Source organism: Mirounga leonina, unplaced genomic scaffold, assembly GCF_011800145.1.
Source record: "Mirounga leonina isolate KUSES-001 unplaced genomic scaffold, KU_Mleo_1.0 Mir_151, whole genome shotgun sequence".
Taxonomy (NCBI): domain Eukaryota; kingdom Metazoa; phylum Chordata; class Mammalia; order Carnivora; family Phocidae; genus Mirounga; species Mirounga leonina.
The window spans coordinates 71,993,123-72,132,649 of record NW_023270377.1 but is presented as its reverse complement, the minus strand read 5'-3'; the positions used below and the strand labels follow the sequence as shown (position 1 = coordinate 72,132,649).

At 37.5% G+C, this 139,527-nt stretch overlaps 1 protein-coding gene and 1 long non-coding RNA gene across 3 annotated transcripts; both read right to left on the bottom strand.

Moving 5' to 3' along the window:
* Positions 1–24,010: 24,010 nt before the first annotated feature.
* Positions 24,011–97,353, bottom strand: ACVR1C (activin A receptor type 1C). Of its 2 annotated transcripts, XM_035007991.1 has the most exons (9): positions 97,070–97,351; positions 63,883–64,113; positions 43,314–43,553; positions 37,576–37,806; positions 34,827–34,994; positions 33,329–33,485; positions 31,699–31,823; positions 27,919–28,049; positions 24,011–24,393 (listed from the first exon to the last, which is right to left on the bottom strand). In XM_035007991.1, the coding sequence occupies exons 1-9, from the start codon at positions 97,140–97,142 to the stop codon at positions 24,268–24,270; spliced, it is 1,482 nt and encodes a 493-aa protein (XP_034863882.1). In that variant the 5' UTR covers positions 97,143–97,351; the 3' UTR covers positions 24,011–24,267. The 2 variants fall into 2 exon arrangements, with proteins under 2 accessions (XP_034863882.1, XP_034863883.1); XM_035007992.1 differs by lacking the exon at positions 43,314–43,553 and having other exon boundaries at positions 97,070–97,353.
* On the bottom strand, positions 75,363–86,578 carry LOC118012427. Its single transcript, XR_004679703.1, has 4 exons — positions 86,175–86,578; positions 77,516–77,633; positions 76,776–76,949; positions 75,363–75,723 (listed from the first exon to the last, which is right to left on the bottom strand). It is a non-coding gene; the product is annotated as an uncharacterized LOC118012427 (long non-coding RNA).
* Positions 97,354–139,527: the final 42,174 nt, after the last annotated feature.

Below are 139,527 nucleotides of genomic sequence, written 5' to 3'. Positions count from 1 at the left end.
AGCCAGAGATTTGGATGGGACTGTTGAATATTGTTTAGGCCAAAATATTGCCGTATCTTGATTAAATCATTATGCCTTTTTAGCTTTTGGGGGGGTTTTGTTTTTTGTATTTTGGGGACACTATCAGTGAATAAAAATATGTGTGATATGATACAAGCTCTATCTACTCCTATTCCCTTTCTTCATTTCCCTCATTATCTTGAGCTGTAAAAACCTCTCTTGCATATTTCCTAAGGAGTAAACAAAATGCCTGTTCAAAAGATCTTCCAGTTACACACTTCAGTTTCTGTAATTTCTACCTCATGAGCCTCTACAGCTCAGCATAGAAAATGCTTTTGTCAAACAAAATGGAATAAAGTCACCCTGCCATAGTCAAAGGAAAAACATAATTACCCTTTCTTTCTCTTTTTTTCCTTCTTTCTTTCTTTCTTTTTCTTTCTTTCTTTTTCTTTCTTTCTTTCTTTCTTTCTTTCTTTTCTTTGAGTGTCTCATAGGATTCAAATAATTTCTAATAGTGAATATATTTCTAAGAATATAAAGTTTGGCTAATCCAGTAAGTAAATACACAAGCAGACAATGGCATTAAATGAGAGCTACATAATAAAGCACTTGCTATGTCAAGGCGATCAATAAATAGTAGCCTCCTCCCTTACCCAACTCCATCCACTATTTGTGGAGGATAAGAAGTAGAAAAAAAATTGTCACAATTTAAAAATAAAGTCATTTGTGCTTTGCTGCCAATCTCAGTTCTCTCCCCAGGCAACAATTCATTTCTTTTGGGCCTGTTGGGATATGGAGTGTTTTCCAAAAGGGGTGCAGAGAGGTTACAAAGCAGCTTTCAGGAGTATTCTTTGCTTATTGTGGGTGGAAAGAGAGAGTAGGCAAAGAACTCTGGGAACAAAATTGTCTCTCCCACTACTTCTAACAATTAAAGATTCATAGTTAATGAGCTGTTCTTTTAAAGTGCAAAGTTCTCATGGGTTAAGCCTCATTTGCACCTGAATGTCATTAAACAAATAATCGATTTTAGCTAAAATTCAAGGCAGAAATTTTGTGATAAGGGAAGGAGATATGAAGAACATTTTTGAGGAGTAGGGGAAGTGGCAGACTCCTGATAACTAGAGGCTCTGAGGGCAGTGAGTATCTGAAATTAGGGGAAGAGATGGCAGGTGGCAGCAGGATTCCAAAAGAAAAAGAGGTAATAGCCAAGTTCAATGTTGGCATTTTGATTGGAAGTCAGAGAGCAATGGATGTGTGCCACCCATATTCCAGCATGATTTTCAGATGACTACATTCAGACATCTAGACTTGTAATAATAGCTTCTCTTATTTCCTTACAAAAATTGTAATCCCTACAACAATTTTGCAAGACAGATATTATATCATCATTTCTCAACTCAGGAAACTTGCACACAGAGAAGTTATATAGCTTTCTTGAGTCACACCAAGGCTTGTAAATACAAGGGCAGAATTTGACAATAAATTTTCCTGACTGCAAAGTGTGCCTTGTTTTCAAGGAAGGCCTGTACACTTGGCAAATCTCATCTTCTTTCTACTGGGCTCAATCTTCTCAGGCTAGAGTTTAATGGACTTTTTAGTTCAGCTCAATGTCTTTCTGGTCACTCTCTGCCTTCTCACAGGAGTGGGTCAAAGAGTAGAAAAAACTCAAACTGTGGATTCAGGCACCCTAGAATCCACAGCTCAGCTCTCCCACTTACATGCTATGTGGCTGTTAGTGTATCTCTTCATCTGTAGAATAGTTGATCATATCCAGCTTACAGTACTCTTAGTGTTCATTTGAGTTATCTATTGCTGTATAACAATCACCTCATAATCTAGTGGCTTAAAATTTTGATATTTACTTGGCCCATAATTCAGTAAGCTGATCGAAGTCTGATAGGGATAACTCATCTCTGCTTCACTCAGTGTCAGCTAAGACAGCTTGAAGGCTAGGAGCAGAATCATGTAAAGGCTCAGTTACTCACATGTCTGGCAATTGATTCTGGATGCTGTCTGATACCTTAGCTGGTACTATCAGCCAGAACATCTACACACAGCCTCTCCCTGTGACTTGGCCTTCCTCATAGCATGGGATTCCAAAGGTCAGCATTCCAAGAGAAAGACGTTAGATGGAAGCTCTATTTCTTCTCATGCTCTGGCCTCAGGAGCCACACAGCATCACTTTTGCAGCATTTTACTCTCTGATGTAGTCACCGAGGTCTACTCAAGTTTCAGGGGATAGGACATGCATTCCATTAATGGGTGAACAGCAACATCCTGGAAGAGCATTTGGGACCAGAAATATTGTGGAGGCAGTTTTTGGAAACTAAAATCTGCCACAATCCACTTTTGGCCACACCGATAAGCTCACTTTCTTTGCCATAATCCCTCTCAAGTTCATCAGGCTTGGGCTTGAGATCCAGGATCTTGTATCTAAATGAGATGAAGTTCTTTGGGTGTGGTTCCTTGGGTTTAGCCTTGAGTGCCATTCCTCTTAATCTACAGATGTGTGAACTAAAAAGATAGTTCCTCTATTCCACACACACTTGACATCCAATAATGATGTGATAGATGGAAGAAAACCATTAAATGTATGCACATCTAAAATAGGGAAAATAGCTGGAACACGGCTGTCACTGGTTCATTCCAAAATATAACCAGAAATGGTTACCAGTTCCTTGACCAGAGCTCAGTCTTACCACCTAAGAGGTCTCCACGGCTCTTTGCTCTGTCTTTGGGCTCTTTCAACCCACTACCTTATCTTTTCTATTCCATAAAATGTAAATCATCTTTGCAGTTGAGTGATTTTCTTAATCTGCCTCCTGCCCACATATTTTTGGGGATACAAACGCCTCTTAATTTTGTACTATCATTTTTAGTACAAGAAGACAAAATTCCTTTAAACAATTTGTGGGTTTCTTATGAATCACTTTATAACTCACCCCATTATACAAAAGTAATATGTCCAAATCTAATTGAAATAAGCCTGTTTTTCTAACTTGGGCTCTCTTTAAAGATATCTACCTGAAGATTCTTAGAAGCCCGATTGTTTTATGGAAGGAGTCTATAAGGCACCCCTTAAGATCCTTAGAGGTACTTTTGTCTATTTGAAGTGGTCTATAAGGCACTATCTTAAAATTTTATGAGGCTTTAACAAATGGTTTTATATTTAGACCATGTTTTCCTGACAGCACCCTGGATTTGATCTCTGCTCAGAAGCCACATCTTAATTTTAGTATCATTTGCCATCTGGAGAGGCTGGGAATGAGAAACAGTTTTCTTTTCCAACCCAGCAAGTCCTGGAGACTTTATATATAACAGTTCTTTCTTTAGCTCATCTCTCTTCCTTACATTTTACTACAGGCAGTTAGAAACAGACAGGTGGCAAAGCATTCTCAACCCTCTTTCTGCAAATCTTCTTAGCTAGAAAATAGGTATGTTTCTTATTTTCCACCTTACTGCAGGGGACATTGTTGCTAAACTTTCTATCACTATATAAAAAGAGTCCCCTTTTCTCCAGCTTCCAATGCCACTTTCCTCTCTTTCTTTTAAGTCCTTACCAACAGCCTTTCCAGGTCCATGAGGCTTCCTCTACTGGTCTCTTTGACCCCTTTAGGATTTTACTAACACTTTTAAAGATGCTTCCCATTTCTGCCTGCCTCCTAGTCCTAAAGCTGCTACTACATATATTAAGTTTAATTTTCATCCCACTTTACTGCCCCAAATTAAGATGTGTTCCAACTATCTACTGCTGCCTATAAAAGCACCGTAAAACTTAACGGACTAAAAGACTGATATTTATTTTGCTCAAAAATCTGCAATTTGAGGAAGACTCTGTGGGTTGTTCATCTCTGCTCAACTCAGCCTTAGTAGGGGCATCTCAAAGACTGAGGACTGAATTAACATTTCACCTCTGCTCCATGATGAGTAGCTTACGGATGACTCTCAGACTGGATTCTAGAATCATCTGTGGGCTTCTTACTTCACATGTCTGGTGGTTGATACTGGCTGTTAGCTGCTTTCCTGGGGCTGTTGGCCAGAACACCTACGCATGATCTTTCCATGTGTCCTAAGCTTCCACCATGTGGCTGAATTCCAAGAGTGAACATTTTGAGAAAAATAGTGAGCCAGAAAGAATATGTGTTGCCTTTCATAACTTAGCCTCAAATGTCAGGTATGTCACTTCTGCTGCTGTCTTTTCATTGAGATAGTTACATAGACCCTAAGTTCAAGTGGCAGAAAAATAGATTCCATAGATGGGACAATGACAAGTTTCTGGAAGGGCATGTGAGACCAAAAAATATCCCACTAGTTTTGGAAAATACAGTCTGCCTCAAAAGAGTCAAAATAATTTACATTAAAAAATAGATGTTCAACTCATGTCAGTTCCCTGTCTCAAGCAAAATACACTTTTCTATCTTCACTCAAAATATGGCCTTAATGGGATATAGTCATGATTTTTAAAGATAACTTGGATTGAATGTAAAATCTGTTTAGTATGCATCTGTGTACATATATCTTTTAATATGGAGAGAACCCATTAGTCTTAAAATATCAATGACCAGGAAAAATGTGAATAAAAACATTGCTATGGTCTGCATCATAGAGTACACTATTTTAATAAAATATTTTTGGAAAAGGAACCTATCTCCTGTAGTGCTGAAGGCCAATTCTACAGATGTTTCCTATGGAGAAATTAGCAGAAGGAGAAAGGAGCATTGATAAAACAAAAATTAAATTTTATATCATTTTATAATCCAATCAATTTGCATTGTATATTCTTAAGAAAACACATACTGTCTCTTTGTACCATCTTGCCCCTAAATAAGCTCTCACAACTGAAAACAAAATCAATTTGCAGTAATTCAGCATTCCTATTTCATTAGAGCGGCCATGAAAGAAGGTATATTATGATAGTTCCAAAAGTCACTGGAAACTGGGTCAACCTGCTCCTAGAGTTATTTTTTTTCTCAGATTTCAATAAACAACCTGTGGTTTCAGGAATCTAGCCTCAAAAGACTCTAAATTTATGTGGATCATGATTCACAGGTGACCAAGCCATGCAAAAGAAAAACTAATGAATCAAAACTCTTTTCCTCCTCTATACCAATTCTCACCACTGTAATTCCCAATATCTACTCCTTCTTGAGTAACAAAGAGTAGGAAATGAAAGAATACACACAACCAGAAATAAGAAGAGAAAAAGTGGAAGTAATAAAGGGGAGCCTAAGCGTCACATTAAGAACCATGTCAGGCACGTGCCACTCTAACCCCCACCATTACAGTTACAAATGATAGCTGTCAGAAATAAGGTAGAAGTCTCAAAAGTATATATAATTACCTATATTCATTTAGGATAATAATTAATGGGTTTGTTCTAGAGTTTTGTAAAAATTGCAAATTTGTAGAGAACTAACACTACAGATCCAAGTAATATAGGTACCACACAAAATATTATGTTCAAGCTATGTCTGTGATGAAATTGAACATTGCAGGTACAATTCTGGACATGTTTGCACTGCATACAAGTATCCCATCCCTCTAAAGTTAATATCATTCACTATCTCCCATCATCTGTTTACACCAACACCTCCGTATGAACAATCATGAAGCTCTTGTGATCTTTCTCTCATTCCTTGTCCCCCAGTCACTCTTCATATCACAAACACATTTGAATGAATTGAACATATCCAAAATCTTACATTACATTACATTGAACTTGACCTAATTTAGTTTTAAATAAACCGAGTCTGTAGAATAGATAAGCTTTTGGATAAATAATTGGAAAAACAAATATAATACATTAAAATCTTTAAAAATAGGGGCTCCTGGGTGGCTCGGTCATTAAGCATCTGCCTTCGGCTCAGGTCATGATCCCAGGGTCCTGGGATCGAGCCCCGCATCGGGCTCCATGCTCGGCGGGAAGCCTGGTTCTCCCTCTCCCACTCCTGCTGCTTGTGTTCCCTCTCTCGCTATGCCTCTTTCTGTCAAATAAATAAATAAAAATCCTAAAAAAAAATCTTTAAAAATAAAGAGATGTCTGCTTCCATCCATAACAGACTATCTTGTACTGTAATTGTCCTCCTGCCATAAACAGTTAAAAATCTCAAATAGAGGGAGGAGTTAAGATGGCAGAGTAGTAGAGGGACTCTGGGCTGGCCTCATCCCTCAAACACAGCTATATCAACACCAAATCATTTTGAACAGTGAGGAAGTCGATCAGAGGATTAAGAAAACAATCTGCACAACTGGAGGGAGAATGTGACAGATGCGAGGTTCAGAGCTGTGAATTGGGGGAGAGAAGAGCCACAGAGCCATAGAGGGGAGTGAGTCCTTTTTACAGACAGAAGCCAGAGAGAAAGGGAGAGAGCAGGAGTGAGAGTGGAGTGGTGAGGGGATCCCCTGGGTCCCACCAGAAGAGATCTCTCCCCCTCCTGGAGTACATTTGGAAGAGGGTATTTTGCCTCTCCAAGGACAAAGGACTCACTGGGAGCCATTGAGCCCCCATTCAGAAGCAGGGGACAGAGGTGCCCACAGAGGGCAGGTGACCTGGTTGCAGCTTCTGGCTGTGAGTCACAATAGACTCCAGCCACCACACACCCAACCATGTGACTGCTTTTCTGGGACGGAACAGTGCCACACTATGAGGCTCTCCTCTGGGGGAGGGGAGTGGGTCCGTGCCTTACCGGCCCTTGAAGATTTGGAGTTTTGAATCCTCGCCACCCGCCAGAGATAAAACACAGGAGAACTATAGCACTGGCATGCCAACAATCTACACACAGATATGTTGAGGGCAGGAATCTGACAAAAGCCTGGGACACAGGAGGGGAGATTTTTCACTTTTCTGCGAGGGCCTCCTGAGCAGCAGCAGCTGTGCGTTCTCCTCCCTGGGGATGCGAGGGCAGCGTGAGGCCATATTCCACCCTCCCCGCCCAGCAACATGGTTAGAATTCAGAGAGCCTCCAGTGGAGGCTGGAGTCGCTTATACCAACCCCAACGCCCCTCTGCTCTGCAAGAGAATCTTTACTAGGCCAGTCCAGCCAGCTTCTCCCTCAGAAGACCTACACAGCCCCCCAACAACATGTACCAGGTCTGCTAATGATACAGTGCTCCATAGCGTCAGCTTCAGTTCTGGTGGAAATAGGACCAGGCTTGCTTGCTTACTTGCTTGCTTGCTTGCTTGCTTGCTTGCTTGCTTTTTTAAATTTTTCTTTTCTTTTCATTTCTTCTTTTTTTTCTTTCTTTTTTTCCCTTGGTATCAGATTTATAGTTTCATAAGGTTTCTTTGTTCATTTGTTGGCTTGTTTCCTTTTCTCCTCTTTTGGATCAGATTTTTTTTTCCTTCTTTTTCTTTTCTTTTTTTCTTCTTTCTTTCTTAGTCTTTGGAAACAGGCTTAGATTTTTGTTTGTCTGCTTATTTGCTTTTTGTTCCTTTTCCTTTTCTCTTTTCTTGGATCAGGCCATGTTTTGTTTTGTTTTGTTTTGTTTTGTTTTGTTTTGTTTTTAATCAGGCTTACCAAACAAATCAAAGCACACCTAGTTAAGGTCTAAACACTCTGCAGGGACTGACCTATAGGAAAAAGCAGCCAAAGCACAACAGCAGAGGGCGCACAGCATACAGCAGAAACACTTCCTGAAGCACAAGGCCCTGGACAGTGTAGGACCCCTTGTTAATATAACATTACTCTCAGAAGCAGGAAACATAACATGTTTCCTTGATATGCAAAAGACAAAAACCTAGAGAAAATGACAAGATAGAGGAATTCTTCCCAAAAGAAAAATCAAGAAGAAATCACAGCCAGGGATTTGTTCAAAACAGATATAAGCAACATATCTGAACAAGAATTTAAAACAGCAGACATAAGTATACTAGCTGGGCTTGAAAGAACCATAGAAGACACCAGAGAAACCCCGGCTGCAGAGATAAAAGACCTAAAAACTAATCAGACAAAATAAAAAATGTTATGACTGAGATGCAAAACTGACTGGATGTAATCACTACGAGGATGGAGGAAGCAGAGGATTGAATAGGTGATATGGAAGATAAAAGTATGGAAAATAATGAAACTGAAAAGAAGAGGGGGGAAAAGCTATTAAATCAGGAATAGAGACTTAGGGAACTCAGTGATTCCACAAAGTGCAATAATATCTGTATCATAGGAGTCCCAGAAGAAGAAGAGTGGGAAAAGGGGGCAGAAGGTTTATTTGAACAAATTATAGCTGAGAAGTTACCTAATCTGGGGAAGGAAGCAGGCATTTAAGTCCAAGAGGCACAGAGAACTCCCCTCAAAATCAACAAAACAGGTCAACACCAAGACATATCATAGTGACACTTGCAGAATACAAAGATAAAGAGAGAATTCTGACAGCGGCTAAGGACAAAAGGTCCTTAACCTACAGGGCAGACACATAAGGTTAGAAGCAGACCTGTCCACAAAAACTTGGCAGACCAGAAAGCAGTGACATGATATACTCAACATGCTAAATGAGAAAAATATGCAGCCAAGAATACTTTATCCAACAAGGCTGTCATTCAGAATAGAAGGAAAGATAAAGAGTTTCCAAGACAAGGAAAAACTAAAGGAGTTCATGAACACTAAACCCCAGCCCTGCAAGAAATACTAAAGGAGACCCTTTGAGTGGGAAAGAGAGACCAAAAGCAACAAAGACTAGAAAGGAACAGAAACAATCTACAAGACTAGTGACTTTCCAGGTAACACACTGGCACTAAGCTCATATCTATCAATAATTACTCTGAATGTAAATGGACTCAATACTCCAATCAAAAGACATAGATCAGAATGGATGGAAAAAAAAAAAAAAAAACAAGACTCAATATGCTGCTTACAAGAGACTCATTTTAGACCCAAAGACATCGCTAGATTGGAAGTGAGGAGGTGGAAAACCATCTATTATGCTAATGGACAACAAAAGAAAGATAGAGTAGCCATATTTATATCAGACAAACGAGATTTTAAACCAAAGACTATAATAAGACATGGAGGAGAGCACTATATCATAATAAAGGGGTTTGTCCAACAAGAAGATGTAACAATTGTAAATACTTATGCCCCTAACTTGGGAGGACCCAAATATATAAATCATTTGATAACAAACTTAAAGAAACTCATTGATAATAATGCAATAATAGTAAGGGACCTTAACACCCCACTCACAGCAATGGATAGATCATCTAAGCGGAAGATCAACAAGGAAACAATGGCTTTGAATGACAAACAGGTCCAGATGGACTTAACAGATATATTCAGAGCATTTCATTCTAAAACAGCAGAATACACATTCTTTTCAGGTGCACATGGAATGTTCTCCAGAATAGATCACATATTGGGTAACAAATCAGACCTCAACCAGTACAGAAAGATGGAGATCATACCATGCATATTTTCACACAACAGTGTTATGAAACTTGAAGTCAAGCACAGGAAAAAATTTGAAAAGACCACAAATACATGGAGGCTAAAGAACATCTTACTAAAAAATGAATGGGTTAACTAGGAAATTAAAAAAGAAATTAAGGGCACCTGGATGGCTCAGTTGGTTAAACGACTTCCTTCGGCTCAGGTCATGATCCTGGAGTCCTGGGATGGAGTCCCACATCAGGCTTCCAGCTCAGCAGGGAGCCTGCTTCTCCCTCTGACCTTCTCCCTTCTCTCTCTCTCTCTCAAATAAATAAAAATAAATAAATAAATAAATAAATAAATAAATAAGAAAGAAATCAAAAAACACATAGAAACAAATGAAAATGAAAACACGATGGTCCATAAATTTTGGGATGCAGCAAAGGTGGTCCTAATAGGAAAGTACATAACAATACAGGGCCTTCCTCAAGAAGCAAGAAAAGTGTCAAATATACAACCTAACCTTACACTTAAAGGAGCTGGAAAAAGAACAGCAAATAAAGCTTAAAACCAGCAGAAGAAGAGAAATAATAAAGATTAGAGCAGAAATCAATGATATAGAAATAATAATAATAATAAAAAAAAACAGTAGAACAGAGCAATGAAACTAGGATCTGGTTCTTTGAAAGAATTAACAAAATTGATAAACCCCTAGCCAGACTTATCAAAAAGAAAAGAGAAAGATCCCAAATAAGTAAAATCACGAATGAAAGAGGAGAGAGCACAACCAACACCACAGAAATACAATTATAAGAGACTATAATGAACAATTATATGCCAACAAACTTGGGAATCTGGAAGAAAGAGATAAGTTCCTAGAAACATATAAACTACCAAAACTGAAACAGGAAGAAATAGAAAATCTGAAAAGACCCATCACCAGCAAAGAAATTGAATCAGTATTCAAAAATCTCCCAACAAACAAAAGTCCAGGGCTGGATGGCTTCCCAGAGGAATTCTACCAAACATTTAAAGAAGAATTAATACCTATTTTTCTGAAACTGCTCCAAAAAATAGAAATGGAAGAAAAACTTCCAAACTCATTCTATGATGGCTGCATTACCTTGATCCCCAAACCAGACAAAAATCCCACTAAAAAGGAAGATTACAGGCCAATATCCCTGATGAACATGGATGCAAAAATTCTGAACAAGATACTAGCTAATCAAATTTAACAGTACATTGAAAGGATTATTCACTATGATCAAGTGGGATTTATTCCTGGGCTTCAGGGGTAGTTTGATATCCACAAATCAATCAACGTGATACACCACATAAATAAAAGAAAGGATAAGAACCATATGATCCTCTCAATAGATGCAGAAAAAGCATTTGACAAAATACAGCATCTTTTCTTGATAAAAGCCCTCAAGAAAGTAGGGATAGAAGGAACATACCTCAACATCATAAAAGCCATATACGAAAGACCCACAGCTAATATCATCCTCAATGGGGAAAAACTGAGAGCTTTTCCCCTAAGGTCAAGAACACAACAGGGATGTCCACTCTCACCACTGTTGTTCAACATATTACTGGAAATGCTAGTCTCAACAATCAGACAACAAAAAGAAATAAAAGGCATCCAAATCCGCAAGGAAGAAGTCAAACTTTCATTATTTGTAGATGACATGATACTCTATGTAGAAAACTTGAAAGACCACCAAAAATTGCTAGAGCTGATACATGAATTCAGCAAAGTCACAGGATATGAAATCAATATACAGAATTCTGTTCCATTTCTATACACCAATAATTAAGCAGCAGAAAGAAAAATCAAGGAATTGATCCCATGTACAATTGCTCCAAAAACCATAAGATACCTAGGAATAAACCTAATGAAAGAGATAAAAGATCTATATGCTTAAAACTATAGAACACTTATAAATGAAATTGAAAAAGACACAAAGAAATGCAAAATCATGCCATGCTCATGGATTGGAAGCAGAAACATTGTTAAAAAGTCTATACTACCCAGAGCAACCTACACATCCAGTGTAATCCTGATCAAAATAACACAGCATTTGTTGTAGAACTAGAACAAACAATCCTCACTAGCCCTAGGATTAGGCTACTCTAGACCTAACCCTAACAAATGTTAAAACAACAAGACTAGAAAGAATAAAACTATTCTAAATCAAACTTCAAATCTCCAGGGAAAAAATGACAATAAAATCCAGACATTCAATAATGCAACTATACGATGTCCAGCATCTAATAAAAAAATACTAGACATGCAAGTAAGGAAAATATGATCCAAAACAAGAGAAAAGGCAATTCATAAAAACAGGCCTAGAGGAAGATAAAGACTTTATAACAGTATTATAGGACTTAAGGACTAAAAGTACACACGAAAATAATGAGAAGAGATATGATATAAAAAAGATCTAAATGATACTTCTAGAGGTGAAAAATATAATATTTGAAATGAAAATTTCACCAGGAGGGTGTACCTGGAGATTGAAAAATGCAAAGGAAAGGAGTAATGAACTTGAAGTCACAAACAATCCAAATAAATCAAGTTGAAGCACAGAAAGAAAGAAAGCAGCAGGAAAAAAAACAAATAGAAACTCAGTTACCAACAGAGCAATGCCAAGATATCTAGTATACATGTATTTGAAGCTCTCTGTAAAAGAAAAGACAGTTCATGGGGTAGAAAACTTCTGAAGAAATTGTGGGAATCAGAAATTTTCCAGATTCAATGAAAATTGTACACATGTAGATCCAAGAAATTCACTGAAACAAAAGTGGAATAAAAATAAAGAACTACATCAAGGCCCATCATAATCTGATTGCCAAAGACATGTGAAAAGAGAAAATCTTAGGACAGCAGAAAAAGGCCACAACACAGAGAGGAAGACAAGAATTAGTGGTGACCTTCTTATCAGAAACAATGCAAACAGGGAGATAACAAAACAATGACTTTAAAGCATTGACAAAAAAGACTCACAAACAAACAAAAAAACTTAATTTAGAATTCTACATCCAGTGAAAATATTCTTCAACAAAAAAATGTATTTGTAGATTAACAAAAGCTGAGGAAATTTGGTGCTGTATAAGAAATGTTAAAGGAAAATCTTCTGACTGAAGAACATAATATCAGGTTAAAACTCAAATCTGGGAGCACCTGGGTGGCTCAGTCGGTTAAGCAGCTGACTCTTGGTTTCTGCTCAGGTCATGACCTCAGGATGGTGAGATCAAGCCCCGTGTCCAGTTTTGTGCTCAGTGGGGAGTCTGCTTGTCCCTCTCCCTCCCTCTGGGCCCCTCCACCCCCTCAAAATAAATACGTAAAATCTTAAAAAACAAAAATTAGATTTTTAAATTTAATTTATTTAAAATATAACTCAGTTTATAGAAAAAATTCAATATATAGTGAAATTACAACATATAAAAGTAAATTGTACAACAAAAACACAAAGGACAAGAGGGAGAAGATGAAAAAGTGTTTTGTAAAATTCTTACATTATACATAACATGATATGACAATATTAAAGGTAGATTATGCTAAATTAATGATGCCCTAAGCTACATAATGTCATTTGTGAGCATAGAGAAGGCAGATAGAAGAGTAATGAGAGCAAAAGTTTCACTGCGGTGGATGGAGGAAGTGAATGGGCAGAAATGAGATGGGGACAGAAAATGGTTCCCTATGTCTACAAAAGTTTGTTTCAGGAGAGAAAGAAGAAATAAAGAAATAGCAAAGTCTGTGTCTCTGGATGTCATCTTCCTACCTGACTGTAAATTGGGGGTATTTACTAAGTACTTTGTAGCAAATGGATTCTCAGTAAGAAGTTCATGATATCACCCATGTATTTCTGAGAAAGGAAAAGCTGACTTAGAGAAAAGTGCATTTCATGAACTAGTTTCCGTATTATATAAAAGCAAAGATCTTGATTGCGGTATAGAATTGAAATGTGTTTTGCAGTCTTGCTTTCGCTCTGTGCAGAAAACTCGGCTCGATTTCCCTGTTCTGGTTCACTTATATCTCTGTGTCACCTTGTGTTTTACTATTTAAAAAAAATTTAAAAAGGCAAACTCAGCAGTTCCTTTTTCTTAAACTGCTTCAGTAACCAGCAGTTGCCACATTAAAAGCTATAGCTGGAAGATTATAATGCTTCCTAGCAGGTAACTACTTTTGAACCAATTCTCCTTTCAGGGATGTAGTGAGTTCAAATCAAACCGCCAAGGAAGGGCAGGCTATGAGAGAGAAGAAAGCTGGTTGACATTCAAAGGGCAGAAGTGCATTATGTTTGGAATGTTTTGTGTAAATGTTAAACAGTGCCCACATTTAACCACCTGCCTCTTGTTTAGAAGAGTTCAAACAAACAATTTCAAGCACAACTGAGTAACACTCAAAAGAAAATCAAGCATAATTTCCTAAGTTGCTGAAGCAAGGTTTCTTCTATGAAATCACCATTAGTATTTCTAAAGCCAACTTGATTATATTTGAAATGGACTGCACACAGTTCAGTGGCACCTGGAAATTTTTCATGCAGAGATGGAATTACGAGGAAGATCTTTTCAAATGACCTGTTTCTGTGTGTGTTTGTGTGTGTGTTCTAAAATTCATATTTGCAATAAAATTAAATTCGTAAGGATGAAATCTTTCATAATCTTTCATTTCTTTTTTATCTTCCTTGTGAATATAGTCTACTTTTAAGACACACGAAAGAGTAGAAAAAAGCTCCATATAAAGACACCTACATCACCCCAACTGTACAGCTCATCTTAAGATTCTTCACCTGTCTGCTATCTCTAAATATCCTCCAATTAGGGAGGAAGGGTAATGGAGGAATCTTCAGGTCTCTTTGCTATATCTCCTAAGAAGGTAACATTTTAAATCCCTTTATTAAATACAGGCACACCTTTGTTTTATTGTGCTTCACTTTATTGCACTTCACAGATATTGTGCTTTTTACAAATTGAAGGTTTGATGGCAACTCTGTGTTAAGTGAGTCTATCGGTGCCAGTTTCCTGACAGCATTTGCTCATTTTGTGCTTCTGTGATGCATTTTGATAATTCTTGCAATATTTGAGAGTTTTTCATTATTATTATATGTGTTATGGTGATCTGCGGTCATAAACTAGGACTTGCTGAAAGCTCAGATGATGGTTAGCATTTTTTAACAACAAAGTATTTTTAAATTAAGGTATTTACATTGGTTTTTTTTAGACATAATACTATTGCACACTCCAGAGACTCCAGTATAGTGTAAACATAACTTTTATATGTACTAGGAAACCAAAAAATTCCTTTGACTCACTTTATTATGGGATCGGCTCTATTGCAGTGGTCTGAAATCGAACCCACAGTATCTTCAAGGTATGCCTGTCCCAACGTCCCATTATCATTGCTGCTTTAAAATCTTCAGTCTCCCTCAAAGGCAGAATCAAGTTTAAATGCTGTATTCTAAACCTTATAAAAACCCTCCATTCTACTCCTGTAGGTTATTCAGTGTCTTGAGCATTCCTGCCTTTGTTTCAGACATTTTTTCCTACCAGGGACTTCTCTGTCTGTTCCACTTAACAAAAATCTTTCCCATCCTACAGCATCAACTCCTTAATTTTCTTGAATATTCCAACTTAACTCATACCTCATTTCTATGTCTTTGCTATCATTTAATGTCTGTACCCACACTCAGCCTTAATAACTTTCTTCCTTATGACATCTCTTCTGTTACTAGCTTCTAAGGTAAGATAGGCTATTTGTGTGCATGCCTTGTGTTCCTTAAATTATCTTCTGAAATGCAGGAGTGTGTTGTTTTCTTAGTAGCACCTACAATAACTGCAATGATACCATGCACTTTGCAGCAACGTTTGATAAAGATTTGTCCACTAACACTTGAGAGGGAAAGAATTTGAACCTACTTTAACTATAGGAGTGATTGATGCTAATTACAATTTTGTTACACATAGCATTAACAAAAACAAAAAAAAACTTCTCTATAGAAAAGTTTTTCTCATTAAATAGATTTTAAAGAAACTATTCAAAGTTCAAATACTCTCTTTAACCACAACATATGATCAAAGTTATAGAGCATTTCCTTAAAATCGCACCTGCAGAACACCCCATAAAACAGCCTGGATTTAGTTATCCGCCAATCTCAAGGAATCTATCCTAAGGGAATAAAAGTTGACTATCCACTTTTAAGTTCACTCATTAAGTAAATTATTTCATCATTGTGGATGTTCATCAACTTTTGCACACATTAGTGTTAAAAAATAAAAATACTGAGAGGTTATTACAAAGTTACAACTGAAAAAAACCACTACTACCAGGCCTGCTGAATCAAAAGTATTTGTCTTATTTCAGGCATGGGTTTCACAATCCAGATTGACAGAAGATAAGTATTTTGCTTTTCTCTACAACTCCAAGAAGAAGGTAATCATGAAGCCAAATGAGAACCTGACTTAATGATTGTTGGGGAAGAATATTTGAGTGTGAATCTGGTTAGTATCTACTTAATGCAATGAGGACACATGAATACAATTGCCCTCAACATGAAAAAAAATGAAGTAAAGAGAATGAAGAATCCATACCAAAAATAAAACCAATGCAGTATTTTGCCTCTCTACACTAAGGCCCAGAAAACACCCAGCTTTGTAGGGTTGAAAGTATAATCCACACAACCTAGTTTTCTCATCATGTCATTCTACAACAGCCACTATGAATTTGGATAAACTATTTTTGTTTGGGTTTATTACAGACATGGGGGAAGGAATGGGTGGGTAATGAGTACCACAGAGTACTTCTCACAGTGCACAATATATAATTCTTTGTGTTTTAAAATTACATCTTCAAACTTCAGTGCAAAGATCCCTAATATTAGTGCTCAAGTTATATGATATAATATAATGCCAGTTAATGTAAAGTACTATAAAGAAAAATAAAAACAGGCTAAGCGGACAGTGAATGACAGAAAATGCTACTCTAGAAAGCATGGCAAAAAAGGCTCATTTTGTGTGATGGTATTCTGACAGAGACCTACACCATACCACTACCTGCAGGAAGGATAGTCCTGGCAGAGGGAATAGAACAAATCCCCTGGGACAAGCAGCTGTATTGCAAGTTCAAGGAATAGCAAGGAGCAGAAGACTAGAGAGCAGTTGGGGCTGGAGGTGGGGGGGATACCAGAAATCAAGACAAAGAAGTTGTCAGTCCCATATCCTCAAGGTGCTTAGAGACCACATGCATGTTCAGGATTTTATCTAAATGTGAAGGAAGGTATGTTTGGCTTGAGAGCAAGCCTACCCAAAAGTCTTTTATTAATGTTTAAATAAGTACAAGGCATGGTTACTCCACAGGAAAAATAGGGCAAAGATTATTGTGCTAAGTTTCACATAGAGAAATGGCTATTGAAGAAGCAAGTGCTTCTTCCAGAAAGGAAGGAAGAAAAAGTCCAGTACCCATTGGAGGCAATATTTGAATTTCCATAACCCCTCCATTTACTACATTCAAATATAAAGACAATTTTAAAGTAATAGAACAAAGAAACCAAAATACGACACATTTTCTTTTTATTTAAAATAGAGCTCTATATGCTTCACAAAAACAAGTGCAAGGAGTGACTGATTTATTAACTTTGCCACTTTACAAAACAATACATTTTCAGAAATGCATACATAAAAATATAACATTTAGGCAGATAAGTATTTACATTGGAGGCAGCTGAAAGTTATGCAATAATATTTAAAAAGCTTTAAAATAAATACTTTTATGACTTGCTGTTGGTAGTTAAACATTTTGGTATGAAGGCTATCACTGAGTTCTCACTAAATTCTAAAATACTATTATTTCTAAAGAAAATAAGTATATGTATTACTACAAAATGCGTATTTCTATAGACTAGAAGTTAATGAAACATCTGAATATCATTCTTTTCTCTTTGGAATTTGGAATTTTCTTCAGCTTCAACAATTAAAATTGTAACTACTAAAATTGACATCTGCATTTTTTATACAATTTATTGCCCAATTCTCATTTTAAAACCTAATTTATTTCTTCATATTCCTTATATACATTCATTTGGGCCTGTTTGTTGAAGGGTAATATCTTTTTACATACCTATGAATATCAGCCAGCTTACAATAAGTCTGTACAACAGTGATTCTTTTTACAGTAGTTCAAGAGTTCAAGGCATGTTTTGCAATGTCAAAATGCAATGGTTTTGACATTTGTAATATGTTCTTAGGTATAAGAAAAGTCACACTACCAAAAGAAAAGTATAATTAGTATTAGTACTTTGAAAGTCAATCCAAAATTCCTTTTTTTTTTTTTAGATATGAATCTAATTTTCTGTATTTAGGACATTTTAAAACCTGAAATACAGATTAAGTTAGAATAATTTTCTCCAGTCTAGGTTCAGAAGTGTACAAGATCTTGACACTAGTCATTGTGGAAACAAACTAGAATTTAATATTTTGGGCCAAACACACCTTATATAAATAGGAAAAAAGAGTTGGATTATTGGAAAATGTTTAATTACTTGTATTAACCTATTGAAGGAAATGGAGATACTGATAAATCTCATTTTATACCTGCATTAGTTAGACAGAATTTAGGCATGTAATTAGCTCTTTATAGGCAAAGTCAATGAACAGGTTTGCACAAGGAAAGAAAATTCAACAGAGATATTAAATGAGGGCCCATGTGTCTTGCTGCAGATTATCTGGGTTGAAAAATTAAATCGACAGAATAAACACACAATCTCTTTTGCTCTCTTGGAAATGCTAGGATGAAAATCTACAGAATTTTTTCCCTAGGTTCTCTAGTCAATTTGCAGATGTCAAGAAGCATTTTGAAAATTTAATTCTCATTTTCTGAGGTTGTATAAGCAGGGTGCTTTCTCTGGAGATAAACATCATGTAAAATGCTTTTCTGAAAAATATAAAAATATTGAGTTGAGGAGCCAACTGCAGGTTAGAGTTCAGCTCCTATCTGCCCCTCAGGGGAAAGTACTATTGCAGAGTACCACATACCAAGCTGGATCTGGTGACACTCAGTAGAAGGCCAATTTCCGAATACATTCAGATTCTTAGTGGTTCTGTTAACATTCAGGTTCATGTAGCCCCTGATACAAATCTTGCAGTTAAAACTGTTAGATCTGCAGAGAAAATTTTCTTGTATAATAATGGGGACCAGTGGTAAGAAAATATAGTCCTATCTGAATATATTAAAAACTAGGACGAGACAGTGTGCATGTTCTCCCAAATGTTGCGTTAATCTACAACTGAATTAAGAAAGTACCCTGGAAGTTCTTAATCGAGGGAGTTTAAAATGGGGATGATTACTTAATTTCAATACAATCTTATGTTACAAACCATATGCCATAACAGCTTAGTTTTAAAAGACGACCAAAGCAAAATAAAGCAATTGTATGAAACAGCAGAAATAAATTTAGCAGTCACATTAGGAGACAAAAATTTTACATTCTCTGTCCAAGTCATCATCTCTGAAGTGGAATTTAGCATTAAGGCAAAAGTAGACATTTCTTATATGTTAGCTAAATGCTAGAATGTAACTAGACTAGTTGTCTTTTTAAAATGTAAAAGAAAATCTTCTCTGCCATTAACAAATCCTCTCTTCATTGTGCCAAATGAAAAATCACTGGAAAAGGCACAAGACGAAACCTCTCACACGTGGGTATGGCAAATTAAAATCTTGCCAGGAAGTTCACTGTGGAGCAATCTGAACATGGGCTAGAAGACTAGAAGAACAGGAATTACAGAGTGATTGGAACTGATGACGATATCCGGCAAAGATGTCTTTTTTTTTTTTTTTTAATGTGTGGAAAGAAAATGAATGCAGAAGACAAACTAATGAGAAACTGAAAAGAGAGAAGGCAATATGCTACTAGCCATAGTCTGAGATTCAGTGACCAATCATCTCTCGCTTCCATTCCCAGGCATAAAAAGAACAATCCTTACTGAAAGGGGACAAGAAGAGGCATGAAGTGTCCCATCATTACTTGTGACCTGCACAAAGAAATTCTACATTCTTACAATTCCTCAGTTTTATTCAGCACTTCAGTGGTTGCCTACCTAGCTTGACAACTATTTGACAACTTTTTCCTGGCCTGTTTTAGTTCTTCTCACGGACCCCACCATGAGTGAGCAAATTATTTCAGCAAAAAAAAAAATAAAAGAGAGAGAGAGAAGTGAGATTTGATCAACACCATTAAACGATGCATTCTATCAGTGTACATTCAAGGTAGGTTTAGATGCATGCTAATTATTTTTTAATTAGCAAATGTTGACTATGGTAGGGCCCTATGGTGGGTGTCACCATTGGGTTTCTCTATCAGTTCTGCTAATAACAAGCAGTCACCTAATCTTTGATCCTTGGTTTCGCCATCTATAAAATATGGGAATTAAATTACAAAACCTCTTACATTCTTTACAATTTCCAAAAGTCTGGTTTTTGTTTTTGTCTGTGACACATCTAAAATAACTTAGACCACCAAGGGATTCTCTTTCATTAGAAGGCTAAATATTAGAATGATTAAGCCAAATGATATCTAGTTGCTTTTTAAAATTAGGGACTAAATATAATTTTGGAAGACAGTAGGGAATATTTTAAAAGGAGGTGAGAAAGACAATGAAACCTAAAAGCAAAGCTAGAGAGAAAAAAAGAGTGTCAAATATTGGAAAAATTGCATTGACACACTTTGAAAAACTGCCTATTATGGAAATTCTACTTAATAGTAACATTTTTAACAAAACTTTTGTATCCCAACCAACATATTTTCTTCTATGTATAAAAGAGGCCATCAGAAGCAAAGGGATGACTGTCTTCACTAAATAGTGCATAAAGTCCCGTTAGGTATCGCCTTATGGAGGGAGCTAATACAGAACAGCGTCACACACAGTAGGAGCAGGTTTCACAAAAGAAAAAAGATATTTAGAATATCTTCGAAAACCATACTGACACCATTTTAAGATGAATTCTTAAATATTTCAAAGTAACCTAAAATGCTGTATTTGTAAATTTACTTAAAGGGATGCGTATTGAAGAAATCAACTGCCATCAACTTGATTCACTTGTTACTGTTACTTTCTCAATTTCCTGATGGGAAATAAAATCCCATATCCATAGTTTAAATAAACTTATTGAAACAAAAAACATCTCCACGGTGCCTGGGTGGTTAAGCATCTGCCTTCTGCCCAGGCCATGATCTCAAGGTCCTGGGATCCAGCCCCGCACTGAGCTCCCTGCTCAGCGGGGAGTCTGCTTCTCCCTCTCCCTCTGCCTCTCCCCTCCACTCGTGCCCTCTGTCTCTCTCTCATAAATAAAATCTTTAAAAAAAACTCCATATATATTTTAAATAAATAATCAGAAAGTATTCCCTGCTAAGCAATTTTAAGTTGAACTTCATGTAACAGCAAATGGGGGCTCCCTGCTTTCAGGTGATTTGCTCAGTAGGTTCCCTGGTATTTTGGCGTAAACTCTAAGACAGCCCTGAGTTTTCTCTGCCCCAGTAAGTCACATGGTGGCAAAATTCCAGCACAGTAGTAGTTTTGTTTAATAATTCTACTAAAGTAGAAGTATTAAGAATAATAAATTCTTATGGAACTTGTAACCTAATGAATCTATTGTAGATCTTCATTTTAAAATAAAAGCTGATTTTGAAGTCTTCAGACACTGCAACCAGGTTACTATTTTCATACAATCATGAAAATTTAAAATGCAAAGTTAATTGAAAGTATAAAGATGAAAAGCAAGTGCTATGCCTAAAATAGTGCACGACACAGTCATGTTTCACTTAACTTTCAAGTCAGAACATAAATTAAGAATTCTAGATGTGACATGCCAAATATTTTAGACAGAGAAGAAAGCACACAACAGAACTCTACCAATTACACCCTTGAACATGTAGCTTAAAGGCAACAAGTTCATGCTGTAATACTGACAACAAATAATGTTTCTCTTATTTTAAAAAGTGATGTTGCATAGAAACCCCATCACCACTTTATACAGTACTGACATTTCATAAATAGCAATTTCCCAAGCTTTATATTATACCCAAAGTCAAAATATTTGAAAGGAGCAAAGAACACTGACACATTGAGCCTAAGAATATTTTTTGCTTACAACACAATTCAAAAGAAATAAATATTACATGATGACACTCCGTCGAAAACAAATATTATGAAATTTAACAGTATAGGTATATATACAATAAATTTGTTTTTTGCTCTAAACTTTATCCTGTTCTTGTGGGCATCTTCTATTTATAATCATGTTCGGAGTTAAGAAAAAATGAGAACTTTTAACTTTTTGATCATTTTTGTTGACCTACCTCTTTCCTTAAAAAGTGTGTTTGGTAATTAAGATATAAGACTTGTCAGTTAGAAGTTACAGTAAACTAACACGAAAACAAGAAAAACATCTCAGAATGTATAGATTTCTCTAGAGTAAAAGTTGAACCAATAAAAATATGGAGTTCTATTTGGACACATCCAAATAAATTACAAAACATAGTGTCGAGGAAAATGGAGATGTTAAAACATTCTGTCAAAACTTAAGTAAGTATATTCACCCAACATTAGTGAATAAAACAGGAAATATTATTCTTATTTATTTGAACAGCCATTTAACTATAGTACAACCACAGTAAATAAATAATTTCATTCTCATATATTCAAAAACAATCTACAAGAAATCAAGGTAACAAGCATAAGCAAGATTACCCCTTCACGTAAGCTCTTTTTAAAATCCTTTCACATATGCGTTTTAAAAAACTGCTTATATAATTTAGATTGTCTGCAATAGCCCAATAAAGGTACCTTCTAAATGTTTTGCAAATTGAAAGTAACTTCCAGAACCCACTGTCATACGGAACTCAAGACTCCCTACTTTGTCAATTTATTTCCTTCCCCCTAACCAACACCTACATCCTGGTCCCCATTTCCAAATTAATCTTTAAAATCTCTGAGGGCAGAACCTATACATCTTTTCTCTATTGGCCCCAATATTGTGGCAGTGAAGATATGGGGTCCCCTATCTTATTTAACGAATGGATGACTACATTAGTAAGAGTACCACAGCTGTCAGATATTTGCCTTCGATATCTTATCCCAGTCAAATGAAGATGGGTTCAGTAACATATTTCCATAGCGAAATGAACTATAGTCACTACATTGTGATCTGCATGAAAATACATCGATATATCCTTTCAAACACTGTTACCCAAGTTATGCTTTGTAGAACACTGAAATGTGGGATAGTAAAAAGGTTTCCCCTCCTCTTAATAAAAGGGTTCCATGGTCAAATAACTTGGGAAATCTAATTAAAAAAAAAACTCAACATTTCTTTACTGCTAGATTCCTCAAAGCACATGATATGCTAATGTGCACTATCACTTTCTAAGAATCTATCAAAGAATGCTTTTGGTCTTGGAACATCTCACCAGAAGAATGTTCTAAGGAACAGAGCTTAGGAAACAGTGTTTTAGAACAACAAAAGATACCATGTTAAATCTCTTTTACCCAAACAAAATTACAGATTTGAAAGAAAGATTCAATGTTCCATGTATTATTCAGAATTCATCACCTCTGTCTCCACAGGAAGTAGAATAAAGGCAAGAGTACCATGAGACTTCTTTTGCATCTACTTGCTCATTTTGAAAGGGTAGGGAAATAGCTATTTACAGTTACTGAAGAGTTCTCTTATTTTTTCTCAAAATATCTTCTACTTCCTCCTCCCTCTGTTCTAAGTGTGTATGTACAAAAGTAGTGGGGACCTCTGAAATAAATCTTAAAGACCCCTTCTAACAATGGATCTTTATGCCTCTTTAATCTCTGGAAGTATTCAGAAAACATTAATATTTCTCTAACAAATAGGCAGACTATGAAATTTCTATGAGGAAAATGTCAAGGGATATTGTCCTCAGAATTCATGCAGGTCCATTATGATTGTGCAGAATGACCCAAATGGTCTTCTGTCTGACTAAACCACGAATACCATCATGAAAGCTGTTGTTTCTGCATAAGGAGAAAAGTACTATATGGGAATTAACAGGAAAGTAGGAAACTAGCTAAGTCTACAGTGTGGGTTATCACAAGATTTGGACCTAGAGCCAGCTCCACCACTAGGTATGTGACTTGCGGGATTTCTCAATGTTTCAAGCTGTTGGATGTCTCCTTTGTAAATGAGAGGAAGTAACAATGGAGGTGGCTTTCATACAGCTTCAGGAGTTGCTGTGGTGGTGGATTATGAAGAACAGGACAGCAGGAAGAGGGGAGGCCAAGTCAGTGGCTACTCGGACCTCACTTCCATCTTCCAACTGAGAGGTTCCCCTTTAAGTGTTTTAGACACTAAAGTTCAGGGCAATATGTATCTTTTTCAAAGATCCTTCTTAACTAAAAAAAAAAAAAAAAAAAGAAAACCGCAGATTATATCATCTAAAGTTCTGCTGAGATATAATGTTCTCTAGTTCATATTTTTTAATGAAGGTGTTTTCATCTCAGAAAAAAAATGCTTTTACATTTCTTTTTCTTCATTCATGTGCTCTTGATTCAAGTAAAATAAAACCTTAATGACTTGTATTAATTTTATATAGCTTATTTTACATTTTTGTAATATCTTTCTTATTAAATAAAAAGATGAATTGATGTGGTGCTTCTCAAAATAAAATTAAAGACAACACAGAGATGGGATGAAGTCAATTCCTGCCTGTGCTTGACTTCAGAGTTATTTTTTCCATGCTGCATTTGAGCTCTTAAATACTGTACTGCATTATCTTTGAGGTAGAACAACAACCAAAAAAAGGTAAAAACAGTCACATAAAGAGGGAAAATGAGAAAAAAAAAAAAAGCTGTGAGAGATTTCTTTTTAACACAATTATCATCATTAGGCTTTGCAGTCTTCTTTGACACAAAGTTGAGAGATAGTCTTCTTGATACGAAGGGCCGTTAGGCGGGCTGCCCCATTGGCATACCAACACTCCCGCATTATTCTCCCCATGACTCGGAGTGCCTTTAAGAGAGAAAAACATTAAACACTTTAGCTAGTCACACAAACACAGTCCAAGAGAAGCATAACCACAAACCCAGGAATTGATGCTAAGCTCTGGTGAAGAAACAGTAAACTTAAAACTGTATCGGAAGATCAGGACCAAACTTCTTTAAAAATCCAGCCAATACACACACACACACACACACATACACACACACACACACCCCTTATGGAGACTAACTTTTAATTGAAAATTCAATCCACTGATTTCTGGGAATATGGTAGAGTAGCTATCTTTTAAAATCTTCTGAGAAAGGACATGAAAGACAAAAAGGGATATGGGATGAGTTGCGAATTGCTTGATCTGGATGGTAAGTACATATGTGCACACTTTTTTTGTTATTCATCAAACTGTATATTAAGATTTGTGCATTTTAACATTTAAATTATGCCATAATAAAATAATGATCTAGGTGTAAATATCAAAATTTCTGAATTAAAAAAACAGTATAAATGAACTGCTCAAGAAATAAGATAAATACTCAGAGGGGAAAACAATGAGAATGCAGGAATCCAGAGAGATATAAGAAATCACTGAAGCAAGTGGCCACTCTGGTGACATCAGCTGATCTCATAGTCTAGAATTTCAGAAGTGATGAACCACATGCAAAAGATAGAAAATGCAGCCAAAGCACCCAAAGGTATCAAGTCAAGATGTTTCCAAAGTCCTGACTATAAGGATGAATCAGTCTTAGAAGGAATTTTGTAAAGAAAATTATCTAAATCTTGACTCTTGGCAAGGAAAAAATCAAGCCCAGGCCTTAAAATGTTACAGTAAACCTAAGCTCAAAACAAAAATTCACAAGACAGGAGAAAATAAAGTATCATAAGCAAGAATCAATTGGAACAACAAACGGTAAAATCAAACCCATCAAAACATTAGATGTTAGAATTAATGACCTAGAAGAAGTAATGACCTAGAATGACACATGAAAAGATGCTCAACATCACTACTCATCACTTCTAGGTCCTTCTAAAAAAACAATTTAAATGAAATACATTTAAGAAATGCACAACAGGAAATCAGAAAATGATCTTAGAAGGAAGCTTTGAGAAGCAAAAAGGAATGTTGAACAAAGAAAATGATAAACATGTTCTTAAGTTTAAATAAATAATAATGGTATAAAATTACACCAGTATCTAATACATGGGGTTAATACAAAACAAAATAGAACTAAAATACTGGACAAAAATGGACAAAAATTGTTTATATCAGCAATGTAAAAAAATTGATCACATAAAAAATGACTATTTAGGTCTATTCTAGGAATGTATGATTGGTTTGACAGTGGAAAATTTATAAATGCAATTTCACATTAAGAGACGAGAAAGTAGAGAGGCCATATCTTCACCTCATAGGTAGGAAGAAAGCTTTTATCAAAACAAATTCAGTTTTTATGTAACCTGATTAAAGTTTTGACAACAAAACCTACAGCAAGTATCATACTGAAAGGAGAAATATACAAAATTTTATGAAGTAAAACACGGATGTCCACTATCAACTTTCAAGCAACACTATACTGGAAGTCCTAGAAACTAAAGTAAGAAGTAAAGAAAAGGCTTGAGGATTGGTCCCAGAACTCTCATTATTTGGAGATATGATCATCTATGCGGACATCCCAAAAGATTCTACAGTTTTATACTCTAAGACATTTCCCCCCCACACATGCATGCATATATATATATATATATATATATATATATATATATATATATATATAGCAGCATTGTTTAAAAATGTTAAAATCACACAGAAGACAATCAACAATAGAAGAAAAATTGTACTCTAGCCATATAATGGACTACTGCACCAATATGAGAATGAACAGATTATAGCTACATCTATAAATGAAAGTGAAAAGAAATTAACAAGAATATCTACAGTAAGTTTCAATAATATGTTTCACAATTACAGAAAAGTAAACAATATATTTTTAGTGTGAGTATACATATACATATAATTATACATAAATATATATTTTTTTCTCCTAAAGAAAAGTTAAGCAATAATAAATAATCACCATAGTAATCTCTCATAGGAGTAAGGAATCTTTGTTCTATTTTTTAAACTTAGTAGCGAATTCACTGATTTTCACATCATTATTACACTTTAAACTTTACATATATGTTACATATTCTTTCATATACATAAAATTATTAAAATTAGGAAGAACTTAATTTCAATTTGGTTGTAAATCGCTCAAATTCTGCTTCTAAAATAAGTATGTAGGTAAGATATCTATACAAAATAGAAATATCGAGACATAATTCCTTCCTTAAATAGAAAAAGAAATGAGTGAAACATGCAAGAGGGGGGAAATTAGGGAAGAAAAAACTGCTGTATAAAATAACCCTTCTGGCAAAGCCAAACTAAAAAAATGTCACTTTAAAAATACCTCAAGTATTACAATTAAATATGGTAGACTATAATAGGAATAATGGGGTTGGTGGAGATTAAAGCAGTAAAATAGTTGTGGAATTAGATGGTTTGTAGTCTTTCCCTCCTATTCCCTTCCTTCTCCCTGTGGGAACCAGAAAAGTCTCTCGCTTCATGTAAGGCAGAACAAGCACTGTGATAACCACACTGAATGCCTTCGACATGATGCTTAACGTATGCATTGTCGGAGATGAGGAGAGAACTCTGCCATGAGGAAGCTTTTCTGATATAAGAACATAAGCTCAAACTTCGGCAAATTTACTGACTCTAAAGATGATTGAATTGTAATACTCCGTCTGGCATGGACATTGACGATCAAACATGGCTGTGCTCCTACAGTTACCAGCCCCCCTTCAGGCAGATCAGGCTGCGTGACTGACTCTGGTCTATGAATCATGAGTAGACGTGATGTGAGTCACCTGAAGCCAAAGCATTAAAGAGCCATGTGTGACCCTCCAGCTCCTCTCTATTCCTGACCTAGACACTTGGAAACTATGTGTTGAGATAGCAGCATCCCGAAATCAAAGTTACCTGGATCACAGAATCACCACAGGGAACACAGCTGCCTGACCTGTAGGGGACTTTACATAGCAAGAAACAGTCTTGTTGTGTAAAGTCACTGGGGATACCAGGGCTTGTTATTGCCCCTTATCTTGGCATTCTGTATACATATGGCTAAAGGGAAGAAAACCTTTCTGAAGACTGATACAAGGACATATACTTACATATGTGGCATGAACTGGATGCCTAGATTAAGAGAGAAGAACTATATGGTCTCTGAAAATCTTCCTGATACTTACCTCAAAATTATAATAGATAAAACATATATAAGAACATAGCCTGGGCTCCTGGGTGGCTCAGTCTGTTAAGTGTCTGACTCTTGATTTTGGCTCAGGTCGTGATCTCAGGGTCCAGAGATCAAGCCCCACATCGGGCTCCATGCTGGGCATGGAGCCTGCTTGAGATTCTCTCTATCCCTCTCCCTCTGCCCCTTTCCCCAGCCCCTGCTCCCTGCCCCCCCATCCCCGGCCAAAAAGGAACATACTTACTTCACAGCTTTGCCACTGGTTTGGGATACTTGGTCGAAACCTCTGGTCACAAACAACCTTCCTCATTTCCTCTATTGAGGGATCTGAAGGCACCATGTCATAGTAAGGCAACTGGTACTCCTCAACAATTCCTGTAAGAAATTTACATAATAAATTTCCCAGTGTGAATAACAAACAAAGATGCTTATTTCTTTTTTTTTTTTTTAAGATTTTATTTATTTATTTGAGAGAGAGACTGAGAGAGAGAGAGCATGAGAAAGGGGAGGGTCGGGAGGGTCAGAGGGAGAAGCAGACTCCCTGCCGAGCAGGGAGCCCGATGCGGGACTCAATCCAGGGACTCCAGGATCATGACCTGAGCCGAAGGCAGTCGCTTAACCAACTGAGCCACCCAGGTGCCCGATGCTTATTTCAAAAGAATACCAATTAAGTCCTCTAGGCACAAGTGGCACCCTGGGAAACTGGAAAGTCAGGTTTATGAAAATGTTGTATCACTAAAAATGAATTATATAAGTATAAAGCACTCAGCTGAATAATTATTGCATAATTTTATAAAATGCACATTATGAAACTTTACATAATTCTGATAATTACATAAATCTTATATAAAACATAAAATTATTTCTATTTTATAAAATATATAATTTTATACAATTATATATTATATAATATTATATAAATAAATTACTTTTACATAATATAAAATATAATTTTATATTATAAAAATTATATGAGTTCTGATTTATATAAAATACCATTGTACAATTCAAAAGTAATGCCTAATTGCAAAATTTATATCTTGGCCTTGTTTGGGAATGAAGTATTTTTTTCCATTAAATAACCTTCTCTTTTTTTTTTTAATTTTATTATGTTATGTTAGTCACCATACAATACCATTAGTTTTTGATGTAGTGATCCACAATTCATTGTTTTCTTATAACACCCAGTGCTCCATGCAGTACATGCCCTCCTTAATACCCATCACCGGGCTAACCCATCCCCCCACCCCCTTCCTCTCTAAAACCTTCAGATTGTTTCTCAGAGTCCATAGTCTCTCATGGTTCATCTCTCTCTCTCCGATTTCCCCCCCTTCATTTTTCCCTTCCTTCTCCTAATGTCCTCCATGCTATTCCTTATGTTCCACAAATAAGTGACATCATATGATAATTGACTTTCTCTGTTTGACTTATTTCACTTAGCATAATCTCCTCCAGTCCCATCCATGTTGATGTAAAAGTTGGGTATTCATCCTTTCTGATGGCTGAGTAATATTCCATTGTATCTATGGACCACATCTTCTTTATCCATTCATCTGTTGAAGGGCATCTCGGCTCTTTCCACAGCTTGGCTATTGCAGACATTGCTGCTATGAACATTTGGGTGCATATGGCCCTTCTTTTCACTACATCTGTGTCTTTGGAGTAAATACCCAGTAGTGCAAATGCTGGGTCATAGGGTAGCTCTATTTTTAATTTTTTGAGGCACTTCCACACTGTTTTCCAAAGTGGCTGTACCAACTCGCATTCCCACCAACAGTGTAAGAGGGTTCCCCTTTCTCCACAACCTCTCCAACATTTGTTGTTTCTTGCCTTGTCAATTTTTGCCATTCTAACTGGTGTAAGGTGGTATCTCAATGTGGTTTTGATTTGAATTTCCCTGATGGCTAATGATAAAATCTTCTGCACAGCAAAGGAAACAGTCAGCAAAACAAAGAGGCAACCCACCGAGTGGGAGAAGATATTTGCAAATGACACTACAGATAAAGGCCTGGTATCCAAGATCTATAAAGAACTTCTCAAACGCAACACCCAAAAAACAAATAATCAAGTCAAAAAATGGGCAGAAGACATGAACAGACACTTCTCCGAAGAAGACATACAAATGGCTAACAGACACATTAAATAACCTTTTCATTAAACAGAATAGCTTTCTCTTTTTGAAAATTGATAGGCAATCTTTTAAAAGTTGAATTTCTTACATTTGGATTTTAGAAGTACTGTACCTGAGAATGTGCCAAAGAAGCAGCAAAGGTACTCAAGATGGACAATTCAACATGAAGTTTCATATTTAAAGAGTCTCAAATACAAAGACCTGAACTTAATTATCAGAATGTTACCTGAACTTGAGAATTTCCTCAAAAAATTGTTTTAACAGTCTTTTCAATTTACAATACTTAAGAAATGCCCTACTATTATGTTAACTAACTTACTATTTCAAAGGTTGAAGAAAATTTAAGGACAATAACCTAAAAGCAGATCTAGAAAAATATTAATATGAAATTTTTAAAAATTATTACAAACATGTTTGAATCTTGCTATTTACCACACATTGTCCTAAACCCTTTACATATTTTAATTATTCCTCAAAACCTCTGACTAGGAGTTACCATATTATCCCTCCTTTACTGAATGAGGAAACTGAGGCACAAAGAGTCACCAGTTTGCTCAAGATCAAAGAGCTCATAAGTGGCAGATCTAGAACACAATCCCAGGCTCGAGAATTCCACTCTAATTCTACTGCTGCTATAAATAGCTTCATCTGGGGTGCCTGGGTGGCTCAGTTGGTTGGGTGTCTGCCTTTGGCTCAGATCATGGTCCCAGGGTCCTGGGATCGAGCCCCACATCGGGCTCCCTGATTGGCGGGGGGGCTTGCTTCTCCCTCTCCCTCTGCCTGCCACTTCCCCTGCTTGTGCTCTCTCTCTCCCTCTGTTAAAAAAATAAATAAAATCTTTAGAAATAAATAAATAATAAATAACTTCATCTTCCTGAATGGTTTACTATCTTATCTCTTAATAAAAAGGGGAAAAGTATGTTTTCTCATTCAAAAGAATTTTACCCTTGTAAGTTTAAAAAAAATTTTTACTCATTTTTTAAAAAATGAAATTGGTGTAAGGCACAATGATATCAATACAAAATACAAAACTGACAGTGGTCTGATAATGACAGCTCTTTTAGTGAATGTTTACTCTGTACTATGCTCTGTACTAATTAATTAACCAAATGAATCCGTTAAATCCTCAAAGCCCAAGGGGTCAGTTTTATTATTAATTTTACGGATGAGGAAAGTGAGACCAAGTAACTTGCCTAAAGTCAGACATTCAGGAATCTGCTAAACCACGGCTTAGTATGAAGTCTGTCTCACTGGAAAGTGAAAACTCTAATCCGTTTCCTACCAGTAGTTAACTTTTCTCCATGGATGCCACAACTTCAGAGGCTGCATTTGTAGGGTTTCATCCTTTCAAACTCTTCCTCCTCTCATTATTAATCTCTAAACAGCTAGGAGCAGTAGAGTCAGGAAGTTAGTCTCTGCTCACCTCTGGCCTCTGCTTTCTCACTTCTACATTCATTAACACAGAGAAAAAGCAACAACAGCCAACAAAACAAACAAACAAACAGGAAAAGCCTGAAAACTAGAAGACTTCAAGTCCTGTGGCTTTTGGTAAAGTTTTAACATCTTTGGGTTCAATTTCTGGTAGAAAATAGAGCTACAGCTAACTGCATACAAACTCAAGAAAATTTTCAAGTGCTTTGCAAAGTATCATTAAGAAAATCAGAATTATCAAGAGAACTGTCACCCCCACCTGAGCAGTAATCATAATACAAAATCATCATTATATGTAGGATGCTCCACTCTTGAAACTGGAAAGATATCACCAAAAGATATACTCTTAAATATTATAAAAAATGACTCAATACAGTGCTTAGAAAAAAATACATAGAAAAAATATCTTGTATTCAGAGCATCAAGGAAAGACAGATACAAAGAATATCTCCAACATCTTACCTCCAACTGAACACCTTCGGGCTATTTCCCAATAAACCAGACCAACAGAATAGATGTCGGCTCGTTTGAAGGACTCAAAGATATTCACATTCATTGTATCATCAAGCATTTCAGGAGCCATATACCTTCAAAAACATGCACATTTCAGATCTTCTGTATGACTTTATAGCAATCCAGTAAAATACAATCTTAATAAATCCTCACATAAAATATGAATTAATAGCTTACATCAATTTTAAAAGTAGATCTAAGCCACTATAATAAATTAAATTTAAGTAATACAGCTACTGACTGAACTATAAGTTTAAAAATGTTTGAAATAAAACTAGAAGTCATCCTACTCAATGTGTCAAAGCACAGATGCCAGGAGCCAAATACTTGCAAAGGACAAGCTAGAGGGAAATTCAGCAAGCAAAGCATTCAATAGGAGAGACGGAACTCAACCTCCACCAACAAACGTTGCCATGGAAAGTTCCTTGAGGGCAAAGAGCATCTCTTATTTATCATGGTGCCCCCAGGACTCTAACACAGTGCTCAGCAGCATTCCATAAACATCTCCTCTGAATGAACAATTTTATTATACAGTGGCTTCCAGACATATATACACATTATATATTGGCTACAAGAAAATGACACCCTTGTTTGAATAAGACTAAACCAAAGAAATCTACAGTCCATGGGACCTGACAGAGCCTAGCTGTCCGAAGGGGATTTTCACGATTTCCCAGAATATTAAGAGGAGGATGCAATACCCTCCCAAACTCTTAAGAGTTTTAGATTCTCTGAAGGAGTCCAGCATCCAAGGCTTCCCTGAGGGGTCCCTGATGTGGAGACAGTCTGATGGGCAAGCCAAGGCTTACTTTTTATAGGGAAAAGAAGTTCCGTAGGGCTGCCCAGTTTGAATAAACTGCCCTGAAGTGTTCCTGGGGCCTCATTAAATTTTTCTAGGGAACCGTGGGAAGGACTCAGATGGATAGGCTTAGAATCTCAAACATGGCTTGGAGGTCAACTGTACCAGAAATCTCCTACTCAGAAGAGCCTTTGACAACTCCAGGAAAATGTTTTGGTTGTTTTCTGACTTCAAGATCAAGAACCCAGGAATTAAAAAAAAAAAAAAAAAAAAACCCAGGAATTATGTCAAAGTAGCATGAGCCTGATATTCAAGTAAAAGGAAACGGAAGTATGCAGGCCATATGGCCACAGGCTGGCCAGAACAAGAAACCACCAGAAATCCCATTACTAATGGGTCTGTCGTAATATATATGTAGTATGTTCTGCTTCTCTCATACTTGTTTTGATGACATTTTTTTCCCTCCTATCCATAGGAAAATGTATTCTCAGAAACTGACCCACTCAAAATAATGTATCACCATCTCTTCCACTATCCCTCTCTACTGCATTCCCCACCCAAATGGCTACTATCTATATGACTAAAAGGCCAAGTGTCCTTGCTTTTTAACCATTGTGTCACTTACTTCTCAATGACCCAGAGAAGACTCCTTGCTTTCTTGGGCCTAATGATTTTTCATTTGGACCCCCACCCCCAAAAAAAACCCCACACTCATCCCAGGATTTCATGTTTACGGGGCGGCCATATGTCTGAGCGCACCGCCAAAGTTAGTGATCTTACCTTTTGGTTCCCACTTTAGGATTCTGAGGTATGTCAATCGTGTTCAGTACTGAATCATGCTTCACAGCCAGCCCCAAATCTGCTATGGCACAAGTTTCACATTTTTTCACTAAGATATTCTTTGATTTTATATCTCGATGAGCAATAGCAGGTTTACCTATGAAGCATAAGAGAAGAATACTCATTTTGTTGTTGTTGTTACTGAAGACTGACTCTCTCTAAAAGGAATCACTTTGAAGACCTGGCTCAAAAGTCACCTCTGAAGACAGGTCTTCTCTGACCACACATTCCACATCCCCTGTCAGTCTCCACAGAGTACGTCATTTTGCCTTCTTCATAACCCTTATTACTATCTAAATTATATTGTTCATTTACATGTGTGTTTAATTATCTGTCTCTCCCAACTGGACTGTAAGCTGCCTCAGGGCAATGCCTGGGTGTTACTCATCACCCATCAGCATGACTTTGATGCTTAGGACCCTAGGTAGCACTTAGTAGCCACTAATAAATTTCCTTTGCATGAACAGGGAAAGAATTAGCATTACTACCACTACATAAGAACATAGCAAATAAACTCTTACAAAACAAGTTTCAAACTTTTACTACCCTAGACCAGCAGTTCTCAAATGTGACCCCAAAATCCCTGGGAGTCTTTGAGACTCTTTTCCAAATACCTATCTGTGGGATATTACATTTTCTTCACATACTTCAACCAAAACATAAAGGAACAACTGAATGAAGAACATGCTTGAAAATCCAGACATTAAGTCAGACATTAAAGAGATTTCAAAAATGTAAAACAAAACCATATTTTCACTAGATTGGTTTTTGTATTATAAAAAAGATGCAAATTTTTGAAACTTGTTTAATAATTAGTTATTATTAAGTAAATTAATAAATACTTTTTGAATTTTTCAATGTTAGTTTCTATTAGAGTAAATATTGATAGAACCCAAATACACAAAAACCTTTGGGTCCTCAATAATTTTTAAGAGTTTAAGGGATCATAAATCCAAATTTAAGGACCACTGCCCTGATTGGACTAATGACTTCCTAGAGCAAATTCTTTATTAACTCAATAAATAGAAAAGACAGTGGGTATTATTTGATCTTTGAGTCCATTATATGTAAATATTTTTTAAGGTCACATTACATTTCCAATTATTTTAGCTATCAAAGGTAAATATTTAAAGTATTTATAGTCTCTGAATATAGAGCATTTGCCACCAGAGCAAGATCTTCCAGGGATGTGTGCTAAATGGCAAAGCTGGAGCCACCAGGTGTAAAAATATTATTATGGCTAATACACAAAATGATGAGTACATAGATGAGAGTTGGCTGTATCATGATAATATCCTCAGCTTTTTAAAGTAACTTAGTATTTCTTTACATTTGATAGTCATTTGTAATAAACTAAAATACAACTAAACACTAAAACACAGCTTGGTGTTTCTATCCTCATATTTAAGCAGAAAAAACTCAGAAAGAAAACACGTACCTTGTGTACCAACAATCTCCATATGTAGGTGGGCCAGACCACTAGCTATCGAAAGGGCCAGTTTGATCATGCCAGCCACGGTCACTATATTTCTATTCAAATAGTCATATAAGGAACCCAGTTCATGATATTCGGAGACAAGCCAAAGTTGAGTCCAAGTTCCATTATCTAAATGGGAAAAAGTCTCTTTATTGCTATAAATATATGTTGAGAACGAAACCAAAAGCTTTTAGCAAATGTCAGTATTTAAAGTAAATCTGTATTGTTCACAAAGCAAAGCTAATTCCTTTAGTGAGGATGCTGACAGTCCAAATTAGCAAAGTAAAATATCTCACTGAATCCCTGAAGATATTGATATACTAGAACCTGTTGTATGTATCCACCAGAGCTACAGGAAGCTATGAGAGTGATTCTGATTAAGTGAACAACTCCTTTCTTATTCTCTTTATATACTGATGGTACCATATTCTAGAAGAAACCACTGACAGATGAATTTAGGCTCAGTGTTGTGCTGTAAATTACTCTGAGCTTTTAAGAAAGATTGTTCCAGTACAAACAAGAAATGCAAAAAATTTACACAAAGTGTTATTACTGTAATAAAAGCTCTACAATTCTAAGAATGTTCACATTGTTCACCTTTCAAAATATGAAGTTGATGACTTTCCCCAAAAGTTTACCTTAAGAGCTAAATACAGTTACTAGACATTTTCAAGTAATTTACTTTATTCAACCAAAAGCTAATCCAGCTTATAAAATATTTTTAGCAGAACAGAAATTAGCCTAAAACTTCTCCAGGTATTAGAGTCCCTGGAGTTAGCTTTAGCTTTTGGAAGTGTCTACAACAGCCAGGGGCAGTCCTGACCAGTTCTGACGCTCAGAGAAAGGAAGCGATAATGAACATTTGTTAGGGACTTCTTCTATTAAATGCTTTATGTACAAGAGCTACTCTTAATCCAAATATTTAATTTCCAAATCCGGGTAGTGATAAAATTTCCTACGAATACAAAATCAACATTACGTGACAAAGTTCAGTAATAAACTGACCATGTACAAAACTAATCCTTATTCTACCTCTCTCCCTGCTCAGTGCCAGTGACTATCTTGCCCTCTCATATCAATGTCTCTGTCAGACCGTTGACTAACCAGTGGAACTATAAATACCACAAAAGATTTAGAAATGAGGATGAAAGCGATGTTGGAGGTCATTTAAAGTCATGCACAAAGCCACTGATAAGTAAGCCAGTGACAAAGGTAGACCGGTTAAACTGAAGAAGAGACAATCAAGGATGATCTCCCTTGGGCCTATTGTTTTATAATCAAATAAACATAATGATTAAATTAGGCCCATCAAGATGATCCATATAACTAAAGTCATCACTGCTTTGACAACAATGCTAATTAATCTAATCAGCAAGTACACTTCAGCTCAATCTTAGGAAGGTTAAGAAAAAGGTCTTAGGTTACTAAGAAATGTCTCATTTTCAATAGTCTGGATATATTTTCAAAGTATGTAGAGGTAAGAATTTGGAAAGAACATTTCTTGTTTAAAGCTCATGTTGGCTTTACTCAGTTTATACCTGGCAAATCAGAAAACACATACTGTCTACAAACATAATTAAGGCCAAAATGTACAGTAATTCTAAGCCTCTCTTTTGTCATCTGATTAGTAATAATCAAGCTTATAATAGATAAAAATAATCATAGATTTTAATTTCCATAGGTAATGGTGGGTCCCTGATATCCACAGATAATTTTTTAGATAGAGGTTACAATCTCTACCTCACCGAAGTTCTTCATCAGTATTACTGATTTGAATTAAAAAAAAAAATGGACTGGATCATGTTTTGCTCATCTTTGTGCCCTGTTGCCCTTTGTTATGGGAACTAATGCACAGTTAAATAAATAAAAGCTATGCAAAAAGAATAAGGAAAGCATAGGTGATCCATAAATTATATCCAGTCCCTGATTACTCGGGGATTTATACTGTATTTTATGAATATTGATTTCAATACCTAAGCTGATTCTCTGTCTTGCTCCACAAATCTCAAAAAGTCATATACTGTTTGAGGTTGTTGATGTTAAACCTCAATATAATTCATACTCAAAGTACATTGATAGAAAATTTCACTAAAATTGATTTGCTTGCTGCCATTCTGACAATGTTCATAGAGAATTTGAGTCCAGAGTTGAAGCCTATTTATAGAGAGGAGAAGTACAGTCCTGGCAAAGGTGAATATTCGACTAGCATTCACTGTTACGTCTGTACCGGTTATTAAAATATTGAAATATTTCTGTCCTCATTGGCTAACAGTTGCTACTCAAAATTCCAATGTCATCCCTTTGCCCTAGACACCCAAAGCAACCTCCCCCACCTCCCACCACCCTCTGACAAGATGCCTCCCAATCTCTTCATGTACCAGCAAGTAAGGGATAAAAGCTAGACTGGCAGGGCTCTCCCAGGACTCTGTTCCAATTGAAGCTTCTGTTCTGATTGGTTGACTCCTCTGCCATACCAGTCACCAAATACTTTAAATATCAACCTGGCTATGGTATCATGATTTCATATCACTCGTTTGCCCTGCCTTTACTGTACGGTTCTGTACATTTATCTGTGGAAAAGAGGAAAAGCATTTTCTATCCTCAATAAAGAAATTAGACTTTTACGTATTTTATTAAAACAAAGAAATTATTGATGGTGATCTGATGATGGACATAACATGTTTACTTGCTGAACCCAATTAGAAAATACCTTTGTTATCAGCAGCAATGAAACCAAGTATGTTTTCATGTCTCAGCATGACCGTCTGATAAATTTCTGCCTCCCGAAACCAAGATCTTTCATCTCTGGAGGAGAAGATTTTTACAGCCACATCTTCCCCACACCATCTTCCATGCCAGACCTCACCAAATCTACCTTTTCCCACTATCTCCTGAAGTACGATCGTCCTTGCAATTGTTCTTTGAACCAACAGAGGTAGACCTAACCAAAGAAAAGACGGAATTGATGATTACAAACAAGGAAGTGTCAGAAAAAAACTGTCATGATGACCATTATTTTCACATAAAAAATGCAAACACTGAAGTGCTTTCATAATTTTACCAATTTTGAAGAAATAAGCACCACTGTACCAAACTTCTGGGTCAAACCATGCTTAAAAAACACCACTCCAAATTCTTAATATGAATTTCTCTTCTCACATTCCCAAATAAAAATTTCTTGAACATAACCTGCTGCTACAGATATCTGATTTTCCAGAATTGCTGCAAATCTCCCTGATTTGCCCATGAAAGCCAGTCAGGTTACTAAATACACAAAGTTTAAAAAAAAAAAAAAAAAAAGGTGCCATCAGTCTCTAAAATAAAATGCATTGTTTCTAGTACAACTGGGGAAGCAGAAGAATTCCTTGTGAGTTTTTTCAAAAACCAAATTAAAATTGCAAAGTGAAGAATCAGATTCAATAATTAAGTGAGGTAATCATGTTACACTAAAAAAAGCAAAGCATCGTCATAGAAAATATCAAATGGAAATTCTTTGTGAAATAAAAAAAATCAAAGAAAATATATTCTGAGTGTATGTAAAAAGTTTAGATTCTTTGAACCAATAACCCCACTTCTAGAATTCTAACCTAAAGATTTAATGCAAAACACAGAAACATTTATGCCAAAATATTTAATACATTATTACTTACAGGAAATAGAAGGGAAAGTATCAGATAATAAAAAAATTGTTAAACATAGTGCAGCGATTAAGAGAACAGATAAGAAAGACCTCAGTTCAAATTTCAGCTGTGCCACCTGGTAACCACGGGCAAGTAATGGAACTTCTCTGAGCTTCAGCTTATCTAAAAAATAGGGGATATTAACAGTACCTATCTCATAGGGGTAATACAAGAATGAATAAGCATGTTAAGCACCTGGCACAGTATCTGGTATATTCCATGCTCAATAATGGTTAGCCCTTAATATTCTATCTTAAAACAGATTACTTAGAACAAATGATAATGATGCTGCTTATGAGGAGGTATTTCTTAATGACATGGGAAAATACTTTTGCTATAATGTTAAATGAAAATAGCACAGTAAATTCTACCCACCTAAATAAGTGTACCTAGCTATCCAAAATATGCACAGGAAAAAGACAGAAAAGGAAATTTGCCAAATGCTATGACGGTTCTTCCTATTTAGTGGAATCAGGGTGAATTGTGATATTCTTTCTAATATACATCTTCTTAATTTCCACAATGGGTACTTATCACTCTTATAATTAGAGGAAAATAGGTAAAGAGGTTACAGTCTAAGTTTACTCTGGAATGTCATGTTTAGTTCTTATCCTTGTACTCAGATGGCCCGGAAACTCTCACTGCTACAGCCCCGTAAGCTCTGCAGGCTTCAGCCTCTGCTCCTGAAATGAGCCATGGTTTATTCAGATGTGCTCATCTTCATGAGAACCACCCACTGTGGCTAAATAAGCACAGACTATAAGGTTGCTATTATGGATCTCAACAATTAGTCATAGAGCCCCACAGCCAGAAAGTTCTGAGATCGTCTAGTTCAACTTTATCATTTTAGAGATGAGAAAATCGGGGCCCTGCAGTAATCGAAGACTTGCCCAGAAATAGGCTGTAGTGGGAGGCCGACCTACAACTAAAATATTGGTGTTCAGTCCAAACTCATGCTCTCACCATTCAGTGGATATGTCTGTAGTCCTCTCCTGTTGGGAAGACTTCCAGCAGCAAACTCTAAGGGCTGTTTCTTGTAGGCTATGGCCAAGTTTACTACTTGACCACACAATAAAAGTTGTACTAACAATCATCAGGCCAAATTGCAATCTCAATCTCTCTCCTCCCTCGCCCCATCTTGCATACACACACCCACCAAAACATCACCATCAACAACCGCTACCAACAACAACTGATTAGAGAACTCGATTAGCCTCTATTTTCAAACTGCAAATTGATCAAGCACATGACCAATGCGACAGACCATGGACAGAGTAAGACAACATCATCAAATGTACTCAGCATAGCAATTCAAGTTGAGACACTAAAACTCTGGGAAAGGTGCTTTGGTATCTTTCAAGGCAACCACTCCAAATAATCTAGCTCTTGTTTATACACTTAGAGATTTCATTTGAAGATACATAGACTTTGCTTCTCTCTGTAGGCTCATTTTACTTTCTTTCTTTTTTTCTTTCTTTCTTTTTTTTTTTTTTTAAACCAGGGGTTGTAGAAGCTGATGTCTGATGGGAAGCTGATGTCTGATCTTTCAGTAATGTCACCACCCATAAGAAGTGTTATACTGGGACAGGAAAGTAGCAATTCACCCAGTCTCTCAGAAGCCACCTGAGACACAATCCATTCTCAGAAATAGTCCAGCAGCACATCAGTCCACTTTCCTTTCTTGCAGGTATTCTATCTCTTTGAAATGACCCGGCCAGGGATAAGCTTCACAAGTTTTGGTTTCTCAACATCTAACAAAACTGCCTTTGCCTAAAGTTTGCTGGCCCAATTAAGAGAAGCAAAAAGGAACCACCTGATTTCCTCCCAGTGAACGAGCTTTCATGATGGAAACCTTGCAGCAGCTAGACCCATTCTCTCTGATTACCAAAGACAATGCTGCCATCAGGTACTTTCAGCCAGTGCTCACTGCCAAATGGATGTAGCTGACTTTGAGAAAAAGTGCCTAAAACTCTTTCAAATTGGTCATTAAAAAAATCATCTGTGCTTGGGTACATGGACAGCTTTCTTTTTAAGAAAGATCTTAGAATAAAGGTAAGAGTCCAATAGTCAGTAAACCCCGATTTAAGTTTAAAGAGGCACAAAAACACCAAAAAATCTTAATGTTATTTTTTTTATTTCATGTCCGGGCTCATGACGACTTTCTTAAACTAAATATCCAGTCTCCAGTTATGAAATCTCTATTACTTTTATTTGAAAGGGAAATTCGGGCGCCTGGGTGGCTCAGTTGGTTAAGCGACTGCCTTCGGCTCAGGTCATGATCCTGGAGTCCCGGGATCGAGTCCCACGTCGGGCTCCCTACTCGGCAGGGAGCCTGCTTCTCCCTCTGACCCTCCCGACCCTCCCCCCTCTCATGCTCTCTCTCAGTCTCTCTCTCAAATAAATAAATAAAAAATCTTAAAAAAAAATGAAAGGGAAATTCTTAGTCACCTTAAATATATTCAAGGAGTAGCTCTAAAATACACATTTCTACTTAACATCTTCAGATGAACTGAAATGTTTGGGGGGAGTATTAAATAGATGGTTATTTAACCACTTGAACTTTATCCAGAAATTATATAAGGTTTCAAGGAACTGGGCACAAATCAGAGCTCTCTGTGCTCATATTTTGTGCCTAGAATGTCACCTGGGCTCAAGAAATTAGTACACAGTGGGCCCCATGATGTAATAGTCAAGGAAGAATGAGTACTGAATCTGAACAGCTTTACTTTTAAAGGAAGAATGTCAGTTTTCTATGCAATAATTTAATTTGGATTTTAGATCTATGAACTTTGCAGTTTGGAGACGTTTTTCCAGGTATGCCTCCTTTGGAAACATGCCACCTAATCTGTGCAGTGATGGCATAAACATTGAGACCTTGGCCCAAGACAGAGCAGGTGATCTTGCCCCCAGAAGCAACACATTTTCTGGGTTCTGTGGATGACCTAATTGGGTCTCTCTTTTCTGGACCCTTTGGTGAGTCTAAAGCTGCTTCATGTTAAATACAGACTACTCATACAAATGCTACTGCCTCTCTGTCATCTGCCCTGTTAATTGTGCCTGTCTGGATGCTCCTAAAGGCCACGGGCTGCGGAGTTTCTCAAAGTCTGTTTGGGGTAATCATCCTTAATGATCCAAAGCAAGAGGGGACCCAGGGGCTCCTGAAGTGACCCACCTAGGATTACCTTAGTTCACATTTCTGCAGTACCACATGCCGACAGAATTTCTGGACATATAAGTGAGGAGAGGCCATTTTAAAAAGTTTGTTATTATGGAGAAATCTGCTTTGTCACCAGAAACCCAAAATGCCCTCATATGACTTGTACAATGAGAAAGGCTCATTCAGGCCATAAAACAGCCTGGTCTTTTGAATTGCTTCACCAGGGGTTCTGGAGTTCCATTAAAGAGGAATAGACTTATCATACTACCTTAGCAAAAGCCAGCACAGCAGTGCTGTGCTACTCCCTATCATCTGTTTCTGTGCTTTAAGAATACAAATGTAGGGATCCGAAGGGGTACGTGCACCCCGATGTTTATAGCAGCAATGTCCACAATAGCCAAACTGTGGGAAGAACCACGATGTCCATCGACAGATGAATGGATAAAGAAGATGTGGTGTATATATACAATGGAATAGTATGCAGCCATCAAAAAAACTGAAATCGTGCCCTTTGCAACGACGTGGATGGAACTGGAGGGTATTATGCTGGGCGAAATAAGTCAATCAGAGAAAGACACGTATCATATGACCTCACTGATATGAGAAATTCTTAATCTCAGGAAACAAACTGAGGGTTGCTGGAGTGGTGGGGGTGGGAGGGATGGGGTGGCTGGGTGATAGACATTGGGGAGGGTATGTGCTATGGTGAGTGCTGTGAATTGTGCAAGACTGATGAATCACAGACCTGTACCTCTGAAACAAATAATACGTTATATGTTAAAAAAAAAAAAAAAAGAAGATAGTAGGAAGGGAAAAATGAAGGGGGGGAGTTGGAGGGAGAGACGAACCATGAGAGACTATGGACTCTGAGAAACAAACTGAGGGTTCTGGAGGGGAGGGGGGTTGGGGGGGATGGGTTAGCCTGGTGATGGGTATTAAAGAGGGCACATATTGAATGCAGCACTGGGTGTTATACGCAAACAATGAATCATGGAACACTACATCAAAAACGAACGGTGTAATGTATGGTGATTAACATAACATAATAAAATAAAATTTAAAAAAAAGAATACATTCTTGGTTTTAATTTCAGGTCAGCTCCCTGTTGACTTCACACACACACATTGCAGGGGGTGCTTCGGATTCTGAAGACTTCCATTACCACAAGCAAAGACACTCTAAGAATACCACTTTGCATAACTAACATCTCTCCCCCAGAACTCAGCTCCTTAAATACAGTAACTTTTGTGCCCATGAAGCATTACTAAGAGAGCAACAATGATTATTACTAACCATAATGGGGAGGGGGGGGAAGGGAGAGAAGAGAAACTCTTTCTCGCTTCAGAAATAAATTCTGAAGGAATGTAAACATGAGAATCTGAATACCTAAAGGCAGAAAAGGCAACTGAGAAGACTTAATTCATTCAGCCATGATAGTTGGTTCTCTTCATCAAATCCAAAAACAAGTTTCTATACCAGAACTTACCACATACCACATCAAGCATTCTAAATGATACAATTCATAATATTTGGGCCCTTTTTGTTGGATTTTATTTTTATTTATTTTTAAATAAGAGTTTTCTTACTGCGAAATGGACAACAGGCACATACCAGAGCCAGATCCAGAGGCAGTCACATCGTAAATCAGATCTTTTAGAGTTTTTCCAGCATTTACCAGATTGCACTCAGAGAGGGGCTCCTCCACATTCTGTCTCTTTTTCTTCCTGTTTGTGCACAGTCGACCTTGGCATGCCCAGATTGTCAGCACCGCTGCCATGGACAGGAGGCAAACTGGCACAGTAATGACAACGGTCAGCTCCATGGGTCCGAGTTTGGGGGCATTTGGAGATGCTTCAGTTAAAAAAGAAAGAACATGACCATAAATCAACCCATTTAAGATACTCTGGAAATTGGAAATGTGATCACCAAAATCTCACATCTTTGATGAGGAGCCACACACTATGCACTTACATGAGTTGGTAAAGATTCTTTGGGGGATAAGCAAAGATGGGGAAAGGGAGTCGAGATCAGGATGCACCTGGAATAATTATGCCAGGTAACCATGGGAGCCAGAATGAGGATCATGGAAAGCACCAGTGCATGGGATCCTTTTTAAGTCCTCCAAGGCATTTGACATTTTTCTACTATCTTCTCCCCATTTTTCAGCAGTCCATCCTTAGAGCACATTCATTCATTCACGCCACAAATAATTACTGAGCTCCTGCAATATGTTGTCACTATTCCAGGTGCTGAGATACACCAGTGGTGGTGAGAGCCAAATCCTTGCTCTCCTAGTGCTTATGTTCTCATACGCCCACTAAACAGATGGATATGTGATACCCAAGCAAGAGGCCCTAAGCGCGATGATGAAGCAGAGGAGAAAGCGCGTGATGCCGGGATGCCCCTTTAGAAAGACTGCTCCCAAAGGCTGCTCTGGGAGGAGGCAGGGAACAACACCAGGAAGATCCCAAAGAGGTGCGCTCTGGGCAACGCGAAAGCAAGTGTACAGCCCCAAGATGAGGCTCACTTGGGCTGCTCAGGAACAACCCTTGCCTAGAGCGCAGTAAGCGAGGAGAAAGGCAGAGGACAGTAGGAGGCAACCAAGGGAAAGAGCATGTGGGGTCTGTAGGCTGGGTCAAGGACTGTGTATTCTATTCCAAGTAGACTCTGTCCAGGACTTGGAGCAGACAAACTAACAATGTGATCTCACTTTCATTCCACCGGGCTGCAGAGGGGCCCAGGAGTAAAAGCGAAGAGACCCATGTGGTCTGATATCAAGGCAGGAGGGGACAGGATGGTCTTGGCTGAACCTTATCTGAAAGAGTAGCACTTTCTTCTCAGTCCTCGTTCATTCTCTACACCTCTTTACTGTTTTATTTTATTTTATTTTATTTTATTTTATTTTATTTTATTTTATTTACTGTTTTGTTTTAATTCCTGGGTTGTATCACCGCCTGGCACGCGGTATATTCGTGTTTTGATTTATCTATTATCTGATTCCCTCCAAAGAACGTAGGTTTCGTGAGAGAAAGATTTTTGCCTGCTTTGTTCTCAACTATATCCCTAGTATTTTCAACTGGAGATAATTAATAGATAGCCCTTGAATGGCAGAACCACTAAAAGTTCTACTAGTTTTGTTCTTAATAAGTAAGGGATAAGATGTTTAGTTTTAGAAAAAACATGATAATTGAAACCAAGTAACATAAGGTTATAATTTGTGACTCTAATATGAAAACGCAGATACCAATTTTTCCAAAGCTCTTCTTGCACTTAAGAAATCTTTTTAATTTAGGGAAAATAGTGAACCATGAAAAATCTATTATGACAGATATTTTCTGCATTTTTCAAAGAAATTATTTTGACACTTGAAATGAGCACATAGTTCATTTTCTCTTCGTTCACTAAAGACAGTCTTGGGATCACCTTAATTTTATCTCCACGTCCTATCATTAGGGATGGTGATTTTTGTTTTAATAAACCTTAGGAAGTATTTGATAGGAAGAGAATTCTGGAGTCTTAGCTTCTCAGACACCAAGGAGAAGTAGAATGCAGGCTTTGGAGAAAGAGAAGCCAAAGTGAGCAGACACTTTCTCCATTTGTGGCTATAATGCCTTGAGCAAACTCACCCTCCCGGAGCTGACGAGGCATACCCAGAGAGAGGGCTGCAGACACGCATGGAAAGCAATGGCACAACACCTGCCCCTTAGAATCTAAACAAATGACAGTGATAATGGACTTTGTGAATTAAGCCATTCTTCAGACTTCCGTCTTTGCAATGACAATCCTGTAGAGCTTATTATATTAAATGCATTTACATTTTACTTACAATATGTCAACCGGAATATGTAAATATAAATGCAAAACAGATATTTAATTCTCAAGGAAAAGGAATGGAATTCCTCAAAAAATGTGCTCATATGAGTATCATTATAATCTTAAAAATAGGTTTTTTTAGGATCGATAACTAAGAGTTAAAACTGTTAAGTGAACTCTGGAAACAAACATAATCCATGCTCTTCTACTTTGCCAGGGAATTCTGCCAGATCACCAACTTTCCTTCTCCAGAGTGTTTCAGGATTCCTCTGACGTCATCCGAAGTTGTATGAGAACTTGGCCTTGAATGTTCTCATGACAAGGTGCTAAAAGAGTTCTTTGACTTGACTTTGCTTTAGAAATCATTAACCGTGGTACTTGCAACTTCTACCGTTTGCTGTTATAGAAGGGTTTTATTATCCATTACACAGCGATCTTTCAAATCTACATTTCAAGTTGTATCTGTATCTTTAGGTCCTCACGATGGTATTCTAGGAATTCTATGAAAGCCACAGAAAGCACTTAATCTCTTGCAACCTACATAAACATCTGCTTAAATATGTTTTTAAAATCAAAATAAAATTTAAAAAATAAAATTCCACTATTAGATACATTTATATGGCTATATCTTATTTCAATATATGTTATCAGGAGCTATCCATATAAACAGAGTTAAAAAGCTTATTGATTGTCTTCATTTTAGTAAAGCTCTATTAAGCAGAGTTCAGCTCATCACTATGGCAACCAATGAAGAGGCGAAAGGTCAGCAACCCTGAAAATAGAATACTCTTTATAAAAGTGTACTGTTCTAGTGAAGGTTACTGCTTTCAGAGATGTTTATTACAGATGGGCAATGTTTCTACTTTTGTGAACAAATTTACTGATAGGAGTCAGTAATAAAAAAAGATTACTCAGCTAGAAAAAGGCTAGCAACAACATCCAGAAAGAGCTCCTTAAACACTGAGCAATTTTTAAAGCAAACATTTGTAAAACTATCTTCTAAACCAAATGTTGATTGTAATCTCTACAGGAGATAAATGAAGAAAAACTGTAGTCTACACCCAATGAGTCATGGCAAAAGAGACAGTAGTGCAGTTAAGAATACATTTTAATAAGTTACCTTTGATGAGCACTTTATTTTTTCTAGCAGGTTTTACATTCTCGATCATAGGAGAACTCTTATTATTCCATAATTTCCAATCTGAGATTGCCTGTGCCAAATGAAGTGCATGCTCCATATTATAAGCGGCTCCATGGGGGGAATATGTTAATCCCAAAAGTGAGGTCTGGGGAATGCTGCATTGTCCATTCATGTTATTTCATTCCCGAGCAAATTACATAGACTAGAATGTTGGGGGGGTGCGGAGAAAAGCACCAGCCCAGATGGGTGAGAGCCTAAGTCACAAATATCTCACCTGTATAAGCTCTATAATACACTGAACCAAGACAACATAGGGAAAGGAAGTATTAACAAGGCAGGGAGAAGGGCACATTGACCCAAATGGGGTGGAAGATTCTGGACAGCTGGAGAGAGTCATGTGAAAGGCAGACGGATGTAAGAAAGTAAGATAAGACAAAACAACAACAACCGAAAAGGAAGAAGGGAGGAAGGAAGGAAGAAAGGAAGGGAGGGAGAGAGGGAGGGAGGAAGGAGGAAAAATTTTTTTAAAACATTTTTTTTGCAACTTCCCCTAGAGATGTGAATGGAACTATTGATGGTGAAAGCCAATGGCCATTGCCACTACTCAAATAAATTTCAGAACTAGTTTCGATGCCTCAACTCCTCCAGGACAGTGCCTGTTTGCCACTCCCCACTTCCAGCTTTAGGGAAGCAGTCCTCAAGATGAAAAAGATAATATGGGTATGATCCCCATGTTTCCTCTCCTGCTGACCTCTTCTCTTTCCTTATTAAAAGTCACTTTTGTAATTACTGATGCTTATGAGATGTATATGACCTTTAAATTAATTAATTTATATCTCCTTAGTATATGCTATTAGGAGATGACTGAGAACTAAGTGGAGCTATGGACTAGACCATTGCTTCAAATAGCCCATACTGACCATTGGCACGGAAATCTTGAAAATGTCTACATTCCATGTAAAGACACATTTCTTCATTATATTTGAACGACCTTCAATTGACTAGAAACCAAGACATTACAAGGGAGTGAGGAATAGAAACTCTTTGAGAAGGGACATGTGGGTGGCTCAGTCAAACATCCAATTCTTGATTTCAGCTCAGCTCATGATTGTGTTGTGAGATTGTGAGAATTGTGAGATTGTGAGATTGAGCCCCATGTTGGGCTCTGTGCTGGGCATGGAGCCTACTTAAGATTCTCTCTCTCCCCTTTCCTCTGCCCCTTCTCCCCCTCTCTCTCTAAAAAAAAAGAAAAAGAAACTCTTTGAGAAGAGAGTGACTGAAGACATATGTACTGGCTGAACAGCTGTTGAAAAACAAATTCAGACAAAGAGAACAGAGGTCTCCATCCAAAATGAATTTTTGTAAAACTTTACAGTAGTGCTTCCTTCCCAGAAGCTGCTACAGCAAATAGCCTATAGAAATTGAAGAGGATCCAAAACACCCCTAAAGAAACCACAGACTAATTTAATATTAAAACCACTTTTACCCCTTTTATTAAAAGTTTTGCCCCAAGTGAAAAGATACCATCTTGCAAGATTCTACTCATGAATGTATAAATATCAAGTCTTCAACTGCCTCCCCACCCCTGTCCGCTGACAAGGGGAAGCATTTATTTTTCCAGTCTGGAGCATGTTCTCAGGTAGTAAGCCAACCAAAACAGATAATGCTGCTTGAGATGCTTTCTGATGGGTCTGCTTCTGTCCTGGCACATGGAAGAAATGCCACCAGGGTCAACTGAACGCTGTGGTCCATCCACCTACCCTATAAACCCTCTATGACACAGGCCTGTGCATCAATGAAAAGGTCTTTGTTTCGTTTAGTTCACAGGTTTCTGGGGGACATCGTGGAAGTAATATCTGCAGTTGAAACAAAGGAATACATTGCCTCTAAGTCATTCAAAGCTACCTTGTTAATTAGCTCAACAGGAATAATGTCTTTTGCCAAAACTGGAATGACATGCTAAGCACTGAGAAGTCTCCCAAATCTTCATGATGAACCTCCTTTAACCTGCCATTTCAAATCATCCTTGAATGTGGATACTATCATTTCAAACATGTGCTTGATGGTAATGAAAATACATTTTGTAATTGGTTTCTTACTGCTCTACTAAAAGACTGGATCCAAATGTATTGCTTTGTATAATGCTGCACTGAGAACAACCCTCTAGGACAGATACCAGAAAGTGGGGCACAGTTCACATCCTTATGGAATTTAAATTCTACTAAGGAATACATGATCCATCTAGGGAACAATTCCAAAGCAATTTTCAAAGTAAAAATATGAAGACAACTTTACATAAGAGCAAGGCAAGTGGGAGATAAGAGAAAGATCATGATGAAGAATTCCATTCATGATCAATCAGTACAATATAAAACCATATGGAACTGCACTTACATGTGGGAAGTGAACGGGTCTCAGTTGCTAAGTCAAAGATACCGGTTTTATTTGTCTAACGCTCCTATGTAATTCCACACTCACAAACTGCAGGCGACCCCCCTAGAGCCTGTCCTAGCTTCCTACTTCTTCACAGTGACCCTTATAAATGTCATCAGGAATAATCCAGTGAGAAGTGAATTCGGTTAGATCCCTCCAACATACTCTACTTTGGGAACAGCAAACGGTCATCCTTCTCCACGGAGCAAGAATAATCACATGATTATTTCTTATCAACATGAACCTCAAGTACTAAACAAGGGCAGAATATCGTTTAATCTAGAGATTCAACGGAGCAATGAAGGTGACAGAAATAACATGAGAAGCATTTCTGCCTTTTAACTGAATCAGATGAGCTACTGATGGGGCCATTCCACTGTTCAGTGTTCAGTCTGCGTATGGCTGTTGCCATCCACCGTCTTCTCCTGGAATGATTTCATGACTTTATAGAACGCAGGTTGCACAACACAGAAAAGTATTTCCTGGCAGTTCTCCTTGTGTTGCTGGGCTTCAGGGAGTATGTGAGGAACACTGGGTATCTTCAAATCTTCTCTCGTCTACTTTTGTCTGAATTTAAGAATAATAATGCTTTTATATGTTAAGGAATTAGGATTGTGAGATTGAAGAGTATCATCTTTGGCACAGGGTCTGTAGAATTTTGACTTCAGCCGAGATAAGATTAATAAAATGTAGGAAGGAGAATTTAAATCAGCCCCATACTTGTTCTTAACTTCAGTGCATGCACCGAGATCAGTTTATTATCTGTCATCAAAACATATTCTCAAATGATACACATTTGTAAAAAAAATTAGATAGCTAACTACTCAAGGAATATTTCAGGGCGTTTTTTTTTCTCTTAAGCCAACCTTTTACATGGAAAACATGAAAGATCCTTGGAAGTAGCACCTGTATCTCCTAGCACTGTTTCCCCAGCTCATAGCAAAGACTTGTTCGGGGGAGACATTTAAAAACATTGACCAAAAGGGAGAAGTTAGGCTTCTCTGTCCTGAAGTTCATGCTACTATAAATTCTCCCACAGCAAACACACTCACACAAAGCAGCTTGTTCACTTGGAAAAAAGACTGATGTGAAATAATCCTATTTTGACCCAGCCCAGTGTCCCATACGTGATAAATACCCAAAAAGTATTTCAGCAAACAGGTAATAGTATTTACATAACTGAGAGTAGGGACTCACATCATGTGAAATCCTCAATTTAGAATTGGTTATAAATTTTACTTCCGATTTCCCATTATATCCCTATGAACAAAATTTCATAATTGAAATCAGTGTACTTGTTTCCCAAGATAGGAAATGCTTCCTAGATAGGAAATGCTTCCTATATTAGACTTTAAAAGCCCACGTTTGACTTCTTTGTATGCTTGTATCTCATAGCACTTTCTCAAATATAAAAATCACAGCACCTTGCAGTTTACAGAGGGAAAAAAAAAAAAAAACCCTGTCTGACACACCTGTCAGGTGTGCACTGAATCCTCACAGGATGAGCTATAAATGGATTTGTTCATGTGATGGCAGAACAATTCCACAAGGGGTCCCGTGAGTATTTCTCAGCAGGTAGATATCACCTTAATACTGACTAGAGCAATGAATTGGTTTAAAATAGAAAACTATAAGGAAGTTCGAAAACAACAATGAATTTTTTAAAGGACTGTAGGTCACAAGACGTTTAAAGTCCCAAAAGAATAGTACGATCAGAGTCTGCAATTTTTATAATTATAGCATCCTTTGAAATCATTAATTTTTGATAAATCTAATTGTAATGTTTTGGCAATTTATCTTCCTTCAGATGTAATCCTTCAGTTTGGTTTAAATGAAAGTCTAATTTAGACATGTACCTAATCAATATGCATTGTTTACCTACCCTGACTGATATAAATAATCAATTTCCTTTTTTCCTCTTTACACAACTGAGAACAGAACAGGAAGGTGGAAATTTCATATTTTCATGTTGTGCATGACTTTTCTTTACTGAAACCAATTATTTGGAAAACAAAAAATATAATAGCATTATTAAAATAGGGTATGAAATCTGAAAGAAAATTATTAGTACATTTACCCTTTCAAGCACTGTATGTTTTGGTAGCAAAATGGGAACAAAGATACCTGGAACTTGGATGTTTTTGTTGAATAGCCGATTTCCATATGAAAGGTGGGAATTAGTGAGAGCATGAACTAAATAGCAATTCCTATCAAAATTAACCCAATAGGGATGCCTGGGTGGCTCAGTCAATTAAGCGTCTGCCTTAGGCTCAGGTCATGATCTCGGGGTCCTGGGATCAAGCCCCACATCGGGCTCCCTGCTCAGCGGGGAGCCTGCCTTTCCCTCTGCCTGCCTCTCTCTCTCTGACAAATAAATAAAATCTTTAAAAAAGACCAGTTTCTCTTGCCCCGATTTCCTGACCTTATTCCGTAAGACTTTTCATGGAAAGTTTTAGAGTGTTCTTGATGGTATCTGACATCAGAGCTATTTCTCTGAGCATGTCTCTGATATCACCTAGAGTCACAAGAAATCATTTGTTACAAACCGAAATGCATTCCAGCCATGAGAGAATCAAGCCACAAAATGTGATTCCTTCACAAAAGAAAAGACATTCGTTTAATAATCAGGGAGAAAAGTGAGGTATAAAATTGTATTAAACAGAATAACTCAACTATGCTGAAGTAGAAATATACTAAACTATTGATAGCAGGAACTCTAGGCCAGTGGGTATAAGCTTGCTACATACTGCAGTGCCCAGGTGGCTCAATTAAGCAGCCCACTCCTGCTTTCGGCTCAGGTCACGATCTCAGGGTCCTGGGATCCAGCCCCACATCCAGCCCCACATCCTGCCCTAGGTGGAGCCCCAAGCTGGGCTCCATGCTCAGCAGGGAGTCTGCTTGTCCCTCTCCCTTGGCTCCTCCTTCTGCCCCTCCCCCTGCTTGTACTCTCTCTCTCTCTCTCTCTCTCTCAAATAAATAAATAAAATATGTATTTTTAAAAACCTGCTACAGGGGCGCCTGGGTAGCTCAGTCAGTTGGGCGACTGCCTTCAGCTCAGGTCATGATCCTAGGGTCCTGGGATCGAGCCCCATATCCGACTCCTTGCTCAGTGGGGAGCCTGCTGCTCCCCTGCCTGGTGTTCCCCCTGCTTGTGCTTGCTTGCTCTCCCTCTCTCTCTCTGTCAAATAAATAAATAAAATCTTAAAAAAAAAAAAAGGAAAGAAAATTTGCTACATACTGATCAAATGAATCAACAGGGAATGCCCATGTTCACTAAGGAAGAGTGAGTTACTTCTCAGTTTCCACCAACAGATAAATGAGGAAGAACACAAGGATGCCATACCTGATTTTTCAAGACAAACCAGATATCCAGAAGTTTTATATTAAGACTTAATTTTTAACAATGTAAAGAAATTCACATTTCTTTCCTTTTCCAGAAATCATAGGTCAAACAAAACTTGTTTGTGGACTGGATATAACCCATAAGCAGAGAGAACTCTGGGTGATTTGTTTTGTTGTTTTTATGTTCATTAGAATTGGGTTTAGCTACAAATAACAGAGGAAACTGGACAGAAGTTTCCTTTTCTCAATCATGGAAAAGAAACTTGAAGACTGGTAGTCCAATGTTAGCAGGGTGACTCCATGAAGTTTTCAGTCAGGCTCCTGTCAGCCCCCATGTCGCCACCCCCAGGGTGCATCCTCATGGTCCAAGACAGCCACTAAACTCCAACCTTTATATCCAGGCAGCAGGATGGAGGGTGGCATAAGAATGTGCCAGTTCTGTTTTAACGGGTCTTCTCAGAAGTTCTCCAAAATACTGCCATTCATCTCATTTGCCAGAACCTAGTCATACGGCCACACTTATCTGTAAGAGTAGCTGAAAATATTGTCTGTTAGGTGGACAACTACATTATCAGCAAAAAGTCTAGGTCCTGCTACTAAGTGGGTATTGGAGGAAACAATATGTCTTTGAAACACTTATTTACAGGCATAGTAAACTTTAATCTATTAGATTTTTTTCATTAGAAAAAGAATGTATGTGCAAAGAAACAAGTCAGACAGTACTGTACAAGAATTGATAAGGAAAGAGTTACATAATGTCCTCAGCTGTTCAGCACTCCAATACCAACTCAGATGTTCATAGAATGTGTAACCTCAACTCAAACATTACTTTGAAACTTGATGTGTTGTTCTTTTGTTGTGAAATATAGTGAATATACAGAAATGTACATACATTATATAGGTTAAGTATAAAAAGAATTATAAACTCCCATGCCTCACCAGCCCCTCATCTCCCTTCCCCCTTTTTCCCCACTCTGAGATATCACCACATGATCACAACCTTATTCCTTCACCAAGGGTAATGCTTACCCTGATTTGAGGAATAATGATTTCCTTACCCTTATACTGTGGTTCCCAGAATCCATTTTTGTATATGGTTCCAGGTTCAAGTTGGCATATTTGCATACATGTTCATAAGTGAGAGTGGCTTGTAATTCCCTTTTCTCATATTGTCTTCATTGGGTTTTTGATATCAAGAGTATGCATAAAATGAGTGAAGGAGTGTTTGTTCTTTGTTTACACTTTGGAGGAGTTTGTGTGAGATTTATCTGTTCCTGGAAGCTTATCAAACTTTTCTGATAGAGCCTCATGGGCTTTGAAATTTTCTTTCTAGAAATATTTTTTACTACCTTTTTCAAACTACTGATTCAGATTCTCTATTGTCATAAGACTATTCAGATTTGATAAGTTACAATTTTCTAAAAATTAGGTTGTTTGTAAACCATCTTGTTTCAACCTTATATAGTCTCACTAATTATTTATCTACTTGTTCTATCAATTACCAAGACTGTGGCAAATTTAAATCTCCCTCAGAGATTGTGACTTCTGTATTTCTCCTTATAGATCTCAAAATATTTTATTTTTGAGTCCCATTCTTAAATACATAGAAATTTAAATTTATTAAGAATCCCTAGTAGGGAGCCTGGGTGGCTCAGTTGGTTAAGCGACTGCCTTCGGTTCGGGTCATGATCCTGGAGTCCCTGGATCGAGTCCCACATCAGGCTCCCTGCTCAGCGGGGAGCCTGCTTCTCCCTCTGACCCTCTCTCCTCTCATGCTCTCACTCTCTCTCTCAAATAAATAAATAAAGTCTTTAAAAAAAAAAAAAAGAGGGGCGCCTGGGTGGCTCAGTCGTTAAGCGTCTGCCTTCGGCTCAGGTCATGGTCCCAGGGTCCTGGGATCGAGCCCCACATCGGGCTCCCTGCTCTGAGGGAAGCCTGCTTCTCCCTCTCCCACTCCCACTGCTTGTGTTCCCTCTCTTGCTGTGTCTCTCTCTGTCAAATAAATAAATAAAATCTTTAAAAAAAAAAAAGAATCCCTGGTAAATTGAAACTTTAATCATTATAAAGTGACCCTTCTTAACTCTAGGAATTTTTTTTGCCTTAAAGTTAATTTTGTATGCTCTTAACATAAACTAACATTTTTTTTTGTTTTAAAATATGTATGGTATATCTTTTCCATCAAAATAACTTCAACATTTCCGTAAACTTTCATTTTTAAGACATTTTCAAAACAACATTTAATTGGATTTGTTTTCTCCAATCTGGTAATCTTTGTTTAGTCTATTTACATTAAATTATTTTTGTTTAATTATTACTGATATTTGGATGCTTTCTTTTTGTCACATCTATTGTGTGCTTCTTTCTCCTTCTCTCTCTCTTTTTTTTTTTTTTACTTCTTTTGGATAGTTTTTATTGCTCTATTTTTCTTATTGTGGATTAGAAGGAACATAGTCACACTCTCTTAGAAGTAATTTAGAAATGACAACAGGGACACTTCAAAGCATAAGGAGTAACATTTTTACCCTCTGCTTAGACAAAACAAGGCCCCTAGAAAATATTAATTCCATTTACCCCTCTCTTGACATGTATGGTACGCTGTTTTTATATTGAATGACCATTTTATCTTTTTTTTAAACCCCACAAGACATTGCTGCTGTTGTAGATTAATATTCTTTAGAATTAGTCACATATTTTTCACTTTTTTTGCTTTTCATTCCTCCTTGCATGCCAGAACTTTGGTATAGTTTCTTTCTGCCTGAAGTACATCTTTAGAATTTCCGTTATCAAAGATTTTGATAATGTGAAACTCACCTATTTGTGTTTTTTATTTTGAAAATGTCTTTTACTTAACCTCATTCTTTAAAAGATATTTTTGCTGGGTAGAATTCTGGGTTACCAGTTAATTCCCTTTAGAATATTGAAGATGTAGTTCCACCCTTTCTCTTTTTCCTTTTTGCTATTGAAAAGATAATGTCAGTTCTTCTGTAACTCCTTTGAATTTCATTTACCTTTTTGTCTGTCAACTTTTAGGATTTTGCTTTGTTTTTGGTGTTCTGCAGTTTTACGATGTTATATCAAGGTTTGTCTCCCTTTTTATTTCTCCTCTTGATATTGATTTAATTTCTTGAATTTATAGATTGGTGTTCATCAACTCTAGAAAATTCTGAGCTGTTACTTCTGCAGAGACTGCTTTTGCCCAAATCTTTCTCTCCTCTCCAATGGACCACTACGTAAAACACGTTAAACCTTTTATGTGTTCCTCTATTTGTCATCCTCGCTTCCATATTTTCCATTATGTATTCTGTCTTACTCCATACAAAATAACTTCTTAACTATATTTCAGATGCCTAATTCTCTCCTTATACTAATTGTTGTTAAATCTATCCACTAAGTTTTCAATTTTTGTTATTGTATTTTTAATTTTAAACAGTTTTATTCTGTTATTGTTCAAATCTGGTAGGTCACTTTTTTATAATCTTCTCTTCTCTAAAAATATTTCCAAATTTGCCTTATTTTTTAAACTTAGAATATTGGTCTGTAATTATTTTCTGATAATTGCGATATATGAAACCTTTGCGGTCTTTCTGCTGCGTGCTCTTTTCTGCTGGCTCATGCATGCTGCCTTGCATCCCTGTGTGCTTGGGGAGCTTATTCTTCATTATATACTGCTTACATCCTTGAACAAGTGTCTGTTTTATCTGCTTGAGACCTAACATTAAAGTCCCTTCCTCTAGAGAGGCAGGGGCACTAAAAGTCTGGGACTACCTTAAAGAAAGTTTGTTCTCCGGAGAGTCCCTGTACCACTCAGGCAATGGGAACACAGGCCTAAAATCCATGTGATGTCCAGGCTATGTGCATATCTTCTCAGGAATAGGTTTTTTGTTAGTCTTTCATTTTTCCTGCTCTGCTTAATGAGAAGCCCAAACCTCCTCCCTCAGGTTAGAAAGTTGGTTTTTTTAATATATATATCTTGTTTAAACTTGCAATAAGCAAAGAGACCTTTGATATCTCTGCTCAACATGGTGGCTTCTATTAGATGATCCAATTTGAGCAAATCATGTTTCTTAACCTTTGTCATCCTTCAACCTTGAGATAATAAAACCCAACATTTTCCATATTAGAAAAAGCAGACACACATGAGGAAAAGAGTGTCAGATAAAATTATCAGAAAGTTATATAATAATGTCTTAATAATAAGGGTGTTTATCGATTCACATAACAAGAAATCTGGAAATAGGCTGGTGACATTGTTGAGTCTCTTTGTTAATAAATCATAGAACCAATCTACTCCCAGATTTCTGATCATGTTGAGTTAGTGAACTCACTTATTAAAACATTATAATCTAAGTTTCTGATACTTTTAGTTGAAAATATCTTGACCTATACATCAGTCTTTTAACTTATGCAAATCTAATGGGTGGAAAAGAAAAAATCGTTGTTTTAATTTGCATTCCTCCAGCTATTAGTGATGTTGAACATCTTTTCAACACTCTGACCACATAGAATATTCTCTTCCAGGTGCCTGGGTGTCTCAGTCGGTTAAGCGTCTGCCTTCAGCTCAGGTCGTGATCTCAGGGTCCTGGGATCGAGCCCGCATCGGGTTTCCTGCTCAGCAGGGAGTCTGCTTCTCCCTCTCTCTCTGCCCCTCCCCCCCACTTGTGCTCACGCTCTCTCTTTCAAAAACGAATAAATTTTAAAAAAAAAAGAATATTCTCTTCTGTAAAATTTCTGTTTGTGTCTCTTGCCCACCTTTTCATTTAGTGCCCCCTCTCCTCTTTCCACTCTCCTGCCATGCACACATACATACATGCATGCACGCACACACAAGATGTTCTTTACCTTCTCACAGTTAACTTTTTCTCTAGTCACACATGCTGCAAATATTTCTATCCCATATTTAACTTATCTTTGGTTTTATTTATGTTATCTTTCATTACTCATTTTTATTTTAGTTTGCACGCAATTATATCTCTTTTCCTTTTATAACAGTTGGATTTCCTGTCTTATTTAAAAACAGCTTCCATACTATAAAGTCATAGAAATCTTTTTGCTATCTAAATTTTCCTCTGACATTTAAATTGTTTTATATTTCACAATTAGATATTTAATCGAGCTGTAATTTATTTTTGTATATGGTGTGGCACTGTGGAACAGCCCTGTTTTCTTCCAGATGGATAGATAATTATGCCAGCAGTATTTCAAAAATAAACTATCCCATGGGGCGCCTGGGTGGCTCAGTTGGTTAAGCGACTGCCTTCGGCTCAGGTCATGATCCTGGAGTCCCGGGATCAAGTCCCGCATCGGGCTCCCTGATCGGCAGGGAGTCTGCTTCTCCCTCTGACCCTATCCCCTCTCATGTGTTCTCTCTCATTCTCTCTCTCTCAAATAAATAAATAAAATATTTTTTAAAAAAATTAAAAGAAAATAAACTATCCTGGAATTTCCATTTCTGCCAAGTTACACTTTAGATGTCCACAGAAGCCCTTCTTGGTACAGCACACACAAAAATGCTGAATAAAATATAAGTGAAAAACTTTTTTTTTTACTATTACATGATGAAGCTGGTGGGAAAAGAAATGAATTGCTCAGAGCCACAAATAAAGTGAAAATCCAGAGAGGTGCTTGAGCACTGGGGCTGCTGTTGACCCTGGAGGCATCTACCAGCTGCTAGTGGTTACACACTTAGCTTACCAGACTGCAGCACAAGATCAGGAGATAAAATATGGTTCCTAAGACAAGGGAAGGCCAGATCAGGGGCACCTGGGTGGCTCAGTCGTTAAGCGTCTGCCTTCGGCTCAGGTCATGATCCCAGGGTCCTGGGATCGAGCCCCGCATCGGGCTCCCTGCTCCATGGGAAGCCTGCTTCTCCCTCTCCCACTCCCCCTGCTTGTGTTCCCTCTCTCGCTGTGTCTCTCTCTGTCAAATAAATAAAATCTAAAAAAAAAAAGAAAGAAAGAAAGGCCAGATCAGAGACCCTCAAATAAATCAGGCAACTATGAATGGAATTACATTGAAAATAAAACAGGAAGTGTTCTGTAGAGAGAGACAGGGTGTATAATCGTCTATTTGTCTGTCTAAACCTTGACTTTGATATAGCAAAAAAATATTTATCTTCAAGACTTTCTCACCCCCAGTGTGTACCACAGGCAGGCTTAGAGTCTGAATTCATATTATACGTTGGCCAAAATAAACCTAATCAAAACACTGAATGGGTTTCAGTTGGTAGCATCCCCAGATACCTAGCAGAAGCTAATGTAAATCTTCCCTGGAGGAACATATTTTAAATACAGGCCCCCAAATTGTCCTCCAGCTATCGTTCCCAAAAACATGAGTTCACATTCTAAAGTGGGGTTTCTTAAACTGTGAACAACCTATTAATGGGGTCTGACCAGCATTCCTACCTAAGGAAAATTCATAGGGTACCTCACATATTTTAAGGGTAAGAATATTTCGTAAAATTCTTATTTCAGTTGTGTGTGCATGCAGGTTGAGGGAAATTGTATAAAATGTACTTCTTTCTGTGTGTCTCAGTGGAAACCTGTATAAAAGCCACTAGTCTAAGGTTTAGGAATTAGAGCCAAACACCTAAAAGGATTTTTAGGAGGGAAAGAGCCAAAGAGGGAAAGGCCTACAGTTCTCCAGTTGCTGAGTTACAACTGTCCAAGCAAAGAGAGAAAGGGAGAGAAAAAGTCCCGAGCTGTATTCAAGGTAGGAATTTTGTCATAAAGAGACAAAGCAAGAGCCCAATCATTACACACAGGACTTAACGGACAAAAGAGGGTCAGCTAAAAGACCCCAAGCCTTGGTTACTCCACCTCCATCAAGTCACTACCCAGAAATGGCCCCACAGTCTGGAGTGATGGGTGAAAGAGCCAAAGAGGCAAGGGTCCACTTGGCTTTCAGAGGAACCAAAAAGGGCAGTCCAGATTTTCTCCAATCTCTTCTAGGTGACCTCCCTCCCTTTTCTTCTCTTTCTTGCCCACCAATGTAATGCAGAGCATTAACACTGTAGAAATGTCACACTGTTTACTCTGCAGAGTGCTTTTATATATTTCATATATATGTAACCACAATTGAAACTAATAAATCTCCACTAGGCAGAGCAGGGGATGGATAGCAATCACACTCGCTGATGACACAAAAACAGTGGAGTTCTTGGCACCGACTGTGTCTGGGCTCAGCCTGGAAGTTCCTTCCCAAACAGCTGCTGTTCCAAATACAGCTAATAACCATTTAGTGCTGCCTCACGGACAGAACAACCCGACACAAGAGGACTACACATACAATCCTGTTCAATTTCATGTCCGTTGACCATACAATGTCACTAAAAGACAAAAATTCTTAGTTTAAGTAAAGAAATTTTAATTCAATAAATGTTACATAGCATTTTTTTGTAGACATGATTATTGACTAGACAACACATATCTTCCCTGTTCCATCATATCAATAGACTGAAGAAGAAAAAGTATGCTATAATCTCAATACATTCATGAAAATACTTGAAAAATTTAATATTCATATAGGATAAAAAACCTTCTCCCAACTAGGAATAAAAGCAAATCTCATTAATTGATAATAGGAATCTACAAAAACCTATAGCTAAAATCATACTTAGTGGTAAAAGAGGGCGTGCATTCACTCCTAGGACCAGGAAAAAGGCAAGGATCTTCACTCTTACCACTCCTATTCATCATCATATTAGCTCTTCCAGCCAGTGCAAAAAACAAGAAAAAGAAATAAAATGCATACAGATCAGAAAAGAAGATGTAAAATTGCCTAGATTCACAGATAAGATGATTGTGTATGTAGGGAACGACAAAGAATTTTTAAAAGAGCTACTAGAACTAATATAATTCATTTTGGCAAGCTTGTGGGAAATAAGGTCAATATACAAAATTAATTTTATTTTCATATACTGACAATTAATGTTGACCTATTAAAAATACCATTCACAATAGCATCCCAAAACAGGTAATATTTAGAGATACATTCCAGGAAATACATATGAAACCCGTTCTCTGACAACTATGAAACTTTGCTAAGAGTAACTGAAGAAAAATAAATATATGGGAAAATGTGCTATATTCCTGGTTAATATTGTTAAAATGACCATTTTCTTCAAATAATTTATATATTCAACTCAATCTAATAAAAATCTCAGCATATGTTTTTGCAAAAACTGTCAAACTAATTCTAAAATTTAAATGGAAATGCAAAGGCTTCAGAATAACCAAAGCAATTTTAAAAAAGAACAAAGTTGGAGAGGTCACACGACCTGATTTCAATACTTGCTATAAAGCTACAATAATAAAGAAAGTTGGATAGTGACATAAATATAGACATACAAAACACTTGAGCAGAATAACGAGGCCAGAAATATACCCACATATATTTTTGGCCACTTTATGTTCAATCAAAGTGGCAAGGTAATTGAAAGGATAGATTTTTCAACAAATGATGTTGGAACAACTTCAGATCCATATACAAAATAAAATTTCACCTAAACCTCACATAGTAACAAAAATTAAGTTTAAATTGAATATAGGCCTAAATGTAAATGCTGAAATGTTAAAATTTCTGGAAGAAAATGTAAAAGAGAATATTTATGGCCTCTAGATAGATAAAGACTTCCTCTTTTAAGACATGAAACATATAAACAATAAAAATACATACTTCATCAAATTTTAATCTACTCTGCAAAAGACACATTCAAGAAAACAAAACGGCAATCCCCAGAATGGGAGAAAATTGTCAGAATACACATATCTGATAAGGGACTTGTATTCAGAATATATAAAGAAGTTTTAAATTCAATTTTTTTAACATGAAAAGATATGACACTTTTATAAAGGGAGATACACAACTGTTCAATATGCACCTAAAAATAACTGAACATCATTGATCATCAGGGAAATGCAAACAAAAACCACAATGAAATACCACTACACAATCACTTGAGTGGCTACAATTAAAAAAAAAAAAACTGATTATACCAGGTGACTATAAAAATAGGGACCAACTGGAACTATCATACACTTCTGTTGGGGATGTAAAACAGTACAGTTTGGAAACTACTTGGGAGATTATATTTGTAAAATAAATAGATACTTATTATATGACCCTATAATTCCACTGTTAGGTATTTTCTCACACACACACAAAAATATATATATATATATCCAAAAACTTGTACATAGACGTTCATAGCACCTTTGTTAACAGCCGCCACATGGAAATGACCTGAGTACTCATCAGTGGGTGAATGGGTAAAACAGCAACAGCTGAATATATCCATATAATGGGATATCACTCGGCAGTAAGAAAGGAACAAGCTACTAATACACCCGCAACATGAATAAACCTCAAAAACACGCTAAGTGGAAGAAGTCAAAGGCAAAATAATATCTTCCATAAGGCCCCCATTTTGTGAAACTCTGGGAAAAGTAAATCTAGTCTACAGTGATAGAAAATAGATCAGTCCATCCCTGGTCAAAGTGGGGATTGATTGTGAATATCCTGAGGCGATGGAAAAGTGGTGGTGTGTGCGTGTCAAAATTTACTAAACCATATGCTCAAATGTGTGCATTTTATTATATCTAAATTATACCTCAATAAAATTGATTTTTTTAAAAAATACTGGTTCCTACGGGGACTTGAGGGTAGAACATAAGCTTCTCAGTAGTTAGAGTGTATAGTTAGGCTGGAAAGGACACACATTCTAGCTGCACTAAGTATCTTTAATTTGCCCAACTGCATATGAACCATTTTGTCCTCTAAGACCTTTCGTTGCTGTCAAAGTACTCTCTTGTGTCCATACTGACTGGCAGCATGTGGTCTTGTGGGTAATTCATTACTGGGAAGCCCCCTCAAAGATGCCACAGCCACAGGCTAATGCAGACCTAGCTCCCCCTCCTTAATTTCTGGATCTTGGTCATGGGAAGACCAGCATCAGATATAGGGAGCCTTCATTTCAGGGTGTCTTGTGCCCACAGATAACCATGGGAGAAAATATAAGGGAAGAAAAGTATCCAGAATAAATACCAGATCACCACCAAACCAAGGAAGCCTATGGAATCTGAGACAGGGAGAATAAGTGTGGTCTAAAAATCAAGACTGCAAGTAACCTTGGGGGATGAAATATGCCAGGTATGACTTCTGAGGTTGCAATCAGTAGTGTAATGTTTTAGAACAGTGTTTCCCAAAGATTGCGACAAGTCCCAGTGGCGGCACATGAAATGACTCTAAGCGTTCTTGAGATGATTTGGAGTGGTCAGCAAACAAGATTTAAATAACATTGAATTACACGATAATTTTTTCTCTAGTTCTCTTAGTTTTTCTGATTATCAAAAAGCCTTATTTTGTGCTAGTATGTCTCGAACATCACATTCTTCTCTCTTTTAAACAAAAAGAAAATACAAAATACTTAACTGGAATGCAGTAGCTATGTTTGTTTAAGTACATAGTTGTCTTCCACTTATGGTAAGTAAACTGGTTTTTCATTTGTGGTAGTGATGCCAAGTTTCTGCATAAAATAATTGTTCTTCAGTAGAAAAGGGGGACAGTGAATTTGTGAGAAAAAATAGTAGGTTAAAAATACTATAGTAGAATATTCATATGGTGATAGAGGAACACCTGAGATTAGATAATGGTACCTTAAAATGTTACTTTGTAAGGAAGACTATGTATCCATGTGTAGATACTAACATATCAATCAGCACTGAATTATTACTGAATTAATACACATTAAAGAAAATTCGCCACAGAATACTTTCATGTCATAAATTAGCTTGTGATTTTAATTACTTGCCCCTTAACAACCCCCAAAGTTTCAGACTCCAAATTACCGATAAAAAAACGAGATTAAGATTTTCAATGTCTTGTAAATTAACATAAAATGCCATGAAATTGGTGGGGGGGGGGGGCGGGAATTTATCTGCACAATAATGAAGAGTTACATTCCATTCTACCTCCATCTTTCTGCTCATGAGGGCTTGCACCTGAGTGCAGGCAGGCAAAGAAGACATGAAGAAGGTGCCCATGAAAAAAAGATTTTGTCTCCATAAAAGTTGGCCATCTACTACTTTTAGTTTTGCTCCTTATTCTTTTTTTCTTGGTATACGTTTTAATTTCTTTCCTTCACAAGAATCCATACAAATTGACATTTAACTTTAGGTCCATTAACCACTTCAAAAAATAAAATTCACATGGACAAATGTCTTCAAAATTATTATGCTGTTGTCAATGTTTTGACAGCCTTGTGCGATTAAAACAACAACAACAACAAAAATCAACCTCATCTAGGCTCTAGAGTATGTCACCAGTCAAAAAAAGGAGAGAACTGTAAAACGGATTTTCTTATTTAAAGTAACAACCAACCCCTTGATTTCTACCATGCTTATAATTTCCCACTAGTAAAACTAAATTTGGAATGAACAAAGAGGAATGCCTTACCTGTTGGAAGGTGCAGCGTTATGTTGTTGCAAAAGTCTGTGAAGCAGCATTCCGTTTTGGTAACGTTGTTGGAACTATGACAGAAGACTTGAGCATTCAGTTCTGGGAGAGACACACAGGACTTGATCACCTGTTCTTTTCCATTGGCCAACATCACTGAAGCCCAGCATGCTCCTTCAGTTTGGCAGGTAAAGTTTGAAGAGTCACACAAAAGACACACACATTTCAATCCTGGAACGTGTAAAGTAAAAAGTTTTAAGATATAGAAAATACCGTGCAAATTTATTTCATCATACTTGAATATAAGAATTCAATCTTAATGAAAATTGAGGAAGGGTTTAAATGAACAGCACTGGATAAACATAAGCTACTGCTCTTAGTACCCCTCAGTCATGCATTTTATTAAACCAGTGGCCCAACCTTCATTTACTATTGCTTGTATTTTTGTGTATTTATTCAGTTGCTACCATATTTTAAAACAATTTTCTCAGCCATGGTCTAAGTCCCTCCTTCTTTAAACTCAATTGGCCTTTTCCTAAATCAACAGCTCCCGTGAAACACTGGGATACGGTAACACAGCGATCAAGGGGCGCTGTCCAGCATCTCTTGTAAAGTGTGGTTAGAGATCTGGGTAAAAAAACACCCAGTGTGCTCTGTTCATTTACCCTTTCTCCCTTCAACTTTTAAGTGAATGTGCTAAACACAAAACTAACCATAGAAATTTACAGCTCTAAAAAAAAACAAAAAACAAAAAACAAAACCAGTGTGACTCTTTACCTTTCTATTCGAAGATATGTTCGTATTATTGCTATTGTCTTAGAACCTTTAAGGCATTAATGAGCCATCACACTTGCCCCTCTTCACTAAGAAATACATCGTAGAATAAGAGTCATTTGGGGGGCGCCTGGGTGGCTCAGTTGGTTAAGCGACTGCCTTCAGCTCAGGTCATGATCCTGGAGTCCCGGAATCGAGTCCCGCATCAGGCTCCCTGCTCAGCAGAGAGTCCGCTTCTCCCTCTGACTCTCACCCCTCTCATGCTCTCTCTCTCTCAAATAAATAAATAAAACCTTTAAAAAAAGAGTCTTTTGAACACATACCATGACTTTCAGGCAATTTTCTTTAATGAATACATCTATTCCATGAAGCAAAACACATCAACAGTAAAATTTAATAAATCTACAGCAATAAAACTTTCAAAAATTAGACTTTGCTAATCTGTCCACTGCACAAATTTCCTCAACCTTCCCCACTTACTACACACACACACACACACACACCCCACACACATGAATTCACATGTTCCAAGTGACACAGTATTCACCTGTTCTGATGTAAAATATCTGTCAGCATGAAGTTCAGTGGTTGTGACAATTTATTCAAATTTTATTTAATTACATTGTTTTTAAATAGCACAACACTAAATAGACTTTTGTAATATTATTCTAATGAGCTTTCTGTTAAATCATAATTGCTCCCCACAATTATCTGAATGTACCAAGTTTTATAATAATTTTTTCTGAGATCAGTCTTTAAACTGCTAATTAATGAAATTGGAGCTGATGTTATAACTGTACAATATTTGACACATAAATGACAATTTTTATACTCAACTTCAAATACCAACATAAGAGCAAATATGGATAATATTCCTTCATAACTAGGTGTGTAAGAAAGAACAAATTACATACCGATCAACAAAAACTACCTTTTCTTTAGTAACTTCTCTTGATTGGTAAAATACCCTCCCCTCTCTATAAACATGTTTATTACTATGGGCTAAAAGAAATACAGTCATAAAATTAAATACTCTTTTGTTAACAACATTGGACCAAGCAAAATAGCTCACTCCTCCATTTATTCCAAGGGTGATTAATATAAACAAATCTACAGTTGACCCTTGCTTGAACAACATGAGTTTGAACCACACCAGTCCACTTATAAATGGATTTCTTTTCAATAAATGCAATACAGTGCTCTAAATGTACTTTCTCTTCCTTAGGATTTTAATAACGTTTTATTTTCTGTAGTTTATTGTAAGATGCAGTATATAATACACGTAATATACAAAATGTGTTAATTGCTTATGTTATTGGTAAGGCTTCCAGTCAACCATAGGTTATTAGTACAGTTTTGGCAGAGTCAAACATTAAGTAGATTTTCAACTGTGTGAGGGGTTGGTGCCCCTAACACACATGTTCAACAGTCAAACTGTACTCATTTGTTGGTATTTATGTGCTACAGTAAAACCTTATCATCTACACTGATTAGGATTCAGTAGAGCTAGATATATAAAATCCAGGTGATTTGAAAAAGGTTTTAAGTCACCTTCCTTGCATAAAAGAGAGTTCATATAGTGAGAATCCATCCACTCAGGTGCCTTCTGACAGTGAAATCTTTCTGTAGTACATTTCAACTCCAATCTGACAAAGGCCTTCAAATCTGGTTATACTAGCGTTGAATCTTGGCCATTACTTGTCCCCTCTATGCTTCCATTTCCTTATATAAAAGATGAAAAGAAGAAGAATATACCTCCTCATACTGTTGTTGTGAAGAATAAATTAATCTACATAAAGCTCTTAGAACAATGTCTGGTACACAGGAAGTACTATGTAAACATTAGTAACTATGACTTTTTCTACTAGAGGAGGTAAAGCTGGTTGTCTTATGCTAACAATTGAAATACATTCATAATCCATAAAGGAATGGCTGAATGAACTAGGGTGTACAGACCATTTAAAAGGCGTAACAAAGAAATGCATCCCTTTCTACTTGTGGAATGAGTTGAATGCTCTCCTTCTTTTAATAGCCCAGGTTAGAACCTAGATAGTCTAACTGCAGAGTGGTGTCTGGCCATGGTCCAAATAAAGAACTCGGGAAAAGAAGGTCTCAGTCCTACCTCTGTCACTAACTTGCTCATTGAGTTTAGAGAAGACATTTAACCTTACAGGGCCTCGGTGCCTTCTTCTGCAAATGGGAAATGAATGGGGGTCACGGCAATGGATCCCCAAATCCTGAAACCTCATAGAGTGCCAAGATTTTATGACTCTATGATTTTATAATTCATGAAATTTACAATTACAAAATACGGAAAACTCTTTGACACTGAAGAAACAATCCACTGTGGTTATTCTTTACCCTCATATTTTAAGGGGCTAAAGTTGGGAAGAATAAGTCTGACCTACAGTCTCAAACCAGTTGTTACTAGACTCCTCATCAAAGTCTACGAATTATCTATTTCCAAGAGAAGCCTAGGATGGAAATCAAGGCAACTAACTATGGAATAAGGGTCCACTGAAGGAAGACAAGCATAAAGCGCTCAACAATTAAACATATGTTAGTTTCATGTGTGTTTATCATTATGTAAAATTCCCAGTGCAAGTGTGGGGGTTAGCTGTCACCATCTCCATTTTATAGATAATGAAATAGTGCTCAAAAAGATCAAGTGAATGGGGGCGCCTGGGTGGCTCAGTTGGTTAAGCGACTGCCTTCGGCTCAGGTCATGATCCTGGAGTCCCGGGATCGAGTCCCGCATCGGGCTCCCTGCTCAGCGGGGAGTCTGCTCCTCCCTCTCCTGCTCCCCCCTCTTGTGCTCTCTCACTCTCTCTCTCTCTCTCTCAAATAAATAAATAAATAAAATCTTAAAAAAAAAAAAGATCAAGTGAATGAATTAATGTAGCAGTTATTAGACTACACAGCAATGTTGTTTCTACCCTACCAAAGCTGATATATTTTTTAAAATTTTTTTTAAAAGTCCATAAAACATTTTCCCACCTTTCTAGCAATTGAATAAAATATAATTCTAATACAGCAGAAAGAAGTTAATAATTGACAACTGAGATTTTGATATGTGTTATCCTAATTACCTTTTAAAACACAGTTGATATTTTTAAAAACCTACTTATTTTCTGGAAAGACAGGTGGTTAAATAAAAGTCAATTATCATGTGTTTGCATCTACATAAATAACCTTACTTTTCGGATTGTCTGAGTTTTGTATTAAGTGTGAACCTCTAAGAATCTAACCTGATATTTTTTCTTGGAAATACTACTAGCTCCTTATAAAAATGATTACATAGTAGCTCTTACCAAGGAATAATGTGGATACTCACTGCATGTTTAACAAGCTATAAAAATGTCCTCCAGTTTTAAGTAAAATATACCTATCAGAAGATTAATTCAGACCGAGGTGACATAGTTAAGACACAGTAAATGCCACCTTACTTTAAATGATGCACAATGGAAAACACTGACAAAACTGAGAATTTGTTGATAATAGCTTCAAACATCTGCTAAATGTTCTCATTTATTCCAGGTCAACTGGCAGTACTATAGCATTGATAGAGAACAAACAGCAAACCAAAAGGAACCTAAGATGTATAGCTAACATACAACATATTCAGTCTTGCATTTTTCATTTCCCACCAAACCACTATATGGTCACATTTGGTATATAATTAAATTATATTTATATCAACCACCCTCAACATAGAACCCTTGTGCTGCCAATTAAAACATAAGTTGCCCTTAGTGATTAGACTTATGCTTTCATATTTTGTTTTTTAAAAGACTGATGTTAATTGAGTCAATTATACTAGAATATTCCATGACAGGATAAATCTGGCGGTTAGCAGACAGTAGTCCAGCCTTATGTTTCTTTATTTTGTACTTTCCCATTATAATGTACTTGAGTCATATGGAAAGGGATAGCAAATGAAGTTGAAGAAGGAGGTAATTACCCAGAATAAGGAGGTCGATTAGAGTTTTCCCCACAAGAAAGATTGCCCTTTTCTTGTGTCTCCTCCCACCCCTTTAATTAGCCCCTTCCCCCCTTTTTGCCAATTAGTCTGTAAAAGCCAAGACATCTGTTACTCACAAGACATCTGTTACCCACATGAAACCAAAGGATGTGCACATTCCTAATCAACCAGAAAATAAATTTTCATCCATATTTACATGTGATGGCAAGCACACCGTGGTGTCCAGAAATGTAAAAACCATCACACTACAGAAAAATAACAAAATATATTGATTTGTATTAATGTGCTAACAAGAGTTAAAAAGCCAAATATTTACTTGGGAAATATTAGTCATTTTGAATTAGATACTATTTTCAATTAAGTCAGTTGCCTACATTTTGGGTCTATATGCTAAAATATCTCTTGACCAGTGCCTTACCCAAATTTCTGACACATACCCTCTCCTCTTCTCCAGGCATCAGTTGATTCAATTTCCCTAATTTTAGAGCAGGTTATAGAACACATTTTTTTTTTAATTCAGAAAACCATCTCAAATTTGACCTGCTGAATATAAAATTTTTTCATCATTTGCAGGCTTCTGAGTTAACAAAAGAACAATTCAAGCTCATCCATGTGCTGAATATGAAAAGAACACCAAGACAACTAGCACTAGTGTGTGTAAAAGAAAGCCAGACAGGGTCAAAGGAAATCAGGCAAAGACCTAGCTTCCCTTCTATTCCTTTTCAACATTTGATTTTCTTGCCATGGGGTCATTTCAGATCATTTCTCTTTCTTCATGGTAGGGAAAAATATGATAGAGAAAGAAAGCAGCATTAATAAAATATGGACAATATGAAGGTAAACTTCTTGGCCAAAGGAGTTTTCAATAGAGATGCAACTTTTAGAAATTCTATTTACCAGGCTGTATCCAAGGACATTCAGAAAGGAACCACTCTCATGGGATGATTCCATCCAGGAGAACTGTTTTCACTTCCAGCTGCAGGGCTCAAATTAGGAAGAGTCCAGCACATTTTAAATGATAGGACTAGCCATTTTGAATGCCCTCAGTCCACAGGCAACACTAGATGAAACCAGACGTTTCAGCCCACCTCCACCACGAACCACCCAACACTACAATATCTCCACATCTTAGATTCTTTGCCTGAAATATGATAAGGTCAGGAAGCAGATTTCTAAAGACCCCAGTTTTATAGTGTTTTCATGCTCTGAGCCCATGTCGCAATTCTCAATACAACTAACTACAGGGTTATCTTATGTATGATAAACAAAAAGAGAGAGCACCCCAAGAGGATAGGTTTATACCCCCAAATTCCCACACTGATATTTCAGTGGATGAACGGCTCCTACTACTTTATAATCCAACAAAATTTCTCCAGTTGATAATTGAAGATGATTGACTTTGTCATGTATCATATGAGAATCTAATGTTTTTTCCAATATCAGCACAATATTTTTAGGAAGAGAGGGGAAGTTCACCACCTCTCTGAATTGGACCAGACACCCAGCGTCTTGCCTAATCCCTCAATCACAGATATATACACCATCACAGAAATGGTACGCAAGACCAAAAGCTATTCAAGAGTACCACAGCATAGCAATCTGATTCTACAAAATAGAAGTGAAAACATTTCCCAATAATGTTTAAATGGCTGACAAAAAGAGTAAAGTTTAAAATTGGCCAGGATTATGTTATTTACTTATAGCCTCAAAATAGAGACTAGATACAGAAAGGACATGTCCTATGGCGTAATCCCAAAAAGCTGTTGGTGCAATTTAAAAACTTCTTAACAGAGAAAAATGATCAGTTTAACATTTTTGCTTATCAGCATAGTTATTAACTGAAAAGTTCACTTGTCAAAGAAGGGCTTTTCCAGGGCGCCTGGGTGGCTCAGATGGTTAAGCGTCTGCCTTCGGCTCAGGTCATGATCCCAGGGTCCTGGGATCGAGTCCCGCATCGGGCTCCCTGCTCCTTGGGAGCCTGCTTCTCCCTCTGCTTCTCTCTCTCTCTGTCTCTCATGAATAAATAAATAAAATCTTTAAAAAAAAAAAAAAAGAAGGGCTTTTCCAAAACTACTATTAGTAACATTATCCCCTAACTCGTACAGTATGGTACAAAAATAAGTCAACCATAAAGGGATATAATCTAAAAAGGGGGGATGACAATATTATTTGTGTGGATTCTCTTGAAATATCCCTGTGAAAGCATGAAAATGCAGAAGAATTCTGAGCTGGGGAGAGGACAACCTTTTCCTTGCTGCCTCTGGAAGTCACAGCAGTAGTTAGCAGCAGCCTGGCAGGGGTGGCAGTGGTGTGAGGACTGCTTTTGGGAACAGTGTGACATCTCTTAGAGTGCATCCTTGGTTCCTTAGGGAGGACACTTCCTGCAGTCCTCTGGCTAGCTTTAGACTTGGTAGCCATGGACAGAAGAAAAGGACCTCATTTGGGGTCTCCCATGTCAAAGCATCATGTCAAAGAAGAACAGGTTCCTAATCACAAGACACATTTCCTCTGCCACCCCACTCCCATGCAATTCTCCTTTAATTTGAGGAGTTATATTCTTGGGCTGCCAGCCTAAATGGCTCCTCATCAAACTGTTCTCTCAGTCTTGGGATTTTTTTTATTGTCTTCTAGTTAAGAAAAGAGTGATTGATGTTCAATGGATTCTAAGTACATCTAGAAAAAAAAAACAAAGTTCGTAGTCATTATTTGGGACCTCATAGGTTAGTCGGTCTGGGTTGGGTTCTTCCCATTTCTTGAACCTCATTTCTTATCACACAGCCCTTCAGACATACTGGTCTCCTTTTCATTGCTCTACACAACAAGTTCTTTCCCACCTCATGTCCTCCCACCCCACCTCCCCGGCTGTTCCCTTTGCCTGTTGTGTGCCTTCTCTCCTAATTCTTGGGGCTCAGCTCAAATGTCACCAACTCAGGGAAATCTTCAGATTCCTCTTGAAGAGTGATCTGATCTCCATCCTTTCTGGCATATTAGCTGATTTATTGTACCGGCCCCACTAGAATGAAAAGTCCATGAAGGCAGGGACCTTTCTTGCCTCATCTATCATCACATCCCCAACACCTACAATAGGGTATGGCAGATGATAAAAAAACAAGAAACATGTATTAAATTAAAAAGTCTAAAAAACTATACAGAAGAATGCAAAATGGTCAAACACATAAAAAGACTCACAACCCTGTAACTATTCTCATTGTGGTACATTATCTTCCAGTCTTTTTTTTTAAATAAGTTTCCATAGTAGAATCCTACCTATAAACATAATTTTACGTGCTTCCTTTTTATTCTGTCAGCATTATATCATGAGCTTTTATAATATCCTGTTTATAGTCACTTGATGGCATTTATAGACCCTCCACTGGTATAACTGAATGACATCCAGCATTTTCTTGCTTTTAGGCATTTCACTTGTTTCCAATTTTTTTAGTAGAATTTGAAAATGTTTATTGAATAAATGACTAAATAGATGGGTAAATTATTAGTCAAAAGTACAATGAGAATCCTTTATAGAGTTCACGTTTCCTGGTTCACTCAGTAAAATTCCTTTTTTTTTTTTTAAGCTCATCTTGAGGTATATATGCGTTTAGGTATGGCAGGCTTTTAAAAAATTTCCAATTTTTGCAATTAAATAACACTGTGTTGAACATCTCTGTGGATTAATCTTTAACCAAATTTAGTTTCCTAGGCTAGAGTCCCAGAAGTGGAATTACAACATCAGAACTTCTCGATAGACACTGTCAAATAGCTTTCCAGAAAAGTTGTACCAATTAAGATTTCCATTCGCCCTATATGAAGTACCCATTTCACATAGACTTGTCAGCATTAGATATTCTCACTAAAATCTTAATAAAATGATGGATGGAAGTTGCATCTTATTTTAATTTGCACTTCCCTATTATTGGGGTTGAACTTTTTTTTCCAAATATTTCCTCTGGATTTCCTCTTGGGTGAATTTTTTGTTCATGCCATTTAGCTCTTTGATAAGTCTTAAATTTCTTCTCAATTTGAAAGAGCTCTTTATAAAGGTAGAAATCCTTTGCCATATGTGTTACATATAACTTTTCCCACCTTCACATCTATTTGCTTCTTCCTAATGTACCATCTTCATAGTTTTTGAAAAAAAATAATACTTGTCCCTTGTCAAAAAGAAGTCAAGTAATACATATAATATAAAGAAGTAAAATAAAATAAATCACTCCTAATCCCATATCCCCAAAATGACTACTGTTAACATCCTCTCCAAATATCTTTATATGAAGCTTTACTTATAGCTATCAAAAAAACTAACGTGACAGATGGAAATTGTATCAATCAGTCTTTTCCTTGGCACTTTCTTCCTTTACCTTCAAGCTTAGGAAATCTCCCATCCCAGTTTATGATTTTTTAAATACACCTAATCCCTAAATTTATGTGGATTTGATGGTGGGAATAGATAATAAATAAATCTAATAAATAAATCTCTTTGACAGGTGATAAGTGAATTACTCTATGGTAAATTTCTAGATGTTAAAAAATTTCTTTAAATTATTATTTAAAGAATATTGTATTAGCCACGGTTCTCCAGAGAAATGGAACCAGTAGGATGTATATGTATACATACATGTACACACACACACACACAGCAGGAGAGAGAGAGACACTGAGAATTTATTTTAAGGAATTGGCTTACTGGATTGTGGTGACTGACAATTCCAAAATTTCCAGGGTAGGCTGCAGCAGGGAAGAGTTGATATTTCAGTTCAAGTCTGAAGACAGTTTGGAGGCAGAATTCCGTCTTCTTCTGGGGACCTCAGTTTGTTTTCTCTTATGGCCTTCAACTGATTTGTTGAGGCCCACCCAACTATAGAGGGTAATCTGCTTCACTGAAAGTCTACAGCCTTAAATATTAATCTCATCTAACAAATACCTTCACAACAACACCCAGACTGGTGTTTGACAAAATATGCAGGTGCTATGGCCTAACCAAGTTGACATAAAATTTACCTTCCCAAATATATGTCAAATATCATGGTAAGAGCTAAGAAAAGAAAAAAAGACCATTCCCTAAAGGAATTGGAGAGTTAAAGCACATTATGATAGTGTGGTAAGACAGTCAGTGATGTGTGCACAATGTGTTGGGGCACAGAGGCTGAGTACTGCTTAATCCAACCTGGGGGAGAGGGGAGAGGAGCAGGCAGGTAATTTTCTTTGAGGTGAGTCCTGAGGAGCACGGTTGTTCTTCACCATACCTAGTCCACTCCCCTCCTCCACAGTCTCATCTTACCCTCTCAGCAGTCATCAAATATCCTCCAGCCAGCCTCCATCAGCCTGGGGAAACTGACACAGTCCTCAAACAACAGTGGGAAATGTCTCCTGTTGTGGGGCTGATATGTACAGGCTTTAACCTGCCCCCACTTTGCTAATGTGTTCTTGTCACACCCACCCCCCACGTGGAACTCCATCCCCAGTCCCAAAAGTCATCTCAGCATTCCAGACACAGCCTCACAGGGCCCCTGGACTCAGCCGCTGGTTGGAAAAGCTCAGCCTTCCCTGGAGTTGCAGGATGGGGCTCAGAGCCCTCCCCAGGACAAAGTCCTGGAATTCTGCCTCCTCTTTGTCTGACCTGCTTGCCAACCCTTGCTGAGGTTACTGGGACCCTCAGGCTTTCAGCCAAGCACTGGCATGAGTGCATTCCAGACCTGTCAGCTCCTGGCCATATACCTATTGATATTCACATAAAATCATACTTGATAGTGGTTACCAGATTTCACCAACCAGTTAAATTTCAAAAATAATTTTGGGAATCAACCAGGTGGCACTAAATTTTTGCTTTCCCCAAGGAAGAACACTGGGGACCAGGGGAAGCACCCTCTATTACCATCATTTCAAAAAAGAAAGATTATTATAATACCAACCAAGTATGGAAGAACAGAAAGGAATTATAGACTGACTTTGCCAAGATCAAGGATATCTTTTTAAAATTTCAAATGTTAAAAAACATAATTACTTCTTATAATGTTAAATTTATTTTATCTTTTTCTGAAACAAATTGTTAATCTGGAGGTTGACTATGTATTAGAAAGTGGAGCTTGAGTGCCCAATCAATTCCTGTACTTTGTTTTGTTCACAATCAATGGCCACAACCCATATAAGAATGTTCTCTAAAATGGAAAAGGCAATATTCCATAGTGCTATTTTTACTCAGTATGGATATTCTGGAAAACTGAAAAATCTGAATAATAATAGCCACCCTCCCCAAGCTACAAGGAAAGCTAATAGTCCCAGATCAGTAGTCCTGGCTAACAAGGGACTTCCTTGTCTAGTGAACAGGCTACTGGGCTTTGGTCTCAACTCAATGAGCTCACTGTAGGCAATGCTTCCATCAGTACTGGGGCACAGAGCTTAGCACTATATTTGATCAATATGCACATTAGGGTCTATTTTACAAGACTTGGAGGATGAAATACTGCTTTTGGATCATGACAGACCTATAATTCAATATATTGCTTGTCATAGCTATGATATACTTGATCATAAACTCTTGATCAGGAGCATACCATTTTTAGTATTGTTCTCATGGGAAATTATGACCAATTATAACCAACTCCCATAAGGTACAATTTTCAGCAACATCTTGTAGTGATATGCAGAAATTGCTGTTGTGTTGCACGAAGAAATGAACCTGGGTAAAGAGGAGAACAATGCAGTTATTCTAATCCAGTCTGGTGCATTTAGGGTCCAAGTTAGAAGACCTGAGGTTCTAATCCTGGTTCTATTAATGTGGCCTTTGAGGCTTCCGTGTCCTCAACAGATCTGTCCGAGAGAGAATTCAATTTGATGATCTCTAATTGTTCTAAAGTTGTATGACCCAAAGAGATGAATGCATCCATGGCTACCATGTGGTATCAGAAAGAGCAATACGAGTGTTTGATACCCAGAGAACAAAGAAGTTGTTGTCCTGGAATCAGAGTTCACAAAGAAAATTGTTCAGGAAAATACTGTATCATTCTGATAAGGACTGAAGTGAATAATCTTGAGTTCATACTTTGGAGGTCCATTAATTCATAGAAATCTAATTTTGTGTTTCCAATCTCCATGAGGTAGAAAAGATAGGAAACAAATGGGAGAGGATCACAAAGAAGTTGGTGATGTAAGGAAAAGAACACATGACATGGTCAATCTATTTGGAAGAAATGAAATAAAACACAAAAAGTTAATGATAAAAACATAAGTTTTTAAAGCTAAGGAAGCTCTGGCTTGTTTAAGGGAGGCAATTAAGTAATCAGTAAAGAAACAAGTAATCAATTGTTAATAGTCAAACTACAGGGCTAAAAGAATATGCAGATAGAAAAAGAGAAAAACTATCTAAAGTTTAGAATGAAAGTAGCAAAGAAAATTGAAAAGTTAAAGTCCTTGAGTTCTCAGGGGTTCACTTGTCAGAAATTTTTATCATGATCCACAGTTACTCATTTATATGATCAGATATGGTAAGGAATAGATAATTCTCAATCTAGAAATAAAAGGAAACTATCCAAAGTAAGATGATCTAACTAAAAATAGATTGGTAAGTGAAGAGTTGAAAGGGGAAGAGGAGGGCAAGTGATTTAGAAAGAAAATCTTTTCTTAAAGGCTGATCCTCTCTGACATTGACCCCAAAACTCAAAGGATTGGCTTAGATAGTATGAACAACTCATATTATGGAACCATAAGACGGGCAGCATTGCCTGCCCCTCTATTCATAGAAGGTAACTGGGAGTAAGAGCTGAGGAATGGGAAATGAAATTTTTAAATACGTAATTTAAAAATATATACATAAATCTCAGACTTCTCGGGATTATCATAGCTGCTTATAGAAGGTGGGTCATATGGCTTTCTCGGGAATTACATTTTCCTTTGTTTATCAAAGCATTATTAAACAAAATAACTGTTTTTATTGCAGCTATACAAATATAGTTCAAGACATAAAAGTGAAGCAATATAAAAAGAAATTAGAAGACCTCAGAGAAGTCTCAAAGAATTCATATTAGAACAAAAGGGAAGGCTAAGGCAGATTGTCTTTTCTCAATTTTGCTGCTTCTCTTATGTTAAGCAAGTATAAAACAATACAACAACACAAAACTACAGCAAAGAAACAAACAAAAACCTTATCTTTGTAGTTCTGTTCATTTGAGTTTACTATTATCAGACTTCAGCAAGGTGTAGTGCAGGGCTCCTGAGTATCGGAAGACTCTCCACCCTGTAGTTGAAATCCGGAGTCACTGCTAGTCCAGCCTCATGGCCTGTGAAGTTATGACACCTCTCTAAATATGACTATGCCCTGGTGAAACATGGATAATAATTCCCTATCTTAGAGGGTTTTTATGTGATTCAGAGATATTTTAGATAAAACATTTCATGCACAGCAGATGTTTAAAAACAAAAACTAAAAATTAAGCTCCTGCTATTACAAATTGCAAGCTATATTCAGAGCTCAACATTCAAGGCCAAAACCACACTCCTTAAAAATAACTCTAAGTGTTTTGACAACCATTTCTGGCTTTAACTTTCTCTTTGGTAGTTAACACTGCCACTTCAAGGTGATAAAATTGGCAGCTCCAAAACAAAATAGAAATTTTTTGTTAAAAAAAAGTCTTTGGCATCTGAGCATGATCAAAGAGTAGAAGTATCTAGAATGTTAATTCTCATATTGGTTACTACATTAATTTTTTTCCCTTCTCAACCAATTATTTCTTGGGTCTGACAAATAAATTTGGGAAGGACAGATACGTCAATGGAAAAATGAACAAAGTAAATGACAATACATTATTTCCATTTGCCAAATAAGAAATGATTTTGTAAATTACAACACCCAGAATTAGCAAGGGGTTATCAGTGAAATTTCACCTTTATTCATAGTTGGTAGAGCATCAATTGGTACAAACTTCTGGGAGTACAATCTGAAATGTTTGTCTCAGGAATCCTAAAAATGTTTATATTCTTCATGGCTGTATTTCCACTTCCTCTTTATAAAATAATCAGGAAAACAAAATTTTATTTTAAATTTCCATTGCAGTTACTATTCACAAAAGTAAAAATTGGAAATAATCAAAATCTCCCTAAATCAAAATGTGTAAGTAAATGTTGACACAACATATGAGGCATAATATCCTGTTTTTAATAATATTTAAACAGAATGGAAATTGCTCACTGTAAATACTAAATGAAAAGTAGAATCATATAGGATATGATTTCAATTTACATGTATATGCACAGAAATAAGGACTAGAAGGAAATACATCTAAATATTAATAGTGGTTTCCTCTAAGCTAAAAACTAAAGATGATTTTTACATTTTTCAACTCTTTTCTCTAATTTCCTATAATGAACACATTAATACTATGACACTAAGATCATCATATTTTGTTAAAATCATGCCTTACTCTATAGAAGTATTTCATTCACAGGGATTTGTTTTGGAAATCATAGGGATATCTTCAGTCAGCAATTCTACATAGGTCTTTAAAATAACACTGATGCTGGAGTCTGGTGAACACCAACATGCCCACTGCCATTGTTACTCCACAGTTTACAGCAACTCTATTTTCCAGACCAAATATTAGAATTTGTGGTCTGAAAATAGCCTAGCATATTTGAAAGCAGGGTTGTCCCTGAAAATTCACGTACATGAGTATTACAGGATGACTCCCACTCAACACTGGAAACTTCCCTGATCCTGAAATGTAAACCAACAGACTCGCTAGCCTGATGATCTTTCCATAATTTTACCCCTCATCTTTAAATCTGTCTTGGAAGAGGGTCAAAACACCCATAGTGACTTTCCCTAACTGTATAGAAGACAATCAAGAAAATGCTGACTGCCCACTGTGTGCATGACACTCTACTGAATGAGGAGTACCTCTAATCTAACTCAGCAAAATGAGCTTTGTTAATGCATTAATGAGCCCGTGTATAGACTGCTGGTGCAAGCAAAATTTTCCATAAGCAAGTTTAATGCTATAGGAAACCAACAAAAAGAGCCCAAGCAGCCCATAAGTGCTCCCTTGTAGGTGATAAATGACCTTTCAAGTCGAACCAAAAGCTTTTACCTAAAAGAGCAGGTGAGTAATGCTGCATTTACAATAGGCTTTATCTATGTATGGATGATGTCCCTTAGTTGCAATTTCCTTTGCCCAGAGAAGAAATGACTACTACTCTAGGCTAATGAATTAAACGCAGTCTAATTTATCCTAATTTGATTTCATTTCTTTCTACTTTATGCCATTTTACAGACTGAGAATGATACACACACACACACACACATTTTAACAGAAATCCCTTATTTATATAGCAAAAGCAAATTATTTGTAATTTCAAAATATTTTATGTTTATATAACCAACCCTATCAGTGCATATGGTAAAAAATATATATATAATATAGTAAGAATTAAAATAGAAAGCATCTATCCCACTTCTCCCCACTTCTCCCCAGTCTCACTTCACAAAGGCACTTTTAACTATTTTTGTTGTTGTTCTCTAGGACATTATCATAGGACATTAACTCTAAAAATACACGGCTGTTCTTAATTAACCAATTGGAAACATTATCGGCTAACTTCTTGATTTATACAAGATTTCTTAGTTCTCATACGTGCTCTCCAATCTGGGAGGGGAGGATCTGGTTTATTAAGATTGAATTTACATATAATAACATTCATCCTTTTTAGTGTTCAGTTTTATGGGTTTGACAACTGCAGTTCAATCACCCCTCCTCCCAGATTTTCTCAGACTCTCTTTTAGACAACTTCTGCCTCTCCAGCCCCTGGCAAGCAGTGATATTTTGTGTTCCTGATGTTTGCCTTCTCCAGAATGTCAAATGAATGCAGCCTTTTGATTCTGGCTTCTTTCATTTACTTCTTAAGGCCTTCATTCATGTTGTTGCATACATCGGTATTCACTGAATGGACGTAAAACAGTTTGTTTATCCATTCACAAGTTAAAAGCCATGTGGGTTTTATCCCCCAGTTTTTGATGATTAGGAATAAGCTTGTAATAAACTTTAATATACAGATCTTTGTGGGAAATAACTTTCATTTCTCTTTGCTAAATATCTAGAAGTGAAATTACTATATTTTATATAGAATGTATGTTGAACTTTATATAAAATTGCCGAAGTGTTTTTTTCTGAAGTGGCTATCCCACTTTATATTCACCAGTAATGGATGAGAGTTCTGGTTATTTAGGATTCCTACCAACACTTGGTATTGTCATCTTTGTTTTCTTGAGCTTTTTTTGGTTGCTGTTTGTTTGTTTTAGCCATTCAAATAGATATGCGGTGGCATGTCGCTGTGGTTTAATAAGGATTTCCTCAATGACTAATGATACTGGGCAGCTTTGGTGTTTCCACTTATATATGTTCTTTATATCTGTTCAACTGTTTTGCCCACTCTTACTGGGTTGTTTTCTTATTGAGTTTTGAGAATTCTTTATATATTCTGATTCAAGTGTCTTATTAAATATGTGTCATGCAAATACTATCTCCCAGGCTGTGTGGCTTGTCTTTTCATTCACTTAACAGCATCTTTCAAAAAATATGTTTTGAATTTTGATGAAATCCAATTTATCAATATTTTCTTCTATGGATTGTGCTTTTGATGATCACATTTAAGAAATATTGCCTAACCCAAGACCAAAAGATTTTCTTCTACATTTTCTTTTAGAAGTTTTTATACTTTTACTATGGAAAGAGCCAAGATGTCCATCAATAGATGAATGGATAAAAAAGATGTGGTATATAGATACAATGAAATATTATGCAGCCATCAAAAAAATGAAATCTTGCCATTTGCAATGACATGGATGGAACTAGAGGGTATTATGCTAAGCGAAATAAGTCAATCAGAGAAAGACAAGTATAATATGATCTCACTGATATGAGGAATTTGAGAAACAAGACAGAGGATCATAGGGGAAGGGAGGAAAAAATGAAACAAGATGAAGCCAGAGAGGAAGACAAACCATAAGAGACTCTTAATCTCAGGAAACAAATTGAGGGTTGCTGGAGTGGTGGGGGGTGGAAGGGATGGGCTGAGTGATGGACATTGGGGATGGTATGTGCTATGGTGAGCGCTGTGGATTGTAAGACTGATGAATCACAACCTGTACCTCTGAAACAAATAATACATTATATGTTAAAAAAAAAAAAAAAGAAGAAGAAGATAGCAGGAAGGGAAAAATGAAGGGGGGGAAATAGGAGGGGGAGATGAACCATGAGAGACTATGGACTCTCATGGTTTTAGAGGGGAGGGGAATGGAGGGATGGGTTAGCCAGGTGATGGGTATGAAGGAGGGCACATATTGCATGGAGCACTGGTTGTTCTACACAAACAATGAATCATGAAACACTACATCAAACACTAATGATGTAATGTATGGTGACTAACATAACATAATAAAATAAAATTTTAAAAAAGTTTTTATAGTTTTAGATTTTATTTTCAGGTGCATGATCTATTTTAATACTTGCACACATGCAAGGCATGTTTTGAGGTACTTTTCTTTCTTTCTTTTTTTGAGTATGAATGTCTAATTATTCCATCATCGTTTGTTGAAAAGACTATCATTTCACCATAGCATTTACCTTAGTAAAAAAAAAAAAAATCAATTGGCTATATATGTATGGGTCTATTTGTGGTCTCTCTATCCTATCCCATTAATCAATGTGCCTCTCCTTTTGCCAATAATACAGTCTTAATTACTGTAGATTTATGAGTCTTCAAGTAAGTTACTGTAAATATGACAACTTTGATCTTCTTTTTTCAAAATTGATTTGGTTATTCTAGTTCCTTTACCTTTCCACATAAATTTTAAAACAACTTGGTGAATTCTGCAAAAATCCCTGCAGGAATTTTAATTGGAACACTGATTGGGATTACACTGAGTCTATAAACCAAATTGGGAGATAACTGCCATATTAACAACATTGTGACTTTGATTCTGTGAATGTAGTATATTGTTCCATTTATTCAGGTCTTATCTAAACTCTTTCAAATGTGTTTTAGAGCTTTTAAGAGACTTTCCATATATCCTGTTAGATTTTCACCTAAGTATTTCATGGGTTTTTAGGTGCTATTGTAAAGGGCTCCCTTTTTTTCCAATTTCTAATTTTTCATTGCTAGTATATATAAAAATACAATTGAATATGTGTATTAATGTGTATCTTGCAACCTTGAATTTGAACTAGAATTTATCCATTCTAATTCCTTTTTTGGAGATTCTTTGGCATTTTCTCTATATAAAGCCAAATAATCTGTGAATGGAGAAAACTTTGCTTATTCCTATCCAATCCATATGCCTTTTATACATTTCTCTTATCTTCATGCATTGGCTAGGACTTTCAGTGCAGCACTGATAACAATTGGTAAGAATAGACATCTTTGCCTTGTTCTCACCTGTAGTGAGAAACATCCAGTCTTTCATAGGTAAGTGTGATGTTAGCTGTAAGTTTTCTGAAGAAGCTCTTTGTCATGTTAAGGAAGTTCACTTCCATTCTTAGTTTGGGTGAATTTTTATAGATGTTGAGTACTGACACCTGGTTTTCATGCATCTATTGATACTATCATATGTTTTTTTATTCTTTAGTCTTCTGAGTGGTAAATTGGAATATTAGATTTTTGAATGTTGAACCAGCCTTACACTCCCCAAAATAAACTCCACTTGATCATGATGTATTATCCTGTAATATCCTGTTTATAATATTTGATTTGATAATATTTTATTGGGGATTTTTGCATCTCTACGAGAGATATTAGTATGTAGTTTTCTTTCACTAAGATGTCTTTTCCTAGTTTTGGTCTCAGTGTAATGCTGATCTTATAAAATGAGATGATAAGTATCCCCTCCAGTTCTGTATTCTGAGTTTGTGTAGACTAAACGTTATTTCTTCCTAATATTTTTAAGTAAGCTCTATGCCCAACGTGGGACTTGAACTTATGACCCTGAGATTAAGAGTCATATGCTCTACTAGTTGTAACAGCCAGGTGCCCCTCTTCCTAAATTTTTTTGACAGAATTCACCAGTAAAGCCATCCGAGATTAGAGTCTTCTTTAACAGAAATTATCCAGTTTATCTATTACTTCTTGAGGGGCCTTTGGTAGTTTGTACTTCTCAAGGAATTTGTTCATTTCTTAAGTTTCCTAACTGTGAGCATAAAGATGTTTTGAAATGTTTCCTAGTTTTTAATTTTTATATATGTAGGATGTGTAATGACATCCCCTCTTTCACTTTTGACATTGGTAATTTGGGTTGTTCCTCTTTTCCTTAGTAAATCTAGCCAGAAGTGAGTCAGTTTTACTGATCTTAAAAAAATATTTTGCTATTCTTGATATTCTTTAATGTGTTCCTGTTTTCAACTTCATTGATTTCTCTTCTTATCTTTATTATTTTATTCCTTCTATTTGCTTTGACTTCATTTGCTATTCCTTTAAATTTCATTCTAACTGCTTTAGATGTATTCCACAATTTTTGTTATGTTGTAGTTTCATTTTCTTTTAATTAAAAATAATATATATATTTTTACTTCTACTTTAATCCATGAGTATTTAGACATTTGTTGCTTAATTCTGAAATATTTGGTAATTTTCCAGATAAGCTCCTGTTGATTTCTAGTTTATTTCCACTATGTTCAGAGAAAATACTCCGTGTACTTTAAACTTTTTTAAATGTATTAGGTTTGTTATATGACCCACATTATGGTTTATCTTGATTAACATTCTATATGTTCTTTAAAATAATGTATATTCTGTTGTAGTTAGCTGGAATGTTACGTAAATGTCAATTAAGTCAAGTGGGTTTAAAGTGTTTCTCAAATCTTACATATCCTTACTAATTTTGGGCCCACTTATTCTATCAGTTATGAGAGAGTAGTGTTGAAGTCAAAATATAATTATATACTTGTCTGTTTCCCTTTCAAGTTCTATCAATTGCTGTTTCATGCATTTGAAGCTCTAAGATTAAGTACATATGCATTTAAGATTATCACATCTTCTTGGTGAAGTGAGTCCTTTATCATAATGGAATATCCCCTGCAACATTCTACTTTCTGAAGTCTACTTTGTTATTAATCTAGTCACTCCAGCTTTCTTATGATCAGTGTTTCCATGGTATAACTTTTTCTCATACCTTTACTTTTATTCTATTCGTGTCTTTATAGTTAAAGTGCATCTCTTATATTGAAAGCGAGTTTCTTATAGCCAGTGTATAGCTAGAGCTATACTCTCAGTTTTTTAACTGGTGTATTTAAAGGACTCACATTTAATGTAATTATTGATATGGTTGAATAAAAATCTACCATTTTATTGGTTCCTTTCTATTTGTTCCACCTGTGTTTGGTGCACCTTTGCCATTTTATCATGTTTTTGGATTAAAAATTTTTATTTCATTTCATGTACTTTATTATATTCTTATTTGTGCATTTATAATTTAATATTTTAAGGGTTGTACTTGGTTGTACAATATGCATCTTTAATCATAGTGTAACTTCAAATCATACTATGATCCTTCACATATAATATAAAAAACTAAACAATTGTATATTCTCAATTCCTCCTTCCCATTCTTTGTGCTAAGGCTGTCATACATTTTATCTATACCTATGCTATACAATCAAAAAGCACTATTACTATTTTTGCTTTAGAAAGTCGATGATATTTCAGAGTGATTAAAGTTAAGGAAAATATATTTTATATTTATCTTCATTTTAGCCATTTCCAGAGATATGTATTTCTCTGTGCGCATTCAAGTCTATGATACTGTACACTTTCTGTCTGAAAACATTCTTTTAACATTTTTTGCTGTATAGGTCAAGAAGTAATGAATTCTCAGTTTTTATTTATTGAAAATGTCTTCATTTCACCTTTATTTTAAAAGATAACTTCAGGGGTGCTTGGGTGGCTCAATCAGTTAAGTGTCTGCCTTCAGCTCAGGTCATGATGTCAGGGTCCTGGGATGGAGTCCCACATCAGGCTCCCTGCGCAGCAGGGAGTCTGCTTCTGCCTCTCCTTTTGCCCCTCCCCCCACTTGTGCACTCTCTCTCTAATAAATAAATAAATACAGTATTTTTTAAAAAGTAAAAGATAACTTCATGTGGTATGGAACACTGGATTGCTTTATCCTTGTGCACTTTAAAGTTGTCACTTTATTGTTTTTTTGTTTGCACAGTTTCTGTTGAGAAGTCTGCTGTAATTCTTAACTTTATTCCTCTGTAATAGGTCTATTCTATTTGGGCTGTCTTCAAGATTTACTCTTTTATCTGAATTTTATCAATTCATACATGATGTGTCTAACAGTGTGGGGTTTGGGGAAAGAGATATTTATCCTGCTTGGGCTTCTCTGAGCCTCTATGATTGGTAATTTGATGCCTTTCATTGTATTTGGAAAATTATTAACCAATATATCTCTTCAAATAGTTCTTCTATCCCATTCTGTCCCTTTTCCATCTAGGATTCCATTTACACATACGTTATACCACTTCATATTGTCTCACACCTTTTGGATGCTCTGTTTTGGGCCTTTTCACTCTTTCCTTTTTATTTCCTGACACCCCCCATTTTAGAGCAATGCTGGATAAAATATGCACTAAGGAATGACTTTCTAATACTGTAATTACACGATTATAAGGCCATTTCTATTGGTCTATCTTCAAGTTCATGATTCTTTCTTTGGCTGTGCTGAGTCTACTGATAAGCATATCAAGAGTATTCTTCATCTCATGCTTTCATATCTAGCATTTCCATTTGACATTTTCTTACATTCTCTTTCTGCTAAAATGCCACATATTTCATGTGTATTTTCCACCTTTTCTACTACAGTTTTTAATCATGATTATTTTAAATTCTTATATGATAGTTCCAACATCTGCATCATAAATAAATCCTGAGTGCCCTGTCTCTTGCAAGTCATTTCCTTGATTATTTGTGTGTCTCATCATGTTTGGTTGATGTCAATATAATTACACAGCTGTTAAATGTAATCATACAATTATAAGGTCTTTACACTGGAGGTGTAAAGGAGGTGTCATGGGATAAAAAGGGAAGTGAAGTTGGCAAAATGAAGTGTTAAGTGTAAAGAGTGATGTATGAAATAGTACTATATTGACTCAAAATGAACATTAATTTAAGAAAAAATACATGTACGCTTAGAACAACTACTAAAAAATAATTAAAAGAGAGTGTTAAGAAATCAATAAAGGAAATGAAATGGAATACTCAAAAAAAGTGACTAGCCCAAAAAAAGGCAAAAAAAGGAGAAACAGAAACAATAAAAAGAGAGACAAATAGCAACATGGTAGGCATGAATCCATACCAATAATTACACTAAATGTTAATGACCTTACCACTGGAATTAAAGGCAGATATTATAATATAGTTAAAGGATAAAAATCAAGAACCAACTATATGCTATGTACAAAAATTTCACATCCAAGATAAAGACACAGATGGGGTGTAAGTAAAAGTATGGGAAAAACAAACATGCAAATATGAATTATAAAAAAGTTGGCATACTTACATAATTGCACAGAGTAGACATGAAGACAAAAGTATTACTGAGATGAAGTGGGATATTTCATAATAATTGGTCATTGCATCAAGAAGACATGACAACTGTAAATGTGTGTGTACCTAATAAGAGAGTTTCAAAATATATGAAATAAAAACTGACCGAACTAAAGGGAGAGAAAGGTAAATCCACAAGTACAGTTGGAGATTTTTAACAACCCTCTCAGTAAAAATATAGATGATGTGAACAATACTATCACAAACTTTATCTAGTTGGCGTTTACAAAGCAATACACTCAAAGTTAAAACTAATCTATGCTGGATAAAATATGCACTAAGGAATGACTGGGTAGAAACAGGAGGAAACTTACTGCGGTGATGCTTATTATTAACATCTTGAAAAGATTAAGGGAATGAATTTCTCAAAACACCATGAATGCACACATAAGATTTGTGAATGTTGTTATATGTAATTGTTTCATGGAAAGAGAAAAATGTTAGCAAATATTGTACTTGTGTGATATGCATACTGAAGTATTTAGAGGGTAGTGTACTGATATTTGTAACTTATTTAGAAATACATAAAAATAATATGTATTTGATGAATAGAGGAATAGATAAATGGATATATATGTGATAAAACAAGCATAATGGTATGATCTAATTGGTGGATATATGGATGGATGTTAACTAAATTTCTTTCAATTCCAGTTGATAAAAAGTTTATTTTTTTATTATTATTATTAGTTTCAGGGATATAATTTAGTGATTCATCAGTTGCATATAACACCTAGTGCTCACTACATCAAGTACCCTCCTTAGCTCATCACCCAATTACCCCATCCCACCAACCCCCTCCCCTCCACCAACCCTGTTTGTTTCCTATAGTTAAGAGTCTCCTATGGTTTGCCTCCCTCTCTGTTTTCATCTTATTTTATTTTTCCTTCCCTTTCCCTATGTTCATCTGTTTTGTTTCTTAAATTCCACATATGAGTGAAATCATATGGTATTTGTCTTTCTCTGACTGATGTAGTTTGCTTAGCATAATACCTTCTAGTTCCACCCACATCATTGCAAATGGCAATATTTCATAGTTTTTGATGGCTGAGTAATATTCCATTGTTAATATATACCACACCTTCTTTATCCATTCATCTGTTGATGGACATCTGGGCTCTTTCCATTGTTTGGCTATTGTGGACATTGCTGCTATAAACATTGGGGTGCAGGTGCCCTTTCAATTCATTATGTTCATATCCTTTGGATAAATACCTACTAGTGCAATTGCTGGGTCATAGGGTAGTTCTATTTTCACCCTTTTGAGGAAACTCCATACTGCTTTCCAGAGTGGCTGCACCAGTTTTCATTCTCACCAACAGTGTAAGAGGGTTCCCCTTACTCCACATCTTTGCCAACATCTATTGTTTCCTGAGTTAATTTTAGCCATTCCGACTGGTGTGAAGTAGTCAATTGATGAAAAGTTTAATAAAATGTTTAGGCAAAACAAAAATGAAATGAATCTGAAATGAAATAAATCTTTTCCAGAAAATAAAAATGCATGAGAATTCATTGTCACAAGAACTGAACTAAGAAATGTTCTTCAAGCTAAAGGAAAAGGACAACACATGTAAATTCACATCTACACAGAGTAATGAAGAGCAATGAACAGAAATGATAAATAGGTGGGTAAATGCAAAATCTTACATTCATTTTTTAATTCATATAAAGGTAATTAAGTATTTAAGCCAAAATAAGAACAATTTTTTTCAAGGCTATAAAATATTTAGAAGTAAAACATGTGAGATTAGGGGCGCCTGTGTGGCTCAGTCATTGGGCATCTGCCTTCGGCTCAGGGCATGGTCCCATGGTCCTGGGATCGAGCCCTGCATTGGGCTCCCTGCTCCGCGGGGGGCCTGCTTCTCCCTCTCCCACTCCCCCTGCTTGTATTCCCTCTCTCGCTGTGTCTCTCTCTGTCAAACAAATAAAATCTTTAAAAAAAAATGTGAGATTAATAACACAAATGACAAGAAGAGGAAGAATATGGTAATACAGTTCTCAGATTAAACTATGATAATTTAAAGTTGGATATTATAAAACTTATAACAATTACTAAAAGTAAGACAAAGAGATGTAGCTTATAAACCAATAGTGGAAATAATACAGAATAGTAACATTTTGTCACTTAAACCAAACAAAGGCAAAAAATAGAAAGAAATAAAGGGAAAGACATAAAAACAACAAGATGACAGATTTAAACACACCCATATTGATAAATACATTAAATGTATATGGTCTAAATTCTCCAGTTAAAAGACAAGTATGTAAGCCTGAATAAAAAAGCAGGACCTAACCATATGCTCTATACAAGAAGGCCAATTTAAATATATATTTTTATGTGTGTGTGTGTGTGTATACACACACATATAAGTATATATACATATGTATACATATATACATTACAAGTTTAGAATAAGAGGATGGGACGTCTATGATATGTAGGCACTGAGCAAAACAAAGTAGGAGTACCTATATTAAAAGAGATATACAAATATTAAGCATAAGAAAGCTGGGATGGCCATATTAATGTTAACTGAGCAAACTTTAAAACAAAGATTACCAGTGATAAAGAGAGACATGTCATAAGAATAAATAACACCAGGGGTAAAGTGGAAGATTTCCTAATGATAAACATGCATTAAGAGGACATAACAAGGGGTGCCTGGGTGGCTCAGCCATTAAGCGGCTGCCTTCAGCTCAGGTCATGATCCCAGGGTCCTGGGCCAGAGCCCCGCATCAGGCTCCCTGCTCCACGGGAAGCCTGCTTCTCCCTCTCCCACTATTCCTGCTTGTGTTCCTGCTCTCGCTAACTCTCTCTCTGTCAAATAAATAAATAAAATCTTTTTTTTAAAAAAAGGACATAACAATCTTAATGTACCCATTAACAAAATTTTCAAATACATGCAGCAAAAATCAGAAAAACTAAAAAGAGGAGTAGACAAATTCACATGTATGTGGGAGATATCAACAATCCTCTCTTGGTAATTGATAAAATAAGACAGAAAATCAGTAAAGATAAAGAAGCCTTGAATAACACTGTGAAACAACTTGACCTAAATAACATCTATAGAACACTCCACCCAACAACAGCAGAACATACATTATTTTCAAGAACATGTATTACATTTACCAGGTCAGACACAGGTTAGGCTCTAAAACAAATAGATAAATTCAGAAAAATTAAAATCATACAGATTATATTCTTTCACTCCCAGTGGATTTAAATTGGAAGTCAATAACAAAAAAACAACCTGAAAATTCCAAAAATATTTGGAAATTAAACAAGAGACATCTAAATAGCCCACAAGTCCCAGAAAATCATAAAGAAATCTAGAAAATATTCTGAATTCACTGAAAGTTAAAATACAACATAGCACAATTTATGGATAAGCTGAAGCAGTTGCCAAGAAGAAAACTTGAAGCTTTAAATGCCTATATTAGAAAAGAAGAAAGGTTGGGGCGCCTGGGTGGTTCAGTCATTAAGCATCTGCCTTCAGCTCAGGTCATGATCCCAGGGTCCTGGGATCGAGCCCCACATCGGGTTCCCTGCTCCGCGGGAAGCCTGCTTCTCCCTCTCCCACTCCCCCTGCTTGTGTTCCCTCTCTCGCTGTGTCTCTCTCTCTGTCAAATAAATAAATAAAATCTTAAAAAAAAAAAAAAAGAAAAGAAGAAAGGTCTTAAATGAATGATTTAAGAAAAGGTCATCAAACTATGACCCATTGGTTGGCCCATTTGTAAATAAAGCAACACCTATTTGTTTATGTATTGTCTATGGTTGCTTTTATATGAAAATGGCTGAATCAGATAATTGCAAAAGAGACTCTTTGGCCCACCAGCCTAAAATATGTATTATCTGATCCTTTAAGAAAAAGTTTGCCCACTGTTGATCTAAAGTATCAACTTAAGAAGTTAGAATAAAAAAGAATAAATCAAACTCAAAGTAAGTACAAGAAGGAAATATAAAGAGTAGGAAACAACTAAAGAAAAAAAACCCTGAAAATCAATAAAACCAAAAGCTATTTACTGGAAAGAATTCAATAAAACTGATAAACTTCCAACTACACCAATCAAGGTAAAAAGAAAGAAAATTCAAATTCCCAATGTCAGGGATATAAGAGGAGACAGCACTATAAATCCTACAGATATTAAAAACATAACAAAGAAATATTAGGAAAAACTTTATGATAATGGCAATATAAAAAGCAGAGTTCAGTAAAAACAGTTCTAAAAGAGCATCTTCATCTTGATTTGGCACAATAAATCTCATTCTTTTAGGGAAGTCCATTTGTCTTAATGAAGTCAACTTTCTTCTCCGTGCAAAAAGTAATACCTTTTAATATAGTTAATTTACAGCTAGAGAACAGCTATAGGAAAAAAATAAAAAAAGAAAGAGAGGTTCATTTAATTACACATTTATTATCCTGTAAGAAATGTTCTGCTAATCATATATTTATTCTTTATTTAGTGTTTCAAATTTACAATGTATTATCTATTTCCTGGAAATATATACTACAGATTATAGGTGGAATTTGAGTGAGAACAAAGTCTCACTTTGATTATTAGAGCAGGCAAACATTCACGGAGCAGATCTTTACTCTTGAAGAGCAATAATGGTGATGGAGAGAAGAAATAGACACACTTTTAAGGGAGCAGGCCAGAAAAATGTCATCAGATAAAATTATGAAATGTGATGCGTTAATACTCTTTAATATATTTTGGCTCTGTTTTAAAACAATCTGGTTCCTTAAAGCTGTGTTAATCTGGATTACCACCCTCTGAGTTAACATCTCTTGGATAAGCATGCATTTATGAAACTAAACATTTAGCATTAAAATGCTCATTGTCTGGACCATAATGGGTTAGATTTATTTCTAATCCTGTTTTTGACCATGGAGTACTTATTTCAGTCAATCATGGCGTTAAACGAAAAATTTATTTATTTATTTATTTATTTATTAAGATTTTATTTATTCATTTATTTGAGAGAGGGAGAGAGAGAGGGAGAGAGAGAGAGCGAGCACATGAGAGGGGTTAGGGTCAGAGGGAGAAGCAGACTCCCTGCCGAGCAGGGAGCCTGATGCGGGACTCGATCCCGGGACTCCAGGATCATGACCTGAGCCGAAGGCAGTCGCTTAACCAACTGAGCCACCCAGGCGCCCTAAACAAAAAATTTAAAAGGAACTCAATCAACATACAGAGATACGGCATCTTTCTCAATCATTGTACCTTATCATGAGATAAGGATGATAAAACAAATTAGAAGAAAATATATGTGTCTCACTTTCAAAACTAAAGCATCCTAATCATTTTCTTGATGTGAAAAGTTTAATGAAAAAGTAGATTGATCTAATTTGGGATCCTTAAGTCACTGGCAAATTTAAATTGTTTTAAAAAATAATAAGCCAAGCTCTTGAATCATACTGAATGATTCACCCATGAATTCTTGAGGGGATTAATTTAAAACAGTTCCAAAGAAACAGTATATTCACATACCTACTCCAAAACACAGAAGAGAACAACAGAAAAGGGAAATTATTCTGGAAGACAAAAAGTAAAGAATGAGGACAGGGCAGAACCTTATGATTCTTGTTGGCCAATCAGAGCAAGTGAATGCAAGAGCCACATGATAAGGCAAGGGAGCATCCCCTCAGAAATAGGGGTGTTGGCTTCTCCAATGGAAATAAAGTCTTCATGCCTGTTTCATACTCCTCCTCACCTCCTCCCTCCCTTTTACTTTTTACTGGATTCCTAAGTGAGAGGAGTAGTGGTTTTACTGTCCCCATTCCAGTGAACCAAGAGGCCCACGTGCTTTAGGGATGCAGCTTTCAAAGAATGTGAAAGGCACCGGGTTCATGACCACAGTCCCATCTTCTATAGAGGTAACAATTGTGGGAAGAGCAGGACCTGCTTCCTCGTAGGAAAAAAACAACCACCTCTGTCCACAGACTCTCCACCTTTTCCTCACTGAGTGGTAGCCCCTGACATTATTGTTTGAAATTTGTCAGAGCTACCATGAAGGCTGGACTAATGTGAGGTAATGGAGAAAGAGGCCCCCCGCTCCGCCATCCTGGCTTCCCTTGGCAGGCATCACACAGCCTTTCAATCAGTGTCAGGATCCAGGATTCTGAGGTATCACAGCCTCCTCCCCTTTATCCTTAGGCTGTTTAGTTGTTACACATTTTGAAAAGAGGAGTAGGTTAGAGTTTTGCCATGCAATTTGGGGACAAAGTACCATGCACGTAACCAAAAGAACAGTTACTTTGCTTTAGTTTGCTTCTCTTGTCTGGATGTCCCTGAATGACTTCTCTTGGGCTGGAGAGAGGCACAGCTGGGACAGGCCAGTATTTAGGGATTCCTACTTCTCCTAGGAAAAGTGGAAATTCTGTATCCCTTCTAAATATATCCCTTTATTATCCCAGTTTCTTAAACAATGTAAGGATAAAACTTGAGATCTGATAATCAGCTGTGAAAAATTTAAAATAGAGAAGGCCAAAGCCATGAAAAATCCAGAGGTGGCTTCACAGATATAAGTGGTAAGGAATAATACACAGTACACTCTTTGTGCTTAGAATTGTTCCTTTTTTTCCCTGTTTGGTTCTGTTTTCCATTTATATTTAGAAATTAACTCTCTCATTTTATTAGTTCAAATAAACTCTTTATATACATGTGAACATATCCGTTTGAGCTTGTTAATGACCCATGCATAGAGTTGTTCATTTATAGGTCACTGTCCACTACAAATCTCAAAATGAAGCCAGTACTAATTATTTGGTAGCTGGTCAAGACTCAGCTAAGAGCAGGAACTAAACAGTGCATAGTTGAAATTAATGCATCCTTGCTCGTTTCCCAAAGGACTTGCAATCACTCTCTTAGGAACCTGCTCTAAAATCTCAATCTGCCTCAGATGAATAGGACTTGTGACGCATACCGCCTCCCTGGCTCTGACTCTCTCCATTCTCTACTCCCCTTAACCTTCTCTTTTTACAAGAAGACATACAAGTACTGCCAAGAAAAATACAACGAACTGCATCTTGGCTACTGCCTGGAAGCATTTCCCCTAAAAGAGAAACTTAGGAATGCTTATTTCAAAGACAAATACTCTAAAAACGCATTTGAAAATAACAGTCACATTCAGAAGAAGATAGTAAATTTGGGCAAAACCAACCGCTTTCACCTACCAATCATTTCCAGGGAGTCTAGAGAGTTCTAACCTTTTTCACAACCCTTTCATGTCAAGAACCCATGTAAGATTAGGAAAGGCTGTCCCTCTGCATCCACCGGGAAATGGTGGAGCCACACAACGCGTGGCTGAAGTGCTGGAAGTGACTCCTCAGAGATGCATACGGGGACGGTGGCAGGGCTAGAATACAAGTGGTAAGAGACAAGGACTAGAAAAGAGGTCTATGCTTCTCTTTCTAATCTAAGAGCTGGGCATACGGGCAACAGGAGTAGTTTAGCTCATCACAATAGCTCCTTCCTGTGGGGTTGCCAAGTAAAAGTACAGAACACCCAGTTAAATCAGAATCAAACACCAATTAATTTGACTCTCGATTTTTTAGCGTTGGTCTAGACTTGTGCCCTGAACCCTAGGCCCCAAACAACAAATTGCTTACTTGGTATCTCCACTTTAGTGTGTATTAGGCATTTTAAGCTCTCCACACGGAAACTGAGCTCCTGCTCTGGGCCACCACCCCCACCCCTGCCCAGGGCAGGACCTGCTCCTCCTGTGGTCGGTCATCAGCCTGACCCCACATAAGGGTACTATTTCTTCACTGCTCGAATCAAATTTGGTATCATCCCCTATTCCTCTCTCACACCTTACATTTATGTATATAGGATCATAGCAAATCAGAGGAACTCTATTTGATACTTCTGTAAACTTGAGGCTAGATAACAGGTTGGGGCACTACAGTTGATGAAGAAATATGCTCCCAAGAACTTCTGCACAGAGCTTCTCCTGGTCCAGAGAAGTCTCTTTCTTGGCCATTTTTACCTCTTGTCACATGTGTTTCAACCAACCAATAAATGACCCTGCTTAAAGAAGGGCAAATGTGGCAACATCTTCAGCAATTGTACACTCAACCAGCCCAAGGCTTTCACTTTCACTTCCAGCACACCTTAAAATGCGCAGTGAAAACATCTCCCTATCTGAAACCCCCACCCTGGTTATTAAATGAAATGGTTACCTTTTCACTTTTAGAGCAACAGCTTCTAGCTTTCTGGGCTCTTTTTTTTTTTTTTTTTTTTTAAGATTTTATTTATTTATTTGAGAGAGAGCACAAGCAAGTAGAGCTGTAAAGGGAGAGGAAGAAGCAGGCTCCTCGCTCAGCAGAGAGCCCAACCCTGGGTTCGGGGAGGGGGGCTCAATCCCAGGACCCTGGGATCATGAGCTGAGTTAAAGGTAGACACTTAACCAACTGAGCCGCCCAGACATCCCCCGGACTCTTTTTTTTTTTTTTTTAGCTTTCCAGCCTAATTTTTTAGCCAACCCAGACCAGTAAGTATTTTCTCATTTTTTTTCCATCAGCGGTTACCCTCTGAGATTCTCATCAAGGAGCACTGGTTTTCTACTCTACTGCTAATGCATGACATGCCATAGGTGACAAAGATGCTGGGGAATAACAGTCAAAGCAAAAATGGATTATTGGTTTATCAATGTCTTCAGATATTTAAAGTCCTAGGCCTGGTGCTCAGCAGAGTCAAATTGGAAGGTGGTGTTTTCTGTCACCCAGCTATGTCATAGTGTCAGCAGAGACTTCTCCTACATTTCCAAAACTGACCATTATGATGAACAATGTAATTTATAAAAGTGACTAGATAAAAAATGATATAGGTAACCACGTAAGAAAAATAATTTAAAAGATGAAATAAAGAAATAAACTACCTTGACTCCCTCTACCAAATAATCAAAGATGGTTATAAAAGTTAAGATTCAAAAAAGTAGACAGCAATAGACATTGTTTCTGTGGGACACAAAGAGGGATAAAGTTCTTAAAAGAGATTTGAAAGTGATTGCATTTGACATAGAAAAGTTTATTGTAGAAGTTCAATTTGGTAAGTACTTCTCTACTATATTGACACATTATCTCCATATCAGTCATTTTTCATAGCCTTCATATTTTGAGGGAAAAATCAAATCTGAATGGATGATCTATTTTTTTTTCTTTTTTGTACATTTCAACGTCAAAAGTTTCCATGCTTTTCAAAGAACATAGCCTGGCATGTTTTCCTATACTGCTATGCCCAGGGTCTCTGAAATTTTCTGAAGATTCTGACATATAACAAAATATAACTTTCAAGCTAGATAAAAAATAATTGAGTATTTTTTTAAATGTCTGCAGCAAAGTTATTAGCTCCCTAAAATAAAAAGGGTTGTACGGACAGCCTGTGGAGGTAACTTCACGGGTGCCTAGTCAAAACTGTGATACCTAGAAGGCTGTTTAATTCTTTTTTTTTTTAATTCTATTAAATTCATCAAGACTACTTTGAGTATTCTGAGTTAGTGGAGTTTCCGCTCATTTCTTATAAAGACCTTCCCATTGTCAGTTTTCTTCCCACTGATGAGTTTACTAACTCTGAATGCAAATATGTCACTTTATCCCATCATCCTCTGGACAGTCTCTGAGTAATGGCTTTCCTAAAAGGCTGTGCTTTTCCTAAGATAACTGAAATGCTTTAATCCTCATATTGCATTAATTACTTCCAATAATCAATTTGCATTTGAATATTGTATTTAGTGATTCTCTCAGGCCATCAGAAACACGAAATCTGCACATGACAGCAATCTTACTATTCAAAACATTCCCCTGCACATGTCACTAAAAGGAAAACTACCCACCCTGAAGTATAGCTATTAATGTCAAACAGATTGTCATCTGGGAAAACAAAAATGCATAAAAATCAGCTTCGGACAAAGTATGGCTCTAGGGATAAACACCAGGTTTTTGTGTGCAAATGTCTTAAATGTCTGATTGAAACGGTTAAAGAATGAGTTAGCAAGGAATCTGCTGCTGTTCTCCATATCGCAAAATAATGTTATAACGAAAACAGTTTCAGAGCTAAAGGGTTTTTCATCATAGCACACTATGATTTTACCGAAGATGCATTTGCCCCAGTTTCTAGTAAACATTATAAGAAATGTTTGGTTTCCAGCTTGGGCCGAGGGCTCTATTTAGCCTATCAAGGCACAGACCTGTTAAAAACGCTGGGGCGCTTGCCAGAATTTTTTTTCCCTGCAACTCTTAGTAAAGATCGTACCTCGAAAGCAATGTGCGTTGCAAACCACGCAGATTTAAGCTCCCTCTCCCGCCTACACAGCTTGGCATCAGCGGCTTCTGAGATCCCTCGCCTTCTAAAACTCAGACCGAATCGCCACCACCACGGCCCACCTTTCCACCACCACCATGCCACAATCTTTACTCAGCTCTCCCGAGCCCAGTACAGAGCGCGCCCGAAGCCCCTGCAGAGTGAACTCGTGGTGCCACTCAACTCCCCAGCCCTGCGCACAACCACAAACACACTCTCCTACTCCCTCCGCTGCAAACTGCCCCCCAATTTGACACCCACCTCACCCCTATTACCCATTACCCCCCCCCCCACGTCCCTGTCGCTTTTTCTCTCCTCCTGGTGGCTTCGTCCCCAACACACCTGTCTAATCCTATGGCTGCCAGACCTCAGGTGCCCACGCTGCGCCCTATCCCGCGCCCGATCAATCCAACTGGCGCTTCCCACTCCGCCCAGTGGAAAGTCAGTGTGCTCGCAGCACCTTCTACCCCACCCGCGTGCCCACCCGCAGACCGCCCCCGACTCCCACCCTCGTCTGCGCTGGAAAAGGAGCGCCCGTCGTACCTGTCGAGAGCGCGGCGGCGGTGGCAAGCAGCAGGAGAGCCTGGCGGAGCGCCGCGCACAGCGCTCGGGTCATGGCCACCAGGCGGCCGCGCCGAGGCTGCGAGGTCCCAGAGCGGAGCTAGGCGGTCGGGACAGCGCGGGCCGCTTTGAAGTTCCCGGGGCGCGGGAGGGAAGCACAGCCCCGTCACCCTTTTGAAGAGCGCGGCCGGCTCTAATCCATGCGGGCGCCCCCGTCTTGTGCTTTCCCCATCCTTCGCCCCCCGCGGCTGGCGGTGCGCGGCGCTCCTGCCACCGGCCCCAGCAGCCGGCTGAAAGGGGGGGCTGGGGTGGGGGGGCGGACAGAGCCCGCCCCCGCCGCGCCTCCGCGCCTCCGCCCCCTGCGCCCTCTCGCAGCCGCCGGGGGCTGGCGCTGCCGGCCAGGCGGGCAAAGGCGGCCCAAAGACCAGGCAGTGAGACTGCCCAGAGCTGGGGGCAAGAGAGGGGGTTGGGTAGCGCGGAACCCCCAAGACCCGAAAGCTGGGAAAAGGGTCGAGACGCGAGGGAAGAAAGCCCCACGGAGGCTTTAGGAAGACTTAAACCCTGCCGCAATTGCTTCCTGGTGGTCGCTCTACAGTCTCCTACAGAAGATCCACTCGTCCATATCTCTTGACATTCGTTTGTAGTCCAGTGGCCTAAAGATTTTCTAACTAGAGTGAGCCTTGTTACAACCCCAGGTAGTCCTGCGGAGCTCGTCCCACCACCATGTCCTCGCTGTGCACGCGTCTGTGGAAGGGCGCCCTCTCTGTTCAGCCCTGGAAATAACCAATTCCCCGACTGTCTTGTCTACCCATAGTTGTCAACTTTCTTACCTGATGCCTTCCAGCGAGCCCCCTGAACAACACACAAAGCCCAAAAGCCACTATTGGTATTATTGCCACTCTTAGGGGGCTCCTTGAAAATCGATTATCATATAAATTAATTGCTTGAGAGTAAGAGGTATTACTGGCTTCCTCACCCACCTCAGCTCTAAATAGAGTGTCCTTTCTAAGGTCTATGAAAGTCCTATGGTGAAATAATGTATATAATTGATTTCACCATCAAAAGATCACAGTAGTGGGGTAGGATGTTTGTTGGATTTGGTGACAGTCCTGAGGGTCTCACCCTCACCATCACCACCTTGGATGAATCAAAACATTCCTAAGAGTAGAAAGACTTTGTTCTAATTTTATTCTGGATCCAAGCAAACAACAACAAAAAAATGGAAATGTGGGACAAGACTGAGCCCTTTCAGACACCCACAAAACAGATGCTTTAAAAAAAAAGACAAGAAAATGCTAGGACACATTATATTTTGGCTGACTTGGTTGGCTCATTATTTGATAACTGAACCCTAGATTGTGATCTACCATTGGATCATGAGATTTGGAGCTGAAAGAGCAGGATTTAGTGTCTGTGCCTGCTTACTCAAAAGTAAATGGAACTTCATCCCTCCCTATTTCTCGGAATCATGACTGGGATTTAAAGAAGTGACTGTGAAAGCACTGTTAAACCATCAGGTATTATACTAACGTCAAGTATTTACTTTTAATACTTATTTTGTCTCTTGAATACAGTAAGCAACATCCTTGCTTGTCAGAAAGCTGTTATTTTCTAAAAAAAAAAAAAAAAAAAGCAAGATTGTTACCCAAGAAGTCTAATGTTGAATGACTTTAATATTCTAAACAAACCCAGCACTGTCCCCTGAGTCTAATGGTGCGCTGTCCACTATGGTATCCACCAGCTACATTCTGTGGTACCACTAGCCACGTGTCGGTAGTGAGCACTTGAAATGTGTCTAATCCAAACTGACATGTGCTATAAGTATCAAATACATGCTGGATCTCAAAGATTTAGTACAAAATCGAATGTAAAATGTATCATTAATAACTTTTATATTGTTTATGTCGAAATGATAATCTTTTGGAAGTATTGGGCTAAATATATTGCTAAAGTTAATTTCACTGATTTCTTTTCACTTTTTAACATGCCTACTAAAAATATTTAAATTACATATGGCTTGCATTATATGTCTATTGGGCAGTGCTGGTCTAATGAATCCTCATCAAATGGCAAGGATCATCACCATCACCTTGGTCTTAGGCACAGTATAAAAAAAAATGAGTTGTTGGGTGCCTTGCCAGTCAACATATGGCCAGCCAATAAAGGAATCAGGATTTTTGAATTCTTGGCCCAAAGTTCTGACATACACACCAAAAAAAAAGGTTAGTATGTCAAAAGCTAAGGACGTAATTTGTAGAAGTATTTTAAACTTCATCTTCAAATACCATTTCCTTCTGTCCTCTTGTGCATGTTTTTCTTCCAACGTCAATACTATAGAAGCTTTGAAGTAAGGAGTTAGTCATTCTAAATGTATTGAACCCCAATGGCTGGCAAAGTATTTTCTTAGGTAATTATAAATATTTCTGGTATGCTTGACTTTTTAACACCACCTTCGTGGCAACCAAGAAAAGAACTTAATCCTTATAATGTGTCCCAATTTTTACTTAAAAGAGTATACTTTATTCACACACACACACACACACACACCCCTAGAGAAATTAATCCAGTCTTAATCTAATACATTTTTTAAAAGATTTTATTTATTTATTTGACAGAGAGAGACACAGTGAGAGAGGGAACACAAGCAGGGGGAGTGGGATAGGGAGAAGCAGGCTCCCCACTGAGCAGGGAGCTTGATGTGGGGCTCGATCCCAGGACCCTGGGACCCTTTGGACCTGAGCCAAAGGCAGACGCTTAATGACTGAGCCACCCAGGCGCCCAATCTAATACATTTTTGTATGAACTATTATTAAGAAAATATTCTTTGGAGCATATTGAGTGACTCCTGTCATTTAATATAAGCAACACAATGCATTGTTGAAGATATGATATAATATAACACATCTTTTACATATTTTGTACATAACAGAAAAAATTCATGTGTGAGGCTTTTTTATTCACTGGAAAGAATTTATATGCAAATGTATTTCTCAGGATTTAACCTCCCCCCCCCACCCTTAATCATCTATTTGTACATATTCATTACCATAGCAACATTACATCATGACTCCTGGATTCTCATAATCAAAAGAAAACAACAGCAATAATCAAGGAGTTCATAACCCCCCAGCGAAATAGACTTTGGTTGAATAACTCTTACATAACCAAGGGGAAAAAAGTATAGGAACTTTAAATTGTAACGACTTGATACATTTGCACACTAACATTCCAAATTAATAAGGCAAACAAATGTGTATAATAATTGAACTTTGAAAATGACTACTTGTTGGTATGGTTGTTTGGGATTTTTTTTATCATACATGTTTCTTTTTTTGTTATCTTTTCTAGAATCTCCAATGCCATGCATCTTAATTTTTCATTTCATCTTGGAACATGAACTTATCATGGAATGAGCATATGGTGAGGAGGCATACTACGATAATTTGCTATATACTATCAAGGTCTAATCTGTTCTCATTTTACTGCATTTTTCTTTCCCTAAACTCATATTCTCCCTCAAGGAGCCTATGACACACTCATTTCCACTCATCTCATTTTGTAATCCCAGAAATCTTTCTATTAGGGGACCCCGGCTTCACTTCTATTCTCGTCCTTCTCCTTTTGATTGTTCATTCCATTCCATGAGAATAGTCATGGGCTTTAGGACCTTTATTAAGGTTCTACAGTATGTACCTTCAATCCGTCTACCTCATGGGACAGCTCAGGTCTCATAAAGAAGAAAAATAATGGCATCTCTGTAGACATGATAATGGGGCATCAAACAGTTTCTTTGCTCCACTGTCACTGCTAAAAGCTTAAAGTCTTTAAGTACTTACATTATCTGTTTTCACCACCTTCCAAAATGGCTGCACCCGTTCCCCGATTTTCCATATCCCTCTAGTACTATTCAGTGGTCTTTCCACATAACTCAGACTTTGTCTCAGTTTTCCCGTCCACTGACCAACGTCAGTGTGCTGGGCTGATTAGCTGCATTTGATACAGGCTCTGTCTGTAAAATACAGTTCAGAGTTTCAGTTCCAAGTAAGCAGGCCACTACTACCTGGCACATTTCCTTAGAAAGGGCCCTATAATTATACTGTACCAGAGTGAGGTGACAAGGAGTTGAGAGAGTTCTAGGACTCAGTACAAATCCATCCCTTCCTGAGTAAATAACTAAAAAAAAAAAAAAAAAAAAACACAGTTATTTCAATACCAGCCAAATCAACATTGGCGTCCTGATGACCTTGACTCAAGCAAAAGAGTAGTCTAAAGCTGCTGTGTTGAAGGTGATAACCACTAACCCCTTGTGGCTCTCGAGTACCTGAAATATGACTAGTCTGATCTCATAGGTACTGTGAGTGTAAGATATACACAAGATTTCAAAGTCTTAATACCCCAAAAAGTCTTGCTAATTTTTAAATTTAATTATACATTGACATGATAATATTTTGGATATATTGGGTTAAATGAAATATATTATTAAAATCAATTTCACCCCTTTTGCCTTTGAATGCAGCTAGTAGGAAATTTAAAATTATGTATATGGCTTTCATCCTATTTTTATTAGACAGGGTTTACCTCATGAATCGTCATCAGATGTCAAGGAACTGTCATTTTTCCTGCACTTAAAATGGTAGGAGAAACAAGACCTTTCTTCCAAACACATAGTTCCAACACCAGTTATCTTTTACTCCTTTCATTTCTTCAACAATGACCCACATTCAGTCAATAATAAAATCACATGTATTTTTCTTTTGTATTGTCCATTGTCATTCACACTGCTATTTCCAAAGTTCAAGCCCCTAGCATCTTCATTACTTGAGTTGTTATAATTACCAAGTAAATTGCCTCCACAACTTCATGTTATCCCCATCATAATGTATTCTCAAGACTGCCATCAGAATAGCTTTCTATTAACATAATTCTGATTATGTTTTCCCCTGCCCTCAAATCTTTAATAATCACCCTTGCATATAGAATCAAGGCTAAATTCTCTAGTCTGCTGGTTCTCAGACATTTTGATATGATCCTTTTATACTTCAAAAATTCTGAGGACCCCAGAGACCTTATGTTTAAGTGGGTTATAACTATAACATTTATCATATTAGAAATTTAAATTGAGAAATTTTTAAAACACAGGCATACCCAAGTACACATTCCATTAGCCTTCAAAGCAATGACATCATTACACATCTTGTAACTTCTGGAAAATTCCATTGTACCTTTGTGCCAGAATGATATTGGAAAAGACAAATTACATCTTAGCATTACTTATAGACATAGTTTTCACCTTGTGACCCCCCCCAAAATTGTCTTGAGCACCACCCAGGTCTCCCTGAACCATACCTTGAGACCTACTGCACTAGCTCATTTCCCTATACTCTCCCTTGGTGAGCTAATCCTTTCCCATGACTTCAATGTTTATTTCTGTGTTTTGTGCTCAAGACTCCCAAGTTGTTGTCTCTAGCCTTGATCTTGCTCATAAACACCAGATTTGTATATCCTACTGTCATCTCTACCTATATAGTCCAATGATGGTCAAAACTGACATATGTAAAACAGAAGCAGCTCCCAAACCTACTCGTCCTTCATACTTATCTCAGTAATTGTCACCACTTGAGCCAGATACCTTGGTTTTTTCCCTTATCTCTCCCCTCTCTCTCTTCCTTCATAGCCAATTAATCAGTAGTTTCTATGGATTTTAACTCTTATAAAAATCTCTCAATTTTTTTTCACTTCTTTCCACTTCACTGCCACCATCCTACTTCAGATCAACCATCTTCTTTTACTTGAAATGTCAAAAAAAGCCTCCTAACTGATCGCCCTTCCTTGAGGTTCACTCTTCTCTAATCTATTCCCACTGACCCTTCAGCCAGAGGGATCTTTTTATAGCACAGATGTGATCATAGCACTGAAAGCTATCTAAGACATATTGCCATTTCTAACACCAACAATTCTAACACTGGCATTCAAAATCAGCCTAGCTCATAATAAGCACTCAATAAATACTTGCTGAATAAATGAGTAAATGACATTTAAATCCCCAACTGTATTGTCCCAAACCTGCTTTTCCAAGTGTCTGTCTATCTTCCCCTTTGCTCCCCTCACACTGACACTATATTTGTTGAATAAATGAGTTAGCTGAACAACAGCAGCATTTTTACAATGAAAGATTTACTCCCTTTGTATTCACATTGCTAAACTAGAGACAGTGATTTGGGTAAAGTACAGATAATGAGAGTGAATGCCAAACCTGAGAGTGAGTAAACCTTAAAAGGGACCAAAGAGTGCTCATTAAAGACTCTCTGGCTTGTGGGCTAAGTCATCCCAGCAAAAGAAACTTGGTCAAAGCTTTTAGTTGCAAACAAAGAAGCCTACCTTAATAAGTTTAAGCAGGAATTAAGCTTATTAAAGAATATTAAGTAGCTCATATCTTCTCTAGAGAAGTCCATGTAGGGGCACCTGGGCGGCTCAGTCAGTTAAGGGTCTGCTTTTGGCTCAGGTCATGATCTCCAGGTCCTGAGATGAAGCCCTGTGATTGTTTCCCTGATCAACGGGGAGTCTGCCTGCTTCTCCCTCTGCCTCTACCCTTCCCCACCACTGTGCTCTCTCTTTGTGTCTCTTTCTCTCAAATAAATAAACAAAATCAGAAGAAAGAAAGAAAGAAAGAAAGAAAGAAAGAAAGAAAGAAAGAAAAGAAAAGAAAAGAAAAGAAAGAAAAGAAAAGAAAAGAAAAGAAAAGAAAAGAAAAGAAAAGAAAAGAAAAGAAAAGAAAAGAAAAGAAAAGAAAAGAAAAAGAAAGAAAGAGAAAGAAAGAAAGAAAAGTCCATGAACCAGGCTTGGAAGTTACATGGCCAGGGACAACAAGCCCATCCTGCCACAGACCTGGCCTCAGAGATGCTCTGCCCCATTCCTCCACTAAGCACAGATTACATCTTGCACCATTAACACCCTGAGGCTGGACGGTGGATGATTCAGCTAAAGCCTTTCCAACTGCTACATCTGGACACTAGCTGCAGTTTTCTTCACCCTAACTAGAGTTTCAGGGGAGACTTGGGACCCGAGCATCAGGCTTTTATAGAGGGATAAGGGTTCATAAAGTAGGGAATTCCCCCCAAATTGGATGAATGCTGGAAGGTGCTAGTGGTCCAAAAGGAATGACAAGCTGGGATCTGGAAACCCAGGGTTCTAGTCTCACTTTTCCAGAATTTCGGCAAGTTACTTAATCTTTCCAAAGTTAGAATCAGAAATTGAGGTTTTTCCTGTAAGCCTTATGTAGCCACAGTTTTACCACATTATATAATCTTCAACTATAAAATGAGAAAAATACCTCCAAGGTTTATTTAGACTATTATGCAAATATAAAGTGGTAATAATATTGTTATCACAAAATAGACACAATATTTTCCCCGGCATAGAACTATTGACAGTAAGATAAGATCATGTGGAGTCTTTTTGAATTTCCAAAAAAGTTGGACAAACACAAGGAACAGATTTATAATCACTTGTGTGAGAAAGAAAAGAGTAGAATAGTCATATGTAACTTAAAAAATCACAAGTTACATTGTTGCTAAAATTCTTTGAAAAATACTCGATCTTTTTTTACCTTTTCTGTTTTAATGGTAAATGAAATTTATGTACAAATGTTGGTTGACATGAGTGACCTGTTTCCAAATTTAAGGGACTGTGTATTTGTATTTGTTCCTATTTGCCTGTTTCTTTGTCTGGCAGGGAGTTGGTTTTCCATGTTTTTCAAAACAAAATGTAAGACATAAAATACAAAAAATCCAAAAAAGATTGCAAAAAAAAGATTGCAAATGACAAAAGCTCTACCAAAAAATATATATACACGTATATCAAAAAGAATCACTTTCTATTCCCTTGGACTAAGCCACTTATCCCTAAACTCAGAAATGAGGGCTTCTTCTAGAACCTAATAGGAAAAAAAACTGAAAAGAACAAGGATGGAAAGCACTGCTGTCTGAAACTCCAGAGGTGCAAGTATGAGACTAAGGAGAAGGATGGTGGGCCATCTCAATAAAACCCAACAGGAAATAGTGTTTGGATCCTAACTCTGTTTCCTGTTGGATTTTCTATGTGACCCAATAACTTATACAATTCTGTTGCCAAAATAGGGTACTTGCCTTGTGGTAAGGTCCGCTAAATGTGTCTCTGCTCTTAGAAGTTCATAAGCCATTACCAACCCACCTATTTCCTTTGAGATGACTCTTACATTAAGACCTGTAACCATACAGCAAACCATGACATTTTGGTTGGTGGGGTACATTATTTTCTTGGTATTCCCTTCCTCCTATTGTGTAGAAATGTAAAATGCACTGATACCTCTATTTATGCATTCTCTGGGAGTCAGATTCTTCCTAAGAAACCTGCTGGGATTGGGGAAAAAGTCACCCAGTACTTGGCCTATTACTCAAAACCAAGTTGGCTCACAGCTTATCACTTTCCCCGTAGAACAAAAGGACTCAGAGCAGGGCCTGTTACCTAGATCTAATTGAAAGTAAATATGCCTCACTCCAAGAAAAAAGGCAAACTAACCCAGCTTTCCTTTGATATTTCTAGCCTCTCTTATTTCCTTCTTCCCTGTACAAAAGGATCTTATCTTATTTCTGGCCCATTCCTCCCATTCAATCAAGAAATGCTATGGAATCATATGTTTATTGATTGATACGTTGTATTTCAGAATGAACAAAATTCTATCAGTCTACCACTATAGCTGAGTATTTGTATATTGTGCCCTTAAGCTTTTTTTTTTGAAGAGAAAATTTTTTCTTCAATGACTTTCAAAGAACAGCAACCTGATTAGGGAGAAATCTGAGGGCTATGGAGAAACTTGAAATGATAATGTACAGAAGATTCTAAAGATATTCCTCTAAGGAAACCAGAATCTTACTCAATAAATCAAGCCTAATATTTTCTGTGATTTCAATGGAGAGAATATTGTCAGGTGGGGAAGAGGTAAATGGACAGATATCTAATAATCAATGCTGCCACCACCACATGGTCCCAGAGAGTGAGGACATGAGGGAGGCAAGTAGAAGAAAATGTTCACCTGTAATACTCTGGCTCAAATGTGGAACACAACTTTTCTCTAATTTCTAGTACTAGAGTTGACAGGAATGGAGCATTTAAATAAACTCCACTTAAAGCTCAGATATAATAAAAAGGGAAACAAACCAGATAAAAACAAAACCATACAACTAGGCAATATAATTCACAAAATATCATTTGCTCATGTTTTTCCTCTAGTCTCTAGAGAGGTCTTTCTCCCTCCTCCCCCAGCTCCAGGCTCCTTTCCCTGTGGACTATTTGGCAGGAGCCATCTTTAACGAGGTGCAGGCTGACCCCAGAGAGCAAAAGATACTTCCTGTTGAATTCTTAAGCCCACCTTCTAAATGTTCATTCTTTTCCAAGAATCCTCCTCTTCACCACATCATTGACTCCAGGAATATCCAACTCTTTAAAGTGAAACTCTACACTCTTCTCCCACCCACACAGGCGTGGCTTTACCACTTCACAGAATAACCATATCAGAATCCAAAGCAAAAAAGCACCAAAAAGACACATGCATGAGTGCAAGCATGCATGCATTCAGACACACACACACATACGGTAGCAAGGGTCTCAGTTCTCTGCAGCAGCACCAGATTTATCTCTGTGGATGACTGGTAGTCAAGTTTGAAATCAAAAGCACCAAAGATGAGCTTCCCTGAAGAGGGTGGCCAGTTCCATTACCCTGTAGCCGGTGTCTCTTAAGAAACCAAGCCGAGAAAATAAGATAGGGACAGGGAAGTGGACAACCAGTTGTCATCTGCTTCTTCAAGGTCCTATTTCATGTCATGCTATAGCACAGACACATCTAGCAAGCTCTAATGGACTTAGGATAATTGAAATGGAGGACAAGAATGTTTTTAGATGCTTTCATAAGCCTCAGAGGTCAAAGTTTCTGATAGCACGTGGCATAGAAGCAGATAGAAAACTTCCTGTTTTCTATCTTGATTTGATTAAGACTACTTCCACAGAGCCCCCAAAGTTTTATTTAAGTTTTAAGTTTTCTGGGCCATTAATAGATCTTTAGTGTATATATCAAAGCACTACTGCTAATAGATGTCTTTTCTTCATTCTTTCAGAAATGGAGTGACCATTATGTGATGAAATGGTTTATTGACACACAAGTCAAACAGACTTAGATTCCAGCAACTCCTTTTGTTAATAAAAGTCTAAGTAAATCAACATAGTTGTTTAGAAATATTTATTGAACACTTACAACGTGGGAGATGTTAATCCTTCTCTATCTATAATACACAAGAAGGTAAAGTTGATCTGCTGGATGTAGCAAGGAAAGTTTGTAGTAGAAAGTATGTCGAGCAGGGCTTGAAAGTAGAATAGAAATTAGTTAGGTGTTATGTGTGTGTGTGTGTGTCTGTCTGTGTGTGACTGTGTGTGTGTGTGTCTGTGTGTGTCTTAAGGACTCAGGCAGGAAGGCATGTGGTTTTAGAGGAACCTGAATAAGGCCAATGCAACAAGATGGGAAAGTACTAGAGATGAGTCAGAAGAAATATTTAGATCAGGTGGGTGTCTTTTAGGCCACATTAAGAATTTGGGTCCTAATTTTTAAGGTAATGGGAAGTCGCTGAAAAACTCCAGGAAAGAGAATGTCACAGTCAGATTGAAATATTAAAATACCATTTATAGGAAGGGGCGGAGGAGCAAGATGGCAGAGGAGTAGGAGACCTAAATTTCGTCTGGTCCCAGGAATTCAGCTGGATAGGGATCAAACCATTCTGAACACCTACAAACTCAACAGGAGAGCGAAGAAAAGAATAGCAACAACTCTCTGAACAGAACAGTGACTACTGTCTGGAAGGTAGGATGTGCGGAGAAGTGAATCCGAGGGGATATTAGGGAAGATAGATGGCGGGGGAGGGGGCCTCCATCAGCCGCTACTACCGGCAAGTGATAGAGCTGCGGAGCACAAAATCGGAACTTTTAGAAGTCTGCTCCACTGAGGGACGTCGCTCCAGTGGCTAAATGGGGGGTGGAACCCTCATGGGACAGTGTGGTCTAAGAACCCTCGGGGTCACAGAAGACCAGGGGTACCTGAGTGCGGCAGAGAACCAGAGATCAGAGCGGGGAAGCCGGCTGCAGAGACGGAGCCGAGGCATGGGCTCTCAGATCGGGGTTGTCATAAACTGTGATCCGCAGCACAATCGGGCCACTGCTCCTCCAGCAGGGACCCAACAAGCGGCAGATCCAGGGACACTCCCATTCCTCCGCAGGAGGAGCAGCACAGGAGTGCACCACAGGGATCTGCTGGGTTTGGAGACTCCACACGGGGTCGGGTGCCAGAGATAGAAACGCTCGGTCACAGGCCGGGTGAGCACGGAGTGCAGCCGGAGACCGGGGAGACGGGAGTGACTGACTGCTTTTCTCTGGGGGCGCACTGAGGAGCAGGGCCCCGAGTTCTTGGCTCCTCCGGGGAGGAGGTTGGGAGGCCACCATTTTCACTTTCATCCTCCAAAGCTGTACGGAAAGCTTGCAGGGAGCAAAAGCTCCCGAGAGCAAACTCGAGCAGATTACTTAGCCCAGACTGACAAGGGCGGGGCAATTCCACCTTCGGCAAAGACATTTGGGAACCACGGCAACAGGCCCCTCCCCGAGAAGATCAGCAAGAACAGCCAGCCAAGACCAAGTTTACCGATCAATGAGAACGGCAGAACGCCAGCGCTAGGGGGATACTGCACATAGAATCCATGGCTTTTTCCCCCCTGATTCTTTAGTCTTTCTAAGTTAATTTTTTTTAACTTTTTTTTCTTTTTTTTTAAATTTTTTTCCCTTTTGCAACCAACATCTTATCAATCCTTTTAAAAAATCTTTTTTATTTTTCATTTTTAGAGTCATATTCTATCCCTTCAAAGTAGTTAACCTTATTTTTGGTATATATATATATGTATATATATATGTATATATATGTGTATATATACATATATATATAAGATATCTCTTTAAATTTTTGGGATACAGTTTCTTCTAACAAACCAAAATATACCCTAAATCTCTAGAGTATGGCTTTGTTCTAGTCTCCTGCCTGATCACATTCTCTCCCTTTTTTTTTAAAATCCTCTTCTTTCTTTTTTCAACCAACTTGTTATCTTATCAATTCCTTTTATAAAATCTTTTATAATTTTCATCTTTACATTCATATTCCCTCCCTTCATCATATTAACCCTTATTTTTGTACATATATAAGTTTTTCTTTCTTTAATATTTGGGAGGCACTTTCTTCTAACAGACCAAAATACGCCCAAAATCTAGTGTGCAGCACTGATCTATGCACCCCCAGCCTGATCATATTTGATCATATTCTGTTTTTTCTGTTTGTTTCTTTTTGTTTGTTTTTAACTTTTTCTTTTTCTTTCTTTTTTCTCTCTTTCCCTTTCTTTTCCCCTGGTGTCAGGTCTCTTCTGATTTGTTTAGTGTATATTTTCAGGGAACATTGTTACCCTGTTAGCATTTTGTTCTCTCATTCATCTATTCTCCTCTGGACAAAATGACAAGATGGAAAAAATCACCTCAGAAAAAAGAACAAGAGGCAGTACTGACTGCCAGGGATCTAATCAATACAGACATTAGTAAGATGTTGGAACTAGAGTTCAGAATGATGATTTTAAAGATACTAGCTGGGCTTGACAAAAGCATGGAAGATACTAGAGAAACCCTTTCTGGAGAAATAAAAGAACTAAAATCTAACCAAGTCAAATTCAAAAAGGCTATTAATGAGGTACAATCAAAAATGGAGGCTCTAGGGGCGCCTGGGTGGTTCAGTTGGTTAAGCGACTGCCTTCGGCTCAGGTCATGATACTGGAGTCCCTGGATTGAGTTCCACATCGGGCTCCCTGCTCGGCAGAGAGCCTGCTTCTCCCTCTGACCCTCCCCCCTCTCATGTGCTCTCTCTCTCTCTCATTCTCTGTCTCAAATAAATAAATAAAATCTTTAAAATAAAAAAAATGGAGGCTCTAACTGCTAGGATAAATAAGGCAGAAGAGAGAATTAGTGATATAGAAGACCAACTGATGGAAAACAAAGAAGCTGAGAAAAAGAGAGATAAACAACTACTGGATCACAAGGGCAGAATTCAAGAGATAAGTGATACCATAAGATGAAACAATATTAGAATAATTGGGATCCCAGAAGAAGAAGAAGAGAGAGGGGGGCAGAAGGTATATTGGAGCAAATTATAGCAGAGAACTTCCCTAATTTGGGGAAAGAAACAGGCATCAAAATCCAGGAGGCACAAAGAACCCCCCTCAATATCAATAAAAATAGGACAACACCCCAACATCTAGTAGTAAAACTTACAAGTCTCAGAGACAAAGAGAAAATCCTGAAAGCAGCTTGGGAGAAGAGATCTGTAACCTACAATGGTAGAAACATTAGATTGGCACAGACCTCTCCACAGAGACTTGGCAGGCCAGAAAGGACTGGCATAATATATTCAGAGCACTAAATGAGAAAAATATGTAGCCAAGAATACTATATCCAGCTAGGCTGTCATTGAAAATAGAAGGAAAGATAAAAAGCTTCCAGGACAAACAAAAACCAAGGGAATTTACAAACATGAAACCAGCCCAGCCCTACAAGAAATATTGAAAGGGGTCCTCTAAGCAAAGACAGAGCCTAAAAGTAACATAGACCAGAAAGGAACACAGACAATATACAGTAACAGTCACCTTACAGACAATACAATGGCACTAAAGTCATATCTTTCAATAGTTACCCTGAATGTAAATGGGCTAAATACCCCAATCAAAAGACACAGGCTATCAGATTGGATAAAAAAACAAGACCTATCCATATGCTGTCTTCAAGAGACTCATTTTAGACCCAAAGACACTTGCAGATTGAAAGTGAGGGGGTGGAAAACCATTTACCATGCTAATGGGCATCAAAAGAAAGCTGGGGTGGCAATCCTTATATCAGACAAATTAGATTTTAAGCCAAAAACTGTAATAAGAGATGAGGAAGGACACTATATCATACTTAAAGGATCTATCCAACAAGAAGATCTAACAATTGTAAATATTTTTGCCCCTAACATGGGAGCAGCCAATTATATAAGGCAATTAAAAACAAAAGCAAAGAAACACATCGACAACAATACAATAATAGTGGGGGACTTTAACACCCCCCTCACTGAAATGGACAGATCATCTAAGCAAATGATCAACAAGGAAATAAAGACTTTAAATGATACACTGGACGAAATGGACTTCACAGATCTATTCAGAACATTCCATCCCAAAGCAACAGAATACACATTCTTTTTTAGTGCCCATGGAACAGTCTCCAGAATAGATCACATCCTAGGTCACAAATCAGGTCTCAACCAGTACCAAAAGATTAGGATCATTCTCTGCATATTTTCAGACCACAATGCTTTGAAACTAGAACCCAATCACAAGAGGAAAGTCAGAAAGAACTCAAATACATGGAGGCTAAAGAGCATCCTACTAAGGAATGAATGGGTCAACCAGGAAATTAAAGAAGAATTTAAAAAATTCATGGAAACCAATGAAAATGAAAACACAACTGTTCAAAATCTTTGGGATGCAGCAAAGTCAGTCCTAAGAGGAAAGTATATAGCAATACAAGCCTTTCTCAAGAAACAAGAAAGGTCTCAAATACACAACCTAACCCTACACCTAAAGGAGCTGGAGAAAGAACAGCAATAAAGCCTAAACCCAGCAGGAGAAGAGAAGTAATAAAGATCAGAGCAGAAATCAATGAAATAGAAACGAACACAACAGTAGAACAGATCAACGAAACTAGTAGCCTGTTCTTTGAAAGAATTAACAAGATTGATAAACCCCTGGCCAGACTTATCCAAAAGAAAAGAGAAAGGACCCAAATAAATAAAATCATGAATGAAAGAGGAGAGATCACAACCAACACCAAAGAAATACAAACAATTATAAGAACATATTATGAGCAACTTTATGCCAGCAAATTAGATAATCTGGAAGAAATGGATGCATTCCTAGAGATGTATCAACTACCAAAACTGAACCAGGAAGAAATAGAAAACCTGAACAGACCCATAACCACTAAGGAAATTGAAGTAGTAATCAAAAATCTCCCAACAAACAAGAGCCCAGGGCCAGATGGCTTCCCAAGGGAATTCTACCAAACATTTCAAGAAGAATTAATACCTATTCTTCTGAAACTGTTCCAAAAAATAGAAATGGAAGGAAAACTTCCAAACTCATTTTATGAGGCCACCATTACCTTGATCCCCAAACCAGACAAAGACCCCATCAAAAAGGAGACTTACAGACCAATATCCCTGATGAACATGGATGCAAAAATTCTCACCAAAATACTAGCCAATGGGATCCAACAGTACATTAAAAGGATTATTCACCCCAACCAAGTGGGATTTATCCCTGGGCTGCAAGATTGGTTGAACATCTGCAAATCAATCAATGTGATACACTACATTAATAAAAGAAAGGACAAGAACCATATGATCTTCTCAGTAGATGCAGAAAAAGCATTTGATAAAATACAGCATCCTTTCTTGATTAAAACTCTTCACAATGTAGGGACAGAAGGTACATACGTCAATATTTTAAAAGCCATCTATGAATAACCCACAGCAAATATCATTCTCAATGGGGAAAAACTGAGAGCTTTTCCCCTAAGGTCAGGACCACGGCAGGGATGTCCACTATCACCACTGCTATTCAACATAGTACTAGAAGTCCTAGCCTCAGCAATCAGACAACAAAAAGAAATACAAGGCATCCGAATCAGCAAAGAAGAAGTCAAGCTCTCCCTCTTTGCAGATGATAGGATACTTTATGTGGAAAACCCAAAAGACTCCACCCCAAAACTGCTAGAACTCACACAGGAATTCAGTAAACTGACAGAATTGCCAGTTTGATAAAATCAATCCACAGAAATCAGCGGCATTCCTATACACCAACAACAAGACAGAAGAAAGAGAAATTAAGGAGTTGATCCCATGTACAATTGCATCCAAAACCATTAGATACCTAGGAATAAATCTAACCAAGGAGGCAAAGGATCTGTACTCAGAAAACTATACAATACTCATGAAAGAAATTGAGGAAGACACACACAAAAAAGAAAAAAATGTTCCATGTTCATGGATTGGAAGAACAAATATTGTGAAAATATCTGTGCTACCTAGAGCAATCTGCACATTTAATGCAATCCCTATCAAAATACCATCAACTTTTTTTTAAAGAAATGGAATAATCCTAAAATTTTATGGAACCAGAAAAGACCCCGAATAGCCAGAGGAATGTTGAAAAAGAAAAGCAAAGCTGGTGGCATTACAATTCCGGACTTCAAGCTCTATTACAAAGCTGTAATCACCAAGACAGTATGGTACTGACACAAAAACAGATGCATAGATCAATGGAACAGAATAGGGAGCCCAGAAATCGACCCTCAAGTCTATGGTCAACAAATCTTTGACAAAGCAGGAAAGAATGTCCACTGAAAAAAAGACAGTCTCTTCAACAGATGGTTGGGAAAATTGGACAGCCACATGCAGAAGAATGAAACTGGACCATTTTTTACACCACACACAAAATGGACTCAAAATGGGTGAAAGACCTAAATGTGAGACAGGAATCCATCAAAATCCTAAAGGGGAACACAGGCAGCAACCTCTTCGACCTCAGCCGCAGCAACTTTTTCCTAGAAACATCGCCAAAGGCAAGGGAAGCAAGGGCAAAAATGAACTATTGGGACTTCATCAAGATAAAAAGCTTTTGCACAGCAAAGGAAACAGTCAACAAAACCAAAAGACAACTGACAGAATGGGAGAAGATATTTGCAAATGACATATCAGATAAAGGGCTAGTATCCAAAACCTGTAAAGAACTTATCAAACTCAACACCCAAAGAACAAATGATCCGATCAAGAAATGGGCAGAAGACATGAACAGACATTTTTCCAAAGAAGACAGATGGCCAACAGACACATGAAAAAGTGCTCAACATCGCTTGGCATCAGGGAAATCCAAATCAAAACCTCAATGAGATACCACCTCACACCAATCAGAATGGCTAAAATTAACAAGTCAGGAAATGACAGATGTTGGTGGGGATGCAGAAAAAGGGGAACCCTCCTACACTGTTGGTACGAATGCAAGCTGGTGCAGCCACTCTGGAAAACAGTATGGAGGTTCCTCAAAAAGTTGAAAATAGAGCTACCCTACAATCCAGCAATTGTACTCCTGGGTATTTACCCCAAAGATATAAATGGTGATCCGAAGGGGTATGTGCACCCCGATGTTTATAACAGCAATGTCCACAATAGCCAAACTGTGGAAAGAGCCAAGATGTCCATCAACAGATGAATGGATAAAGAAGATGTGGTGTATATATACAATGGAATATTATGCAGCCATCAAAAGGAATGAGATCTTGCCATTGGCAATGACGTGATGGAACTGGAGGGTATTATGCTGAGCGAAATAAGTCAATCAGAGAAAGACATGTATCATATGACCTCACTGATATGAGGAATTCTTAATCTCAGGAAACAAACTGAGGGTTGCTGGAGTGGTGGGGGGTGGGAGGGATGGGGTGGCTGGGTGATAGACACTGGGCAGGGTATGTGCTATGGTGAGCACTGTGAATTGTGTAAGACTGTTGAATCACAGACCTGTACCTCTGAAACAAATAATACATTATATGTTAAAAAAAAAAAAAAGAAGAAGAAGATAGCAGGAAGGGAAGAATGAAGGGGGGGGAAATCGGAGGGGGAGACAAACCATGAGAGACTTTGAACTCTGAGAAACAAACTGAGGGTTCTAGAGGCGAGGGGGGTGGGAGGATGGGTTAGCCTGGTGATGGGTATTAAAGAGGGAACATACTGCATGGAGCACTGGTGTTATACGCAAACAATGAATCATGGAATACTATATCAAAAACTAATGATGTAATGTATGGTGATTAACATAACATAATAATAATTTTAAAAAATCACTTATAGATACTAGTGTGGAGAACAGGTTGTGCCTAGGTACAAGTGAAATCTCAGTCACTAGCCAGGAGGATTATTCAATCAACTGGGTGATAAAGGATTTTTTGGCAAGAACACGCTTGGGCAGGGAAGATGGAAAGAAGGGAATTTTGTCGAGGAAAGAGTTGGCAGGAAAAGAGAGGAATGTTCTCGGCATGCCCCAGGGTTCTGATCTCTGCACTGAGTAAACAAAGATGCCATTCACTAAAAAAGGGAACACTAAGAGTCAGGTTGGATACATATGAATTCCATGTAGGACTTTGAATTTGAAATGGCTGTGAGACACCCAAGTGGAGCTGAGGAAGCAGTAATTAGAAAAATAGGTTTAGGGTTCGGAAGATTGGTCTTGGCTAGAAGCAAAACTTTGAGAATTCTCCTGGTACGCAAGAGGTAATTAAAACCAAGGCTATGGATAAGATTTTCTGGATACATTTTTTAAATGAGACATCCAGTGAAGGAGTCTTGAGTTTTTTCCTGATTTTTTTATAGCCTCCCAGCAAAGTCCAGTTGGTTCATCCTGACTTAAAATGTTTTCAGTAGCCATACTCTATGGCACCAAGGTATGGACTCTCAGCCAATTGCTGTAACTATTTTAAGAAAATCCAAAATTCTGGGGCGCCTGGGTGGTCAGTTGGTTGGGCGACTGCCTTTGGCTCAGGTCATGATCCTGGAGACCTGGGATCGAGTCCCACATCGGGCTCCCTGCTCGGCGGGGAGTCTGCTTCTCTCTCTGACCCTCCCCCCTCTCATGCTCTCTCTCTCATTCTCTCTCTCTCAAATAAATAAATAAAATCTTTAAAAAAGAAAAGAAAAGAAAAGAAAATCCAGAATTCTTCCCTGAGAAAAAAATGTTGACTCTGTGCATAGATACCACTATATTGGCCAATTCCTGTGCTGGTGTGTTGATCTTTTGACTGGGATAGACTTCACATTTTTGTACTCAAGTGTACACAACTGAAATAGAACTTTGCCCCTTTGAATCTGGGGTTTAAAGCATATGGCTTTCACTTGATTCACAATGTGTAATATATATAATAGAGCTACTTCTTGGAAAATCCAATCACGAATGAAAGTCATCATTTTGTCTAAGTATTTGTGGGGGAGGAGGGAAACACAACATAATCCACAACTAAGTTTGTCAGTAAGAAAAGTGTTTGCCATTGAAGGTCTTTGTATTATTTTAGTCTGCTGTGTTGCCCTAAGTGAGGATCATTTTCCTGTAACTGTGAAGGTTAAGGTATTAAAGAACAAATTTCTGGGTGGCTCAGTCAGTTGGGCAACTGACTCTTGATTTCAGTTCAGGTCAGATCTCAGGGTCATGGGATAGAGTCCCGGATTGAGTCCCACATCAGGCTCTGCACTCAGCAGGGAGTCTGCTTGAGATTCTTTCCCTCTGCTCTTCACCCCAACTTATGTATTCTCTCTCTCAAATAAATAAATTAAAAAATATTTTGCTCTAAAAAAAAAAAATTTCTGCAAGATTTTGAAATTCTGCCTCTTTTTAGGCACAGAATGGTAGAAAAGGCAGAGGTAACAAAACTTAAATTTTTAATTTATATTTCTGTGTTCCGTGAAGAATTTGAGATGTCTTACAATAACATATGAAATACATATATATTCAAAACATGGAAAAATACAAATTGGAGCAGATGGTTATGACTGAGAAAAAGATAAAATGCAAATGCATAGGCCAAAGACCCCTGCACAGGTACTAAAGTTGGATTGCAGATCTGAGTCTGAAATTTCAGCTTTTGAATAAAGGGATACGTCATTACATTCTTTATTATACACAAGGAAGATGTTCTCTTTCTTCCAATAGTCATTTATTGCTTGAGGTTTTCTTTAAAGGACTCCAAAAGATATATTTAAAAATATACTCAAACATATCTCTGAAGTAAAATACAGTAGTAGATTTTGTACAGCTATTTCTAGTAGTATGCTTCAATTCAAGATTAGGACCTAATTCCAAAACCAAATCCATAACAGCAATTCTGTGAAGTGAGAAAGTAGAGCGGAGATGACCCGTGTGGCCCAAATATGTGGCTCTCTGATGGCCTAACTTAATCCATAGCTAAACTGTGGCATAGCTAGATGACACACTCTTAACTGTTTAGATGAGATATCCTAAGGGAATCTGATTAAAACTATGGATCTCCAGCAAAACAAATATTGTACACACATGTGCGTGCGTGCTCGCACGTGTGCATGCACACACATGGTAGCACATAAATTCAAAAGATTCACTAATCTTTCTGAGCCTAGGTTGTAATATAGGATCTTAAGTGCCCGAAAAAAAATTACATAAATTACAAATTACATAAAAAATTAGAGGTAGTATGAGAAACTGCTTAAGAGTATATGCTCTGGCATCAAACGGAGCTCAGTTTGATTCCAGGTTCTGCCCCTTGCTGGCTGGAGAGCTTTGAGCAAGCTGTGTAACTTCCTTATGACTCAGTTTTCCATATATAAAATGAGGCCAAGGCCAACCTTCATAGGGTCAAGACAAGGATTAAATGAGATAATGGATATAGAGGGCTTAGCACAATGTCTCTAACATAGTAAGGACTTCGTTAATAGTAGCTATTAGTGTTTTGTTTTGTTTTGTTTTGTTTTGTTTTTTAAAGATTTTATTTATTTATTTGACGGAGAGAGACACAGCGAGAGCAGGAACACAAGCCGGGGGAGTGGGAGAGGGAGAAGCAGGCTTCCCGCGGAGCAGGGAGCCGATGCGGGGCTCGATCCCAGGACCCTGGGATCCTGACCTGAGCCGAAGGCAGACGCTTAATGACTGAGCCACCCAGGCGCCCAATAGTAGCTATTAGTTATCATTAGTTTAATCAATCAATGATTAATTGAAGCTATCATTTCTAGTTACACTGTTTCCATTTCCCAATAAGACCAAGAACATTAGAGGGGCTCCCGGGTGGCTTAGTCAGCTGAGCGTCCGACTCTTGATTTTGACTCAGGTCATGATCTCAGGGTCATGAGATGTAGTCCCCAGTCGGGCTCAGTGGAGAGTCTGCTCCTCTTCCTCTCCCTCTGCCCCTCCCCCTGCTCACATTCTCTCTCTCTCAAATAAATTAATAAATAAATCTTTTAAAAAAAAGGCCAAGAACATTAGAGATGTGGTAATCAATCTACAAAACCCTATGCTTATATGTAAATGAAAACTATTTCTCTAGGAAGGGTATATAGAATCATTTTTCAGATTTCCAATAAGGTCCATGAATGAAAAATATGGAGACCCCTGCAAAAAGGCCAACATAAGTTGGCTCTGTTCTTTACGAAAGTATTGACTCACAATCACTCTTCCCCATGCTCCATTTCAATAGGACACTCATGAGCTCTGAGCATATATTTATCTTATAAACTGTTTCTCAAAAAAATAATAGTGGCCTCATGGCTCATTAAGTGTCACTAAGCTCCTTTATCGATCTGATTCTATTTCTGGACACTCCGTCATTGACCTGAGTATGCCAGGTCTATCCCCATAGGTCTTTGGATACGTCCAAGATGCATTAACATATGAAATGACAGAAAACCTCCCAGGTAAGTTACTGTGCAAAATTACTTTAAAATCCCCCCAAAATTGCCAGCAATCATCACTGCTTCTCCTGTTTGGGATGACTTTCTCCCATTCCCTGAGTTTTTTACCTTGTACCTCTACTGCCTTTTCTTTTTTTTTTCCCCCTAACCCAGACTTCCCATTTTGTCTTTTTAAAAGCTAGCAATTGTAATAAGAATATTCTTTTCGTTGACCAAACAACCAATCAGGGTAAATCTCAAAATCTTAACTCTTCTCCACAGTTTATTGCATCATGCTCAAAGATTCTTTTGCTGTGGTTATTGTTAGGCATAAGACACGGCTTGTTTTATTATTTTCCCAGTTCAGAATCTGAATACTTGAAAGAGTCCCCTTCCATACAACCAAGAATGTACTGTATTGGAATGAACATTTTAAAGCTTTAAGATTTGGAACACCTCCAAAAGCCTTGCAAAATTAGGGTTAAAGATGAGGTCAGTGGATCTAGGGGTCAGTGAGCTTTGTTTTCTGAAACCTTTGACTTGCTAATGTGTTTATACATTATGTGGCTTAAATAAAAGCCATCTCCAGCTCATGCCATTGCTATGTTATCTTTGTTTTAGTATCCCAATTTCTGTTCTTAACATTTAATGCAAATAATGCAGCCATGAATCTCTTAGCTCAAATAATTATTTAATATTCAGACAATATCCTCACCACAAACAAAGCAAGTCCTTTATGAATGCCCACAATAAATAACAGATATTTATAGTGTTTACTATATGCTAGGGGTGTGCTGATGCTGTTATACATTCTTTGTCACACTGGTGTGAGGACAGCTACCGTTCCCATTTTATAGGTGGATAAACTAAGGTTCAGAAGGTTTTAAGTGACTTGCCCTAGCTCATTGAGTGTGAAGTTTTGATTTTTAACTCAAGTATGTCTGACTCTAAAGGCCTTGTTTCTCTAGCTAATAAAGAGGGATCCAATTAATTTCATCAGAACCTAGGAAGGAACTTTATAAAATTGTGAATTTTTGAGCTCCTGAAGATTCTAAATCAGGAGATCTAGGTGGAACTTGGAAAACTGGTAAGGACTGGATTAATGGTATCTATTGTTAGTTGTTAGTTATGCTGCTTCAGTTTTTTTAATAGGACCAAGAACATTAGAGAAGAGGTTATTAATATTCAAAACATTGCATGAATATGCAAATGTGAATCTCTGGGAAACGTTCCATAATCTTGTTCAGATTCTCAATGAGGCCCTCAAACCAAGAAAGTTAAAAACACAAGGCAAACACAAGTAGGTTTGTTTCATTTTTTTTAAACGAAGTTTTCTACTCACACCTAACTACATTTATTCACTCTTTGAGAATACTAATATGCTCAGAGCAGGCATGTTTATTTTATATATTGTTGCTGTAAACTCTATAGATCGCAAAATGTCTATAAGCTTTTTTTGTTGTTCAAATCACAAATACCTTGGACCGTTCCATTTTTCACACTAATGCTCTTCATCTAGCCCGTAGACCCTTGAAATTTCTAAAGCCCAGGTAATTCAGATTCCTAGCCAGTTTGGGGTACAACTGGTGTTTACTGACCCTTTTGGCATAACATTAATCTTATTTATTAACTAAAACCTCTTAATTAACTGGCACCAGTTAGTGGCCTAAAATAATAAAAGTTTTCCTAAATATACCTCAATATGCATAGATACTAGAGCAGTCTTTAAATAGATAGATAAGGTACACCTTATTACCACAACTAAGTTCATAATAATTACTGCTTTTGCACACCTTTTATCCTCCAAGCTGTTTATGAACATGAATGCCTGATAATTAGGAATGCCATTAAGCATTAAGAACTGTTCCTTGAATTAATTTCTATGTGTGATATAGCACACAATGTTGGTTACTTTCTCATCACTCATTATCCCCTTCTTTCTGATTTGTTTCAATTTGTCCAGCCCCCTAGGATGAATTACCATTGGCCTTTGCCAATGATTGGTCTAGTGGTAGGCATATAACCCAGTTCTTACTCATTAACAAGGAAATTGAAGGTGGGCAGTCTCGGTATTCATTTGGTAGATCACATTGTCATCAAGAACCAAAGTTCCATGCTAGTTTTAACTCTGCACAAATAACATATGCCCTTAAAAAAAAAAAAAAAAGATTTAGGGTTCCTGCCGTACATTGATCTAAATCTATAATTAAGCATTATTGTTTGCAGTAAAAACAGACTGATTTCTGTCAGCTTCAAAGCTGGAATTATCCCAAGACATCTGATATCTATTAAAACTGATTAATTTAAAAATAATATTTATTAAAAACTAATTTGATCATATGTGATATGTCCTATATGTTAGTTTATACACATATGATCAAATTTTATATTAATATAAAATTATGTCTAGAAGCCTAGGTAGAGAATATCATAGGCAAGACAAGGAAATTGATGCCAGACACTGTCTCAAACAGAACATTCTACATAAAGCTGAAGAGATACACACTTAGTTGCCCCACTGTAATGGTACAATATTCTTTGGTTTCTTCAGACTAATGAGAATCCTGAACAGTTGATTTAAAAACAAGAACTTCAACAATTTGAAGTGCTACGAACAATGTTTAGAAGAATAATTTATTCTCACTCTTCACTATGATTAGGACTTAAATACTTGTCATGATTTTAGCAAGGACTTGCATATGCTAGCCATTTTATAAGCACAATGTCATTGAGAGGACACAGCTGGACATGTTTCTCAACAATTCACCTTGGATGATTTTTTTCCCCAAAGACTATGAGCAAGCTTGATTCAAATGTATTTAGTAGCTTATGTATATGCTTTACATAATATATTACATGTGAGAAAAAGAATTTGTCGATTCACTCAGTCCAGATTCTTTTGCTGTTGCTCTCATTTTGTTTTTGCTAGAGGACAGTTTTCCATTACCTAGCATTTACTTTTCAAAGGCTCTAGCAAAAAGCCCTCATCTGAGAAAGCATGCTAGGTATTGGGCACTTGAAGGCAAGCCAATGCCAGAACTAGGAAACATCAAGTCTGCCATAGAAGAGAATCAATCAAACTGTTTAAAATAACAAATTGGGTTCTCCTTCTGGCTCTTCCACTAAGTACTATTATTCTGGGGGCAAACTACTTAATTTATTATGACAACTAACATTTATTTAGTCTTTGCAACATGATAAGAATTTTGTAAAGCCCTAAAAGTAGGTTTTCTCATTGAACCAACATATTATCCCTAATAGGCAGCTAATATTATTGGCCTCATTTTCACATCAGAATCTGAAGCTCAGAATTTATATCTAAGTGCACATAGCTAGGACGTGGCGGAGTCAGAATCTGAACCCAGACAGTCTGATTCCAGAAATCTCTTACATATAATTACATGAAAAATATATCGATAAGATAATTTCTAAGGCACTTCTATGCTTTATCATCTATGTTTCCAGGTACCTTGTCCTTAAGTAAAATATAATTCAGCAAGAAAGGTCTTTGATGCAAATATATATACTACAAGGCTATACATAATAAAAATGGCAAAGTTCAACTTAATAAATATTAATTCAGCACTGCAGATGTACCATATGTAGTTTAGATATATAATCGCTAATACTCTGTACAGTTACACATATATGAATAAAATATTCAAGATGGGAAAGCTTCCAGTTTAGGGAGGAAATGGCAAGTGTAAACGGATCACTTTGATGGTGATATTCTTAAGATGCTTTTATGAGGAAGCACAAGGCACTTAATCCATTCTGAATGAAAGAAGAGGTCAGAAAAATCCTCCTCTGGAAGGTAGATGTCCAAGCAGAGCCCCAGACAGGGAACAGGAGTCAGCCGGGAAGGGAGGGGTGGGCGAGGGAAGCCACGGAAGTAAAGCCACAGGGCAGTGGAACAGAAGGACACGCACAGGAAGCAACAAGTACTTTGCTGTTACTGGAGCCTCAGGTAGGCGGCAGGATATAGTGGTTGATGAGATTAGAGAAGAAGGTGGGGTCACATCATGGAGGAATTTAAATATTATTTTAAAACCCATAGCTCCTACCCCGCGGGTCAGAGTCAGCAAAGAAACTGCACACGTTCTCCATTTCCCTCCCCCTGTGCCCAAGGGAGACATCACTAAAAGATCACCAATCCTTCCCCACCGCACCTCGTCACAATGTGGCAGTCCTCCTCAAGTCCGTGCTCTAAGCAGTCACCATTAAGGGATTGGACTTGCATTTAATATGGATCCCATCTGCCATTCCAGCTATGGCTGGTGAGCAGCTAGTCAGAAGCTCTTATTGGGCTAGCGGTCTACGGTAGATGGGGGACCTTGTTAAAAACGTAGTTTCAGGGGCGCCTGGGTGGCTCAGTCCTTAGGCATCTACCTTCAGCTCAGGTCATGATCCCAGGGTCCTGGGATCAAGCCCCGCATCGGGCTCCCTGCTCAGCGGGAAGCCTGCTTCTCCCTCTCCCACTCCCCCTGCTTGTGTTCCCTCTCTCGCTGTCTCTCTCTCTGTCAAATGAATAAATAAAATCTTTAAAACAACAAAAACAAACAAACAAAAAACAACCCGTAGTTTCAAATCTAGTACACTGAGTGAGGACTACTAATCTGTATTTTGTATAACCTCCATAGGCAGCCCTTATGCACTGCCTCGTTTGGAAACCTATGATGCAGCGCATTCAGGACACGTAATAACATATCCAAAATCACAAAGCGGCAGCCCATGAGCTAAATTTGGCTTTCATATGTTTTATGGCTAAATGATTTTTATATGATATGTTTTATATTTACATTTTTTACTTCTCAATATTTAAAAGTTGGTAAAAATCACATGTAATTAGGAGATTTGGGTTCTCTTTGGCAATTAGGAAGTGTGCAGCTCTGGACTTCTATTCCAACACGGTGACTTCCAGCCGGATCGGAATGGAGCTGCCTCCCTTGGATGCGGCACCCGCGTAACTATTCCCGCTCAGTCCTCTTCGTGCCTTGACGCCTCCTGCCGCGGCAGAGAAACGCCGCTGTCCACCGCCGTGTTTTCCCTCTTCTTTTGCCTATCCAGATCGTGTGTACAGAGAAGAGGGAAGTGAAATACTTAGTGGGCTCCCGTCTTCGTCTAAAGCAGGAAAACAAATGACGGACCAAAGAGGTCCGTCTTAGAGGCAGAACACTCAGGGATATTAGGGCATCAATCTCTTTGTCATGAAATTTCAAGAAAGATTAACGACGCCCTTGTGCAACGGCTGGGCCAAGCAACTGTTTTAAGTCAGTTCCACAATTTTAATAAGACCAGGGAAGTTTCATTACTCTCAAGAGCACAAGTTGGGTGGCGCGCAGCTGAGCGGGAAGGTCCATCTCGGAGCGTGCCGTCGCTCACTGTGTGATGGGGCTGGACGCCCTTTGTCAGCAGAACCACCCCGGCTCTAATGAGGACCTCGGCATTAGCTTAAAGTATGTGCTCTGGCGAGGCCGGTCCTAAATTTAGTGGTTTATGAGCAGTCCTGCTACACGTCCTGATTACTTGTGATCTCATGTTTGAATTTCCAATTGTATTCTGAAAATATAAATGCTCCCCGGTGAAATCTTAGAAGTAACCATTCCAGTAAACTTCACAGCAAGCAGGACTGTCTAAGGATAACACTGATGTGGGTTTTTGCTTTTTTTTCTTTTTAAGTTTTAGTTACACAAGTACAAGTGAATATATTCTAGTCATAACCCTTTTAAACGACAGAGAAGGGGGCGCCTGGGTGGCTCAGTCGGCTGAGCGCCTGACTCTTGGTTTCCGCTGGGGTCGTGATCTCAGGGGGTGGTGCAATTGAGCCCCACCATGTGGGGCACCATGGTCAGCTGGAAGTCCGCTCGAGGATTCTTTCCCTCTGCTCTTCCTCCAACTCGTGCAGCCCCCCCTCAAATAAATAAATGAATCTTTAATAAAATAAACAACAGAGAGGTATAGAGAATAAAAAGTGTAACTCTCTCTTACTCTCTCATCTCCCCACTGCTTCCGCAACCAGGGATTCCACTCCCATTATCAGAAGCGTTCCATTACCATTTAGGTGTGCCTTTTTTCCAAACATTTTTCTACATAGTTTGGCATATGATATATGCTTCTGTCTGAAGGATTTCTTATCATTTATGGAATCACAGTATGCATTTTGTTTTGCAACTTGCTTATTTATATAATAACATGTTTGAGAAATCTTTCCTCATCAGTGCTTAACCACATTCTATAATGTTCCATATCAACCATTCTTCTATCAATAGATATTTAGATTATTTCCACTTTTTCTTTCTGATGTGGCAATTAATTCCTTTAATCATATGTCTTTGTGCACATATGTATGTAGAAAAGATATCCAGAAGTGGCATTTGCCAGTTCAAAGTGTATGTATAGTATAATTTTTTAGGTACTCCCAAATTACATTCTACCTGGAATGTACCCATGCTCTTGACTTGTAAATATTTTAAGTGTTTGTCTATGTGAAGGGCAAAAATATGTGTCTGTTTGAATTTGCATTTGAACATATTTAACATGTTTATTAACCGTTTATAATTTATAAGATTTATATTAGGTTGTTTTTTCCTTCTTAATTTGCATGAAACCTTAGATATTAAGGCTGATATGTTTTTATGTATACATGTAGCAAAATTTTTTGTCAGGTGACAATTGTTTTTTAACTCTGCTTTTGTTGTCTATTGAACAAAAATTCTCCACTTTTAAATATGAAAATCAGTTGATGCATTCCTTCCTAATTTATGAATTTTATGAATCCCCAGGAAGGTTTTACCCACTTGAGGGTCAAAAATATACTCTCCTTTATTTTCTATATGTGTTACTCATCAGACCTACTGACCTGGGTTTGAATCTCATAATTAGGGAAATGTGGTGGACGCTGAGCATAAGCAAGGCTCTTCAGGGCCCAGGTGGCGATGTGCAACTAGAAACAGGCCCTTTCCCTACCTTTTAACATAATCCAGCTCTAAAATATTGCGACTTTGTGTGGCATGTCCAAAGACAGCATCTGAGACAATACCATGCCCACGCTATATACCTTTGTCATCACTCAGGCTCCTTTCTAGACCAGCAAAGACAGCTATCTCAATGGGACTGTACCTAACAAACTGATTTTAATGGTCATAATAATAGTAACAACGATATCATTAATTAATAACTATGTTAATAGTGCTGATGATCGTTCTCATGCTTAACATGGCTAGGCACTTATGGTGTAGCAGGGATGACATGAATCATCTCATTTAACACTCTCAGAGACCTTATGATGTAGATAGGCATTACTGCTATGACCATTAGCATCTACTCACGTTTTCTGAAAGTGCCACAGCCAGTAACTAAAAGCCATAATTTAAATAAATCTGTCTGACTCCAGAAGCTCTGATTATAGCCAAGGAATTATCCTGCCTAATGCTTAGATGATTCATGAAATGAGTCCTTGAGAATATAAAAAAAAAAAAAAATTGAGGGACACTAATGAAGTGGTTGAGGTCCTCAAATCTAGTAAGTAGGGGTTTGTGTCATCTAGGTTGAGTGTTCAATCTATAGAAGTGGAATGAAAAATTGATAGAGAAAAAGAAATAGAATAATTTCCAGATGGATATAAGATCTAAATGTGATAAAAAATTAATTCAGGGAAGTACTAAAAAGATCAGGTGATTTTTCAAATAACTTGGAAGAGGAAATAAACTTACTAAATATCAAACAAAACTCAGAAACCACTAAAAATAGATGGTAGATTCTCCTATGTAAAAATAAGAACTTTCTATATTGCAAAAATGACCAAAAGTCAAATGACAAACGATAACGTTGGGAAAAGAAGGGGGTAGGAATTTGCAACCATCATCACTAATAAAAGACCAAAAGCTTTAAACTTACATAACTCAGTAAGAAAAATCCAAGAACCAAATTGAAAAAAAACACAGAAATCAAATATTAATAGAAAACATTTTTTTGGACGCCTGGGTGGCTCAGTTGGTTAAGCGACTGCCTTCGGCTCAGGTCATGATCCCGGAGTCCTGGGATCAAGTCCCACATCGGGCTCCCTGCTCAGCGGGGAGTCTGCTTCTCCCTCTGACCCTATCCCCTCTCATGCTGTTTCTCTCTCTCTCTCTCTCTCTCTCTCTCTCAAATAAATAAATAAATAATTTAAAAAAAAACATTTTTTTAAAAAGTGGTTCTTAGACACATGAACTATTGTTCGGCCTCCCTGATAATTTTTAAAAGTAGTAAACAGAATCATGATGGGGTTCCATTTTCATTTACCAGTTTGGCCATGATAAATGAGAGAGGAGGAGTGAGAGAGAGGGAAATTATGTTGGGCAGAGTTGAAGGGAAAATGCATTATGTAATGAATTATGAAAATGTGTACTTCTTACACATTGTTGGCTGAAAACTATATTACTATATCCACTCTACGGAGGAGGCTTAAAACTTCTAATTTTTCACAAATAAAATTGCACATACTCTTTGACCCAACAATTCCACACTTAAGTATGGTGCTACAGATACATGATCACCTGTGAAAATGGTATGCATCTGAAGATATTCACCGCATTGCAATAGCCAAGATGGAAAACAACTTAATAAGATACTATTTAATATTTAATAGGATGAATAAATTGTACTATATTCATATAAGGGAATACCTCAGAATCAGTGAAAAGAAATAAGCAGCTTAAACAGATAACTCTATCATTAAATTAAAAAACAAAATACAGAGGAGTATATAGATTATGGCAATATTTGTGGGGGGAAATATTGTATATATCCCCCCTTCCCCACTACACACACACACACACACATAAATACACACAGAAAATCTCTGGAAGGATTCACAAGAACAGGAAGGAAACTGAATGGTTGGGAAATAGGAGTTGGAGTGAGATTTCTTTTTCACCATATACTTGTGTGCATCTTTTCCATTTCGAATCAAGTATAAATGATACCTGTTAAGTTCGTAAAGATGAATGTTATTGGGAAATTTACAAGGATATTTTCAGCAGGAAGGATTTTTTAATAGAAAAAAATATCAAAGATGACCTCAATATTTATCAACAAGAAAATGATTTTTTTAAGTGGTACATGAAATAGTGTGCGGCGGTGAAAACACCAATTTAGTCTTTACAAATGTTCACTTTTAATATTAGAAAACACATACAATCAGTGTGATCTGATCCCAATGTTTATAAAACAAAAACCACATATGTGAATGCACACATCTAGGTGTGTTTGTGAAAGAGGGCCTAAGCTTTTACACTCTATGCGTACCTGGAAAATAGGGGGTGGCAGTGAATAATCACTCTGATTTTTTATTCACTTCTGTGTTGTTTGAATTGTACAATGTCATGTGTTCCATTTATTGTTAAATATATAGAGTCTTACAAATCAAGTCATTGAGACCTTATTCGTAAATGGAGGATAGAGAAGTCAAGGACCTGGTGGTTATATAATACTAAGTTATTTTATTGGTTTTCTCTGAGTTTCCCAGACACTCATAGTTTTTACTTCATCTACTCAATATACTTGAACGTTAGGAAATATATATAAATGAGAAATATGTATTGTTTACATGCTGAAATTAACCTACAGTCAACACCTTAGACCTAGACCTCAAAAGGTACTTGACTGGGTTAAAAAAAAAAAAAAAATGGGGTTTCAAATTAAGTTAAGAAAACAGCCTCAATTTTAACTCTGAATTTCTTATTATGTATTTATTCTTTTGAAGCTCTGTGTCAGGCCAATTTACAGATGGTCTGGTGAGCCACAGGAAAATAACCCCGCTTAGCTCATGAATCATAAGCAGTTACTCTAAATAGTTACTAATGCAACTTCTCAAGGCATCTGCCGTACCTCAGGGGAACATTTTACCAGTAAGTTTGAATCTTGCTCAAAAGTAAAATGGGTAGATTGATGCCCTGCCTATAACTGAAGCTACCTCCTAATGAAGTCCTTTGGGTACTTTATAATCTAAATTCCCCACCACAAAGGATTAAAATGAATTCAATTTCATACAGAAGTTCTGTAATTAACAAAGTTTATAAGAAGGCCCATGTTCAACAGATTTCACAATTAAAACCACTGGCACGCTAAAATGCTAGAAGACCTTCACTTTCAGATTAGAATGCCAGCTATTAATGTGCAGAAAGCATGTTTTCCACATGTTTGTTAGTGTACTTGAATCTTTAGTTATATTTAACAGATATTAACCAACAATGAGTTTTCTATTTTCAAAAAAAGCCATTTATCTTGCATATGCCTAAAGAACTAGTCCTGGATGGGAATGAAACCCTCCAAGGACTCAACAAGGCAAATCAAGTTCTGTTCAAAGTTACTCAAGTACTGTTCCACTTTGTTCAAGGGATGTGGATATTTAACTTTATTGTTTTAGATAGGAAGAATGCATACTACATATGTTTTTGCAACATAGCTCAACATGACTCATTTACAAATGACATTAAAGAGAATGGGTGTAGGGGCATCTGGGTGGCTCAGTCAGTTAAGTGAGCAACTTTTGGTTTTGGCTCAGGTCATGATCTCAGGGTCATGAGATTGAGCCCCACGTCAGTCTCCATGCTCAGCTCAGAGTCTGCTTGAGATTCTCTCTCTCCCTCTCCCTCTGCTCCTCCTCCCTGCATTCTCTCTCTCTCTCTCTCTCACTTTCTCTCTCTCGCAAATAAATAAATACATCTTTAAGAGAGAGAGAGAATGGGTTTAAGAATACTGGACTACAGCATTGCCTGACTAAGTACATTGGCAATAAAGTGGCTTTCCTAAAAGGCTAAAGATTGATGATATTCTATGCCATACATGAAATATCCAGGTGAACAGGGCTTCATGGTAAACAATGAATGTAAAAATATTTCCAGAACTCTGTTTTGATCAACAGGCTAAGTCTCCACCCCCACCAAATATTTTGTTTATAGAAGAATGAAGAGTTTGGTCTCTTTCTTTTTATCCCCTATGAAATAGACATTCTGGTGAAGACTGCATTACCTAGAAAACAGGAGCAAATTATAATATTAGAAAGAGCACAGTACTAGAAATCAGGGAATGTGAGTCCTAGTCAAAACTCTGTCAAGAACAGGCTGAGCACCAAAGGAAAGTCAGTTCTTCTCTATGGTCCTTAGTTCCCTCATTTTGCAAAATAAAGGGCTAACATTAAAATTTCCCTAAGATCTCACTAGGTCTAAGGCAATATAGACTAATGTTTAAGAGATTGTCCTCAGTGATATGTACTGGTTGTGTAAGTTTGAGCAAATTATTAACTTTTTGTGCTTCAGTTCCTTATCGGGAAAACCAGGATAATAATAAAGTACACTGCATTGGATTATTGGTAGTCATCCGTGAGTTAATATGTGTCAAGAACCAAACCCGCTCCCAATAATCATGATGGCGATGACGAAAATGATAATGGTGGTGCTGCTGTTAGTGATGATGATGATTTTATGGACTGAGCATTATGAGAGAAGGTAAGGTACAAATATTTGGATCAGCTACAAGCTGTATAAGATCTTAGAAAATACAAAATATGATGATATGTATTAGTCAAGGAGAAATTCAGTTGAGAAACTTTGTAATATAAGTCTCATCCATACTCGTCATTTTTAAGGCAACTTGTGCCTTAGATACTTATTCATCGGGTAAATAAATCCCCAATTCTACTAATTGCTTTAAATACCAAATTACATTAAATCTAAACATTTGATTTCAAGTATAGGTACTCAAAAACAGTCAAATATAAGTTTCCTATTAGACATAGAGACTCACTGAGAGTGACCCCAAGTCTATTATTCCTTGTCTTGTTCTCATCCGGTGGTGTCCATCATACCATGCTTCTCTCACCAACCTCACCCAGAGATGATTCTCAGTCTTTTGGTCATAAGATGTTAATCCGTGAAGGGGCGCCTGGGTGGCTCAGTCGTTAAGCGTCTGCCTTCGGCTCAGGTCATGATCCCAGGGTCCTGGGATCGAGCCCCGCGTCGGGCTCCCTGCTCTGTGGGAAGCCTGCTTCTCTCTCTCCTGCTTCTCCCTCTCCCACTCCCCCTGCTTGTGTTCCCTCTCTCACTGTGTCTCTCTCTGTCAAATAAATAAATAAAAATCTTTAAAAAAAAAAAAAAGATGTTAATCCGTGAAGAATGGTCAACTCATCCAAATGAGTTATAAAAACATGAAACTAGCACGCAGAACATGTGAATGCAAATCAAGAGATGAACATTGTCTTTCTTGCTCTTTCTGTTTTGTCTTACTCTGTCAAAATTCTGCACTTCTCAGTGTCCACAGATAACATTCTTAAAAGTTACAAGAACACAACACAACCCTTTTTTACATCATTCAAAGAAAAACAAGAATTTATACCTGATATTTCATCTTCAGATTCTAAGATCCACTTTTTCTTAGGTAACTAACGTATTACAGTTGCTTGAAATGTGAAAATAAAGTGTTCCTGGTACGCTTTTTCACTTCCTTTTCTTTTCTCTCAAGAACGGAGCCACCATTCGATAGTCTTTTATAAAGCCACTCTCAGAAATATTTAGTCCCATACTCCTACACAAAAAGACTCTTCACAAGTGAATAAATTAATCCATGTACCACCTGGAAATGGAAATTCTTAATACCTAGATCCATAATCCTTCTGCCCAGATGGCTAGCAGTTTCACGCCTGAATTTAGCTGGCTCATCGGTTCTCTTCTGATTCGTGGGGGCTCCTTTCTCATTAGAGCAGCCATGCCCTGGAGAAGCCTAGTCCAGTGACTGACAACATGCAGCAATTTAGGCAGGGCTCCAGGAAGTACTGCTTTGCCAAAAGATGGTGAAACTCTAGCTTGATGTTTTCCACCTCATGTCCATGTCCCCATGAAATGGGGGGCGGGGCAGGGGGTGTAAGATGGAAAACCACTCTCCTTTGGTTTACAGAAACACCATAGTTAGTAATTGACTGGCGCTATTAACAATGCACTAGAGCCTTGTCAGTTCCCCCAACCACTGAGAGATGATCAACAGAGCAACACCGTGAAGGATGCAGTTATTTTCAAGAAAAAGTATGGTGGTTTTAAAAACAAACTGTTAAAGTCAATCATGCTCTTCATGGGAAAGTCCAATCAAATGTGTTTGTGTTGTTAAAAACATTTTCTATACTATCTCCCAGTTCAGGGGGATAAAAATCAGCCCTCAGCAAAATTATAGTAAGTTTTTGTGGGGTAATCTAATCCCTTCTTTTGTCCATCCAATGCCCAAGGATAAACAAGTTCCTTTTTAAATTTACTGTAAACTGCAAACAGATATCCAATCATGTTAAAATTTTGTGCAAGATTAGAGGAAATTGGCTCAAAGTGAGGGCCTGGATTGTTTTCCCACAAATAAAGTATATGAGCTTAGTAAATAGACTCAGTGACTTCTATTCTGGGTGCTAAGAGGTTCATTTTTACTTATTGGATGGATGTTATTTTTCAAAATTTGAGGTTCTTAGATTAGTATGCTGGTGTTGCTAATGAGCACATTTATCATTGCCTTAGAGTCATTTAGTCATCTCCGTGTCGATTATTTCTGTCATGAAATAGTAACACTGAAAGAGCGAAGGCTCTGCCAAAGCCTCTTCACACAGGTCTTACTAGGCATGGGCCGTACAGCAAGCACAGTCCTAATGCCCAGTAAAAGCAGTAAAAAGATTTGAGAAACAAGAACTCAAATTTGTAATGAAAAATAAAATCCGTATCTTCCAGCTTGGCATAGAGGCCCAGGAGGCAAAAATAGTGATTCATTTACCTCACTTACCTGCGGAATATAGTGTCTGGCATATTACATAGTAGTTGCCTTATTCATTACTTATTGACAATAATTAAATAAAGCAGATCTTTTTAACCGGCACGTAATGCAATGCAGCACGGTGTAATGGCTACAATATATACCCACCGTGAGTCTCCTTTCTCATTTGTAAGTTGAGTATTATGATATAATACTCAAGAGGATAATTTTAGGACCTATGCCGACACAGGACCTGGCCCAGAGCAGGTACTATTCGCTGAACTGGAATCTTAGATACTTTAAAATAAGTTAATAGGCAAAGAGAGAGCATGCATTTCACCCATTCACAGAGTTTGTTTAGATCAGAACAGCTTGTCACAAGAAGGGAAGGTGGACTTTCCCTCAATATGGGGAACATTTATAGGTAGTCTCCATTCCCTAGTTATGGAGACTGTATTTAGTAACAGCAAAGGATTTGGTAAGAACAACTTGGAACAGACCAGAATCTTAAATCTGTATACTTGCTCCCTGAGCTATGGGGCACCGCGTCATTCAGAAGCACTAGGGGCACAATTGAAATTTCAGTCTGTAAACACCCTTGGGCCAGCAACCCCAACCCTGCTCAGCTCAGAGACTACTTTAATGAATCTATACAACCAGTTTCATATTTAAGGGCTTAAATATTCATTTTGGAGTATCCAAGTCTCTCATTTCTCTTTTTTTCTATCAGACACAATTTTGATTTTAACTGACTCATTTGCAACTGCATCAAGAAAATGGTAAAGTTAGACAAAGAAAATTATATCAAAATCCATCACACTTATTATTTAATAACTATAGAAATGGGTTTAGTGTGGGCAGGAAGAGGTGACATCAAAACAATGGTTTCTAAAGCAACCCTGTCCCCTAACATGGGGGTGAATTGAAAGTGGCTAGGACTACTTTATTCAGGTTTCACAAAATCCAAAGTATGCTTTTATCCAATTAATAAACTAATAAATTTAGAGTGTATAAAGTGTTCCTCTTTTATAAAGGACTCTAGCCCAAGATTAGTGAAATAAACATCTTAGGAAAGCAATAGCAACAAAAACAGAGAAACCAACTTTTTATATGTTCCTCACGGGGACAACAGGTTACACTGATGGAGATGATGATATTGATTAAATTTCCCAGGTTGACACACTGAGCACTCTGTGTCCTCCGGATTTTATTTTGGATTGTTGGGGATGATAAACACCTCTCCTGCCCTAAAGAGGAACACCATGTGCTGTTGGAGACATTCATTGTCTCACTAAATAATGTACAAAATATTCTACAGGTCTTACTGTATCCACATAGAAGCATTGTTTGATGGTAATCAACTTATTTCTTGTGTTGGAACAGGCTCTATCATGCTGTCCCACTGTTCAATATGATTCTTGCAGGGTTCCAGGAATTGTGCCCAGTGTGATGGTCTCAAGAGCAGTAGAAAAATAGCCTTGTTTTGCCTGACTTTTTTTTTCCATTTTAGAACCACTAAAGCAAATAACTTTTTTTTTTTTAATTTACCAAACGTCTTTCCATCAAAGCTATTAGAACCAACTGCAACCATGGGGGAAAATAAATCAGAAACAGTGAGGTGGACAAAGAGAGACTGGGTATTTTTGTCATTGCAACCAAATGGAGCACTGAGGCATGTAATTAAACAGCAACGGCTTTTGACCAGAATCACTAATCCCCCATAGCCATTCTCAGATTCAAAAACTGCTCAGGGTTGGCCTCCTCCTTGATAATCAAAGTATGTGGCTGCCTAATGGTATCATTTGAGGAGTACTTGGAGTCTCTCTGGCCCCTAAATATTCACCTTGTTAGTTTCTATAGTCCTAAGATTCCATTGTTAAGGTTTTATTCCTTGGGGTTAAGACCTATGGCTTGTTAGCATAGTAATATTCCTGACACCCATAAACAGTAGGCCACCATTCAAACTTTCTGTACACCTCAGAGGCAATGCCTTCTTAAGAGTGACTTCCTTTGGGGTTCTCCTCAGTCTCCCAAGACAACTAGACTAGTGCACTCCAACTTTGATGTATACACAAATTATCTGGAGATCTGGTTAGAATACAGTTTCTGATTCTGTAGGTCTAGGGTTGGGCCCAAGATTTTCTATATTTATTATACATTCCTTGATGCAATTACTGCTGATCTATAGACCACACTTGGAGTAGCAAGTTCCTAGACTTTTCCCAAGGTCTCCTAGATTGGGACACAAGACCAGGGGTCAGCAAGACTTTATTGTAAAGGGACAGATAGTAAATATTTTAGATTCTGTGGGCTACAGGGTCTTCATTGCAACCATTCAACTCGGCCATTGTAACAAGAAAGTATCCATAGCCTGTATGTAAGTAAGTAGGCATGGCTATAAATAAAGTATTTGAACAACACTTTATTTACCAAAACAGGCAGCAGGACAGATTGGGCCCACAGGCCATGGTTTGTGGACCCCTGCTCTACCCATGCCTAATCAAGGCAAAGAAAAAAAAAATTCCGAATGCAAACAAGGGAGCAACCAGGACACAAAACTGTGTGTTTTAATATCCTTGTAGAAAATTTGGAATCGCCTTCAGAAGCCTGGCCTAGTCCTCTAAACAGGCAAGATATGAGAAATGGAGGTACAAGAGTACCAACCCCTTACAACTTCACAAGTTTTTTTTTTCAAATATTTTATTTATTTATTTGAGAGAGAGAGAGTGAGCATGAGCAGGGTGAGGGGTAGAGGGAGAAGTGGACTCCCTGCTCAGCAGGGAGCCCGATGTGGGGCTTGATCCTGGGACTCCAGGATCATGACCTAAGCCGAAGGCAGCCACTCAACCGACTGAGCCACCCAGATGCCCACCACTTCACAAGTTAATGTGTAACTTGCTTTGTGCTCATTTTGGGTTTTCCCTAGCAGAATAAGAGACCTAAGAGTAGGAAAGAAACAAGGCAAGTTTATAGCCTGTGAACTCATACACCTATGACCAGTCTTCGGTTGATACAGGTAAAATCACATTAAAAAAATTTTTTGGCAGCCAGGAGGAGAAAATATTCCTGATGTGCTGTGAGGTTCACTGTACAAGCAACACTGATGGCCCTCCCCGTTGTCTTGCTGACTCTTATACTTACCCACTCCACACCTGAGAGCCTAGATGTGTTGCCACTCTACTAGGTATGCTCATATGCCCAAATTCATTTACTCATCAAATATTTACTGAGCATCAATTTTGTAACTGGGATAACAGTAGTCCTGAAGAAAACATGGACAAGGCAGACCTAACCCTGCCCTCAGAGTTGATGGTGTAGTGGTGGCTTCAGACGAACATGTACGTAATTAAGCTTCACTGTGGTAAGAACCATGAGGGCAGGAATTCTGGTGCTGTAAGCAATAATAGGACAGACATATAGCTAAACTGTGATCTGAAGAAAGGGCAGCTGTTAGCCAGGTTTGAAAGAAGATGCAAAGAGGCTCAGGAGGAGAGAAGTGTATGGAAGCAAAAGAAACCATGTATGTCAGAAGAACTGAAAGGCATTCAGTAAGACAAACAGAGTATAAGTAGGAGATAGTGAGAGATAAGATTAAAAAGTATGCAAAACCCAAATAATAAAAAGTCTTATAAATAGGGTAACTTATAATCTATCAACCAAAGCAGAATACATTTGTGAGTGAAAGGAGGGACTGTTAATTATGCTGAAATAATAAGCAGAAACTGAGACTATTCCAGGGAAATGGATCTATGGTCAGCTTACTTATAAACCATATGAAGGAAAAAATAAAAATAAATAAACCATATGAAGGAGATAGGTCTGTATCCAAGTGCAATGGGAAGCTGTTAAATATTTAGGGCAAGTGGTGATATGACCATATCTGTGTCTCAAAAGAATTATTCTGGCCATAAAATACCAAACTTGGAGGCAGGACCATCATGAGGCAACTACTACAATATCCATGTGGGGGATAATGGTAGCCTCAACTAGAGCCATGACATTAGAAAGAAGTGAATGGAGTAAAGAGCTACTGGGGACTTAGAATCTGTAAGGACTCAGAATTGATTAGTTTGGCCACTGGGGGAGGTGGCAAGGAGAAAGATGAAAGGGAGAGTCAAGATGAATTCTTGGTTTCCACTCTGAGCAAATGAATTCATAGTGATGACATTCAACAACATTAGGAAGCATAGACGTCATTATAGATCTGGTGGGATAATTATGAATGAAGTTTTTGTATATACTAAGCTTGAGAGGTTGTGGACTATCCTAATTGAAATGTCTAGTAGGCAACTGGCTACATATATGGATATGAAACACATGAGAAAAATCAGGCTGGAGTTATGATTGGATGGTCATCACCTTGTAGGTAGTAATTGAAATCATAAATTGTCCATGTAGAATGTGCAGTATGAAAAAAGAAAGTGGCCTAAGACTGAGCAGATATGAATTTTACAGGCCCCAGATTAAGGCATGCAAAAACATTAACTTCGTTTATTTTGAGAAACGTTGCATTATATTTTACTCCCTCTTAGATAAGCATCCTTGGTTGAGTAAATTCCTTTATAAATAGTTACCATTTATTAAGTGCATGTTCTACAAAAGGCACTGGCCTAACCCGGCACCTAGTAGGCTGCTTAGTATATCCCTGATGCTAACAGACACCTAGACCATGTATGATACCTAGCAATGGACACAGCCATGCTCAATCTAGAACTTCTACTAGCAGAGATAGTTATCTAAAATGGTCATCAGGACAAAATCAGGACCTTTCCTCCCTCCCAGCAGACTGTATTAGAGATCCCCTCTTATCTGCTTCCAGAGCAACACAAAAATAATTCCATCCCAGCACTTGCCACTCTACTGTATCATCTGTTTCCTTGCCATCTTCCCCATGAAATGGAAGTCTCTGATGGCAGGAACTGCATCTCGTTCGTTGCTGTGGCCCAAGGCCAAGCATAGTGCCTGATAGGTAATAAGATTTCTTAAATATTTGTTGAAAAAAGGAGAGAATGGGTGAACGGAAAGATGTTTATGGTATCTTCTTCTCCATTGTTCTTTCTGGTATGTTTTTATTAACCTTGTCCTTGTTACTTGTAAGAAAGAACAATTTTGCTAAATTAAAGAAGACTTTGGATTCATAGTGTTGTGCCGATCCCCTGTATATGTCATAGCATATGGTATCAGGATGGATACCACATGATTGGATAGAAAAAAATCAACTATGTAGAAGAGAAACCCATCAACACTAAATATTAAATGCTATTGAGAAAGAAACACCTCAAACAACAAAACTATTCCTGTGGTATAGGATCTCACAAGTAGGGACTTTTAGGCACATTTCTAGCTTGTGACCTTGACAAGCTGAATAACATGTCAGTGCTCCAATTTCCTTAATTATAAAATGAAGGATGGGGAAAAAAGAGAGAGAGAGAGAGGGAAGCAAAACCATAAGACACTCTTAACTATAGAGAACAAATGGAGGGTTGACGGAGGGAGGTAGACAGGGGATGGGCTAAATGGGTGATGGGGATTAAGGAGGGCACTTGTTGTGATGAGCACTGGGTATTATATGTAAATGATGAATCACTAAATTCTACACCTGAAACCAATTTTACCATACATGTTACCCAGCCACCCCATTCCTCCCACCCCCCACCACTCCAGCAACCCTCAGTTTGTCTCCTGAGATTAAGAATTCCTCATTATCAGTGAGGTCATATGATACATGTCTTTCTCTGATTGACTTATTTCACTCAGCATAATACCCTCCAGTCCCATCCATGTCACTGCAAATGGCAAGATTTCATTCCTTTTGATGGCTGCATCATATTCCAGTGTGTGTGTGTGTGTGTGTGTGTGTGTGTGTGTGTGTACACCACATCTTCTTTATCCATTCAGCTGTCGATGGACATCTTGGCTCTTTCCACAGTTTGGCTATTGTGGACATTGCTGCTATAAACATCGGGGTGCATGTACCCCTTCGGATCCCTACATTTGTATCTTTGGGGTAAATACCCAGTAGTGCAATTGCTGGATCATATGGTAGCTCTATTTTCTGGGTGATACACACTGGGGAGGGTATGTGCTATGGTGAGCGCTGTGAATTGTGTAAGACTGTTGAATCACAGACCAGTACCTCTGAAACAAATAATACATTATATGTTAAAAAAAAGAAGAAGAAGAAGAAGATAGCAGCAGGGGAAGAATGAAGGGGGGGATATCGGAGGGGGAGACAAACCATGAGAGACGATGGACTCTGAAAAACAAACTGAGTAGTCCTAGAGGGGAGGGGGGTGGGGGAATGGGTTAGCCTGGTGATGGGTATTAAAGAGGGCACGTTCTGCATGGAGCTCTGGGTATTATATGCAAACAATGAACCATGGAACAGTACATCAAAAACTAATGGTGTAATGTATGGTGATTAACATAACATAATAAAAAATAAAGAAAGAAAGAAGTTTATCTCCATAAAAAAAAAGAATTTAAATAAAAAAGTTGAAATAAAAAATAAAAAATATCTTCAAGCTGCACATTTAAGAGCTGTGCATTTTGCTATATGTTAATTAGACCTCAGTTTTTTTTAGAAAAAGAAGAATTGTCCTTGGTTGTCAGAGAAAGCATTTGGTGGGTAAAAACAACAACAACAACAACAACAAACAAACATTTAAATTATGTTTTATTGACAAAATAAGCAAATCTCATCACCCATGATATCTCATGTGCCCCCCCCCCCCACACACACACTCATGACTCACACCTGATTAACCAGAAGCCTGAAGTTACAAGGGTCTTGAAATTTATCACACCTGATAAAATAAAGTCTGAATAACAATATTAATACAGTTTAGTTCTTGGTCTTCAAAAAAATAATAATGTTAGTTAACATTTATTGAGTGCTTACTATGTGCTGAGGAATATAGGACTTAGCATGCATCAACTCATTTAATCTTTACAATAACCCTAGAATATTGGTACTATTATTATTCCATATTACAGATAAAAAACTGAAACACAGTACATTGTCTAAGTTATATTCAATCTAGGCAGATTGGCTCTAGCACTGTGTTTTTTACCA

What these genes read in the sequence shown, in the direction of transcription:
- ACVR1C (XM_035007991.1), bottom strand. Translation starts at nt 97,142, where the DNA reads ATGACCCGAGCGCTGTGCGCGGCGCTCCGCCAGGCTCTCCTGCTGCTT. An exon ending in AACGCTGCACCTTCCAACAG is followed by an intron (nt 43,554 to 63,882) that starts GTAAGGCATTCC and finishes TTTTAACTGAAG; the next exon opens with CATCTCCAAATGCCCCCAAA. An exon ending in CCTAAAGTGGGAACCAAAAG is followed by an intron (nt 31,824 to 33,328) that starts GTAAGATCACTA and finishes ATGTTTTTGAAG; the next exon opens with GTATATGGCTCCTGAAATGC.